The 144,179-nt window shown below is 33.9% G+C and overlaps 15 protein-coding genes, 1 long non-coding RNA gene and 1 pseudogene across 17 annotated transcripts in view; 9 read left to right on the top strand and 8 right to left on the bottom strand.

The window, feature by feature from the left end:
• Positions 1-33,970: 33,970 nt before the first annotated feature.
• Positions 33,971-35,873, top strand: LOC126669703 (CBL-interacting serine/threonine-protein kinase 11). The gene has a single exon (XM_050363243.2). It carries the CDS (start codon positions 34,221-34,223, stop codon positions 35,517-35,519), a length of 1,299 nt encoding a protein of 432 aa, XP_050219200.1. The 5' UTR covers positions 33,971-34,220; the 3' UTR covers positions 35,520-35,873.
• Positions 35,874-51,755: 15,882 nt separating this feature from the next.
• LOC126670432 (uncharacterized) lies at positions 51,756-59,673 on the top strand. Its single transcript, XM_050364158.2, has 11 exons — positions 51,756-51,838; positions 52,022-52,828; positions 53,386-53,498; positions 53,592-53,711; positions 53,883-53,970; positions 54,547-54,638; positions 55,889-55,993; positions 57,528-57,637; positions 59,067-59,154; positions 59,234-59,269; positions 59,366-59,673. The coding sequence occupies exons 2-11, from the start codon at positions 52,210-52,212 to the stop codon at positions 59,447-59,449; spliced, it is 1,455 nt and encodes a 484-aa protein (XP_050220115.1). The 5' UTR covers positions 51,756-51,838; positions 52,022-52,209; the 3' UTR covers positions 59,450-59,673.
• A 1,034-nt stretch (positions 59,674-60,707) lies between these two features.
• LOC126669945 (uncharacterized) lies at positions 60,708-61,333 on the top strand. The gene is made up of 2 exons (XM_050363594.2): positions 60,708-60,927; positions 61,007-61,333. The coding sequence occupies exons 1-2, from the start codon at positions 60,769-60,771 to the stop codon at positions 61,106-61,108; spliced, it is 261 nt and encodes an 86-aa protein (XP_050219551.1). The 5' UTR covers positions 60,708-60,768; the 3' UTR covers positions 61,109-61,333.
• Positions 61,334-62,374: 1,041 nt separating this feature from the next.
• On the top strand, positions 62,375-64,394 carry LOC126670353 (structure-specific endonuclease subunit SLX1). Its single transcript, XM_050364061.2, has 4 exons — positions 62,375-62,514; positions 62,706-62,844; positions 63,294-63,427; positions 63,505-64,394. Exons 1-4 carry the CDS (start codon positions 62,393-62,395, stop codon positions 64,154-64,156), a joined length of 1,047 nt encoding a protein of 348 aa, XP_050220018.1. The 5' UTR covers positions 62,375-62,392; the 3' UTR covers positions 64,157-64,394.
• Positions 64,395-65,168: 774 nt separating this feature from the next.
• On the bottom strand, positions 65,169-67,455 carry LOC130015173 (uncharacterized). Its single transcript, XR_008790194.1, has 4 exons — positions 67,114-67,455; positions 66,150-67,032; positions 66,009-66,066; positions 65,169-65,927 (listed from the first exon to the last, which is right to left on the bottom strand). It is a non-coding gene; the product is annotated as an uncharacterized LOC130015173 (long non-coding RNA).
• Positions 67,456-68,535: 1,080 nt separating this feature from the next.
• Positions 68,536-69,447, top strand: LOC126668588 (uncharacterized). The gene has a single exon (XM_050361776.1). It carries the CDS (start codon positions 68,536-68,538, stop codon positions 69,445-69,447), a length of 912 nt encoding a protein of 303 aa, XP_050217733.1.
• A 9,625-nt stretch (positions 69,448-79,072) lies between these two features.
• On the top strand, positions 79,073-80,312 carry LOC126670354 (probable xyloglucan endotransglucosylase/hydrolase protein 23; annotated as a pseudogene).
• A 3,502-nt stretch (positions 80,313-83,814) lies between these two features.
• LOC126668587 (uncharacterized) lies at positions 83,815-84,498 on the bottom strand. Its single transcript, XM_050361774.1, has one exon. It carries the CDS (start codon positions 84,496-84,498, stop codon positions 83,815-83,817), a length of 684 nt encoding a protein of 227 aa, XP_050217731.1.
• A 3,518-nt stretch (positions 84,499-88,016) lies between these two features.
• LOC126668857 (CBL-interacting serine/threonine-protein kinase 10) lies at positions 88,017-90,504 on the bottom strand. Its single transcript, XM_050362069.2, has 2 exons — positions 90,302-90,504; positions 88,017-89,948 (listed from the first exon to the last, which is right to left on the bottom strand). The coding sequence occupies exon 2, from the start codon at positions 89,529-89,531 to the stop codon at positions 88,200-88,202; it is 1,332 nt and encodes a 443-aa protein (XP_050218026.1). The 5' UTR covers positions 89,532-89,948; positions 90,302-90,504; the 3' UTR covers positions 88,017-88,199.
• A 2,844-nt stretch (positions 90,505-93,348) lies between these two features.
• LOC126668585 (uncharacterized) lies at positions 93,349-94,205 on the bottom strand. The gene is made up of 4 exons (XM_050361773.1): positions 94,094-94,205; positions 93,726-93,978; positions 93,498-93,621; positions 93,349-93,381 (listed from the first exon to the last, which is right to left on the bottom strand). Exons 1-4 carry the CDS (start codon positions 94,203-94,205, stop codon positions 93,349-93,351), a joined length of 522 nt encoding a protein of 173 aa, XP_050217730.1.
• A 7,904-nt stretch (positions 94,206-102,109) lies between these two features.
• Positions 102,110-102,713, bottom strand: LOC126668584 (uncharacterized). The gene is made up of 2 exons (XM_050361772.1): positions 102,249-102,713; positions 102,110-102,154 (listed from the first exon to the last, which is right to left on the bottom strand). The coding sequence occupies exons 1-2, from the start codon at positions 102,711-102,713 to the stop codon at positions 102,110-102,112; spliced, it is 510 nt and encodes a 169-aa protein (XP_050217729.1).
• A 3,766-nt stretch (positions 102,714-106,479) lies between these two features.
• Positions 106,480-107,946, top strand: LOC126668583 (uncharacterized). The gene is made up of 2 exons (XM_056104785.1): positions 106,480-107,232; positions 107,312-107,946. The coding sequence occupies exons 1-2, from the start codon at positions 106,651-106,653 to the stop codon at positions 107,786-107,788; spliced, it is 1,059 nt and encodes a 352-aa protein (XP_055960760.1). The 5' UTR covers positions 106,480-106,650; the 3' UTR covers positions 107,789-107,946.
• A 7,291-nt stretch (positions 107,947-115,237) lies between these two features.
• LOC126668582 (uncharacterized) lies at positions 115,238-116,702 on the bottom strand. Its single transcript, XM_050361770.2, has 2 exons — positions 116,501-116,702; positions 115,238-115,576 (listed from the first exon to the last, which is right to left on the bottom strand). The coding sequence occupies exons 1-2, from the start codon at positions 116,537-116,539 to the stop codon at positions 115,238-115,240; spliced, it is 378 nt and encodes a 125-aa protein (XP_050217727.2). The 5' UTR covers positions 116,540-116,702.
• Positions 116,703-117,169: 467 nt separating this feature from the next.
• LOC126668858 (biogenesis of lysosome-related organelles complex 1 subunit 1) lies at positions 117,170-126,947 on the top strand. Of its 2 annotated transcripts, XR_008790193.1 has the most exons (5): positions 117,223-117,521; positions 117,631-117,836; positions 117,951-118,055; positions 119,998-120,275; positions 126,640-126,947. XR_008790193.1 is itself a non-coding variant. In XM_050362070.1 (4 exons), exons 2-4 carry the CDS (start codon positions 117,368-117,370, stop codon positions 118,035-118,037), a joined length of 447 nt encoding a protein of 148 aa, XP_050218027.1. In that variant the 5' UTR covers positions 117,170-117,198; positions 117,319-117,367; the 3' UTR covers positions 118,038-118,055. The 2 variants fall into 2 exon arrangements, 1 of the variants encoding a protein (XP_050218027.1); XM_050362070.1 differs by lacking the exons at positions 119,998-120,275; positions 126,640-126,947 and adding an exon at positions 117,170-117,198 and having other exon boundaries at positions 117,319-117,521.
• On the top strand, positions 118,178-126,039 carry LOC130015120 (transposon Tf2-1 polyprotein). Its single transcript, XM_056104678.1, has 7 exons — positions 118,178-118,210; positions 118,538-118,612; positions 118,792-118,932; positions 119,203-119,350; positions 121,209-124,310; positions 124,423-125,747; positions 125,995-126,039. Exons 1-7 carry the CDS (start codon positions 118,178-118,180, stop codon positions 126,037-126,039), a joined length of 4,869 nt encoding a protein of 1,622 aa, XP_055960653.1.
• Positions 126,094-128,146, bottom strand: LOC126668581 (cationic peroxidase 1-like). Its single transcript, XM_050361769.2, is given in 5 exon segments — positions 126,094-126,443; positions 126,536-126,632; positions 126,635-126,703; positions 127,229-127,423; positions 127,940-128,146. Coding segments are annotated over 5 exon segments (918 nt in total).
• Positions 128,147-140,713: 12,567 nt separating this feature from the next.
• LOC126668856 (protein TIC110, chloroplastic) overlaps positions 140,714-144,179 on the bottom strand; it is an 8,497-nt gene continuing 5,031 nt past the window's right edge. Inside the window, exons 11-15 of the mRNA XM_050362068.2 lie at positions 143,529-143,745; positions 143,211-143,365; positions 142,383-142,508; positions 141,297-142,283; positions 140,714-141,178 (exon numbers count right to left, since the gene is read on the bottom strand). Of these exons, the coding sequence (XP_050218025.1) occupies positions 140,936-141,178; positions 141,297-142,283; positions 142,383-142,508; positions 143,211-143,365; positions 143,529-143,745 (1,728 nt within the window). The 3' untranslated portion in view covers positions 140,714-140,935. The remainder of the gene's footprint in view (positions 141,179-141,296; positions 142,284-142,382; positions 142,509-143,210; positions 143,366-143,528; positions 143,746-144,179) is intronic.

The raw sequence follows: 144,179 nt of genomic DNA, 5'->3' as shown, positions 1-144,179 counted from the left end.
AAAAGACGATATAAATACAGGGTGAATTTGTAATGAGATTTCAAGGATATGTTGTGACATATCCCGATTTGTTTTAAGTATGTTTGAGTTAATTGTGTTCAATGGTACGTTTACGTAGTTTACGATTTTCAGATTTGTTTCATGTAAAAATTTATGTTGTTTGACTCGCTTGTCTGTTGGGCTAAGTTAATTGTTTTTGTTTTGTCTATTCGTGCGGAGTAGCACGTGAGATGACTCAATCACGTGGTTATGATTGGTTTACCTCGATTTATAGTTTGACCTTTGAGTAAGACCTTCCTTTAGACCTTGTTTCCTTGTTCGGTTTAGGATTGCGCGGAGTTTTGCTGTTTCTGTTTCGTGGATCGAAACCATTGGGTTTTAATATCGAGGAATACGAGGGAAGTATTCTCTCGGATTGACTGATGATATCTGATTATCCTAGATTGGATACTGAAAACTCTGAGCCGAGAAGATAGATTGGTGTATTAATGCACTGGTGTTTCCATCAAGTCGGATGATGTGATGCGGGATCTGGCGGTAAATTTGGTAGAAACGTTTTGATGTGTTAATTCTTTGGGAATAAGTTTCAACTGGGGTTTAGGGTAGTTTGATATTTATGCGGAAGAGTGGTAACGAAATTTTAGGATGAGTTGTTTTATAGCATCGAATGTTGCTAGGCTACAAGTAAGGAATTTTGAGAAATATTTTGAGGATATCGAGTGCACATCTCACAGAGGTAACGTCTAGCAAATGTTTTATTGAGAAATGGATTTCAAAGATTGATTTGCTGAAATATTTGAAATATTTTCAACTCGTAATTGTGCCCAGACATATCATGAACATGCATTTTGAATGTCACGAATAGGTTTGCATTGAACACAGAGTATATTCACTAAATATAAGATAAATTAATAATCGATACATGCATAATAGTACATGCATCACGTGCATAGAAATTATTAAGGTTGGATGCAACTCTTTGGGGATGAGAGTCGTCATCACCCTGGCGCACAATTATGTAAAATGGGTTTTTATCGACAAAGTGTTTTTAGAAAGATATTTTGGAACAAACTCGCGAGTCCCTTTGGGGTAAATGTATTTATAAAGTTGTGGAATTTCAAATGATGTTTAAACTGTTACCGAAAGGTAGCTAGACAAATACTCTGTGATGATGATGATGATTGTTGGGTGTTTATGTCGTAAGATAATGGTCTGTAGAATCAAAATCTTGTGGTTATGAGTAAGAATGATTTTGAGGTTGCGCTCGAGACATAGTTGTGCCAAGTGCGGTTTATGGTTAGAGTCAGATTAGGAAGAGTTCATGCTAATTACCGATTCGTGAGTTAAGGATTTGTGAATCAAGGATATTGGTTATGCTCATGTGTGCGTATACACTATATTTTAAAAAGAAACCCTATCTTTTTAGAGTGAAATTGTCCAAAGTATTTTGATGTACTGATATAAAGGTATGTTTATAAACAAGAGATTTACATTGCTGATTTTAATTTTCGGAGGAAAGGGAGAATTTTTGTCAAAATTTATTCAAAATGAATAATAAATTTTTCGCTAGAGCGATATCTTCAATTTTGTTTTTGTTTGAGAAAATTTAGAAGCGACTTAAAATTTTGGGATGCTTGAAACATCAATGTGTATTTTGAATACGGAAAATTCTGCCACAGTTGGCTTTTAAAGTATAATTATTAAAAAGTGTATTAGCAAGTTTGAATTAAAAAGAACATAAATTTTGTCAATTGAACTGTTTTATAGACTTGCAAATGTATTAGAAAGTAAGAGGAAATTTCGGATTTAAATGTGGAGGTCTTGAAATTTTTCAAGGGTTTGCAAAGCCGATGTTTTTTTCAACGGTAAAGGTATTTCGATTTCGAATGAAAAAGGAGGTGTAAGACATAGAGTCTTTTAAACAAAGTGGAAAGTTTTTCTGTATATAGACTATTTGGTATTAAAAGATTTTATACCCACAGGAGTTGGTTTTGAGCATAACTAACTATCTGGTCGTAGTAAATTGATCGTTTGATCTCTCGTTGTATACGAGGCTGTAGTCAATTGATTGAATAATTTTGAGAATTTGAGTTCGATTTGATTATACGAGATAGTTGATTTAAAAATCGAAATCGCGGTTAATAGGTTTCGACAACCATAATTGGTTGATCGATTTTGTTATAGAGGGTATTATCGTAATGATGGATATCGTTGGGTCAATTGTTGAACCCTTGGTAAGGGCGACAAAAAATTTTTGTTGTCAAATGCAGTCAATGTTCAGAGTAGTCGTGGCGTTATGTTTCTGAGTAATTGGAAGAATCATTATGATGGATATTGTTTATCATTGATATAGAAATTTATTTTGTTATCATGAGAGAAGTTCGCTTTTCTTTGAATTGCGTTATGAGTTTTTGTGTTGGTTATTCACAAGTTAATAGTATTATCGAGTTGGTACTAATTGTTAGGATTAGATGATTATTATAATGTTTGTTTTGGAACCGAAATATTATCTGAAGTTATTGGGTTTTGTTTTCGGTCATTTTGATGTAGAGATACTATAAGTAAAAGGAAGTAAGTGTTTAAGAATGATAGATTTTATCAGCTATGTTGCAGTATTATTGTTTTCGTTTAAGACAAAAGATTTTGGAATTTTATGAACTATAGTCGAGCTTAGTGTTTGATCTTGTATTTGATAATGAGGGTTTTATAATAGATGAGCTACGAGCTGGTTTTGGGAGTCACTTCGGTGTAGAGAAATTGTCCCTCTCAATTGAATAATTGTTGATTATTCACATTGTGTTGATCGAGTGATTGTTGGAGCACCGAGTTGATAGAATCAAAATTTTACGCTTATGTGTGTTGTAATCGTTATATTGCAGATCAGTTTCAGGTTTGAGATTCGAGGTTCGTTTTTGTATATCCTAAGTAGTTCAGTTGAGTTTTGTGTGGATGAGTTTGTATTACCTCGTTGATTTTCCCCTGGAGGTGGTGTTATTATTTTATGTTTAAGGGAAGTAGCATTGCGGCTTTATGACCTTTTAAGATTGTTTGATATATGAAATTTTTTTTCACTAGTTAAGTATTGTTGAGTTCAGTTGCTCTTCAAACTTCATGTTATTTTATAAAATGAAATTTCAGATTTTTAACATCGGCTTATATTGCGGCTTTCTGATCGGGATGGACTTGGGTCGCCCGACACGAGTAGTAAGCTTGGAAGTCTTGGTTGACTCGGCTAAGTACTATTTTGTTTTAATCTAAGTTGTTTACAAAATTGTTTGAAAACGTTTCCAGACTACGTTTTTAAATGGAACTCAATAGGGCTTAACTTACTTTATGGTTTTGCTTTTGTGATTTACTTAGTGGAAGAATATTTTGAGGTTTCCCGATGGATAAGCGCGTTTTGTTCAGCTTTTTACAAAAACTTTTCGTTGTGTTATACTGGTGTTATTTGATTAAACGTGTTAAATTCGAGGACGAATTATCAATAAGTTGGGGAGAATGTAATACCCCGTAAATTTTTATTTAAATATTATGAGCATACGGGAAATATTCGAGTCGTTTTCGGTTTAGTGATTCGTTTTCGATTTGTTTCATGGCTGGTTTGAGTTGGAGAGTATTTTGATTCGGCTTGTGGTTCAACCAAAAAGGTTGAACCACACGTTTAGATCAGGTCTCAAAAGAGACCTGAAATAAACGTTGGGTCTCGTTCGAGAAACGGCAGGTCTCGAACGAGACCCTTCCATTTTTTTGGTTGTGTCTCGTACGAGACACTAAGGTCTCGTACGAGACCTTAGTATTTCAGGTCCGGTCTCATTCGAGACCAGCCTTGTAGCCTTCATGCCCTGTCTTCCTTTAAAAACGCTGCAGTCACACGTTTCTTTTCTTAACCTAATGTTTCCCTTACCTATTCTGTCACGACCCAAACTATTGAGCCGCGACCGGCGCTAGGGAACGGGAGTGGTAGCTCCGGAACCCGTAGCAAGCCTAAAATCACAATTAATTTTTCGCAAATATAAAATAAACAATTAACAACAAACAACGGAAGCCAATACTCGTATATAACATATTACCAAATATACACACTAACTGTTTCAAAACCTCGCGGGCTCTAGTTACCGTACCCTGTACGAACTGGCCTCGCGGTACAATACACCGCAGTTAGTGTCTCAAACTGTCACACCGGCATCTGGGGCCGTGGATCATATACAAACACGTAGCCTATCAAAAACATATAAACAAAGACAGCAGTCGATATGTACAATCAAAATAAAACTGCTGACTAGGCTACTATTCTGCTGACACCGGACCACTACTGCAGCATTAACAGAAGTCATAAACTAACATATACAGATGACTTCTGTACTCCAAAATTGGTCTCTAGCTAAGCCCACAAGCTAAGCACCTGAAAGACATCAAAGGTGAGGGGTCAGTATTTGGGGAAATACTGAGTGAGTTTGCATTTACTAACGGTATTAATATAAATACATAGCATCGCATCTCAAGAAAATATTAATGTAAAACATATAAACAGGTATTTGATCCGTACGAAACTAATATCCTAGCATGCGACTCATCTCTCGAATAATCACATATCATTCAATCCAAACGTAAATATCAATTGCGAGTCTAACTCGCTGGTGGCCCAGCCACTAGATACGGGGACTTCCAGGCTACACCGTAGCCGAGTTCACTCTGCGTATCTAAATCATATACCCAATCGTAAATATCAATCGCGAGTCTAACTCGCTGGTGGCCCAGCCACATAAATTTTATAATCATCAACAGCTCCCAGCTGTGTCAAGTCGTTTCTCAAATGCAAATATACTAGACTGACTCGATACTGGTGATCACACAGCCTATTGACACCCAATAGGTAGCTAGTTTCATCGGATCGCATACTAGTTCTTATATACAGAAATTAAATAAACGTATAACATTCAATCAAATCATATAACATGCGATGCGTAAAAACAGTGTACGTATTTATATAAAATAACTTTATATATAATACACGAAAGTAAAGTGCAACTCACAGTGACCGCAAACCAAGAAATGATATGATCGATCTGATGGTATGCCCCCGCTAGTCCGCTTCTACTGACTCCGCTATTCGCTGACACGTCTGGTACATTGTTTTTGATTAGACGTGCACTTTATACTTTAATACATATAATACTTTCATAATTTAACTATTGGTTTCATTCTTTGTATTACTCTCGTATTCAGAAACTCTTAGTCGTGTCCACGACGTATTAAATACTACTTCTTGTATCCGAGAGTTATATATTTCTTTTAATACTTTACATTATCGTCACTCGCGTAAAACGTCGAGCTAAGTTTATTTCAGTCCCTCGGACAAAAGTCTGTTTTAGTCCCTCATGAAATACGCGTCTGCACAAGGTGGTGTGCGTTCGTACACCATGGGTGTGCGTTCGCACACCGGTGTGCGTCCGCACACTGTGGGTGTGCGTTCGCACACCTTCACTGGTGTGCGTTCGCACACCTTCACTGGTGTGCGTTCGCACACCACTGGTGTGCGTTCGCACACCATCACAGGTGTGCGTTCGCACACCACGGGTGTGCGATCGCACACCACGTGCAATCTGCACGCAGTCCCCGGAAACATCGTTTCCGGGCTTCCCGTCATGCTATCACTTGCCATACATGTCAATTTCTCCGTTTCCAACAAAACCCGTAACTTTGTTTCTCCAAAAACGCTAAAATCAAGTTTAAATCCATAATTCCAATTCCTAAACTAAAACAGCCCAAATAACTCAATTTCAGCACCAATTCCCGAAATTTTACCTTGAAATGAAGCTCAAGATCAGTAGAGGATTGAATTCCGAAGAGATTGCCGCGAAAATCACGTGAATCGGACGTCGTACGGAGAAACGGCGGCGAAATAACGTAATCGGCGAAACCTCACAATTCTCTCGATCCTTCTCTGATCTTCATTTCATATTTCCTTAATTATATATGATTTGGCTAAAAGCTCATTTGAGTCCTTGTTCTTTTTGTTTCTTATCATTTATCCTTCAAACTTTTCAATCCTACGATTTAGTCCATAGCTAAATCGTTAAACTATTTTATTACGACTTATACGTATTATTTATATCCGATAAATAATACCAAGCTCGATATTAGTACTTTCCGTCAAATTCCAATATTTCTATTTTCGACACAAAGTGGCTAAATTACCACTTTGGTTCCTGCACTTTATTTTGGGCTTTTCTTGACATTTTTTCCTTTTAATTCCAATTCTAACTTTAGAATTAAAATATAACCTTAATTTCCGTATAACTAATTTCTCAAAACCGGCCTATTTAAAACTTATTTATTTTAATTTTATCGGATAACTTTCCGATGTTGTCACTCTGACGACTCAAAATTGGACACGTGGTCCAATTAGCTAATTAATTATTTTGGGGTATTACATTCTTCCCCCCTTATAAAAATTCGTCCTCGAATTTTCATAAAACTTGTTGGGATCTTAAAATCGTCCTTAAATTATCCTTGACGTCCATTACTACGTGTCAGACGTAGTTTCTTCTTTTATTTTAAATCTTATCTCTCACTAATAGTTATGACTTCGCACTTAATGTTAATCGATTATCTATCTTGTTCATAGAAGCTTCTTGTGGTTGCATAGTTGAGAATCTCTTCATTGCTACTTTCGTTTCGTTTGTTGTTTTTCCCGACATAGGATAACCTTGGACGTATCCTTGATGTCGTGGTCCTTGTGTCATTGCTATTTGATTGCTACTAATCGTTGTCTAGCACTTTCTCGTTCCATCTTTTCATTCCCAGTAGCCATGGGGTTGTTATTCATCTTCTTTATACGTGAGTGGTCACAACGTGTCGACTCCATCTTTAATAACGTACTTACTTTATTTATACTCCTATGAGTATTTTCCTTTCGTATTCACAATCTACGACTTTTAGTCTTACTATCATCTAACGATATCATCCTTCTTCCTTACTGATTATCGTCGTTGCTTACTCCTTTCTACCGTTATCTGACATCTTACCCCTGATTAACTAATTTCTTTCAACTTGTACCCTGTCTAGCACAGTTACTATCTCTTAACATAGCTAAACTTGATACATCCTTCATTATCTCCCACTTCTTATTCTTTCGCTTCTTTAAGCTATCGTAAACTTTACGTCGTCCTATTGGTCGTGATCCTTCGTTCTTTACCATAGTTTTAGATACGTAATTTACATTACTTCTGATCGTATGGCTTGTATAGTCTCTCTTATGCACTAATATTACTTATATTCTTATCCCCTTCACTTTCATCTAATTGCTCTTTGAAAGTTTACCTTAAATCTCTTATTGACTTTTCATTCAATAATGTTTTTCCTTTACGTCATAGTTCCTTATTCAAGATGACCTCATAATAATCCTACATGCTTCTTTAATATTTAACTATTTCGAGAACTTTTCTCGTTAATCAGCTTTCGCTTAACTTCTTTCTTATTTTTAACCTTTAACTGACTTCATCTTTAATTTTCATCCTCAACAGATTCATTAGATCCTTAATAACTTATTTATTTTCTTAATCGTCATTCTTTCTTGTTGTATAATCAGTTTTCTTTCTATTTTACTCTTCTGCTTCTTACTGTTAATTCTTTTAATTTCACTTCTTACAATACAGTCTTAACACTGATTGTAATCGTTCCTTAACTTATTCTTATTCTATCTCTCGTCTTCTTATTAAATTTTGAGGGTATTTGAGTTTTACCCTTACACTTTTATTCATACCATCCACCATTCTTACATTTACTAAAATGTATGTCTATACGCGTGCCTTTCTCCTTTCTGTTAATGTAACTTACAATTCTTAAGGCTGATATTAGTAATTTTACTTAATATCAGTCATATAGCATTACTATCTCTCTTGATCTATTTAATTTAAACTTTCGTATCTTGCAAAATCGTATGCTTCGTCATTTCGTATCCTTCCTCTTTCTACTCCTGTATCCTTAAATACTGATATTGATAACGTTATATCTCCTTTAAATATCATTTGATATCCATCATTCGTATTACCATCTCTTTTGGCCTTCATACTTTTAATTTCTCCTCTTCAATTACGATTTTCTAATGCTACTTCGTTTATCTCAATTATAAGAATAATCCTATATATATCCTTATATATATGTTACGTTTCTTTCGTCTTGCACGACTCCCTGTCGTTCCATCCTTTACTCTTGTATAAAGATAATTGCTGTATCCTTAAATATCGCCAGTGTATCGCAGCGTATCTGTGTATGCTTCCCGATAATCACTCCTTTAGCTTCATTAGCCGAATTACAATAATTATTAACATGGCTTTATTCTTTTATTGGAGTTTCTTTCACAATTTTATTCTTATTTAATAAGAATCTTTTATTCTTTGTCGCAGGGCTTTATATCCGAGTTTACTTACTAAACAAAACGATTTTAAAACTTCTTTTGGCTGCGCAGCTCTTTCTAAACCATTTTTCATAAATCATTTAAAATCGTTAGTACAATTGTTGCTCAGAGTGATGACATCTCTCATCACCAAGGAGTTGCTCAAAATCGCAGTTTCTTTTTCCATTACAAAGATATGATGCATGATCTAAAATTTTAAAAATCATTCTTTTATGCATTTCTATCGTGGTTATGCAATGTCACATGCGACGCCTGAGCACAATTGTACCTTGAAAGGTCATAAAAACTTTCAAAATCTTCATAAAATTGTAAGTCTTACTCTAGATTATACGCTCTGCGACTATTAATGGCTTTCTTTATACTTATTGAGTATATTTCAAATTTTTGTACTGCTGTCAAATTTTTGTATTACTGTCATTTTCTGTCATTTACAGACTATTTGTCTGTCACATCACTTCTCTCTCCATATCTCTGATAACTCAATTAAATTCATAATTCTTTATTACTGTAATCACCATATCCACTTCTGCAATATTCTATTCTACGTCGTATACAGATACAAGTGTCGATATTCCACATCGATTTCCCTTATAATAATCTATCTTTCCCTTTACAATTTCTTGAACGTAACATAGGAATTACGTTCACTACAGATGTATTATATAGTATATATTACATTACTATTTTTATGTGAGTTATGTTTTATGTTCTTTTATTAGGCGCGCGAGTTTAACTACAACGCTTCCTATAAGTTCTAGCTTTCTAAGGTATTATCCTAAAGGCAAAACCTATTACTGACATTCTATTATGCAATGCAGCAAATATATCAACACAATAATACACACATAAACACAATTACGGAAAGCATATAAATTGCTAATACCTGGAGGTGCCTGACGCGGAACGTTAGGTTCCCTAATAACTACGCCAGTATGTCGGCCCCTAACTGTTCTACCTGAGTTTCGTCCCCCTCTCTGCACAAAGTAAGGGTTGGTTGTAGTTCTGGAGGACGTACTAACGTAATCTGGGTGGTACTCACGTCTAAAGTAATAAGGTCGTATCGGGTCACCCGACCATTCATGCTCTGTTTCAATTCTACGGGCCATTGTGGTAAGCGTGCTGAAATGTTCGTCTACATGCTCATATAGCTCATCAAACTGAGGTCCTAAACCCCTGACATATCTGCGATTAATGGTCCTATTGTCTTCATTCAGATTAGGAACTCCCTCTGCCATCCGCAGAAAATCAGTAGAGTACGCTCCTACAGTTAACATCCCTCTAGAAAAAGAACGCATCTGCCTCCTAACCTGATTTAAGGCTATCTGCGCCTGACCGTTAGCTATGTCCGCATCTTCCCTCAAATTGCGGTATCTCCGCACACTTGACCAGAAATAGTCACCTCTGTATTCCTCGACATCTAATTCATCTAACTCTTCTTCTTCTTCAAACTCTTCTTCCTGAGGATTTTCTTCTTCTGCTTCTTCTTCCAATTCTTCTTCTGGATCCTCCTCAGGATCTTCCTCAGGATCTTCTTCAAGATCCTCTTCCGGATCTTCCTCCGGTTCTTCTTCCTCTTCTTCGCTGTATTCAATCTCCGGCGAATGTTCTCTAACTCTGTTTCTGGAAGAACTACCTATCTCTGACACAGACATAAAACCATTTTGATATATTTCTGGTGATGTTCCATTATCTGCGTGGAATCCATTCTGATGGACCCCAGATGGCTCGCCTACTTCATTATGAAACCCGTTTTGAAATATAGGAGGCGCTTCCTCCCGTTCTTCCTCAGCATGCGACTGAGCTCCGTTTTGCCCAGACATGCTGAAAAGAAACAATTTCGAACGTAAGCGACCATCTGAGCCCATTTCACACGCAATTCCAAAATCAGCTTTATGTAATGCTGTAAACATTTAGCATTTAGTCCAACTGCACGTAATTCGCAAGCAGATAATCACTTAACAATCGCAACGCGAGTAGTAAATACTTAACCCTCTCAATTGTTCATAATTTGTAAACATGTAACCACCTTCTAAATCTTAACATAAGAAACACATACTTAATTGCTTTAGCCGTTTGCATGAACAGATACTATTCACTTACTATCTTAATAGTCCTGGTTCGCGCGCGTAATGCCACGTACTACTAATGCACATCTAACACAATTACAGACAACCACGGTCTGACTCTTGCTGCAGTAGTTCCTAGGTATACTTACTGACAATTACTCCCTGTCAAACAAACAATCAGACAACTCTAGCAGTGGTAACTGGACCAAACTGCTCTCAAACAAACATTGAAATAAACTTGCAGTGGTAACTGGACCAAACTGCTCTGATACCAACTTTGTCACGACCCAAACTATTGAGCCGCGACCGGCGCTAGGGAACGGGAGTGGTAGCTCCGGAACCCGTAGCAAGCCTAAAATCACAATTAATTTTTCGCAAATATAAAATAAACAATTAACAACAAACAACGGAAGCCAATACTCGTATATAACATATTACCAAATATACACACTAACTGTTTCAAAACCTCGCGGGCTCTAGTTACCGTACCCTGTACGAACTGGCCTCGCGGTACAATACACCGCAGTTAGTGTCTCAAACTGTCACACCGGCATCTGGGGCCGTGGATCATATACAAACACGTAGCCTATCAAAAACATATAAACAAAGACAGCAGTCGATATGTACAATCAAAATAAAACTGCTGACTAGGCTACTATTCTGCTGACACCGGACCACTACTGCAGCATTAACAGAAGTCATAAACTAACATATACAGATGACTTCTGTACTCCAAAATTGGTCTCTAGCTAAGCCCACAAGCTAAGCACCTGAAAGACATCAAAGGTGAGGGGTCAGTATTTGGGGAAATACTGAGTGAGTTTGCATTTACTAACGGTATTAATATAAATACATAGCATCGCATCTCAAGAAAATATTAATGTAAAACATATAAACAGGTATTTGATCCGTACGAAACTAATATCCTAGCATGCGACTCATCTCTCGAATAATCACATATCATTCAATCCAAACGTAAATATCAATTGCGAGTCTAACTCGCTGGTGGCCCAGCCACTAGATACGGGGACTTCCAGGCTACACCGTAGCCGAGTTCACTCTGCGTATCTAAATCATATACCCAATCGTAAATATCAATCGCGAGTCTAACTCGCTGGTGGCCCAGCCACATAAATTTTATAATCATCAACAGCTCCCAGCTGTGTCAAGTCGTTTCTCAAATGCAAATATACTAGACTGACTCGATACTGGTGATCACACAGCCTATTGACACCCAATAGGTAGCTAGTTTCATCGGATCGCATACTAGTTCTTATATACAGAAATTAAATAAACGTATAACATTCAATCAAATCATATAACATGCGATGCGTAAAAACAGTGTACGTATTTATATAAAATAACTTTATATATAATACACGAAAGTAAAGTGCAACTCACAGTGACCGCAAACCAAGAAATGATATGATCGATCTGATGGTATGCCCCCGCTAGTCCGCTTCTACTGACTCCGCTATTCGCTGACACGTCTGGTACATTGTTTTTGATTAGACGTGCACTTTATACTTTAATACATATAATACTTTCATAATTTAACTATTGGTTTCATTCTTTGTATTACTCTCGTATTCAGAAACTCTTAGTCGTGTCCACGACGTATTAAATACTACTTCTTGTATCCGAGAGTTATATATTTCTTTTAATACTTTACATTATCGTCACTCGCGTAAAACGTCGAGCTAAGTTTATTTCAGTCCCTCGGACAAAAGTCTGTTTTAGTCCCTCATGAAATACGCGTCTGCACAAGGTGGTGTGCGTTCGTACACCATGGGTGTGCGTTCGCACACCGGTGTGCGTCCGCACACTGTGGGTGTGCGTTCGCACACCTTCACTGGTGTGCGTTCGCACACCACTGGTGTGCGTTCGCACACCATCACAGGTGTGCGTTCGCACACCACGGGTGTGCGATCGCACACCACGTGCAATCTGCACGCAGTCCCCGGAAACATCGTTTCCGGGCTTCCCGTCATGCTATCACTTGCCATACATGTCAATTTCTCCGTTTCCAACAAAACCCGTAACTTTGTTTCTCCAAAAACGCTAAAATCAAGTTTAAATCCATAATTCCAATTCCTAAACTAAAACAGCCCAAATAACTCAATTTCAGCACCAATTCCCGAAATTTTACCTTGAAATGAAGCTCAAGATCAGTAGAGGATTGAATTCCGAAGAGATTGCCGCGAAAATCACGTGAATCGGACGTCGTACGGAGAAACGGCGGCGAAATAACGTAATCGGCGAAACCTCACAATTCTCTCGATCCTTCTCTGATCTTCATTTCATATTTCCTTAATTATATATGATTTGGCTAAAAGCTCATTTGAGTCCTTGTTCTTTTTGTTTCTTATCATTTATCCTTCAAACTTTTCAATCCTACGATTTAGTCCATAGCTAAATCGTTAAACTATTTTATTACGACTTATACGTATTATTTATATCCGATAAATAATACCAAGCTCGATATTAGTACTTTCCGTCAAATTCCAATATTTCTATTTTCGACACAAAGTGGCTAAATTACCACTTTGGTTCCTGCACTTTATTTTGGGCTTTTCTTGACATTTTTTCCTTTTAATTCCAATTCTAACTTTAGAATTAAAATATAACCTTAATTTCCGTATAACTAATTTCTCAAAACCGGCCTATTTAAAACTTATTTATTTTAATTTTATCGGATAACTTTCCGATGTTGTCACTCTGACGACTCAAAATTGGACACGTGGTCCAATTAGCTAATTAATTATTTTGGGGTATTACATATTCATAAAACCTAAGCCATCAATTGTGCTCCTAAATTCTCTGAAATCGCTGCTACATTTCTCCTCAAACCTTGATTGTATTCGGCAAGTTCTTGAGTTTTTGTTTTCAGTTTTTGTTAATAGCGACAACCCCATAAATAGATTCGTTCTCATTCGTTTTTAGATCGAATCCAGTGCCGTCACATCCCTAAGATAGTAGACTCGATTCTCTACGACCTTGCTCTTTAGTTTTATTGAACGGTACGTAGACAATCCCGTATCAGTCGCCGCCGTTTTATCGTTTAATGTTTATTTACTGTTTTGATTTCCAAATCTATCTCTTAGTATTTTGATCCGTTTGTAGCCGTTTTTAGATCGAAATCAGATCCGTCTCGTCCCCGTGAAAGTAAACTCACGCCTCTACAATTCCCTATCTTGAATTCGCCAAACGGTACGTATATTATTTCGTTTCAATCGCCGTACGGTTCACCGTTTTAAGTTTGTATAAACTGTTCTTGTTCTCTGTTTGTCATGTTAAGCTACTGCCGATTTGGTTCAACCCTTTTTGGCCTTGGATTCTGCTGTTTTAATGCTTTTATCTCTTGAGTTATTGGTTGTCAATTGTTAGCTCTTAGCTTGTACTTTCCGAATCGATCTTGTGTGTATCACTTTGGGTTTAGTTTCGATTTTATTTTAGTTCTTATATCCTGCCATGGTTACTTGCTGTTAATGAATGAAGTTCTTGTGGTAACCTTCATGCTTACTGATTTGTTCTTGTTTGAGCTTCTTATGCCTTTAAAGGTTGATTATATTAAGCTTGAGTTCATGTCTTGTTCTGCAATTCGAATTTTGAGTTTTGTGATGAAATTGATTCTGTTGATGATGATGGTTGGCAGGTTGGGTATTAATTGATTGTGTGAGATTGTATTGGTTGAAGAGGGTGTGTTGTCAATATATGATTGACTGTTTTGTTTTTGCTTTGGCTAAAAGAATGGTTTGATCACTAAATTCTTGTGACTTAATTAAATAAGTTTCTAAGCTTATTTATTAACTGTTTTGAATTGATTTTGATTTTAATCTACGAAATTGATTTCGAATTATCAATTGACGTTTTAAATAATACTATTATTTATAATTTAAAATTATTTTGGGCTTTAATATTTTTAAATTTAAATTAATATTAAACTTATTATGGATTATATGTAATTTTATATGTGACTATATAAAATAGGAATTTGGGAATTTCTTTTAATTTGAAAGTTTGTCAATATTTGTATATTAAATTAAGACCTAAAAAAATAATATTCGTGTTATTTAAAAACTAAAATAATAATTATTGTTAATTATTATTTAATTGTTAAATTGATATTTTTGGCTTAGAATGCCTTTGGAATTAAATTCATATTGTTGCTTTATTTAGTTAATTAATTATTTGAGATATTTGCCGGTAATATTTAATTACTTGGATTTCAAGCTATTGAGTTCTATTTTGATATTAATTAATATTTTATTTAATATTAATTATAAACTGTGGTTTATAAATTTTGGAATATCAGTTGGGTCGGTTTGGACTTGGGTCACCGACATGTGGGTTTAGCTTGGTAGTTTTGAAAAACTCGGCTATCCCACTATTTGAGGAATTGATTTTATTTATCAATTAAATATTATTTTAGTAATATTTTCGGATTGGATTTAAGTGCGAACTCAATAGTCTTGAATTAATTACGGCATTCAATTTATTTGAGAATTGTGTTTCTCTGTGATTTATCTAGTTATTTAATTGTACTAGTCTTACGTGGTGTCTAGTGATCTTAGAGTTAGGGGTCGTACGGATATTAACCTATTTATTATTTTAGACCCGTCGACTGCTCGTGCTTCGGAGTCTACGCAGGGTTAGCTGTTTGCCAAGATTACGTGGATAAGCAAGCAGTGAGTTTGTAGTGCTATTTACCGCTTTATTAAGTACCGCATCGTATTTTAATATTATAAATGTTTGTGAACTGTTTTTACGGATTATAGATCTGGATTGAAACGAGCTACTCGATAGGCTTGTATCGAGACTGTGTGCACCGGTGAGTACTCTGGGAAACGGCAGACTAAAGTCTTGCTTACGCTGGTATATATTTATGACGAGGATTTGTTCCCGTCCACTCTGGGTTTATCGGTATGCTATGTCATACTTACGCTGGGATCATTTCAGTACTGTTTTTCATAATCATATTATATTAGTATAGAAATATTTTGATTTAAGGGTTTTAAACTTAATAAATATAAATAGTATTGCGAACTCATCTCAGTATATCTGACCCCGTTGTTTTCCCAAATTTTCCAGGTTTATGATTTGAAAGCCGGTCCACTCCGATTCTTTTGATTCCACGGAGGTTTTTATGTTATTAAACTAGTTTCTGTTTTCAAACTCTTAGACCGCAGTAGAACTAGTTTATATATTAGATTTGTTATTGCATTGGGATTATCGATTAGACCGATTGTTTATTATTAGCATGTTTACACTGGAATATTTTATTATTATATTTAAGGCATGTTTTGGAATATTTCAGATACTTAAGTTATTTATATTAGAAGTGTATTATAAATTGCTAGACTTAGATTGGAGTCTCGGTTGCCCCCGAGCAGTTTTCTGCAGGTTTAAATGTTTATTTAATTTCCGCGAGACTTGCTACGGGTTTTGGTACAACCATACCCATACCCTAGCGCCGGTCACGATTCATGAAATTGGGTCGTGACAGATAATTGACCCTAAGCATGATGAACCTATCCTGATGCGGAAACATGATGTGTATGCAGTAATATTGTTGAATTCTAGGGAAATTGGCCATCCTTGGCATAGTTGTTGTAAATTTAGCAATGGTAAAAACACACCTAATTCTTGAAATTTTGAGCCTATACTTGTTGTGTTTTTGCGTGTTTTAATCCTAGAACTTGCTCCTATGTCCGGGCAAGATTGCATTGTTGAGTTTTTGACAATTAGGTGATAATGGCAATTAGGATTACACACTTCTTCAACCCACTCAAAAAGTTTACCCTTTTACCCTTAGATACTACAATTTTGAGCCTTAACCAATTTTTATTTTGAACCACAATTTTCACACACATTAACCTTTTCAAAATTTTACCTCTTAAATGCCTTAAATTTGACTTGATTAACTCACATAAAAATAGATGGAAACTCTAGCTTGATGATCTAGTAGATTTGTGAACTTAAGCTTACAAACAAGAAATGACTTGAAAACAAGAAAAAGTAAAAAAAGGAAAAAAAGAGAAAAATAGAAGAAAAATAAAAAAAGAAAGAATAAATAAAGGCATAAAAATATTATTTTGAGAAAAAATTCACTTGTGTGTAAAATTTCTAAGCTAGATCAAATTGAAAGTGCATATGTTTTTGAAGTCAAGTTTTTAGCCAAATCTACCTTTTACCTACCCCTAACCCTTAGCCCGGTTACAACTCATTTAAGACCATTTGATAATTTTCAGAAACCGAACTAAGTAATGGAGTCCAGATCTTGTGCGAGCGAAATCTAGTGAGGCATACGCCATTGCTTGAAGTTAGACCAATTATGCCTTGCTGTGCCCAACATAGCTTGTATCTGATTCGCTTACACGTCCCGCATATGATGGCCAGTTTGTAGTGTAAAATATGTCAATAAGCATGCTTTCATGATTGTAATTTTGATGTTATCAACTTATGTTATTGACATTGCATTGATCACTTGTTTGCATCATCATTAGTTGTTGGTTCGGGAAGCATTCATTCGAGCATTCATTAGTTGGAGCATTATGATTGATACATTGTGGGTGTGAGTTCATTAGTTAGCATGCGTCCTCGAGTAAGGTTCATTTCTTGCTTGAGGACAAGTAAGGGGTTAGTGTGGGGAGGTTTGATAGGAGTAAAATACTCTTATTTACTCGAGTCGTTTATGTTTTAATGTATTTTATCTCACATTTTGAGGTGTTTGTGTGCCTTATTATGTGCTTAAGCTTTCCAGAACATTGAAGCATTTTGGAGAGTTTTTAGCGTAAAGAAAGGAAGAATCAATGGAAGTGAGAAAGAAGCGAAGCCGAGAAGCGAATAGAGCGAAGAAAGCGGGTTGGAATAGGGTGTCTCAATCCGTGACACTCCCCCCCTAACTTAGTGTCTTGGATCGAGACACAATCAAACGAGGGGCAGAATACATTGTCTCGATCCGAGACCCTTCAGAATAGTTGTTGTCTCGGATCGAGACAAGGCCTTTGAAGGCACTTCAGACTTCAATTCTCAATATAAAGGCTTGAGGCCCACTTCCATATTTGGCCAAACACTCTTGTAATAGTTGTCTTTTATTTCCTCTTTTGTTAGTACTATATAAACAACTTTATCTCTAGTTCATGGTATTAATGATTATTGTAAGATTTCAAAATATTCTCTAGTTTTTTGTTCTTTGTGTTATCTCTATTTTAGGCAAGAATCATCTTTGTTCTTTGTGTTCTTTATGTTATTCCAGATATTGGTATTTTTGGATATTGAATCAATACAAATAATAGTTCATTTATTGAAGCTTCATTATCTATTTAATGCTCTTAGCTCTTATCAATTACTCAAAGGTATTAAATCTCTACTCTATGTTCACTTTTTACTCTTGTTTAATTAGATGTGTGATGTTGATGATGTGTAGCTAAACCCCTCTAGTTTAGGGGTTGTTATGATTGTTATGTTGTTGATTAGGTGACTAGGTTAGGTGTTGGGTCAGGGTTTGTTGTGATTATTGGGGCTTAATGCTTAGATTAACTTGATCTATTAATCTATGTTCCTATTCTAATTACTTGGGCGATGGCCACTTAATTAGACGGGCCTAGTTAATCACGAACCTAGGACCTAACCACGCGAGGGCAGTTTAGGAATTAGGTGGTTATTAAGCTTGCAAATTAATCGTGTTTGGTTAGTATTATCGAAATCTAATTACGCGATGGCGATTTAGATTTCGGTGTGTTAACCAAGCGTCGCTTCTTTCAACTTTAGACTCAAGGGAGCGAAGTTGATGCTTTTGGATAGCTTAATACGAACCAATACCAATAGCCAACCCAAATTACCTAGGATTCGTTTGACATGATTAGCAACCTCTAGGCGCCTTTTAATTATTGTTTTTAACCCGTAATTCATTTAGTTTTTGAGTTTATTAATCGTTTCTTTTTATAATTATAATTGTTACTTGTTTGGTTTTAGTTCTGTTAATTGTTACTCAAAAACAAATGCTCGTTTGCTAAACAAATTGAAATTCAAAATCGGTTTTCATTCTCGTCAAATCTCTCATCCTAGTGGATTCGACTCCGTACTTACGGATATTACAAGTTGCGATACCGTCACTTGCGGTAAATGACCAACACCAACCACCAGACAGATATTACGAAAATACTTTAACCCAAACGAACTGGCAAAGACCACAAGAGGCGAGCGAGAAGTGAATCACAAGCGGTACAAACGGGGCAAACAGATAGCTCTGATGAGTAGTTATATAATGTATGTACGGAGGAACGGAGAGAAGCCAAGGGAGAATCGCTATTGATGGAGGCGGAAGTGCTAGGAAGAATGCTACGGCAGATATCCGTAGATCTGGGAGAAGCTACAAACATTGCAACATGGGACGCATATCGAGCCTCCGGTGGAAGTAAGATCGAGATAAGGCTACAACGAAAAGAAGTCAAAGGGACGGGAGGAATAAGGCTACATTAGATGGGCACCATTATCATTCAATTATTGTTTGGAAGCGGTCAAGGAATAGGGAAAACAGTTTCCACCCTATTCCATATAGTGGACAAGAGGCTACCATACAACATGATAATAAGGCGGCCATTCTTGTACGAATCAGGAGCGGCAATAGACATCGAGAATTCGAAGATGATGCTCCCCACAGCGGAAGGAATAGTCATCATAGCCGGAGACCTAAAAGCAGAAGAGGAATGTCATAGGGCTTTCATGGTAGAACTCCTACAAATAGACGAAATACTTGTTCTCCCATGTGAAAACTGATGTCATGGCCAGTTGGAGATACAGAAATATGAGAAATCTGCCCAGGAAAAACAGTGAAACTTGGAACTGAAGTTTCCGAACATATAAAGGGAGTAATAAAAGAAGTACTCAAAAATCTCTCACAGACCTTCGCGACCAAAGCCTCGGAGATAAGAGAAGTAGATATGGAGATCGATTGTCATAAATTGAACGTGGACCCAACAACCAAGCCAGTTAAACAAAAGAAACGAACACACTCCGAGGAACGACAAAAGAAAATCGCAGAGGAAGTAGAGAAGCTGCGAGATGTAGGGTTTATCAAGCCCATTAAATATCCAGAATGGATGGCCAACGTAGTACTGGTCACAAAAGCTAGTGGAAAGCCCGCATGTGTGTGGATTTTACAGATCTTAACAAAACTTATCCCAAATATTGTTTTATGTTACCAAACATCGACCAGCTGGTGTACGCCACTGCATGCTATAAAATCTATAACATGGAAGACATGGCGCAAGGGTACAATCAAATCCCAATGAAGGAAGAGGATAAATCCAAAACAAGCTTGATGACAGATGAAGGTACGGTTGTTATTTGATGATGCCTTTTGGATTGAGAAATGCATGAGCAACCTACTAAAGGTTGATAAAGTCATGTTCAAAGACCAAATAGGGAAAACTATGGAGGTGTACGTGGATGATGTATAATAAAGAACAAATGGGAAAAAGATCATCTAAATGACCTCCAAGCTATGGGAGAGATACTCGACAAATTCAACATGAAAATGAACCCCGATAAATGCACATTTGGCGTCGAATGAGTGAAGTTGCTAGGATACATGGTGTCTCAAAGAGGAATAGAAGGAAACTTAGTGAAGATCAAGGCCATCATAGAGATGGCTCCACCAAAAAAAACAAAGGAAGATCCAGATATTGAATGATAGAATAACAATGCTGGGAAGGTTTATCTCCTCAACAGTCAAGAAATGCCTCCCATTCTATAACTCACCATCTCCTTTATACGATACATCATGTAGCAAGTGTCACACACTTAATACATTTAGTGACACTTAAGAGCTAAGTGTCAAACACTTAGTATGCTTAAGGTACATAACATTCTTATGTGTTAATCAAAGAGATAACATGTCTATTTAGACAATCATATTGTCTTAGTTCATTATCATCATGCATTGGTGCATATCCATGAAGGATAAGTACACTAATTTGAATATGTGCTTAATTATGATTATTTCCACTAATTAATCATTTAAGCCACTAACCACCAACTTCGGATAAGGTACAATTAGGTACTTCTAATTTATAACTCTTACAAATTAGTCATTGTATTGAATTTAGTTTTCAAATTAGACCAAATTTCAAAACACGCTAAGGTCTTATTCAAATTTGATCTTTTAAAAAATAATTGGTCACACACCCTATTATGTGTGACTAACTAGGTTCACGTATAGATGGTAATGATAAACATAAAAACGCCTTTCTTAACTTTAATAATTAAATACTCTCATTTAATTATTAACTCTCATAAATTATGAGTAACATATAGCATTACATATCACGACTATCCAAATAGAAATGAATGACAATGCATTCTTAATGAACCAAAGTTCATGATTAGCATACACTCAAATTCCTTATTATAAGATTATGATGTTGACTATTGTCATGATTAGTAAAACACATTACTTGCTTCGATCATATGACCTCATCTCTCAATTCTAATTCTTGATAAAATATGACTTATACTCGAAACTCCATTCTAGTATTAGAACTCTTCCTAAACAAGTCATATTCTCTTGGCCAAGAATCCAATCATCAAAAACAACTCGAGATGGCGTAAAATTTTATCATCGTTCAACGAGAGTCCTCTCTAGGCTGAGAACCTATCTCCATATACAACTAATTAGAGTAAACACATCACGCGAACCTGGCTTATGAAAGATTTAAGGATAAGGAGTATCAAACTCTAGTCACTTATGTAAAAGATAATCGTGTCACCACAAGTCGAAGGATTTAAATATAAAATAATGAAGTTGATGACAAATATTGAGTTAGTTGAAATACCATGTATATGTCATCTACCGTCATTGTTTGACCTACTCAACTATTGAGTGTCCACATGTTTATTTTGATCTCCATCAAATAGAATGTCTTGCTACCTCCACTCATAAGTAACTCATACTAATTCGAAGAATAAACAAAAGTGACGTTCTTGAATAATGTGATGCCCTATTTATAGGATCAATAGATCGTGAAGTGGCACTTAGATCACTTGTATAAAAAAATCGGTCACTCATAATCTTAACATTTGAATAAATTCTTTCACAATGTTATCAAGGACAACATGTAATAAATAAATATTTAGTCAAATAAAATATATATATATATATATATATATATATATATATATATATATATACCATAAAGATTAGATTATATAAATGTATATTGATCAAATGGTCATATGGCACATACTACTAACATATAATTGTACGGGTCAGAGTCTTATAAGCCGAGGATCCTCGATTAAGGAAAATTATGGGTAAAGTTTGTCGAGGTAATTGTCAAGAATTTAGTATGGGAATGGAATGTTTAAGCACGAAACAAGGTTACAGATGTTGAAGACTCAAGGAAGCAGATTATGGAGTAAGCTCACTAATCGATGTATTGCATTTTGAGTTAGGTTTTGATGAATTGTATCCATCATTTTAGCATACTTCAATATTCTTGATGGGGTTTTATAAGAGCGTAGAATGTTATACATATAATAGTCTTATAAAAACAATCACCATATGATTGAGGCACATACTGATTTTTATATCATGTTCATATCTAATATTAATTGGAATGTCTAAATAGTTAAAATTCCCAAAATATAACATCATACTATTAACATGACCTTTACCATCCCCTCTATCTACCATTTTCATAATAATCATATATTTCAATATATCATATATAGTCTTATAGATTTTTGCTTTACATATCATAATAATATAATGGATGGCAACACAAGCCCTTCCAAACGTTCCATAAGTAATTGAAAACTTTCATCCATGAAGAACAATATCACGATTCATATCCAACTATTTTCTATATGCCAATTGAAAAACTTTATATCTTTTTCTATTGGACCATCCACATAGAGATTATGTATTGCAGTTGTAAACTTAAAATGTTCAAAAACAAACACTTATGTCATGATTTGAATGATTTTATTGCGTTTTTGCATGAAAAATCGACCCGAGATTGATTTTTTCTAGACTATCCTCTTCCTAAGAAGAGATTTCTCTCACCATGATGTTAAAGAAATGTTCACTTGGTGTCAACACCAAGTTAACTTGGCATCAAAGCGAAGTTTTTGCAAGCGTTCCACATCGCCATTCTGCCGAGGCATCAACATTATCTTGCCCGGAACAAAGAAAAAATACGTTATATTTCCCTAGATTAGTCCTTTGATACATGCATAAGATAGAAAACAATAAAATTCACAAAATGTACCACATCTCAAATAAAATAAGCATCAAATATTGAAGTTCTAGAACAAAAAAACATCCACATATATGTCCTTTATCATCAATTTGATAACACATTAGCTGCTAAAGAGTAATCTAATAATGCATGACAAAAGAATAATTGAAATGGAAAGACTCAATTATTTTCCAAATGTAAGCCAAATCATGGTGAACTATTTGATGAAAACTAGATCTTTTTAATAGTCAAATGAAAATAATATTTTCTTAATCAGAAGTATAATCATATCTACAAAAAGGCGACACGTAGACTTAAAAGAAGAAGATACATAACCTTGGACTCTTTCTGAATAGCTTTACATTCGGGGCAAATTTTGTTCAAAATTCGTACAACTTCAGATAGATAATTTGGATGTAGCAGTGTGAATGGTAATTGAATAACCCCAAAGTGGCCTAACATTAATAGGAGAATTCAAGAATTATAATATCATTAGACACAAGAGTATCATATAAAATGTACATCCACCTTCACAGTATTTCAAACCTTTTGTTCCACAGCTAGGGCATTGAGAAGTTTGATTTGGTAATTCTTAGGGGTGTGAATCGGTCAGTTAGGTCACCCGAATCGAAATAAAATAACCAAAACCGAATTGACATACGTTCTCATAAGCAAAACTGAAACTGAATTATGGATAAACCGAATATAACCGAACTGAAATAATATTTCGGATTTGGTTGATTATTTTAGGTAACCTAATAACTGAATTACAATCCAATAATGATTAATTATAAACCAAAAGTATTAGAATCATTGACAAATGAACAAAAAGTGCCATCACGAGAATGTTTTAAAACACTCAAATTGAACATGTCTTCATGTTAATGTTCTAGATAATTGCATATTCATCGTAAATAAGCAAATGTTTCATAACTTATGCTTATATGCATCACAATTCAGGTCAACAGTGGAAGCCGCACGATCTAATAAATAAAGAAATAGACAATGAAGAACAAAGAAAGAACTTAATATGAAAGAGTCTTTTCAGGGTGAGACGTGAGTGCAGACGAGGAATAAACGAATAAAATAAATGAGATGTTAGGTTTGCGGTATAAGAAAGGTGAAAGGGGAATACAAAACTACTTAATGTTTCTTAAAAATTAAAAAAAATCCATTAAAAATGTATATACATCAAAACGACGTATTTTTAAATTTTTATCAATCTGGTCGGTTCGGTTGATTCAAAGATTTTAGATTGATAACCGAACAAAACGAAAATAATCAAATTTTTTAAAATTTACAACCATAACCAAACTAATTTAAACGAATCAAATTTAATTTTAATTTGGTTTCTTTTGGTTGGTTAATTCGGTTATAATTGCATGTTGAACACCTCAAGTAATCCCAAACTTAGGATTATTGACTTCGTCTATTGTTTCAATAGATACAGCTAACGACTTTTCTTGTAAAGTATTGCAACATAAAATATATTAATTTGATAAAACCAAAATACATTTGAATATGATACGATGATGAAGTGTCAAATAATCTTAAAGAGAAATAGGGAGAATTTAAATTGAAATGTAAAAAGATAATCTAGGGACTATACTTGTTATAAATTAATTCACCCTAGTTATCATGGGAATTATAGTCCTAACTAGGTCGATGCCCGCGCGTTGCGCGGGTGATTTTAATAGTTTTAAAAAATATTCTCTATATCATAATTTATAAACATGATAAATTTCATAAGTTTTAAATATAATAAAAATTCTTCAAATTTCATATATTTAATACATTAATAAAAATTCGTCATATTTCATACCTTTTAAACGTAAATTAGAACTACTCGTAAACTTTAAGAAAATTTCATTAAATTTTAACTAAAATTCATTAAATTTCATAACCAAAACAATTAAAAAATTTAATAAGATTAATCTTTAATTACTTTTATTTAATTTCAAAAATATTTCATATTTCATAACATATAAATACTGATATTATAATTAAACATTTAAAATTCATAATCAATTTTTTTATTAACGTACTGTTTTTTTTTTAAATATAATTAAAAAAAGAAAGAGATATGTCATATAAATAAATAAAAAAGACATTTGATGGAAAATAATTGTCAACCTTAAATCAATTCAATGCAAAATAAAAAATCTTTTATGTTAAATTGTTTTGATGAACCTCATAAAATCGACATTATCATTGAAATCATATAATTACGAGTGTATGGTTCATGTCTAAAATATATATATTCCAATGGCATTCAATCCTCGTTTCTTTGAATTCTTTAGCAAGTTAGGTCACATGTCACTAAAATAAATTAAAATACAGCAACAACAACAGCAACAACCATACACATAAATAAACAATTTCAAAAAGATAGACGATACTTACTCCAAGCGTACTTCATTATGAATGATTAAAAACTCTTTTATTGCGGGAAAAAGTTGCATGAGACAATATCAAGTATGAAAAAATAGAAAGAAATAGATATAAAAAACTCTAAAAAAACTATGTTTGTTTATAATTAAATATGTGTACATGGATTTATATATATATATACACTTATATATTTCATAAAAAGAAGTTGTAATTAATTGAAAAATATGAAAAGTTAGATGTTATACAAAACTTATTTGAAGAGTTTCTATTTAATATTTTATAACTTATAAACATAAATAGAAACTCTTCAAATTTTATAACCATCACATTTATAAAATTCTATAACTTTAAATATTAATTAACTAAATTTAGTTTTAAAATTATTTTTATTTTTAGCATATAATGAAATAAAAGTATTTTAGTTCTTATAATTTAATTTTTTAATTCTTATAATATTATTTTAAAATATGTAATATTCAATAGGATGTATTTTTAAATTATGAAAAATAAAATATTTTTTATATTATTATATATTAAAAAAATTAATTTAATTTAATTTAAATTTAGACTTATAGAATTTTATAAATTTGATGGCGATGAAATTTGAAGAGTTTCTTTTTTCATGTTTATAAGTTATAAAATCTTAAAAGTTTTTCTATACTAATAATATTTATAAGTTATGAAACAAATTTAATTATTGAAAGTTTTAACTTTTTATATTTTATAATTTAAAAAATATTAATTATTAGATTTTTTAATAAAACAATAAATTAATTTTAAATGAGTAATTGCCACATGGCAATTTGTAATCGATCCACTTGTCAAAATTAATTTGGAGTTCAAGATTATATTATAGTATAGATTTATAATAATACATGAAATATAAATTCCATTGTGCAAAATTTTTCAAAAGAAGATTTTACTAGTAAAAGTTAATTCCGTAATTTTACTTCAACACAGCAATTGAAACCTCATTATCAATTGCACTCATGTTATCTAAACACATTTTCCAGTTAAGTTTAATCAAAAATTAAAATAGTAATCATGCTAATATAATAATCTAGCATGTAGAAGACATAAATATAAATAAAAAAATATTCAAAATAAACAAACAATGCCTATTTTTTCTGCCTTTGTTGAAATATCGAAAGTTATGAATGTTGGTTGAGAAAATGGCAGTCGTCGCTCCTCAAACAAATCAGCCTTTATTGAAAGTAATTTTTTGCTCCAATTAATCAAACACCTTATATATAACATGTGATCATAAAGAACAAGAAAAGAAAGACAATTTAAAAAAAATCAACAACATAAAATAAAGTCCACCATCAAATCATCCAAAAGATAAAACATGTAGGACTTGTTAAAAATGAATTATTAAACGAAAGTCACTCAATTAATTTTCATGATAGAAGAATAATCGATATGGAAAAACTCAATTATTTTTCAAGTGTAAACTTAATCATGGTGAACTATTTGATGAAAATATATAGTTTTTTTTAATAGTTAAATGAAAATAATATTTTCTTAATTAGGAGAAAAACCAAAAAAAAAGATAGTGTGTAGGGTTAAGAGAGTAAAACAGCTAACTTTGGACTTTTTTGAATATCGATACATTCGGGGCAAACTTTATGCAAAATCTGTATAACTTCATATAGGTAATATAGATGTAGCAGTGTGAATGAAAATTGAATAGCCCCAAAGTGACCTAAAATTGATTTGGAGCTTCGTATAACTTCATATAAATAATATGGCATGTAGCATTATGAATGAAAACTGAATAGCTCCAAAATAACCTAAAATTGATTAGAGCATTCAAGGATTACAATATCATAAGACACCTGAGTATCATACAAAATGTACATCCATATTTACAGTATTTCAAATTTCCCATTCCATGGCTAGGCATTGAGAATTTGGATTTAGTAATTCCAACTTAGGATTATTGATTTTCCTATTGTTTTAATAGCTACAACTGCAAAAAAAATTATAAAATATTGCAGCCTAAAATATGTTAAATGATAGAAGCAAAATACATTTGAATATGATACGGAGCTGAAGCGTACAAAGATCCCTAAGCAAAATAAGGGGCCTTTACATTGAAATTTAATAACATAATCTAGGGAGTATAATTGTTATAAATTAATTCATCTCAATTATCATGAAAAATATAGTCTTAATTTAGAATAATACGAGAAATAATAATTGCATTACACATAATTTTACTCTTATACATAAGCTTTTACTATTAAAAATCACGTCTATAATTTTTAGTTCAACATGGCAATTAAAACCTCATTATCAATCTGCACTGATGTTATCTAAATTTAAAATAGTAATCAAGGTAGTATAATAAACTTGTATGTAGAATACTTAAATAAAATTAAACAACATTCAAATAAACAAATAACACTTACTTTTTCTTTCTCCATTGAAATACTGAAAGTTATAACTGTTAGTTGAGCAGATGGTAGTTGCCGCTCCTTAAACAAATCAGTCTTTATTTAACTGAGTAATTTTATACTTCAATTAATCAAGAACCCTTATAGATAACATGTAATCATAATGAACAGGAAAAACAAAATAATTTAAAAATATATCAACAATATAATATAAAGTTCACCATAAAGACATCAAAATAAAAAAAAAACATACAAGACTGGTTTAAAAAGTTAACTGATAAAGTTTACAATGTAATAAGTACTAAGTTTGAAATAATGAAAGCCTAAAGAAAATTGTTACACAAAATGCTAAAAACTTAATGATAAAAATAGACAGAGAGACTCGAAAATAGCTTGAATGAAACATACAAATGATAATCTTCGTCCATTACTTAGTAGATAAGATGAAAATTTAAAATATCAATTTAAAAAAGTGACATTGTTTCAAAAAGTCACGTGTTGGCAGCAAATGTTAATTAGGTTATCCATTTTTAGCATTTACTCGGCAAAAAAATATATGCTAGCTTATTAAAATCTTAAAAGTCGTAACATCTACCTATATTTTAGTTCTTATGGCTAGTTCCAGTTCTAAAAGATGGATAAAAAATAAGTTATCAAACAGAGTTGATAGACATTCAATTTAATTCTTGAATAAAGAGGGGGAAATATCATGCAAACAATCACAATTAACATTGCTTTTCATTGCATGATTTAAATAAATTGCACGTTTATTTGTATAATAATCAAGTATGTAATATATATCGATATGTGTAAATACGCGGTTCAAATGGTTGTTATTTGTATGCCAACAATTTCCAACCACTTTTTCCATAAGAATAGCCATAAAAAATTTCTCTTGACTACATGTATAAATTGTCTCTTTTGTGATATTGATTATGCACATAACACAAACAACCAAACACTCACAAAAATTTAAGCAATAGTAACTGACGGGGCAAAATTTCATATGGTATTTTACCATTAAAGACGAATGAAGGTATTCAGTTAATGAAATATTCATTGTCCAAAATGCATTCTTTTCAAAAATCTATATTATGATTAGTTTAAAAGCGCAATGAACAAGTGATATTAAGTAAATGCATCTACTTGCGTGTATGACATTTGAAAAAGAAAAGTCACAAGAAAACCACATCTCAAAAAATAACCATCGAATATTGAAGTTTTATAACAAAAAAAAAAACATTCGACAATATATTTTTTATCATCAATTTGGGAACGCACTTACTGCTAAAAAATAATCTAATAATGCATAATAAAAGAATAATTGAAATGGAAAAATCAATTATTTTCCAAGTGTAAATTAAATTATGCTGAACTATTTGATGAAAAATAAATACTTTTAATAGTTAAATGGAATAATATTTTTTTAACTAGAAGTAAAAAAATACATTAAAAAGGTGGCACGTAAGATCAAGAGAGTAAGACACCTAATTTTGAAGTCTTTTCGAATAGCTTACATCCGGATTAAATTTTGTTTACAACCGTACAACTTCATATAGGTAACATGGATGTAATAGTGAGAATGAAAATTTAATAGACACAAAGTGATCTAAACTTGATAAGGGAATTCAATGGATATAATATCATTAGACAACAAAGTATCATACAAAATGTACACACGTTCACAGTTTTTTAATATATTTTGTTCCACGTGTAAGGCGTTCAGAAATTGAATTTGATAATCCCAACTTAAGATTGTAGACCTCGCCTAGTGTTTCAATAGCTACAACTGCCAATTTTTCATGTAAAATATTGCTGTGTAGAATATTTTAGCTGATAGAAAAAAATATGTTAACTGTACATGGATCTTAAAGAGACGTAGAGAACCCTAATATAAAAAATTTATAGTATAATACAAAGAGTATATTTGTAATAAATTAACTCGCTCTATTTATCATGAGGATTATTGTCTTAATTTAGAATAATAATGGCAATACTAATTGCATTGTGTATAATTTTACTTTTAAATAGAAGCTTTTACTAGTTAAAGTTAAATTTATAGTTTTTATTTCAATACGGAAAATCGAAATCTCATTATCAATGTGCACTCATGTTATATAAACTCATATTTCAGTTAAGTCTAACCAAAAATCAAAATAAAAACCAAATTAGTATAATAACCTAACATGCAAAAGACATATTTTAAAATAAAAAATATTCAAAACAAACGAATAACACCTACTTATTTTGCATCCATTGAAATACCAAAAATTATGGCTATTAGTTGAATGGTCGACAATTGTCGCCTTTTAAATAAATCAATCTTCATTTATCTGAGTAATTATTTGCTCCAATTTATCAAACATCCTCCATATAACATGTGACCACAATAAACAAGAAAAGTGAGACAGTTAAAATATTTTAACAACATAATTAAAAGTCCACCGCAAAGACATTCAAACGACATAACGTGTAAGAACGGTTAAAAAAAATGTTAACTGATAAAATTTACAACGTCATAAATACTAAGTTTGTAATACTTAAAGCCTAAAGAAAAATATAATATAAAATTTCAAAACTTTAAAAATTATAGTAGATTAAAGACAAAAAAATAGTTTCAATGAAACATATAAATCATGAGTTTCATCCACAATTTAGCAGAAGGCATATAATTAGCTTATTATTTTGTAGGCATATGCTTGATAAAAAAAATATCTGACAGTATTAAAGTCTCGTAAAAATCATAAAATTTGCCTATTTTGGACCTTAAGGATAATTTTAATTCCAAAAAGATGGATAAAAAATGAATTATAAAACTTATTTAATAGAATTTTAATTAATTTTAAGTAATGGTGGCTGACCATGTAAAATTTCATATGGTGTTTTACCATTTAAGACGATTGAGAGTGTTCGATTAATTAAAATATCTAACGGCCAAAATGCATGCTCCCAAACAAATTTTCATGAATGTTAGCCTGAAAATGTAACGCGCAAGCGATATTAAATATATGCTGATGCTTACGCTTTATACGTCCATTTTGTTGCGGAGTTTCTTACAAGATGTATTTTATTTCACAATATCATGTTAAAGAAAATAATTATTCATACAAATAACCTATGTATTATTATCATTATAAAAAAAATTCACTTGTTAGTTAAATTGACGATCCTCCATAGTAAAAAAATTACACAAATGCATCAACACCTCCTTCTTATCAATTAACAAATAAATTCATGTTGCCTGTGAAAAATTATCAATAATAGTTAAAAAATATCTTGAACCACAAAAAATAGAGCTCTTTAAGAATCACATAAATTGCAATGAATCAGTTTAATCATGAGTTTTGTTATTACTAGTAGGATAACGATCTCTTGATTGATTGACTCTAAGACATACTTCACATGCTTTATGATAAAAATTATTATTTTTACTAAAACCAACATTAAGAATCAGTTTTATAACCGTAGATAATGGATGACCCAATCACTTGGGCCACATATCAAAGGAGCCATATACACTTATTTTTCTAGTTACTATAATAGCCACTTTTTAAGAGAAATAGAACCCCTCTCATTACTCAACCGTACTAATCACCATCTTTGAAATACGGTCTTATGTAATACAAAATGTATTAGCTAATAAGTCATATAATTTAATTATTCAAGCAATTATGATAAACATATCACATTACACATCAAATTTGGCAAAAAAAAAATTGTTCGACTTTAATCTATTAATAAGGATCATTGTTCTTTCCTTTGTGAAAAATGTTTCCTTTCCATTTAGAAACCCCACCGGACACTCCATTACATCTCAAACATCATGCAAACATTTCATCCATCTAGTCATGTGATGATAAGCACATGAATCAATAGTTCATTATACATAAGGACGTTTTCTATTAGCTTTTCATTTTCTTCTATTTTTGTTGCATTTTAAAAAAATTGTAATATTTTCCGTTCTCATTACTAAGCCCAGTAATAGCAGTTTTGTTGAAATTTAACGCCATGAGATTTTTCGATATTCCAAATATAAAGGCTTGAATTGTATTCGCCTTGACTCAGCCATGAAATTATTAAATGGTTGTCCTCTCTTGTTTCATCCGGTTTCTTGTCCTAATTTGCAAGGTTGATCTTCCCACGTTCAAGATATTCAACCAGCTAAAGACAATAGTCGGTTTCATGTCTCGTAAAGCTGCAATAGTTGCACTTTCTATCCTTCACCCTTGATATTTTGGCATAGCATGTACGTTAAAACTCATCACTTGGCTGCATTTTTCCATTTCGTGAGTGATGGTTCTCACGTGTTCTTATTGCACCATTATTGTTAGATGCACCATAAGAAAAAAATGATTTCTAGCCGTTCAAGGAATCCGATAATAGCTTTATTTAGTCTTATCATTTCGATTTTGAAAAAATAATAAGTCTCGGTATTCTAATGTGAAGGACAATAAAACCAATGCTTCTTTAAAAGCGCTACTAAACTAAATAATATCTTAAGATAATTATATAATTTAGGTACAAATAGTTGGAAGATATGATGGACACTTAATAACAAGAGATTTTAAGAGTATCAAAAATCAACCTTTAACTATTTTACATACCATCACCTCACTCATCCCAAGATTACGATAAGCATTAAAATCTACACATAGTTAACGTAAGGTAAATTCATCATGAATTAAAGAATACTGATGAGTGGTAGTCAGCTGTCCTCGTTATCGTGCCTACTTTAACCAACCGCTCTTCCCTTAGTCCTCCCCTACTCTATCCCTCCGCTTGGCTCAATGACACATGATGACAAGATGCTCAAGAAATATAAAAAAACATTTACTCATTAAAAGACAATATTGTCTCTTTTTCGTATCTCTGAAGTTTGATTAACATCTATTATCAAATCTTATGATAATAAAGAGATATAAATTATCATTTAACTATTTAATTACGTGGAGAAAGATATTGAAGAAATATAATATATTAGTATATCTCTAAAGAGGTGATGTGACTTACTAGGCACGAACTAAGTGACACCATTCTAAAGAGACATGACAATTGATAAACCAAAAATGACATAATGAAATACACAAACTTTTGATACTTTACTAAATTACGAGTGACATCTCCTAATGAAAAACTTGAGACAAATCCAGGTCCGCCTTCTAAGACGTAATAAAGAATTTGCAACTCAAGAGGCTTATTAACCATAAAGAGGGTTAAATGTCCATATTTAGCATGAATCCCATATAATAAGCCACATCCAACATAAATATTCATTTGATATGATAATTTGAGAGAGATCAATGATAGTGTATAACCAAAAGTTCAACATTAAAAAAGAGATCACTAAGACGACTCAACATCTTATATAAAAGATAAATATTCGGTTATTAATTGTTCGACTTATTTGCATATTCAATTCAGACATTTTATTTTTGTAGTTATTAAATCGCATTCTTCATAATGTTGCATTACACATTCCAACCTTTCAATCTTTGACATTGTATTGTACATTTATGTTTTTCGACATGGCGTCATTTTTATACTCATTTGTAGCTTTGTATTTGATGAAAAACGATTATAAGCTACCCAATAAAAAGCGCAAAAGGTTGAGATGTGCAACGTAACATTTTAAAGATTGAGATTAAATCGCTGCAAAAGTGAAACGTTCGGATTTAGTGTTTGTGTCGTGATAACACGACATGGCACAGTTAATATATTAAGATAAACGAGTAACATGATTAATACAATTACACGACCAACACGACTCACTTAACATATAAAGATATTTACATATAAATATAAATTTAATCTCAGATTTATCAACTTATACTCAAATTATAATTGTTAATATAATTATACTTAATTAATATAATTATTTTATTTTTTTATTTTATGAAATTATAACTAATTCATTTCTATATTATTACAAATAATATAATCACTAAAGAATTAGGCAAGTTAGATTGATTCACGAGTCATTTCACGACACGATCTATTTATTTTGTGTCATAAATGGATTGACATATTTTCAACACAAACCGCTAAATCTCAATCCGAATTTGCTAAATTTATATATTGGGCTATTATGTCATAATCCATTTTTACACCTTACACCTTATCTATGAACAATCAAACTAAACACTTTAAATGCGGGCTCTGAGATAAGAAGAACATTCAAATAATTGACTGTACCAAAAGAAATGGGTGGACTACAGAAACCTCAAACTTTTCTGAGGCCCCAAATTCAACCGTTAAATAACGGGCAGTTCTTGACGGCGTACATCTGTCAATAGGCTTATGGTGAACATATGTCAATCATTCATTCGATCTACAGACTTTCACCCAATAGTAACTCACCACCTAATACACCTAACTCTAATACGGTAATACCACATTTTATTAGTTTAAAATACAAAATAAAAAGTTCTTATAAAAATAAACAGTAGGTTACGCGTAAAGACAATACACACTCTCTACTTGGCAACTCCATTCAAAATTACAACTATTTGCCAACTTTATTTTCCAATTTCAAATTCCATACCTAACAACCTCAATAATCTTCCACCGCTAGTTTCTATTCATTATTTGAATATTATTTTCTGTTTCTTTGAATCATTAATTTTCTATTCATTACTCTCTTTATTTGTTAATTTTGATCAAACCACATCTTGTGGTTCGATCTCTGGCCATTGATAAACTTATGCCGGAGATTGAACATGCCTCGGTCTCCGCCGCGGCCGAAAATGTTCTTTTCGGCAAATATGAGCTCGGTAGACTACTCGGTTGCGGCGCTTTCGCCAAGGTTTATCACGCAAGAAATGTTTCGACCGGGCAAAGCGTGGCAATTAAGGTCATTAGCAAGAAGAAAATAGCGAATCCGACGCTAATGTCGAACATCAAGCGCGAAATCTCGATCATGCGTCGTCTAAATCATCGCTATATCGTTAAAATCTACGAGGTTTTGGCTTCGAAAACGAAGATTTATTGTATAATGGAGTTCGTAAAAGGAGGTGAATTATTCGCGAAAGTTTCGAAAGGTCGTTTTAGCGAAGATCTCAGCCGTAAATACTTTCAGCAGCTAATATCCGCCGTCGGTTATTGTCACGCTAGAGGCGTTTTCCACCGCGATTTGAAGCCGGAGAATTTGCTGATCGACGAAAACGGGAATCTAAAAGTATCCGATTTTGGACTCAGCGCTGTGACCGATCAGATCCGAACCGACGGCCTGTTGCATACTTTATGTGGAACTCCGGCTTACGTTGCGCCGGAGATTCTGTCGAAAAAAGGCTACGACGGTGCTAAGGTCGATGTATGGTCATGTGGGGTGATTCTGTTTGTCTTAACAGCTGGGTACTTGCCGTTTAACGATCCGAATCTGATGAACATGTACAAGAAAATTTATAAGGGTGAGTTTCGTTGTCCGCGATGGATTTCTAACGATCTTAAACGGTTATTGTCTCGGCTTTTAGATATAAATCCGGCGACTAGAATAACAATCGACGGGATCTTGAAAGATCCGTGGTTTAAAAAAGGCGGGTTTAAAGAAATCAAATACTACGACGACGACGATGATGATAGCGTTAAGCTTGATAAAAATCAGCCGGATATAACGTCGTTGAATGCTTTCGATATAATTTCGTTCTCGTCCGGTTTGGATTTGAACGGATTGTTTGACGACTCATATAATTCCGTTGATGACGGGGAGCGTTTTGTTTCGACCGAGTCGCCGGAGAATTTGGTGGAGAAGATTGAGGAGTTTGCTAAGACGGAGAGGCTTAGGGCAAAGAGGAGGAAGGAGTGGGCTTTTGAGATTGAAGGGCAGAATGGTAATTTTGTTGCTGAGGTTGAGATTTGTCTGTTAACGGATAATCTGGTGGTTGTTGAGGCTAGAAGGAACGGCGGCGATGCTGGCTGTTTTAAGCAGATGTGGAAGAATAAGCTCAAGCCTGAGCTTTGCGCCGGAGAACAACTGCCGGAAAGTCAAGTTTCCGGTAACTGATTTTTAATACTTGTTAATATAATTAATAGCCTAGCTGGAGAAGAACTGATGATTCTGCAGGCAAGTGTTGTAATATTTTATTTGTCTCTAAAATAACCTTATAATTTTAAGAAATTTTTAAAAACTTAAACTAAAAAAAAGTTATATGTTTGTATATGTGATTTGCTGTGTTTGTAATAAAAAAAAAAACCTTCGCCAAAGTGTTGGTGATGGAGCGTATGTATTGTGGTTTGTTTACCCAATTTTTGTTGTGAAGGAGATTTACCAATTTTTGGGGTTTTTTTTGTATATTTCTTTTTGTAAATACACTAACAGTGAAATGAAGGGTAATAAAATTTGAAATTATTTTACAGCTATTGATTATATTTGATTGTGTCTGAATTGTTTTTTCTTTCTTTCACAAAGTAGGAGAAATTCTTAGGTAGACTCGGTCTATCACGTCATCCGTAGACCAAACCTATCACATTATGATACGTCATTAAAATGATGGCAATTTTGTAATATTACTATTCAAAGGTGTAAATAAATAAAAAACGAATTTACAAGATTGCCATCGTTTTAATGATGTGTCATAATGTAGTAGGTTAGTCTACGGAAGACGTGGTAGATCGAGTCTACATAAGAATTTCTCCACAACGTAGATATAAATTTTCTAATTTTTAATGTAGTGTTTGATAAAATTGGAAATTGTATATTAAATTTAAATGTTTAATATAATTGGTATTAAAAACTATAAGTGCTGAATTTTTTATTATACATATTTGATTATTTTAATTATCGAAAAATATTTTCACTAAACATGCTTCGGTGTTAATTTTTTTATTTTAATACTAATACAAACATATTTACGTATTATTAAAATTACTAATTAATAATTATAATTTTACTTGTATGAAAATATTTTGGAGATTTAAACATATATATAAAGTAAGAAAATTGTCAATATTATTAATTAAACGTATAAATGTCCGTTTATGAACTATTAATAATAATAATTTATTATTAACTTAAAATTACTAAATTATTTGAATAAACAAATTGAAAAGCTAATAATTTAATATTTTCAGAGAATTTGAATGAGTAGTTTTTAGAATATAAAAAGAAGTTGTACAGTATAAATTGAAAGAAATTCCAATATAATTGGAAAGTTATTGCGTATGCTGAACAATATTCCAATACAGATGGGAAATTGTTGTGCCTTACAGTTGTTGTTGTCACAGACTCACAACTACTGTTAGGTCCCATTAGACAATCACGTGGGGGTAGACAAGGTGGGTGGTGGGTGTGGATAGAGTCGGGTAGATTTTTTCAAATTTTGTTTGGTTTTAGCAAGTGATTAAAAAATCAAACCGGACTGGTCTGTTGGATCAGTTGAACAGAAAATCAGCCATTAGCGCAGTTTAAAAATTATATAAAACGAAAAGATTTGGTCTAATCAAATTGGACCAGATCAACTCGAAAGAACCGAATGGAGCTGGAAGTTTAACTAGGAGTTGAAGCAGTGAACTGCCGGTCAAACCTGAAAAAGATAATTTTTAAAAAATTGCATTCGATTGTTTCAGTCGGCGGTTGAACTACTTAGTTCACAGGCTTAGTTTTAAAACACATTTTTTAGCATCGTAACATCGGTTCAGAATTGAAATAGGCGGTTATAGTTGAAGGAGAAAATTATAACTCAACTGTTCATCAGTTCCGGGCTAATAATCACCAACGGTTCTCGACTTTTACCCTAAATTTCTCTAAACCCCCTATACTTTCAAAAGCTTCCCTAAACCCCCCGTACTTTGTGGCGGCGCCATTGACGGCCCTTATGGTCGAAAATACCTCTTAAAAATTTGGCGGCTGTAATTATAAAAAAAAAATTGGCGGCGCCAGGTGTCAACTGACACGTCATTAAATATCCAAAAAAAATTATCACCTAAAATACCCCTCAAATATTTTAATCAAATCACACTAAATCAAACCCAACCACACTAAATCAAACCCAACCATCCGGTCAACCTATCACCACCGCCTGCCGCCGCCCACCGCCGCCGATGCCGTTCTCCGCCACCAACATCGCCGTCCTCCGATTATATCTGTTCTTGGAACAGATTGCGAAATCTGTTTCTACGAACAGATTTCATCTGTTCTTAAGAACAGATATCTGTTCTCAAGAACAGAATTTTCTGTTCTTGAGAACATAATTTTCTGAGAAGACGACCCATCCGGTCGTCTTCTCACCTGAGAAGACGACCGGAGAGGACGGGTCAGTTTGGGTCGGGTGGATTAGGTCGGGTGGTGGTTTGGGTTCGAATAGATGGTTTAGGTTTTGGTTAGATTTTTTTTCAAATATTAATTTGAGGGTATTTTGGGTTTTCCAATTTTTTAGGGTATTTTGGTGACGTGTCAGCTGACATGGCGCCGCCAATTTTTTTTTTAAATGACAGCCGCCAAAAAATGACGGCGTTGAGGGGTATTTTCGTCCATAAGGACCATGAATGAGCGCCGCCATAAAAGTTGGGCGTTTTAAGGAAGCTTTTGAAAGTATATGGGGTTTAGAGAAGTTTGGGGTAAAAGTCGAGAACCGTCGGTGATTATTAGCTTCAGTTTCGTCCCAATTCAAGGTTCAAACTGGCTTGTAAACAAGATAAAATACAGGTCATATCAATATGACACGTAAATTTATTTACTTGAATAGATTGGAAATGTGAATAATGCCTGATAACATCTTGTAGCGCGAAACAACCTCGGCGAAAGAAGGTATTACTAAGACAAGCAATTTACTGATCTAGTGTCTAGAGGGGGTCACCAAGCTACAAGAGACAAGATCACCGAAAAACATCTTCCCAAGCTATGATGATCGACATCATAGCTCGGCTAAGCAATACCATTAAGTCGGTCTCCAAAGTGTCTCTGAACAAGACTAATACCTGAGATACCCTACGGATCAACACTTACGTGTAACTGATTTTGGGGACCACATAAAATCCTCTGACAAGTACAAAAAAATGTTCCATGCGTTTGACGCACCTAACAAACCGCGCCAAATGCGGAAGAACACGCCACGTAAGCATAACAGGAAAAATGGACCACAAGAAGGAGAAGAGGACAACACAACAAGGTTTGCATGTGACCTTACGCGCAAACCCTATGTAATTCTTTCTCTTTCACCAATCTTCTTCTTCTTTTTTCCCTCACCTGAAAAACTCACTTGAGCATCGGAGCGAACGTCCGATGACCCCCACCGGAGTTCCTTCTGACCTCTGTTTACTAGTGTGTGCAGGTACTAGAAGACCGATCCGTTTTGTGATTCATCAATACCAATACGATATATTCAGTTTATTTGTTTAAATAAGCCAAACATTATTCATATAGTCACGATCTAATAGAGTACACATATATATGTAATTAGTTAAATAATATATACTCCTTCCGTCCCGTTTAAAAAGGGACAAATAACTTTTACACATAAATTAAAAAAATATTAATTATTATAGTTTTTATTATTTTATCCCTATTAATGATGGTTTTGTAATTTGTGTATAAATTAATAATTATCAATTATAGAAAGAGAAAAGAAAATGAAAGAGTATAATTTATGTAAATCGGAACAGAAAATACGATATAACCTTTTTAGGTATTACAAGTAAAAAAAAATGAGATACGTCCTTTCTTAAACAGAACAGGGGGTGTTTATATATATATATATATATATATATATATATATATATTCACACACACACACACTCATATTATTTATATGTATTGATAATGTGTCATTCATGTATATGTGTAACATATTTTAAATTAACATGTTTGCAAATTATGTACATGTTTGCAAATTATGTTCGCCTGTTATGATTTATTTTCAGGGGCAGACCTAACCTTATGGCTGAGGTGGCGACCGTCCCTTCAAATCTTTTGAAAAATAAAATTTAGTATGTCAATTTTTAAATATTTTTAAAATATGTAGTTATTATAGATTAATTTTTGGTTAATGTCAAAAAAAAATCACGAACTTTACATGTTTTCTCATTTTAATCACGCAGTTTAAATTTTCTCATTTTCATGCACGAACTACCATCTTTTCTCAAATTCATGCACGGTGCTGAGGTGGCACTCATTCATTGGTGTAAAATGACCTCCACCTCAGCGAATTATACCAATGGAGCCGTGACACCTCAGCACCGTGCATGAATTTGAGAAAACGTGGTAGTTCGTGCATGAAAATGAGAAAATTTAAATTTCGTGATTAAAATGAGAAAACGTGTAAAGTTGGTGAATTTTTATAACATTAACTCTTTCATTTTTATAGAATTCATCCTCTCAAAATAAATTTATACCAAATAGCCACTTCATTCTAGATTTTTTTAGTTCCACTCCTATCTATTTTGACATTTTAGTAGATGTTCTCATATAATCTTTTTTAAGAAAATAAAAATATTGCAGGACTTTTGAGTTGATTTTTATTAAATTTTCCATAATTTATTATTCTCTTGGCTAAATATAAAATAGAAGTACAAAAAACAAATATGAACAACTAAATAATTACAGCCAAATTCAGCTACATGCAATTTGTAGGTGGCCCTCTGTCACGACCCAAACTATTGAGCCGCGACCGGCGCTAGGGAACGGGAGTGGTAGCTCCGGAACCCGTAGCAAGCCTAAAATCACAATTAATTTTTCGCAAATATAAAATAAACAATTAACAACAAACAACGGAAGCCAATACTCGTATATAACATATTACCAAATATACACACTAACTGTTTCAAAACCTCGCGGGCTCTAGTTACCGTACCCTGTACGAACTGGCCTCGCGGTACAATACACCGCAGTTAGTGTCTCAAACTGTCACACCGGCATCTGGGGCCGTGGATCATATACAAACACGTAGCCTATCAAAAACATATAAACAAAGACAGCAGTCGATATGTACAATCAAAATAAAACTGCTGACTAGGCTACTATTCTGCTGACACCGGACCACTACTGCAGCATTAACAGAAGTCATAAACTAACATATACAGATGACTTCTGCACTCCAAAATTGGTCTCTAGCTAAGCCCACAAGCTAAGCACCTGAAAGACATCAAAGGTGAGGGGTCAGTATTTGGGGAAATACTGAGTGAGTTTGCATTTACTAACGGTATTAATATAAAAACATAGCATCGCATCTCAAGAAAATATTAATGTAAAACATATAAACAGGTATTTGATCCGTACGAAACTAATATCCTAGCATGCGACTCATCTCTCGAATAATCACATATCATTCAATCCAAACGTAAATATCAATTGCGAGTCTAACTCGCTGGTGGCCCAGCCACTAGATACGGGGACTTCCAGGCTACACCGTAGCCGAGTTCACTCTGCGTATCTAAATCATATACCCAATCGTAAATATCAATCGCGAGTCTAACTCGCTGGTGGCCCAGCCACATAAATTTTATAATCATCAACAGCTCCCAGCTGTGTCAAGTCGTTTCTCAAATGCAAATATACTAGACTGACTCGATACTGGTGATCACACAGCCTATTGACACCCAATAGGTAGCTAGTTTCATCGGATCGCATACTAGTTCTTATATACAGAAATTAAATAAACGTATAACATTCAATCAAATCATATAACATGCGATGCGTAAAAACAGTGTACGTATTTATATAAAATAACTTTATATATAATACACGAAAGTAAAGTGCAACTCACAGTGACCGCAAACCAAGAAATGATATGATCGATCTGATGGTATGCCCCCGCTAGTCCGCTTCTACTGACTCCGCTATTCGCTGACACGTCTGGTACATTGTTTTTGATTAGACGTGCACTTTATACTTTAATACATATAATACTTTCATAATTTAACTATTGGTTTCATTCTTTGTATTACTCTCGTATTCAGAAACTCTTAGTCGTGTCCACGACGTATTAAATACTACTTCTTGTATCCGAGAGTTATATATTTCTTTTAATACTTTACATTATCGTCACTCGCGTAAAACGTCGAGCTAAGTTTATTTCAGTCCCTCGGACAAAAGTCTGTTTTAGTCCCTCATGAAATACGCGTCTGCACAAGGTGGTGTGCGTTCGTACACCATGGGTGTGCGTTCGCACACCGGTGTGCGTCCGCACACTGTGGGTGTGCGTTCGCACACCTTCACTGGTGTGCGTTCGCACACCACTGGTGTGCGTTCGCACACCATCACAGGTGTGCGTTCGCACACCACGGGTGTGCGATCGCACACCACGTGCAATCTGCACGCAGTCCCCGGAAACATCGTTTCCGGGCTTCCCGTCATGCTATCACTTGCCATACATGTCAATTTCTCCGTTTCCAACAAAACCCGTAACTTTGTTTCTCCAAAAACGCTAAAATCAAGTTTAAATCCATAATTCCAATTCCTAAACTAAAACAGCCCAAATAACTCAATTTCAGCACCAATTCCCGAAATTTTACCTTGAAATGAAGCTCAAGATCAGTAGAGGATTGAATTCCGAAGAGATTGCCGCGAAAATCACGTGAATCGGACGTCGTACGGAGAAACGGCGGCGAAATAACGTAATCGGCGAAACCTCACAATTCTCTCGATCCTTCTCTGATCTTCATTTCATATTTCCTTAATTATATATGATTTGGCTAAAAGCTCATTTGAGTCCTTGTTCTTTTTGTTTCTTATCATTTATCCTTCAAACTTTTCAATCCTACGATTTAGTCCATAGCTAAATCGTTAAACTATTTTATTACGACTTATACGTATTATTTATATCCGATAAATAATACCAAGCTCGATATTAGTACTTTCCGTCAAATTCCAATATTTCTATTTTCGACACAAAGTGGCTAAATTACCACTTTGGTTCCTGCACTTTATTTTGGGCTTTTCTTGACATTTTTTCCTTTTAATTCCAATTCTAACTTTAGAATTAAAATATAACCTTAATTTCCGTATAACTAATTTCTCAAAACCGGCCTATTTAAAACTTATTTATTTTAATTTTATCGGATAACTTTCCGATGTTGTCACTCTGACGACTCAAAATTGGACACGTGGTCCAATTAGCTAATTAATTATTTTGGGGTATTACATTCTTCCCCCCTTATAAAAATTCGTCCTCGAATTTTCATAAAACTTGTTGGGATCTTAAAATCGTCCTTAAATTATCCTTGACGTCCATTACTACGTGTCAGACGTAGTTTCTTCTTTTATTTTAAATCTTATCTCTCACTAATAGTTATGACTTCGCACTTAATGTTAATCGATTATCTATCTTGTTCATAGAAGCTTCTTGTGGTTGCATAGTTGAGAATCTCTTCATTGCTACTTTCGTTTCGTTTGTTGTTTTTCCCGACATAGGATAACCTTGGACGTATCCTTGATGTCGTGGTCCTTGTGTCATTGCTATTTGATTGCTACTAATCGTTGTCTAGCACTTTCTCGTTCCATCTTTAATAACGTACTTACTTTATTTATACTCCTATGAGTATTTTCCTTTCGTATTCACAATCTACGACTTTTAGTCTTACTATCATCTAACGATATCATCCTTCTTCCTTACTGATTATCGTCGTTGCTTACTCCTTTCTACCGTTATCTGACATCTTACCCCTGATTAACTAATTTCTTTCAACTTGTACCCTGTCTAGCACAGTTACTATCTCTTAACATAACTAAACTTGATACATCCTTCATTATCTCCCACTTCTTATTCTTTCGCTTCTTTAAGCTATCGTAAACTTTACGTCGTCCTATTGGTCGTGATCCTTTGTTCTTTACCATAGTTTTAGATACGTAATTTACATTACTTCTGATCGTATGGCTTGTATAGTCTCTCTTATGCACTAATATTACTTATATTCTTATCCCCTTCACTTTCATCTAATTGCTCTTTGAAAGTTTACCTTAAATCTCTTATTGACTTTTCATTCAATAATGTTTTTCCTTTACGTCATAGTTCCTTATTCAAGATGACCTCATAATAATCCTACATGCTTCTTTAATATTTAACTATTTCGAGAACTTTTCTCGTTAATCAGCTTTCGCTTAACTTCTTTCTTATTTTTAACCTTTAACTGACTTCATCTTTAATTTTCATCCTCAACAGATTCATTAGATCCTTAATAACTTATTTATTTTCTTAATCGTCATTCTTTCTTGTTGTATAATCAGTTTTCTTTCTATTTTACTCTTCTGCTTCTTACTGTTAATTCTTTTAATTTCACTTCTTACAATACAGTCTTAACACTGATTGTAATCGTTCCTTAACTTATTCTTATTCTATCTCTCGTCTTCTTATTAAATTTTGAGGGTATTTGAGTTTTACCCTTACACTTTTCTTCATACCATCCACCATTCTTACATTTACTAAAATATATGTCTATACGCGTGCCTTTCTCCTTTCTGTTAATGTAACTTACAATTCTTAAGGCTGATATTAGTAATTTTACTTAATATCAGTCATATAGCATTACTATCTCTCTTGATCTATTTAATTTAAACTTTCGTATCTTGCAAAATCGTATGCTTCGTCATTTCGTATCCTTCCTCTTTCTACTCCTGTATCCTTAAATACTGATATTGATAACGTTATATCTCCTTTAAATATCATTTGATATCCATCATTCGTATTACCATCTCTTTTGGCCTTCATACTTTTAATTTCTCCTCTTCAATTACGATTTTCTAATGCTACTTCGTTTATCTCAATTATAAGAATAATCCTATATATATCCTTATATATATGTTACGTTTCTTTCGTCTTGCACGACTCCCTGTCGTTCCATCCTTTACTCTTGTATAAAGATAATTGCTGTATCCTTAAATATCGCCAGTGTATCGCAGCGTATCTGTGTATGCTTCCCGATAATCACTCCTTTAGCTTCATTAGCCGAATTACAATAATTATTAACATGGCTTTATTCTTTTATTGGAGTTTCTTTCACAATTTTATTCTTATTTAATAAGAATCTTTTATTCTTTGTCGCAGGGCTTTATATCCGAGTTTACTTACTAAACAAAACGATTTTAAAACTTCTTTTGGCTGCGCAGCTCTTTCTAAACCATTTTTCATAAATCACTTAAAATCGTTAGTACAATTGTTGCTCAGAGTGATGACATCTCTCATCACCAAGGAGTTGCTCAAAATCGCAGTTTCTTTTTCCATTACAAAGATATGATGCATGATCTAAAATTTTTTTAAAAAAAAAAAAAAAAAAAAAAAAAAAAATCATTCTTTTATGCATTTCTATCGTGGTTATGCAATATCACATGCGACGCCTGAGCACAATTGTACCTTGAAAAATCATAAAAACTTTCAAAATCTTCATAAAATTGTAAGTCTTACTCTAGATTATACGCTCTGCGACTATTAACGGCTTCCTTTATACTTATTGAGTATATTTCAAATTTTTGTACTGCTGTCATTTTCTGTCATTTACAGACTATTTGTCTGTCACATCACTTCTCTCTCCATATCTCTGATAACTCAATTAAATTCATAATTCTTTATTACTGTAATCACCATATCCACTTCTGCAATATTCTATTCTACGTCGTATACAGATACAAGTGTCGATATTCCACATCGATTTCCCTTATAATAATCTATCTTTCCCTTTACAATTTCTTGAACGTAACATAGGAATTACGTTCACTACAGATGTATTATATAGTATATATTACATTACTATTTTTATGTGAGTTATGTTTTATGTTCTTTTATTAGGCGCGCGAGTTTAACTACAACGCTTCCTATAAGTTCTAGCTTTCTAAGGTATTATCCTAAAGGCAAAACCTATTACTGACATTCTATTATGCAATGCAGCAAATATATCAACACAATAATACACACATAAACACAATTACGGAAAGCATATAAATTGCTAATACCTGGAGGTGCCTGACGCGGAACGTTAGGTTCCCTAATAACTACGCCAGTATGTCGGCCCCTAACTGTTCTACCTGAGTTTCGTCCCCCTCTCTGCACAAAGTAAGGGTTGGTTGTAGTTCTGGAGGACGTACTAACGTAATCTGGGTGGTACTCACGTCTAAAGTAATAAGGTCGTATCGGGTCACCCGACCATTCATGCTCTGTTTCAATTCTACGGGCCATTGTGGTAAGCGTGCTGAAATGTTCGTCTACATGCTCATATAGCTCATCAAACTGAGGTCCTAAACCCCTGACATATCTGCGATTAATGGTCCTATTGTCTTCATTCAGATTAGGAACTCCCTCTGCCATCCGCAGAAAATCAGTAGAGTACGCTCCTACAGTTAACATCCCTCTAGAAAAAGAACGCATCTGCCTCCTAACCTGATTTAAGGCTATCTGCGCCTGACCGTTAGCTATGTCCGCATCTTCCCTCAAATTGCGGTATCTCCGCACACTTGACCAGAAATAGTCACCTCTGTATTCCTCGACATCTAATTCATCTAACTCTTCTTCTTCTTCAAACTCTTCTTCCTGAGGATTTTCTTCTTCTGCTTCTTCTTCCAATTCTTCTTCTGGATCCTCCTCAGGATCTTCCTCAGGATCTTCTTCAAGATCCTCTTCCGGATCTTCCTCCGGTTCTTCTTCCTCTTCTTCGCTGTATTCAATCTCCGGCGAATGTTCTCTAACTCTGTTTCTGGAAGAACTACCTATCTCTGACACAGACATAAAACCATTTTGATATATTTCTGGTGATGTTTCATTATCTGCGTGGAATCCATTCTGATGGACCCCAGATGGCTCGCCTACTTCATTATGAAACCCGTTTTGAAATATAGGAGGCGCTTCCTCCCGTTCTTCCTCAGCATGCGACTGAGCTCCGTTTTGCCCAGACATGCTGAAAAGAAACAATTTCGAACGTAAGCGACCATCTGAGCCCATTTCACACGCAATTCCAAAATCAGCTTTATGTAATGCTGTAAACATTTAGCATTTAGTCCAACTGCACGTAATTCGCAAGCAGATAATCACTTAACAATCGCAACGCGAGTAGTAAATACTTAACCCTCTCAATTGTTCATAATTTGTAAACATGTAACCACCTTCTAAATCTTAACATAAGAAACACATACTTAATTGCTTTAGTTGTCCGTATAAACAGATACCATTCACTTACTAACTTAATAGTCCTGGTTCGCGCGCGTAATGCCACATACTACTAATGCACGCATAACACAATTACAGATAACCACGGTCTGACTCTTGCTGCAGTAGTTCCTAGGTATACTCACTGACAAATACTCCCAGTCAAACAGACAATCAGACAAATCTAGCAGTGGTAACTAGACCAACTGCTCTCAAACAAACATTGAAACAAACTTGCAGTGGTAACTGGACCAAACTGCTCTGATACCAACTTTGTCACGACCCAAACTATTGAGCCGCGACCGGCGCTAGGGAACGGGAGTGGTAGCTCCGGAACCCGTAGCAAGCCTAAAATCACAATTAATTTTTCGCAAATATAAAATAAACAATTAACAACAAACAACGGAAGCCAATACTCGTATATAACATATTACCAAATATACACACTAACTGTTTCAAAACCTCGCGGGCTCTAGTTACCGTACCCTGTACGAACTGGCCTCGCGGTACAATACACCGCAGTTAGTGTCTCAAACTGTCACACCGGCATCTGGGGCCGTGGATCATATACAAACACGTAGCCTATCAAAAACATATAAACAAAGACAGCAGTCGATATGTACAATCAAAATAAAACTGCTGACTAGGCTACTATTCTGCTGACACCGGACCACTACTGCAGCATTAACAGAAGTCATAAACTAACATATACAGATGACTTCTGCACTCCAAAATTGGTCTCTAGCTAAGCCCACAAGCTAAGCACCTGAAAGACATCAAAGGTGAGGGGTCAGTATTTGGGGAAATACTGAGTGAGTTTGCATTTACTAACGGTATTAATATAAAAACATAGCATCGCATCTCAAGAAAATATTAATGTAAAACATATAAACAGGTATTTGATCCGTACGAAACTAATATCCTAGCATGCGACTCATCTCTCGAATAATCACATATCATTCAATCCAAACGTAAATATCAATTGCGAGTCTAACTCGCTGGTGGCCCAGCCACTAGATACGGGGACTTCCAGGCTACACCGTAGCCGAGTTCACTCTGCGTATCTAAATCATATACCCAATCGTAAATATCAATCGCGAGTCTAACTCGCTGGTGGCCCAGCCACATAAATTTTATAATCATCAACAGCTCCCAGCTGTGTCAAGTCGTTTCTCAAATGCAAATATACTAGACTGACTCGATACTGGTGATCACACAGCCTATTGACACCCAATAGGTAGCTAGTTTCATCGGATCGCATACTAGTTCTTATATACAGAAATTAAATAAACGTATAACATTCAATCAAATCATATAACATGCGATGCGTAAAAACAGTGTACGTATTTATATAAAATAACTTTATATATAATACACGAAAGTAAAGTGCAACTCACAGTGACCGCAAACCAAGAAATGATATGATCGATCTGATGGTATGCCCCCGCTAGTCCGCTTCTACTGACTCCGCTATTCGCTGACACGTCTGGTACATTGTTTTTGATTAGACGTGCACTTTATACTTTAATACATATAATACTTTCATAATTTAACTATTGGTTTCATTCTTTGTATTACTCTCGTATTCAGAAACTCTTAGTCGTGTCCACGACGTATTAAATACTACTTCTTGTATCCGAGAGTTATATATTTCTTTTAATACTTTACATTATCGTCACTCGCGTAAAACGTCGAGCTAAGTTTATTTCAGTCCCTCGGACAAAAGTCTGTTTTAGTCCCTCATGAAATACGCGTCTGCACAAGGTGGTGTGCGTTCGTACACCATGGGTGTGCGTTCGCACACCGGTGTGCGTCCGCACACTGTGGGTGTGCGTTCGCACACCTTCACTGGTGTGCGTTCGCACACCACTGGTGTGCGTTCGCACACCATCACAGGTGTGCGTTCGCACACCACGGGTGTGCGATCGCACACCACGTGCAATCTGCACGCAGTCCCCGGAAACATCGTTTCCGGGCTTCCCGTCATGCTATCACTTGCCATACATGTCAATTTCTCCGTTTCCAACAAAACCCGTAACTTTGTTTCTCCAAAAACGCTAAAATCAAGTTTAAATCCATAATTCCAATTCCTAAACTAAAACAGCCCAAATAACTCAATTTCAGCACCAATTCCCGAAATTTTACCTTGAAATGAAGCTCAAGATCAGTAGAGGATTGAATTCCGAAGAGATTGCCGCGAAAATCACGTGAATCGGACGTCGTACGGAGAAACGGCGGCGAAATAACGTAATCGGCGAAACCTCACAATTCTCTCGATCCTTCTCTGATCTTCATTTCATATTTCCTTAATTATATATGATTTGGCTAAAAGCTCATTTGAGTCCTTGTTCTTTTTGTTTCTTATCATTTATCCTTCAAACTTTTCAATCCTACGATTTAGTCCATAGCTAAATCGTTAAACTATTTTATTACGACTTATACGTATTATTTATATCCGATAAATAATACCAAGCTCGATATTAGTACTTTCCGTCAAATTCCAATATTTCTATTTTCGACACAAAGTGGCTAAATTACCACTTTGGTTCCTGCACTTTATTTTGGGCTTTTCTTGACATTTTTTCCTTTTAATTCCAATTCTAACTTTAGAATTAAAATATAACCTTAATTTCCGTATAACTAATTTCTCAAAACCGGCCTATTTAAAACTTATTTATTTTAATTTTATCGGATAACTTTCCGATGTTGTCACTCTGACGACTCAAAATTGGACACGTGGTCCAATTAGCTAATTAATTATTTTGGGGTATTACACCCTCACACATAATAAGAAAAAAAAGAGGATGTTGGAGTTTCAACAACTATTTTAAAAAATATTTTTATCATTACTACTAATAAACAACACAATTACAAAAGGCTAAATAATGACATTAAGATAAACTATTTTTGATGTTGAGAAATTCAAATTGCTTTGCATTAATTATGACTTTCATCATTGCTGACTTAATGACTTTGTTGATTTTAGATTACGACATCAATGAATTCCACCTTTATGAATGTTACTACATCAATTAATAATTATTCCCTCTATTTTTATTTAATTGCCCATTTAATCAGAATTATACATATTAAAAAATAACTTCGTCTTAAATTATATAAATAAATATTAATATAAGCCATATAACAAATACTTTATAAATTGAGTTATAGAATCATTTATTAGGGAGGGATAGATTTAGAAGACAATAGTTATGTTATTTTGAAATTCTAAATGGACAACTAATTATAGAAAAATTAATCTGACTAAATGAACAATTAAATAAAAACAGAGGGAATAATTTACTAATAATATTTTATTTATAGATGATGTAATTTTTATTAACTAATAGACGTAAATAATTATGCCAAGTAATCCATAATTTATAATCTAATCTTACATGATAATTTAGTTCACTTAAATATTTCTTTCACATAATTTAATTCACTTTCATCAATGCAGACTATTTTTAATGCAAGCCTGAGTCCAGTTGAGTTCGAGCTTTATATTTACTATCTAAATTCGGCTCATGCATTTTACGGGTTCAAACAGGGTTTTGCGGCCTATAAGAAAAATCGCCCGTAAAAATTTGGGCTGTTTACACAATTAACCAACATTAGATAATTGTTTACTTTTATACATGTCAGACTTTCAATTTACTGAACTATTATATATGGAGCCAATTCTAACTTTTATATAGAATCTTTATATTCAATCCTAATAGTATCATCCTTACATATAAAAATAAAAAATATATTATACATACAACCAACACAATAGTTCGTAAATTAAAAAAAAAACCTATTTCAAACCATTCTATTTTCTCAATTCTCTTCGTATCTGCACAGTTCCTTCAACATCACTTGTATAATTATTTTTCGTCTTCCATCTCTCATACTTAACCAAGTTTTGACAAATTCGGATCCGATACAATTCCATTTCATAAAATAGCAAAGATGAAATACTTTAATAAAGGCATCATCCAAATCCTTTTCAGGTTCACTAGAAGATTTCTTTTTCGAAGAACTAAAAGTTGACCTAGTCTTAAGTGACTGTTAGAATCAACATCATATCGACAACATGTCAACAAGTCAACAGACAAAAATTAATAAGTCTTTCAAAAACAGAACAAAATAAGATATAAAATATATATAATAACAGATCAGATAACAATCACTACAAGTTAAACAAAATTAACTATACAAAGTAAAATCAAATGAATAATATCTTCATCGATTTCTTGACCGGGGCTTTTTCATATTCAAAAAGTTCAACATAAACTTTTCTCTTCGCACTAGAGTCTATCTTCTTTTGTTGTTTCGAATGAAACATGCTTGCTAATTCTTTTCCAGTACACAATATCTGAAATTTAAAATCATAAAACTTAAAAATAAAATAAAAACCTAATTCATGATTTAAATCTAAAAACAACAAACAGATGGAAATAAACATAATTATTAAAAATCGAATTAACTATAAAATCAAAGGCAAATTACAGAAATAATTAAATTACAAAACCTAAAATAAAAACTAACCTAAATCAAGTAAAGAACAACTACAAATCATCTAAAATCGTAAACAATAATCAAATTAAACATGTTAATTAACAAATTCATGAACTGATAAGAATATATCACTAAAAAATAAAAAATAAAAACTTACAAATATATAACCACTATCGAGAACAGTAAAGACGAACCGTGGACAAGATTACGAAGACCGGACGAGCAAGGTATGTAGTTTTGGAGATGGAGAATGAAGATTGTGAAAAACAGCGGAGAAAGTAACTACCGATTCAGAGAGAAAAGAAAAAAATCGTAGAAAAAAAAGAAATTAAATAAACATAGATATATTAAGAAGAAAAGTTGGTAGGTAAAGTAAACTTATAAACCTAATCATATAAAAGTAACTGGGCAACAAATTCGTATTTCACATAAAAAGACCTAAAAATTTGGATTTTTATTGGACTCAGACTGTAGCTGGACTTGAAACCAAATTAACTGTCCATGCCCAGTCTTAGAAGGACGGGCCTAAACAGGCCGGACGGTATCCAGACCCATGATAAGGCCCATAATCATATGTTTAGGCCCATAATCCTAAATGTAATCGGCCCGATCTTATTATTGCAGCTACTACACCAAGTCAGTGCTGGTCATGCTGGAGAGTGGAGAGTAGTGAGGTTAGTATTTATAGGGCAGAGCGCGAGAGCCGGAAGATTTACCGCCACCGCCACCGCCGCCGGAAAGCGGCAACTCAAAACTAGTGAGTATTATTAATACTTATGATTGTTCTGCTGAGTTCAGTTTCATTTGTTTGGATTCTTTAATCTACTCCTTTTCATTTGCATGAACTGATAAACATATATCTTGTTGTTGCGTTTAACATCCGACTTTTGTTTTTGTTTTTCATTTCTGATTAATAATTTTAGAGCTCTAAATTTTCCAGGTTATTATTCCTTTATGTCAATAGAAATTTGGACTTTGCTTGGAATGAATTTGCTGTTTTCTTGAATTGGAACATTGAAATTATATGCAAATATTGTATGGGAAGTTGAATTTGGAGGTATAAGAAGCTCAAAATTTCATTGATAATACATTTAGACAGGAGAAAGTAAAGTGTTAGAGTTTTGTAAAATGGACTTTAAATCAAGAGGGAAAGGTAAAAGAGTTCAAAGTGTTGATCGGAGAGGGGTCGAGAGTGACTTTTCGAATAAGGATAAAATGCCTGTATTTTCAGATAAGAAAAGGAAGAGAATTTATGCTGATAAATTCCCCGATGGGAAATTGATAAACAGGATGGAAACGAGAAATTTGTATGGCAAAGGGAAAATACAAACCAGAGATGATTCTGTTAAAGTTAGGAGTTTTAAAGGACCGCCTCGCACAATTTGGGTTCCGAACAGTGTAAAGGCTGATAGTTCAAGAAATAAGCATCTTTCTCATGATATTATTGATGAAACGGGAAATATGAAGTTTTCTGCTGGAAAACAAAGAACCAAGGCAGAGGAGGCTGATAAATTGGATGGCAGAAGGAATAGTGTATTGCAGAAACAATCTAAAAAGAAATCTGATTCAAGTAACCATCCTTATGTACCGCATTCAAGATCTACAAAGAAAATTGTTCTAAACAAACAAAGCCTTGTTGATGGTAGTTCAGAAGTAGATACCCGGCCAAAGAAGAAAAAGCCAAAGATTCGGTTAGACCCATATGATATTTCAAATAAGCGTCTCGATGATGAAGTAGTTACTCATGGTGAGAATTTTACCAGTTCATCTTGTTTGGCGTATTATATAGTTTATGTTTTTGCTAATTTTACATTCTCCCTAGGATTTTACAAGAGGATAGAGGCTAACTTTTAAATTTTGCAATTTTTGCCAATGTTAGTTGTTTATAGAGGAAGAATTCATTCATGCATTTGTTTCTTGATCTACCAAGTTGTTCATTTTGTAGTAGAGATGTCAATGGCATGTAGATGAAGTGATAATTTATTTGTGTCTTGGCCATCTAGTTTTCCACTTTGCCTTAAAAGAAACAAAGAAATATGGGAGTTTTGTAAGAAGAACTTATATCTTGTTCTGAAATTGCTGTTTCTAGGTCATCTAGTTTCTTGTTCTGAAATTGTTTGGCAACTAGACTACCAGTGTACTCTCTTATATCTTTGCTGGGCTACATGTCTGTCTATCTATAATATGCTGTATATCAACTGATATCTTCTTACATTTTGAATCTCTCTCTTCCGGTTCTGCTCATTTTCACACCAACTAATATGCTCTCTCATTTTAATGTTTATGTTTTTATCTGATTCACAGAGCATGTTAAAGAGAAGAAAGAAGAGTCTGTTAAAGAAGTTGAAATGTCAATGAATGCACAATTCCGAGCAATAAAACCTAGTCCTTCCATCCTTTCTTATGTTGAAGATAATGTAATTTGTTTGAGCAGGTTTTGATATGTTTTCTCTTTGAGATTACTCATTCTATTTTTTTCATATTTTGTTTATAAATAATTTTCCTATCAGTTGTTAGGCCGTAGACGGATGATTGAGCTAAAAAGGGCGGGCTATAACATTGAGCTATCTGCACCATTAGATAATATCCCTTTTTCAACAAGCTCAGAGAGAGAACGAATTGAAGAAAATGTATGTTTTATTGCATCTGAAGACTGTATATGATTTGTTTTTTTTGATGTTGAATCTATAATGTCAATCAAGTTCAGTATGACCCTGAAGGTTTTTTGTCTTTTACTATAAAAAGCATTTGGCTTCTATTTGTTCTATTAATTTAGAATCTATGCTAATTGCTTTTAGTAGGTTTTTAGGAACAAAATGACATTCTTTGCTGCCGCAAAAGTTTCTTCTTCATTCCCAGCTCCTGATCTTCCAGAGATTGCATTTGCAGGTAGAGATATTACCTCCTTTTCTGCTTGCTTAGTTTTTTTACATGTTTTTGCAAATTTTCTTATTGCTCTCACCCACTTTTGTGTTCTTTTTTCCTCAATTGTAAAATTAATTATCCTGACATGGTAAATGCACATAGATCAATGATTCTTTTCATTGTTTTAGAACTCTATCTGGGCATATCATTCTCACTCCCTGCCCTTGGATTTCCTGGAGTGAGAAAGATGTTTTCTATATGGGAAGAATAATGTTTATATGCTTCATTCTATTAAGAAAGCATTGTTCTAACCATAATATGACTAACAACCTGTTTTATAATGAGATCTAGTCACAACTTTGATTTTGCATGTAGCTAAGGAATAACAAACTTAAATAAGTGTTTTTTTCACTGAATTTGTCCTCTCTAGTAACTTCTGTAAAAAGACTTTGGTGGGCATATTTCATGTCTTGTAGAATCCAAGTATTATGAGTTTAATTTCTTTCCTTTTTCATCCCTCAAATGGAAATCCAATTTAATTATCATCTACAATTAATTTGGAAACTCATTACATTTACTGGATTGTACTGCCCTTGTTAGGACGGTCAAATGTTGGGAAGTCATCACTACTTAATTGCATCACCAGGCAATGGGGTGTTGCACGGACATCAGACAAGCCTGGCCTTACTCAGGTGCTTTATCTTGTTGAAAACTATTATAAGTTGGTTATTTACAAGCAACATTGCCCTCATTGGGGTGTGGCTTTCACATCAATCCTTGTTCTTATAAAAATGATATTATTACTATACTTTATAATTGATTGTGTTAAAATAACGTTAAAAGTCTTTGTTTAACTTATTCCTCTTATTCGGAAGATAAACTACATAATATGTTATTATATATAATATAGATATTGTATTAGAAAATGTGTCGGAAATTGTGAGTGAAATGATAAATAATGAGTGATTTATGTTTAATATGATATGAAATTAATTTAGAATTTCCAAACAAAAAAAGTGTTAGAATAATAGTTATTCTTGTCAATATTTATCTTATTATTTAGGAAAACATTGCTTTTATAGTGTTTAATTCGACATTCGGACAACACAAAATTGTGTACTCTTTTCATTTAATTATTGATTTCTTTAAAATGGCTCAATCTTTGTGTTGTTTAGTTTAAGGAGATAATTTATTTAATTTTTTGACTTTGAACATATTGTTTCATTACAAACCTAAACTCATTTACTTGTATCATTATTATTCAATTTAATCCCTTAAACCTTTAAGAGTATTAATTTTACAGTACTATTATTCACTTCTTAAAATATATACAAATTGCAGTAGTCTGATAGAAGACTTTTATTATTATAATATTATTATTAAAAAGACAATGTTGAAAGGAAAACACTTTTAAGGACAATATAATTTAAAAGAAATTTATGAAATGTCAAATAACCAATTCATCTAAATGTTCAAGCTGGCAAGTGAAGTTCCAACAATAGTATTATCTTTAACACACATCTGCATGCAAATGTCCATAGGAGTTAAAGCGTCAACAAATAGAAGTCTACTTGTACTTTAATTAACTAAATGGGGCTGCCAATAATTGAATTCTATACACCTTATGATCATAGAGGCTCTCATACCATATCAAATAACCAATTCATCTAAATGTTGAATATGTTAGGTGAAACTCCAACAATAGTATTATCTTAAACATGGAGAAAAGGAAAAAGCACTGTCATAGAATTGTAATTACAATCTAAATTATCAAGATGGAAAACAAATATATAAAGGGAAAAGAAATAATTAATTTTAGACAATAACCGAAGGATGAAATTTTGAGAGTAAATTTGTTGGCTGTTACAGCTAACGTAATTGTCCATGTCATTTTAGCATATGTATTAGCTCGTTTGGTGAATGTGATTTTTTCCTTATGCAGACTATTAATTTCTTCAACCTAGAGTCAAAGCTCTGTTTAGTTGATTTGCCTGGATATGGGTTTGCATATGCGAAGGAAGAGGTTAAGGATGCTTGGGAAGACCTTGTAAGTATGCGCCCATAATATCACTTTTGTTCTGCTGTGAATCAGTAACTTGGTATGCACTAACAGTTGGAATATTTAAATCAGGTCTTCTTTATTTATGGCAGATAAGTGCTGTTTGTTACAATTTCTTTTTTCTGCTCTCCATATAATTTGTTAGCACAAGCTTATAAAACCAGAAACCACTTTATGGTTTTTCCAAGCTGTGGAAAGTGCTTTTCTATTTTAAGAAATAAATGGTAATTATCAAAAAAAAGAAAGAAATAAATGATAAAGAAGTACATTACTTATTCCAATAAATTAATTTTGAAAAAGCGATCAACAAATCTAAAACCAAGAAACGTAATAGATGCTAAACAGGTCCGCCATTTTGCATATGATGATTCTTCGGTTATAAACTCTCAGAACATCTTTCGTGTGTTCATTGGAAAAGTATAAAATGGCTCCTTTTCACTTTATAGCTTGTTATGTGCTTTCTAAAACAGTAATAAATGGCAAAAAGGTATTCTTTGCTATTATATATATAGCTAATAACTATTGACGCAGTCGCTGATAATGGTGCTGGAAAGCTGTTCAATTTTTAAATTTGACTTTCATATGAAGTATTCAAGTTTAAAAGTGAAAATATTGTTCTGTGGAAAGTTATAATTACTATAGTAGTGATATGGAGGCCGAGCCTCGGTGTAGCTTTAAAGCTACTCCTTTGGTGGTCATGGAAACAGCCTCTTTGCAAAATGCAAGGGGAGGCTGCATACAAATGTGCCCACTCTCCCCCTACCTCGGTGTCCATGTATCAGGTGAGGTCTTAATAGTAGTAACATGGGACTGCTTGCAAGAGCATATTTAGATGAGAACTTCTTCTAGGGAAATAGGTGCTAGCTTATTTGAAAACAAGGGATAAACAAATTTAATGCAACGGATTCATTAATGATTGATACTCAGTGGAGGAGTTTGAGTTTAGGGTGTGAATTTTAATATTTTTCAAGGATTTTTCGGAACTAGTTCCACTGGTTTGGCAAACAAAAATAAAAATGAAATCTATGAAGCTTCATACCTGGAAGTCTTCAAGCTTCACACCTTGTAGGATAGATGTGCGTCATGCAGTTCAAAGAAGCATGTGGTTATTGGAACAGTATTTGATTATAAAGAGCTTGGCATTGGGTATTTGTGGCTCAAACTAATTAGATGCGTGAAACTATTGTACTTATAGAATGAGTTCAGTCCTCAACAGATTTGAATTCTACATAAAATATAAATACAAAAAGAATTAGCACTTTCTAGAACATAAGAGCAATTATGAATCCTTAGGGAGAAGGCCATTTGCAGGGTTTCCATCCATGTAAAATTAATTAAATGGGTTGCGATGCTAAACTCTTACACATCTCTTCTGTTTGTTTCTTATTATTGCGTATCTGTTGTATAAATAAGTTTTTTTTGGAGAAGTTGTCATATTTGCTGTTTATGCGTATGTATAGGGCATTTCAGAATGCTGAATGTTATAAATGCCATAAGCGTAACTAAAATTTGGAATTTGTAGGTGAAGGAATATGTTTCCACGAGAGTTGGTTTGAAACAAGTATGTCTCCTTATTGACACAAAATGGGGCATGAAGCCAAGAGACCGTGAACTTATTGATTTGATGGAAAGGTATGATTCTACACCTCATTACTGATGATTATTCTTACCTAGAGTTGAATATATTTCATATTGCATGCTTCATTAATTAGCATCAGATGTGGCCTTACACGCAAGGTGGTGGCTACCAAGTTGCAAAAGCTGTGTTTTCATGGCATGTTCTCCCCCATTTCGATTTTGCTTATCTTTTTGCTTCTTTTACTACATATTTTCTAGTTTGAAATACATTGAGTTTGTAGCAGTGAATCATGGGAGCAGAGCAGCCAAAAATAATATAAAATTATGTTCAACAGGATACTTAAGATCATGTGTACCATTTCATCAATATAACAATGATTCATGCAGTAACATTCTAATGACAGGACGACCCTGCAACATTTTATAAATTACCAATTTTAATGTTTGGGTGGAGAGTTATTATTGTTTAGTTCTCATATGCGTGTTTCTTGTCTTCTTCTTTTGGTGTTTTTCACCTTGTTGCATACTATGCATAGGCAAAGTAGCAAATAAGCCCTATATTTTGAATGCATTAGTCAATCAATCTTATCTTCAGATTTGAGCTCTAGTGCATTATTTCCAATTTTCCACTACCATTCTTAATTTAGTTAATGTAGCTCAATTATCAATGGCGTCGGAACTTATTTTATGCTGTGTTAACTTTTCACTATTAAACTTGATTTCATTTTCGCGCCATAGTTCTGTCAACCAAGCACAGGAAGAAAAGAACAAGGTTAAGCAGAAAGAAGAATAATGGATAAATAGGGAGACCTTACCAGCATTATTATCTAATTAGGGAATTAAGAGAGTTGGGGGTTCTTAAGTAGCCTTCAGCTTGTAATGGTTCAAAAACAAACAAATGGATCAAATAAACTGTACACGCTGAAGCTTTTGGAGAAATACTAAATTATAGATCGGAAAAGTAAAACGTTCAAGAGATTTAACCTTTCATCAGGCATAGTAAAGCCAACATATGATTAATATCTTTTGTGGAAGTGTCTATTAGGATGGCGTCTTTTCAATATGTCGCGGAAATGTGGAGGATGTGATCTTGATATACTTCTCATCTTTTCTTAAATTCTGATATCATTTCCTTTTTTGCTTGGAATTCTTAAAGATATTTGTTTTGTCTCTAATTTAAACTCTCCTTATTGACTAAAGAAGAAAAAAGACACTGAAAGATAATGATGTATACTATTTACAATAGACTTAATAACATCATTGTGGGGTAAATTAGACTATTGATTGGAGGAAATTAACGTAATTAAAATACTGTAAGGCTTTATAGTCTACAAATAAAATACGATAATAGTTATGAGTAATTTGTATAAATTTGAGCTAAGTTGGTCTTTTCCTTTCCCAGTCATTTATGAATCTAATTGAAAGAATAGTTACCAAATTGTTAAATTTTATGAACTATGGTAATTATGTGTCCGTTTTACAGATCTCAGACGAAATACCAGATTGTATTGACCAAGACAGATTTGGTATTTCCAATTGACGTGGCACGCCGTGCAATGCAAATTGAAGAGGTGAGATTAGATGAATCTTATTTGAAGTATTAATTGAGATATAGAGGCTAATGTTTCTATGTTCAATCTTGTTCTGCAGAGTCTCAAGGCAAACAGGTCTATAGTTCAACCCGTGGTATGAAGGAACTAATCAATAATTTATTTAATTAATTATTTTGGTTGTGTGCTGCTTTGAATTTATGGCAGTTGAAGCATTTTTGTTTTACAACAGGTGATGGCGAGCTCAAAAACTGGAGCTGGTATCCGAAGTTTGAGAACAGTGCTTTCGAAGATTGCCCGGTTTGCCAAACTCTAATTTAAGGTCCACTATCAGTATAGCTAGTTGGAGAGGTCTTAAGCTGTGTCTTTCAGAATGAGTTTAATCAGTAGAACTTGCAATATTTCCCTATCCTAATCCTTTTCCTTAGAATGTCTGCAAAGCCTCACAAAATGGATAAATCAAGTTCTGAATTTTCCTGCGCCTGATGTCATTTTAGTGCAAAGGAGTTTCAGGTTAATTTAGCTATGTGCTAGTTCTTAGATAGACTCTCTTTCTGCATTTCCTTTATGATCATTTATTTATTTTGAACTTTCATTCAGTTCATGCAACATTTGACTTATTGCCGATTTAAAATGTTAAAGAGCTGGACCCAGAAACTTATTGCTTTCGAATATTTGATAGAGACGGCAACATTATATGTCTTTTCTGGTAATTTGAGAACAATGCATGATCATGTTTCTTTTGGTGGTTGCTAGCTTGTCGATGCAGTGATGTTTAGCAAATGTGGATAGTTATCTATTCAATCACGCTGATCTGATATAGAAATGCGTTAAAGAATGTCAGTGTTCGCAAATTGTTTTACAAGTTAAATTAAAAATTACTAAATTGCTTCTCTAACACGCCTTGAAGAGAAATAGATTGAGCTTGAACCAATAAATCATGCTCATTTCAAACTACACAATCCTACCGGCCAAATGAGTATATTGACATATTATTTTCTTCCAAGTAATTTTGACAATTAATCTATATTTTCTTTAATTTGAAGAAACCTGCTATGTTGGAATTGGTATTTTAGTTGGTTGAGGTATCAACATCACATTTTATCATCAAACTTCAGTGTAGAATTAATTTCAGTTCGATTTAAACTAAAACTGACTTTTTAATTTTGTAAAACGACGTGGGACAATGTTTATATATTAGCTATTCATTGCAACTTGTAGTGCTCCTATAGCTGACTTGTACGATTAGAGTACCGACAAATAAATAATATTTATAGGTTTTGAATTATAAAATAAATTTATAAAACTCGAGTTAGATAAAAATGAATACAATAGGATCTAATTATGTTATTAGTTATTAAATTTTTATTTTTAAATTAATCTTCAACCACCGACTCTACTAAAATCTCGAAATATTCTGGAGCGTTTTAGCCACTTAAAATCTTCATTGCACTTAAAATCTTCAATGATAGATTATAAATTAGGTTAATAATACAATATTATGAAATGGGTCCACCTGGTGCGAGTCATTCTTTCCTAATTATTTTTATCCAACTTTAACAGCACAAATCAACGGATAAGAAATAGAGCATGTTTGGTTAACACGCAACAAAAGAATTGGAGAATCAATTAAAAATGTGCCCCTTGAGGCTCATTCTTATATTTCTGTCGGCCACGCTCGCCGGATTCTTCGTCGTAAGAAATCTCAAATGCGGTCCTCCTCCCACCGGCGACGGCGACTGCGCAACCAATGAATCCAACAACGGTCTTCAATCTACTCCCTCCAACTCCAAGGTCTCTTCTCTCTCCTAGGGTTTCGTAATGTTACGCTTTTTCTTTCAATTTCTTTGAAATCTAGATTATAAAATTGCAGGTTCGATCGGCGATGATATCGGGATTTTGGACGACCGTGGACATGGCTAGTGGACGATATTTGTGGAGGCATTTAGCTTCTTCTTCCAAGCGTTTGAATTGAATTGTCATCATTGTTGTTGTTGTAATTCAAGCTAAATAATATGCAAAATTTACAGCATTTCAATTGGGTTTTCAATTTATAATGTTGCGGTGATATTATGATGATAATGTTCCGTAATCATCTTCGATTTCTGCTGCCAACATAATTACTGTTGAGCTTACAAATGGCCCGACTCTTGTACAAAATGAAGAATTTCAAGTAAACACTATACGGGTCATCCAATTATGTTTACGGATTATATATTTAAATTTAATATTTGAAAATTGAAAAGCTAGATTAAGGACGTTTTTTTTATAACTGCTTCGACATCTTTGTCATTAATAGGAGAAGAAGAGACATTTATCAAAACCTACAGTCTCATTTAAAAATAAGATCATATTTTATGAGTAACACCTTCTCTATTGATATCCGAAACATCCGAGCCTTTATTACAATCAATAACACTATGACAAGAAAATGTAAAGTCATTGCCAATATGATGTATCTGCGAAATCACTAACTACAAATAATTCAATATCTTCGAAATAATTTCTTATAAATATAGAAACAAACAATTTCTCATTAAAAATGATATGATAATAGTTTGCTAGTAATAACTCTTTCATTTATAATTGAAGTCCTTGTGTCTCAACCACAACAAGAGATGTCAAATTCTAACCAAAATAAAATTGATCTTCCATGAAATGCATATCTTTTAGAGTTACTTTTATTATAACAATGTAATAGTGCTAATATTATCTCAAATTTAAATAGAACTATTTTAAAATTGTATAATTATGTTATTTATTAAGTTATAAAAAATTATTATACTAGTTATTTATATTTACATTTATAGTTATTTATTTAATTTATATTAAAGATAAATTAAGAATTAACTTAAATTAATTTTTTTAGTGTAACACATGATGGCATCATCAATTGAAAACAAAAGAAATTAATTACATAGCCTAAATATCATGGCAATATTTTAGTAATTACTAGTATTATTTTTAAGGGAAATTCTTACCTAGTCCCGGTCCATGAATTTTCCATGCACCTATCCAATGAGGTGTTAAAAAATCTAATACAATTTTCTCTCTCTTTCTATTATTTTCTCTTTCTTTTTATTTTTCTAACACCTTATTGGATAGGTCCATAAACTTTTCATGAACCGGGTCTAGGTAAGAACTTCCCTATTTTTAAATATTGATTTCAAATTCCAATAAATAAGACAACGGTCGAATTGCGTCCAACTCCAATCCGAACAAAAAGACAGAGTGAGAATTAATTACTGCGAAGAAAAAAATGGGGAAGAGAATGGCCAAAGGAAAATCTGAAGAACACGACGATGATGAAGGAAAAGGATTCTACGCTTGTTATCTCTTAACTTCCCTATCTCCTCGCTTCAAAGGCCACACTTATATCGGGTATGTTTTCATTCACTTTTTTTTTGAATTTTTATAATCTCTGATTCATAATCAAGATCCACCCCAATCTTTTACCAAAACCCACTTCAAATTTATTATTCTATGGATTTGATTCTTGATCTTCTTGGCAGTATTCTGTAAAACCCATTTAGAATATGTTAAAATGATTGGTTTTTTGTTTGTTCTTACAGATTTACAGTGAATCCGCGGCGGAGAATTAGGCAACATAATGGTGAAATTAGAAGTGGAGCTTTTAGAACCAAGAAAGGACGGCCTTGGGAAATGGTGTTTTGCATCTATGGTTTCCCTACTAATGTATCTGCTCTTCAGGTCTCTTTAATTTGATTTTGTTTTGGCTAAGCTTTAACTACAAAATTATGTTTTTGAGTTGTTTAAAGAGGCTGTTGATGTAAAATAGGCTTGTGGGTATGTCAAATTCTTGATCAAGATCTTGCTTCTTAAATTTGGAATTTGAATTTTGAAAAGTTATCGATCTTTGCATTTACTCTAATTTGATGTGTTGGTTTGATGCTTTATATGTTGCATGGGAACTTGTTGAGTTTTACATTTGGGCGTTCCGTTTTTGTTTCTTGAAATGCTTCTCAAATTGTGAAACTCTATATGCATTAGCTATTCTTGAAAGCAATGCCATTTTTCTGTTTTTTGTTTTGCTATTTCTCGTTTCCGTTTCCGTGCTTTGTTAAATTCCCAGTAACTATATTGAAGGCTATTCATGTATGCTAACAAAATGAAGTTTTAAAATGGATATGAAAATGCAGTTTGAATGGGCATGGCAGCATCCAATGGAATCATTAGCAGTGAGGCAAGCAGCTGCATTTTTTAAATCATTTTCTGGCGTTGCTAATAAAATCAAGCTTGCCTACACTATGCTCAACCTTCCAGCTTGGCGAAGGTATGACTGCTTCTCTGATGTTTATGATAATATTCGGTTTGATGGATTCTGAATGGCATTTCTCTGTGCATTTCTAGCTTGAACATCACTATTAACTTTTTCTCAACGAAATACTCAACACATTCTGCTGCTTGCACAAGCTTGCCAGAGCACATGAAGGTCAAGGTTAGCCCCATCGGCGACCTTCCTTGCTATTCTACAGCTGAAGATGAAGTCAGCGGTAATGAAAGTTACGACAGCATTACTAGTTTAAGTGAAGCCCGGAAAGAGAGCACAGTTAAACTCCAATGTCACTCCATTGATGGCATTGGCTGCAATGATAGCAAAGATGATTATTCGGTTAGTGACGTTTCTTCAGGTAATTCACACGACAATAATGTGAATTATGAAAGTTACGGATTCAATGAAGAATACGGCATGAGACAACAGGGAAGTACTTCAGCAGAATATCCACCAATTTTAGAAGTAGATGATGCGCGGCTGTTCAGTCCGCTGGTGAGAACAGCAGAAAATCCAGCGATTTTAGAAGTAGATGATGCACGGCCGTTCAGCCCGCTGGTGAGAACATCTTTCCTTTCGGCTGGCTTCGCGAGCCACGAAGAGAAAGCAATGGCGGTAGAAATAGAAGTTATAGATTTGTTGTCCCCATCTCCAGATTGCAGAATTATGTCAAGCAGAAAGAGGAGAAGAGTATTGAATGTTTGTCCTCAGATCATTGACTTGACCTAGTCCGTAGATTACCAACCAATAAATAAGATCACTGGCTTGATATGATCTTTTGTAGCTTGTTAATCAAATATATAATTATGTCAAAGTTGACTGTAAATTCATTTTGCAGTCAGCTTGTTCAGACATGGCCATAATTATCATCTGCTATAACTGTATTCTTCCTGTACAAGTACAATGGGAGTGAACATCTAAAGGTTTAAATCAATTTTATGAACTGAAAGAAATAAGAATTACACTAGGAATGTGTGCCAAGCTGATTAATCAAACTGTTAATATAACAGTTCTTTTAGAAAAACTCATTTAACAGAAAATGTGTTCCCAAGTTGAAAAATCACATTATTATGTTTAGGGTTGGTTTGGTTGAAAGTCAATCATGCATATGATTGAGCAAACAAAAAACTTTGATAAATTCCCTGAACAAGTTTAAAGCAGACTAAAAATTTACATCAACATTCAATGTGGGAATTGAGTTCAAGACAGGACATAGGGCGTTTATGTTCCTGTTCTTGTTGCTGTAATAAGAGTACTGAAAAAAGTATGTGATATGATAAGTATGATTAAATGCTAGAGAAATCTTTTATGTGCAGTGATCATATTTAATTTCAAGACTTTAGGCTGAAGAGTAAAAGTAGACAATAGTGAAATTTTTGTTGGTTTTTATAGATTGTGAATTGTTTTTTTGCTGCATTTCGCTGAAGGGATGAGATTTGCATTTTCTCGAAAGCTTGTTGTTGTGTGCATAGATACCTCAGAGGGAGTCTGTGCAGCAAGCTTTGTCATCCGTTGCACCTTTTTGGAGCTCATGAGTCTCGATAAAACAGCTCGAAATAATTATTATCAAAGTCAAAATGATATGTTTGGGGAGAAAACATGGGGATTTTCCATAAATCTGAGCCGAATACGAATTAATGTAAGAAAACAATACGATCCACGAGATCCTTTTTATGATAATTCTAGAAACTTGACAAGCTGAAGTAATTTGCACATTTATAGTCAACTGTTCTAGATTTATTTCTGTAAACATTAAAGAAACCCGTCAAGAGTGCTGGATTTATTGATGAAAAGTGAAAACAATGGAAATGATTATGCCACTGTCCAATTTTCTCAGTAATTTAACAAGTATTGGCTAGAGAAGCCACAATTCAAATTATTTCCATTTATTTGATCTGCATGGGCAAGAAAGCTGCCCGAACTCCATGCTCGAACACAGTAACATTTCCTTTACTCCAATATTTCATTGGCTATGGGAAATGTGGGAACTATATCCACGGGCACCTGAAAAACGCAGAAATAGACAAAATAATACGGAAAAAAGAAACCAGAATTAACAATATTTACAAGTGCAATATCGCAGTGCAAGAAAATACGAGTCTAGTTGTTTCCTTCTTCTCCATCTTTGTAAAACATCCATCCTGTTGGACATAAGACTTGCTGGATATGCACATTCCTACTGATATTCTACTGCTCTTACTGAGAAAGTTTCTTTAAGCATGCCTAAAACAGTATTCTACACAATACTAGATGATGTAAGGTAATTACTATGTTGATTTCTGAAGACATTTGAAGTTCCCCTGTCTGCATGGTTTGAGAAAACGAAGTCCTCGGCGATGCAGTTTGTATCAGGAAGATAGATTAGATGATTAAACACACTGTAGGGGAATTTTTATAGGTAATCCAGTTTGCGTAGCATAATTTTAGACTCATACCTGAAGAGCCTCTAATCCTTTTGCCCGTATAGTTAGAATTTTCCGACTTCAACCGCCCCTTCAAGCTTTCAATAGAAAACAGCATTTATGGTCTTAACATTTTATTAAGAGAAATTCATTGACAAGGGTAGCTAGAAAGAGTATACCTTAGCAGAATCAACGGAGAAAGTTCCATCAGGGTGCAAGATGAATGCTCGTCCTTTCCTGTAAATGCTCGAAAGATACAGAATAATAAGAAAAAGTTGACAGAACAACAATAGGAAAAGATTGAGGAATAACTTGCTTACCCATGAGCTTCTTCTAAACCAAATCGAACTGACCGAAAGCATCCGGCAAGAAAAGACACATACATAGACTCCACCAAACCTGCAGTCCTCGGACAGACACACAAAAACAGTTATACAGACAAACAGATAATTTAGAATGGTAAACAGTTTGAAACAGAATTAATCGGCAGTTATTCAACTTCGGTCTAAACATCTTCTTGGACCATTTGACATAATTTTGATAGCCATACTGTTTCAGACAGTAAGCACCAGAATTTGCACCTCACAAAAGTCTTAACCCTGAGCCTACAACTGTTCATGTCAACATATACTCAACAAGTCTTGCCAATTACAGAATTTCAAATCAAGTTATAATAGGTTCAATAACTAAATGGGGCACATAATTATATACCAGAATGTCACAGAATATCTGAGTGAGTATAAAGCTTTATGGTGATAAGTCAAATATATATTGTAGCAATTAAAATATCAGAGAGATTAATGCAGATTAAAGTTGACAACCTCCGCACACAGGAGCATATCGATTTAGCTGCTTCTGTAGTGTCGAGCTCTGCGTGTGGTGTTCTCTTTATACCTTTGGATGTTACAATGCTGTGAGAAGTTCATAGCATGTACCTGCTATTTATCTTTGATAAAATATCAAGACAACATAGACTGGTAAAACATGTTCCCTTGCCAAAAAATTAACAAGTAAAAGTTTGCTATGGCGGCAAGCACAGTACATCTTTGGTTTGGTTCACGAATATTACCAATTCCATTAGATAATATAAGCATTAAATAACTCACTTGAAGAGTAAAAGCCTCCAAAGGAATTGGATGTACAGTTGTTACGAGGTACACATCATCGTACTCATTATTGATAAAATTGCCATCATTTGTGACACTGCGTAAGATGTGGAGTTAACAGCTAATTAGTTATAGGCTAAAGGAATTAGAATTAAAGAAAATTAGTTGATACACTAACCACTGTTGAAGATATACAAAAAACAATTCAAATGCATCTTTTGGAAGAGTAATGTCTAGCTCTTCCTGAAGCTCCCTCCTGAATGTAAATCATTAGCATACAAAAATTAAAACAGGCTAAATCCATTATGAAGTTCCTATACTACTAGCTCTTATTTTATTTGATCTTTAACAAATATTTTGTATTTAAGTTGTCCCTTGACTATTTATTTTGTACATAATGTGGTCCTTTTTTGGACGGAATTTTGGGAAATGTCATTGTCTTAATTCGCATGAAATGATGACTTTTGATGCCTAAAATTACCATGCATGCACAAATTAAATAGTTAAGGGCAGAGTTAAATGAAAAAAGATTTATTTAAAACCGAGTTAAATAAAAACTAATAGTACAAGGATTTTACGATGAATTTAGCCATTACAATATTAGCAACTAAGCATATACACACACACACACACACACACACACACACACACACACACACACACACACACACACACACACACACACACACACACACACACACACACACACACACACACACACACACACACACACACACACACACACACACACACACACACACACACACACACACACACACACACACACACACACACACACACACACACACACACACACACACACACACACACACACACACACACACATGTATAAGTGCATAAGATTGATTTTGTATAAACTAAGCTAGCAGTTATAAGAGAAGATTCAGCAGCAGAAATATGACCAGCAGAAATGGACAATTATTTTAAAATAAAAAAAGCCTTGAAAAGTGGATATTCAAAAAAGAACGGAGGGAGAACTCTCTCACAGCATACTGCTTTGGTATAACAGACTGGATTCTGTTATAACAGAATTTCTTGCAACAGAAGGAATTGATCATCTCAGCCTCTTGAAGATGATTAGCTCATTCACCTCATGCACTCCTCATGTGGATTCCTTCAGCATGCTCCAAGAAGAACTTATGCCACGTGTGTACAGTCACACTCATTGTGTGTGTAGCAGTTATTCTGTTAGGAGTAATTGATTAGATTAGTTAGTTTCTTTAGCTAACTATAAACCTTCACTATAAATATAAAGTGAATGGTTCTTGTAAACTCAATCTTTTCATTATCAATAAAGATTAAGTTTTCATTATCCGTTTCATGGTATCAGAGCTTGAAATGTTCTCTCTTTCAAAGGCAGTTACTTTTTCTCAGATTTTCTTTTCTCACCTACCAAACACTATTTGATTGAATCGGTAATTGATCAGATCTTCTTTAATCAATGATTACTTTCTCTTGATAAAGAATCAGTAATTGATTCTTCTTCCTTCTTTCATTATCTTCTCTAATCAGTAATTGATTTCTTTTCTTCGTTTTCTTTGCTCTAATGGCGAATATGAACTACAGAGGTGATTAGCCTATGGCAAGTCCTTTTTTCTTGCATCCAGGAGAAAATCCTTCTCTGGTGCTAGTATCTTTTCTTCTTAATGGAGGAAACTATCACAAATGGCAGAGATCAATGAAAATGGCCCTGTTATCTAAGAACAAGTACAAATTCGTTGATGGATCAATTCAAGCTTATGCAAGGGATGATCCAATGTTTGAAGTCTGGGAGAGATGCAATACAATGGTGATGTCTTGGATTTACAGGTCTGAAACACCTACAATTGCTGAAAGTATTTCTTGCTTAGACAATGCTTTAGATATTTTGAATGATCTCAGAGATAGATTCTCTCAGGGAGACAGTTATAGAATTGGTGATATACATGAGGAAATTTATTCCCTTCAACAGAATACTTCTTCTGTTATAGAATATTACACACATCTGAAAATTCTTTGGGATGAAATGGTAAGCCTAAGACCATTTCCTATGTGCATTTGCAATCCAAAATGTTGCTGTGCAGTGTTGAATACATTGAAGACTAATCTGTCTAATGATCAAGTAATTAGGTTCTTAAAAGGGCTTAATGAAAGTTTCTCTCATGTTAGATCTCAGATTTTAATGTCTGAGCCTCTACCTCCAATAAACAAGGTTTGCTCTCTTGTTATACAACATGAGAGACAATTCTCTGCTCCTAAGCATAGCACTGGTGATATAAGTGCATTTGCTGCTGCTAGAAGCTATTTGTATAATTCACAAGAAGCTGAGTATGAGACAACAGAGAATTCTAACTTCTCTGGATATGAAGGAAATTGCTATCCTGGATATGAAGGCAATATCAATTATGTGAGAGGTAGAGGAACTTCTACATACAGGGGAAGTTACAACAAACCTGGATTTGCTTTTCCACCAAACAAGGGAAAATTATGTTCATTTTGTGGTCTCTCTTGATATTTGTTACAGAAAACATGGTTTTCCCCCAGGTTACTAGTCTAAATACAAAAAGGAGAAAAATTATTTATGCTCATGCAGGAATGAAAAATACCGCTCTTGATGATAATGCCTCTATGAACAACTTCTATCATTCACAGCACATGATACCTAGTATTGGTAACTTCCATCAACAAATTCCCATGTCATCTGCAAATGACAACTTCAACACAAATACCATTTTTCCCTTCACTCCTGATCAATATCAGAAGATAATGTCTCGCATTCAACCTCAGAATGCTGGTACACATACTCAAGTTGCTGAGCCTTCTCAAGTTAATTCTTTAACTGCAACTTTCAAGAGTCCAACTCCAGGTATTGTCTGTTCTTGCCAAACTGATAGCAAAAACTTTAAAGACCTATGGATTCTTGACACAGGAGCCACAGATCACATCATTTGTGATTTTAATTCATTCACTGATTCAAAAGCAGTGACTGATGTACATGTTAAATTGCCTAATGGAGACCTTATTAAAGTAACTCATATGGGAACAGTACCTATATCATCTGCACTCATACTGCATAATGTTCTGCTTGTTCCTCAATTTAGCTTCAACTTGATTTCTGCAAGTAAGTTAACTAACAGCAAACAAATCTGTTTAATTGTTCATGGTGATTCTTGTTTTATCCAGGATCTTCCCACCTGGAGGATGATTGGGTTAGCTGAGAAAAGACAAGGACTCTATCAATTGGTTAAGGAACACAAAACCAAAGTAGTTACTAATAATTCTTTTTGTATCAACAATGTCAGCAAAAACATTGTTTCTGCAGATACAGGCTTATGGCATTGCAGATTAGGACATCTATCTCCTAGAATGCATAGAATGATGAAAAGAATAGATTCTTCTATTAATGATTTTGTACATCAAGCTTGTGATGTCTGCCATTATGCCAAACAAAAGAAATTACCTTTTCCCATTAGTTCTTCAGTTTCTAAAATCATTTTTGATATGATTCATGTTGACATATGGGGTCCTGTACCTACTTCTTCCATGCATGGCTACAAATATTTTTTGACTGTGGTAGATGATTGCTCACGTTTCACTTAGATTTTCTTCATAAAAAACAAATCAGAGACTAGAATTCATCTAAACAACTTTGTAGCTCATGTTCTCACACAGTTTGAAAAGAAGATTAAGATAATCAGATTAGACAATGGTCTAGAGTTTATGGATACTGCTTTTTATCTTACGCATGGCATAGAACACCAAACAACTTGTGTGTATACTCCTCAGCAAAATGGCATTGCAGAAAGGAAACACCAACACATCTTGAATGTTGGAAGGGCTTTGAAGTTCCAATCTTCACTGTCTATGGATTTCTGGGCACACTGCATTCAACATGCTACTTACTTAATAAACAGAACTCCTTCACCAGTACTTCATAATCAGACTCCTTATGAACTTCTCTATGGAAAACTGCCTGTACTCCAGAATTTAAAGAATTTTGGTTGCTTATGCTTTGCTAGCACTATGGAGTCTACAAGAGGTAAATTTGATTCAAGAGCCTTAAAATGCATTTTTTTAGGATTTCCTAATTCCACAAAAAGATACATTCTTTATTGCATTGCAAACCAAAAGCTATTAGTTTCTAGAAATGTGGTTTTCTATGAAACTATCTACCCTCATTCTCAACTACCTTCTGATACAAATACTGCTTCCGCTCATGCTTCTGATCCAATTTGGGACCAATACACCCCACCACCTATTTCTCTTTCTCCTTCTTTTTCTTCAATCTCATCATCACCTCCTGGCTTTGGTTCTCCATGGATGGCTAATATTGCCTCACCTTCACCTTCATCCTCTCTTTTTCAACCAACTGATTTTCCTGAGCTAAGAAAATCAACCAGAACCTGTGCCATGCCTTCTCATCTTAGAGATTATCCAGTCTCTCTCCCACCTTCTTTAACCAAATCTACAACCAGTCCTCATGTTCTTGCAAATGTGCTATCTGATTCTAAACTTTCTCCCCATTATCAGTCTTTTGTCCATAACATTGATACTTTTGTGGAACCAAAGAATTACAGAGAGGCCATACAGCATGATTGCTGGAATTCTGCTATGGTAAGACACCTATTGGGTGCAAATGGGTCTACAAGACAAAATTTCACTCAGATGGCAGTCTTGAAAGATGCAAAGCAAGACTAGTTGCTAAAGGATATACACAACAGGAAGGTTTAGACTATCTAGATACTTTCTCTCCTGTTGTTAAAATGACAACAGTAAGAACATTGTTGGCATTAGCAGCAATTCATAATTGGCACTTACATCAGCTTGACATAAATAATGCTTTTCTCCATGGAGATTTGCATGAAGAAGTGTATATGTCTCTTCCCCCTGGTTTTACTGCAGATTCTTCTAGTCAAGTCTGCAAACTACAGAAATCATTATATGGTTTAAAGCAAGCAAGCAGGCAATGGAATGCCAAACTTACTGCCTCTTTACTTTCTCAGGGTTTTCACACTTCTACTGCTGATCCATCTCTTTTTATCAAGAGTTCTGGCACTTCTTTTGTTGCATTACTTGTCTATGTAGATGATGTTATAATTGCCAGTAACACACTTGAAGAGATTACTGCTGTCAAAACTTCACTACACACTGCATTCAGTATCAAAGATCTTGGTCCTTTGAAGTATTTTCTTGGTTTAGAGGTTGTCAGGTCATCTAAAGGTATTTCTCTTTGCCAAAGGAAATATGCTACTGATTACTCTCAGACATGGGGTTTCTGTTATCTAAACCAGTTGCCACACCAATGATTATATCCAAGAAATTGCATAAGTCTGATGGGACTCCTCTTTCTGATAATTCAGCTTATAGACAATTGGTTGGCAAGCTTGTGTATCTTTGTGTCACCAGGCCAAACATCTCTTATGCTGTCCAATAGCTTTCCCAGTTTCTGGATTGTCCAACTTCTTCTCACCTTATTGCTGCACATAGGGTTCTGAGATATCTGAAATCATCTCCTGGCAAAGGTCTATTTTTCTCCTCCACCTCTTCTCTGCAAATCAAGGCCTTCTCAAATTCAGATTGGGCATCATGTGTTAATACTAGAAGATCAATTTCTGGATTTTGTGTTTTTCTAGGCACATCTTTGATTTCCACAGTTCAAGATTAAGTCATTAATGTAGGATTTTGAGTTTCAGATTAAGGAAGTCCAAGAAGCAAACTACAGTCTCTAAGTCCAGTTCTGAGGCTGAATATAGAGCTCTAGCATCTTTGACTTGTGAACTGCAATGGATCTCCTATCTTCTACAAGATTTCCACAGTTCATTGCCATTGCCAGCTCAAGTTTTCTGTGATAATCAGTCTGCTATACAATTGGTTAAAAATACAATCTATCATGAGCGTTCTAAACATATTGACATTGATTGTCATATCATCAGAGAGAAACTAGCTTCTAGTTTGCTGCATTTGCTTTCAGATAGCTCAGAGAATCAGCTTGCAGATTGTCTTACAAAGCCCTTACCTCCAGCTTTGTTCTCTTTTAATGTGTCCAAGCTTGGCCTCCATAACATGTAAGCTCCAGCTTGAGGGGGGCTCTCACAGCATACTGCTTTCTAGTATAACAGACCGGATTCTGTTATAACAGAATTTCTTGCAACAGAAGGAATTTATCATCCAGCCTCTTGAAGATGATTAGCTCATTCACCTCATGCACTCCTCGTGTGGATTCCTTCAGCATGCTCCAAGAAGAACTTATGCCACGTGTGTAAAGTCACACTCATTGTGTGTGTATTAGTTATTCTGTTAGGAGTAATTGATTAGATTAGTTAGTTTCTTTAGCTAGCTATAAACCTTCACTATAAATATAAAGTCAGTGGTTCTTGTAAACTCAATCCTTTAATTATCAATAAAGATTAAGTTTTCATTATTCGTTTCAAACTCTTTATCCATAAGATGTTATCTATCCAACAAATTTTCTACGATGATGTTATTTATATTAAAAAGCATATTTGTTGTACCAAAAAAGTAGTACATGAATTTTTTAATTTAGAATAATCTTATAAAAAAAACAAGTATGCTGTTATCGAGCACATATATTAAATTTGGGAGGGTACTGAACTATACAGAAACTACAAAATCACTACTAAAAAAAGGATGTAAGGGGATTAGAAAAATGGTCCTCTTATCTTTAAAAAATAGTCCTCTATTCTTTAGGGGACAATTAAATTGGTCCCCTGAATTTGTCCCTATTGCCTGCGTCCCCTATTCTTGCGGGGACCAAAAAAGTAAAGTTGTCCCCATTTTGGGGACGATTATTGTCCCTAAATTTAGGGACGAAATCATCCCCTTAAATAGGGACCAATATTGTCCTCATTTAATAGGGACAATTTTTGTCCCCAATTTATAAGGACGACTTTTATCCCTAATTAACAAGGACGACATTTGTCCCCGTTTTTGGGGATGATTTTCGTCCCTAATTAACAGGGATGACTTTCATCCCATCCGCCAGGGACAAATTTCATCTCAATTAAATAAGGACAAATTTCATCCCAATTAAATAGCGACAGTTTTAATTTTCTATATGATACTAATTTGTCTGTCAAATAATATTATAATTATTTAATTAAAACATAAAAAAAAATATTAGAAAATAAAAAAATCTAAATATTTAATATTATTATACCATTTCAAAATTGAAATATAAAACAAATATTCATTGTCATTAGTAATTATGTCTAATATAAAAAAACAAACTAAAAAACATTCAAATAAAAAAAGTTTATTCACCAAAAAATGTCAGACCTTTGCGTCTCGAGTCAGATTTAGCCAAACCTTTAAAAACCACCAGATTTAGCCAAATCTTATATGTTATGTGTCAATTGTAGCCATTTTTGAATCGAACCGAAATTGTTGCCCACATGTCATCCATGTCACCTACAACTCAGCAAAATTTGCTCACATGGCACATTCACTAACCCAACTTAATCAAACCAAATAAATCAAATTAATTACTAAAATTCATATTTCAATTATCTCAACATTATAATATTAAAAAAAATTCCCGTTATTTTAATTAATTTTAATCAATCAAAAATCGGCCGCCACTAAGACACATACGAAAAACCGACCGCTGGAATAATTTTTCAACATAATTTCAGAAAAAAAAAATTAATCAAAAATTCAGACCCACCATGGTGGTGGGTCTGTCCAAAAATGACAAACCCATCACCGGTGGGTCTGTCACATCACCAGTGGATCTGTCACAGACCCACCGGTGATGGTGGGTCTGTTCTCACAGACCCACCAACAGACACACCGCCGTGGTGGGCCTGCAAGGTGGGTCTGTAAGACAGACCCACCGGTAAAGGACGTGATTTTATTTGACACTTTTTAAATGACGTGATTAAAATGAGAAAATGTATAAAGGTGGTGATTTTATATGGAATTAACCCATTTTTTTTATTATAAAAGCGTTCACCTATATAAAACGTACCATTTTCATGAAAACACAACATTTTTGCTTACGTGGCAAGCCTAAAATATAGTTTATTGACTTTTTTATAATAAAAGGTACTCCCATAACCCATTCCTAATTAAATGACGTTTTAGGCATGTGCACACAGATTAAGGAATCATTTAATATACACAAAACTTCCTAGAATGCCTTACTGCAGCTTTGTCAGTATTTATAGTATCAATATTTTTTCATAGCAAAATTGCAAAACAACGTATAACCTTCTTCTGCCATTATTAAGGTCTGCCATTACTGCTCAATATTTCACTCATTTTTAGTTTGCTCCTTTCTTCTTCATTGAGTTTCAGATCTAATAACAATGTTTGAACTTTTTCTTAACTCAATTTTAAATCCAAAACCAGCAAAATAATAAATCTGGTTTTCTTTTATCATTTGGGTCTCAGCTTTTAATGTTTGGCCATCACCATCTTACCAAAACTCATCCATCAGACCTCCATCGTCCACCACCACCTCCAAATCAACCGCCGCCATTAACAGATCTACAATCACCCTTCAGATTTGAAGGAATTAAGAAAATTAATGAAAGTTAGAAAAAAGAAATTAAATGGATGAAGATTAATCAATACGTAGTTAAAGCTCTCTTTAATAAAACTCTTGAAAATGTATAGTAAAAAGATTTAGAGAGAAGATATCTTTTGAAAAGAAAAATAGTCTTTTGAAAATAAAAGTCATTTTAGGTAAAAGGTGGTGTTAATATCCAAAACGTCATTCAATTTGGAATATCATGAAATGTCTAAAACGTCATTCAATTTGGAATATCATGAAATGTCTAAAACGTCAAATAATAAGGAACGGAGAGAGTATAATCCAATGACTTTTTTGTAATTCACGAAAAGTTTAGTGTTTTTTTCGTAACAACGGAAACATTTTTGTAACAAAATATATGGTTCAGTGACCATTTTGTAAAAAAAATTATTTAGTGATATTTTTATAATTTAAAAAAACTTTAATAGTTTACAGAATTTAATATTTTATATTAATTTTAAAATTTTCATATGGTTCAGTGTCCTTTCAAATTTGATACCTATTAAGCACAAAGAATATAAATTCTGTAAAGAATTGTGTCACCGACTGGATAAGAGAGGGCGGCGGTGGATTTAGGTAATTAAGATGTGGCTGTTGAGCAAAAGACACACCGATAACATTTTTTCCCTTTATCTAATATTCAAAACCGCGTTTGATGATTGTCTCTGCTCAACCATTACTTTTGGACCATTTTCTTTTCTCTCTTAATGAATACATGCTGCTTACTTATAAGTTGCAGACTGATAAATTTTTCTATAAAATGATTATGAATATATACTATATTTCAAAGTGGACAAAATTTTAAATTAATAATATTATTTTAAATTAAAGTTTTTATAATAAACAATTACCTACCTTGCTTTTTATATACATTATAGTTTTTTTAATAATTTGGGGAGGAGAAAGTGCTTGTGGGAGAAATCGAACCCACAACCTAACAATTTAGGGCTTTTTACATAAACATCTAATATTTGCAAAAATATATTTTATACGGGTAAGAGTTTTCAATATGAAAACTACCATCCACGCTGGAGATCATTACTTTTATACGGAAAAAATATATTTTCTACTCCAAATCAAATCCTCATAAACCAAATATTTTTCTCTCTCCTCAATTTTCTCTCTCCTTTCTCTCTCTCAACTCACCTTTTGTTCTTCACACCAATCCGCCTCCGCTGTTCCATTTCCATCGTTTCTCTTCCATTGTTCCACCTCCATCGTTCTGCCTCCGCCGTTCCGTCTTCGTCTCGCCGTCATCTTTCTTTTATCATTTTGATTTCAGATTTGAATTTTTTTGTTCTTTTTTTTTATTTTCATATCTGTAATTTGTTAATTGTTTACTGTTTTTTCACCATTAAACATGTATAAAAGAGTATCTTTAGAGAATCTAATACTCATTTCATGTTATGTAGAATAATTTTGTGATTTTATGTAATAAAATTATGTTATTTCTGCATTTTTCTTGTGTTTCTGCGTTTTTTTAATTCTGCAGAACGATTTATTGATGATGATTGATTGCTGAATTATTGTAATATCACAGTGTTTTTGATTTTATGTTGACTTTATGTTGATATTATGTTGCTATCAACTTATTTTTTTTTATTTTAACATTGGCAAATAAAATAATATTGTCTGTGAAATAAACTAAAAAATTAAATTAAATTAGATTGAGACTAGATAATGATATGGTATCATTATGGAAGAAGACAAATAACGAAGTTGAATTATTGAAATGATACAGTGTTGACATTGTGTTAATTTTCGGTTGATATTTTGTTAATTTTAGTATTTGTGAAAAAGAAAATAATGATGTTAAATTATTATGGTGTTACAATGTTAATCTTATGTTGATATTGCGTTAATATTATGTTGATATTTAGTTGATTTTATCATCAACGAAAAAAAACACATTATATGTGAAAATAAAATAAAAAAATTGAAATTAAATTGAAAAAATGTTGAAAAAATAAAAATTAGTATAAAAAAGATTGAAAAATTTGAATCAGTTAGTTTATTACATATGTTGATATCAACATAACATCAACACAATATCAACACAAGATCAATATTGTGACATTATAATAATTCAATATCATTATTGTCTTTTTCACCAATGTTAAAATCAACAAAATATTAACCGAAAATCAACACAATTTCAACATTGTAACATTACAATAATTCAACATCTTTATTTGTCTTCTTTTCCAATGCTAACATATCATTATCCAGTCTTAGTTAAATTTTTATTTTTTTAGTTTATTTTACGGACATCATTATCTTATTTGTCAATGTTAAAATCAATAAATATCAACTGATTATTAACATATAATTAACATAAAATCAACAACACTGAAACATTACAATAATTTTATTAATCTACCACCATCAACAAATCGTGCTGCAGAATTAAAAAATGCAGAAATATAACCAAACATAGTAAAACTGCAGAAATAATATATTTTCATTCCATAAAATCATAAAATTATTTTATGTACATGAAAATTAGTATTACATTCCTTAAAGATAATCTTTACACATGTTTAATGGTAACAAAATTATTGTGAATTAAAAACAGTTAATAAAACAATTTCTAGGTCTGAAAATGAAAAAGAAGAAGAAGAAGAACAGTGAATCTTTTTGTCTCAAAATCTGATCATATGCCTTTAAAAACCTTTTTAAAATCATTAAAAACTTCTGATATCTATTCTTCCTTCTGACAATAAATTCCGATCCAGATCTGAAAAAGAAAACACAAAAATAAGAGAACGACGACGGCGCAATGAAGGCGGGAGTGGAGCGGCACTGAGACTTGATGAAGAGCGACGACTATCAGAAGAAGAATCGTGCGGAGAAGAAGAAAAGAAACCGCTATTTTCAGAGAAAAAAGAAAAAGAAACCGCCAATTCAGAGCTAAGAGAAGGAAGTTCGTAAAAAAGAGAAGAATTTAAAATTCTAGGTCAACAAAGTAATAAAATCTGGTATAAAAAGTAAAGAAATTGTTTGACCCGTATAAAAGATATTGGGCTGAAAAAACCCGTAAAACATATAAAAAGCCCAACAATTTACTGTTCAACGCTTATAAATCATTGCTATAACTCATACCATTTGAGCTATAACTTATTGGTTATATACATATAGTTATGTAAATGTGCATAATGATATTTATTAATTCTTGATAAATCATTGCTACTTAAACGCATAGATATTATTATACATTTTGAATTATATGTACTTTTTTTTGATATATTAATATTATTAATCTATTTTTTAATTAATATAATGTTTTCAAAATCTAAGTAAATTTATTCATTAGTAATTAAAATAGATAATTTTTTTTAAATAAAATATTACTTGAAGAGAAAGAAACACGTAGTGCTATTTCCTGGAAAGAAAAAAAAATACTAACACACTATGTGCCTTGGTGGATATTTGAGTGTAGAGCTATATTTAATCCAAAATTAAAACATCTGTGCACAGCTCAGCTCACTCGTTTTGCTACATATTTCCGTGCACTTTCATTACTTCTATTTGTTCTACTATATAAACCTACCACTACTGCTCCATATTTCTCCGCACACACCAACACATAAACACCCATTTCTCATCTTCAAACACTCCATAATTTGATGGATTCTTCAACTGGGATGCTCATTTCTCTTCTCATGTCTTCTTTGATGATCGCTGCTTCTGCCAGTAATTTCTATAATGATTTTGATATTACATGGGGAGACGGCCGTGCTAAGATACTTAACAACGCTCAGCTTCTTACTCTCAATCTTGACAGGGCTTCTGGTTCTGGTTTTCAATCCAGAAATGAGTTTCTTTTCGGCAAGATTGATATGCAGCTCAAGCTTGTTCCCGGCAACTCTGCCGGCACCGTCACTGCCTATTACGTAAGTTCAGCCCCTCATTCTATTGCTAATCCATGTTGTTACTAATTAAATATTCGCTTAGCTAATACAAATGTTTGAAATTGCAGTTATCATCAAAAGGATCAACGTGGGATGAGATAGACTTTGAGTTCTTGGGAAATTTGAGCGGCCATCCTTACATTCTCCACACTAACGTGTTTAGCCAAGGCAAAGGCAACAGAGAGCAGCAATTTTACCTTTGGTTCGACCCCACTGCTGATGGGTGAAAAATAATTATATGATCTTCGACTGTTTTCTTGCTTGTGCTGGTGTCTGACTAGCTGATCCGTCGAGGCTGGCTGGGAAAAATAATTATATGATCATATAATAATTAATGTCTGACATTATCTTCGACTGTTTCAGATTCTCTGTCGATGGGACTCCTATAAGAGAGTTCAAGAACATGGAGACCAACGGCGTGCCCTTCCCAAAGAATCAAGCCATGAGAATACACTCAAGTCTTTGGAATGCTGACGATTGGGCTACGAGAGGCGGACTTGTGAAGACTGATTGGAGTAATGCTCCCTTCACTGCTTCATACAGAAACTTCAATGCAAATGCTTGTGTTGTCTCCAATGGCGCTTCTTCTTGTGCTTCAAATACATCACCTTCTACTTCCAATGACAAAGCATGGCTCGTAGAAGAACTTGATTCAACCAGTCAAGAGAGGCTCCAATGGGTGAAAAATAATTATATGATCTATAATTATTGCACAGACCTCAAAAGATTTCCACAAGGCTTGCCTACAGAATGCAGTTTGTCCTAGAGAGTTAAGCCTCCATGTTGCTTCAATTATTTGATTATATTCTTTGATTCTCTGTGACCCATAAGTTTTGTATAAATATGTCAATGTATTCATTCAATAAAAGTCAGTTTCAATTCTTTTATACATAAAATTAAACTGTTCATTTTGCTATAAAATTGTTCATATTCCTATGTGGAGTATTTCTTTGGCATTATTAGTCCCTATATTTATATAATTTATGTTTTTAGGGACTATTTAATATTTTGGTCCCTAACTTTTGTCCCTTTAGTTCTTTGTTTTGTAGTGACTGGTATTTCTTTTAAAAAGGTAGTGACTGGTATTTTAAATACTAGTTTCGCATTACGTGCTATGCACGTGGCTCGTAACGTAACTCGTCAATGAACAAATTAATAAATTTATTATAATTATATCAATTTTTTATTTATAATTAATATTAAATTAGTTAAGAATTTTTACAAAAGTAAATATAATATATTCGGTTATTAAATTTTTTTCCATACTGAATTTATTCTTTTTTTGATTTTATAATAACCATAATTAAATAATTAACTTAAATTTATTAATAATATCTTTAAAAATAATAAGATAGAAATTTAAATAATAATATATTGACCAAATACAGTATTTTAATTTTGTAGTCCAATCAAATTAAAAGATAGGTATTCCTACTAATTTGGAGATAATTTAGTTATTTTTTACATACTAAAAACTAAATTGAAGATAATTTAGCTACCTATTTTAATTAGGACTTTCATTACAATAGTGATTAATTAAATAACTAATTAGTTAATGATTATAAAACCTTTATTTAGTAGTAAACTGAAAAGGATTATCAAGTAAATTTGCTTGTCGCCCCCTCCCATCCGTCGTGCTTTTTTTAAATCTATAATAGGAGTTAATTTAGAATTTGTATTGTAATCTAAATTAACAAATTATATAATAGTTATTTTATAATATATCATATATATAGTATAGATATACTAAATGCCCATCATTTACTTTTATTACATTATTAATTCTATGTAGTAATTCATAAAAAAAATCTATTTAGTATTTGATAATTTTATAATGATAATGATATTGTAAACACCATCAAATTTGACTTACTACACTAATCCAACCTTTACATTTGAAAAATATATTAAACTATCCTTTAATGAGAATAAATAATGATAGACATAAAATACTTATTTTTTCACCAAATACACATTTAATTCATAAAATAATGAGAATAAACTTTTACAAAAATAATAATTAAAAACATCACCAAATAGAAAATAACAAAAACAGTTCGTATACATATAATAAGCTTCCTTTAAAATTTAAGGGGATATCAAATGGGGGTAATTGAGAGGGAATTAGAATAAGAATATTGGTTGAGTAACAAATGAAAATGAAGTTAATTTTAATTAGGGGGAGAATGAAAAGGGTACCTCTCCTTGACATGATAATTTTATTTATTTTTTCAAACCATGTTTTTTGATCAAACACTATTAATGAGAACCATTTTAATTGTTATTCTTCCCAATTAAAAAAATTTATTAGTTATATTAATATTTAAATAAAATTAATAATATTAAATTCTCATAATTTAGATATGAATTGATAAATTTAATGTTGCAGTCTTCTTTTAAATATTTAAATATATTTACAAATTAAGTGGGCCATGTTACTTGTTGTGTTAGTCTTGTTAGGACTTATTAGATATTTATCTAAAATAAAAAAAAATAATAGAAAATACTATCTCAGTGCGGAAAAAATATTAAAACTACCTCAAAACTTTTTTGTTTATTGTTGTACTCTCCATGTTAAAATATTCAATATTTTACTCTCACATAACTGAAAGCCTAGCCTGCACACACACACTCTCTCTCTTTTTCATGTGCACCTGTTTATTTTGTTTCCATTTTCTATCATTTTCTTTTTTTATTAACTTTTTTATTTTTTTTATTTTTATTTTTCTAAATATGATGAACGTCAAAAATTTATTTTATTTTTGTTATCTATGAATACTAAATTTTAAAGCAAACTTATCAAAAATTAAATGAATGTTAAGAATTTATTTTATTTTTATTTTCCATCTTATTATCATGTCATATCACCTTATCATATGATTATCACAGCTTCACCTTAGCATGCAATTATCGATGTGTCATATTGCATTGTCATCTTATTATCATGTCATTATCAGTATCATATGTTGCAGATTATTATATGATAATGTGATGATACTGCTGGATAATATTAGACAAAACCACAGCATTACATTATCATATGATTATCACAGTATTACATTATCATATGATATTCACAGTTTCACCTTACCATGTAATTATTATATCATATTGCATTGTCATCTTATAATCATGCCATTATCAGTATCATATGTAGCAGATTATTATATGATAATATTGTGATAACCTTATCATGATGTTATTATAATGTTATCATATATATTTTATCATAAAATATTATCATAACGTATTTTATCATAACATATCATAACCTTTTATCATAATTTTATCATATACTATTATCATACTATTATCATAACCTTATCATAATATATTTTATCATAACAGTATCATAAAATATTATCATAATATTATCATGGCGTATTTTATCATAACTGTATCATAACCTTATCATATATTATTACCATAATTTTATGATAAATCTTATCATGCTATTATCATAACCGTATAATATCGTGATACTGATATGATAACATTATGATACAAATATGCTTACGTTAATGATACCAAAATGATGATCAAGTATTTTTTTTGACAAAAAATATTTTTTCTCTACAGTGTTATGATACGGATATGGTAATATCATAGTGATACCGATATGATAATCAGTCGCTGTTTTCTGCATAATATCTTTTTTTCACCATAAAATCGTTTTTATGCAAATTTTTATATCTGAAACTGAAAAAATTAAAGAGCAATTTTTATAGATCTGAAAATTAAAAGAAATCATAATGATCACCACAGTTTAAGAAAAAATAGCTAAAACTAAATATGGAAGAACGACAGATTGACGGCGGCGTGATGGCGGATCGACGGCCTTGTGATGGAGAAATGACGGCGGGTCGATGAAGGAACAGCGGCGGAGCAATAGAAAAAAGAAAAAAAATACAGGAAAAAAAAGAAAAAATGGAGAAGAAGAAAGAAGAGAAGGAGGGAAAGAGAAGAAAAAAAAATCAAAGAGGAAAAAAGAGATACACATGCTAGAGTAAAAAAAATATACTTAGAATAAAAAATAATAAAAAATAAGTAGTGATAAAAAATGAGCCCAGAGTAAAAAAAATAAAAGTGCTAAAAAAGTGAGATGTTTTCTCTATTTTTTTTCTTTTTGAGGTAAACATTACTATTATTTTAGAAAATGGAGTGTTTTTCCTAATTTTCTCATCTTGTTAATTGTGTTTGTCCGTCTATCCTAACGTGTTAGTCGTGTTGTATTATCCGTTTCAAATATTGTCATATTATGATTAGTTTGTTTGCAATAAAATGGATCAACACCGCACGAAAGCAATCTGCCAATCCATTTTGACATTCCTATATCCAGCTACCGTTTTATTCATTTTTTTTGTCAAGAGATAGATATATAGATAGAAGCAAAAAGATACAAAGAGTACCAATATTACAGTAAAAGAGCAGCTCGTTTCACATTTTGAGCCAAATTATGAGCTAAAACATTACATGTCCTAGGAGTATAACAGAAGATACAATCATGAAATAAGCCTTGAAGATGCCAAATATCACAGCAAACACCCCAAGCTGCCGCAAGATATGAGTCTGATGAGTTGACAGATTGAATTACCCGAAGTGCATCTCCCTCAATAATAACCTTCTGCCACTTCTGAGAGCTGGCCCAGTTTAAAGCTTCTCTAACAACCAAAAATTCTAGAATACGAGGATCCCAAATGGAACGAAAAAGAGCTGAGAATTGACTTACTACCACTCTCAAGTGATTCTTAGCTATAGCAGCAATGGTTCCAAGTTTAGCATGTTGGTCTGTTGCTGCATCTACATTGATTTTAATATAATCTGATGGAGGCAAAGGTGAGGATGTTGGATGACGTTGTTGAAGTGAAATATGTGGGACTAGTTGAATAGATTGTGCATGGGTAAATTCCTGACATGCCTGTGTTGCAAGAGAAACAGTTTCAATTTCAGAACTTACCTCATGGCGGAATATTGCAGCATTGCGAGACTTCCAAATATGCCATAGAAGGAAACAGAACATGGTGAATGAACTCAAAGAAGAATCCATAACCAGTAACTCTTCACAAACTTGTTTCCATATCAAAGGAAATGATTCCATATGCAACCATTCTGTCCGTAATGAAAGGGAAGACAGAAACCATATTTTTTGTGCAAATGGACAATAAAACAGCAAATGGCAGAGACTTTCAGTCTGATAGCAATGAGGGCATGAAGAGGACACTTGGAACCGTTGCAATAACAGCTCCCCAATAGGCAATGCATTATGTAAACAGCGTCATATAAACAATCTCAACTTAGGCGGTATAGGACTGTGCCATAGAAACTGCCAGTCTTGTTTAGAAAAAACAGAAATAGAAGAGATATCCAATCTATGTAGTTCATTGAAGAGAACATGATACCCTGATTTGACAGTATAAAGACCCTTGTTATGGAAATGCCAAATCATTCGATCCTGGTGTGGAAATATAGACAAAGGAATAGATAATATAATCTGCACATCAGTATCCGTAAATAACTGGCGAAGTAGAGACTCATTCCAAGTAGTGGCATTATGATTAAATAAACCAGAAACTAAAGGAGGGACTGAAGCAGTGTTTATCCCAGGCTTAAGGTGGGGGAGATAAGGAAACTGGGTTGGTAACCAAGGATCAGAAAGGCTATGAATAGAGTTCCCATCATTACGTTGCCATCTAATCCCTTGAAGAAGCAATTTGGAACCAAATTTCAAGCTACGCCAGCCCCAAGAAGGTTGATTACCAATAGATGCAGAAAAAAGATCTGAATTGGGGAAATATTTGGCTTTATAGACCTGATAAATCAAAGAGGAAGGGTTATGTAGAATCCGCCAAACCTGTTTGGCTAGTAAAGCCTGATTAAAAGCAGATAGATCCTTAAAACCTAAACCCCCAATTGATTTGCTGAAGCACATTTTCGTCCAGGAAACCCAATGGTAACGATGCTCTTCCTGCAATTGACCCCACCAGAATTGAGAAGTAAGGCTATTAACCCGATGACATAAAGAAGTAGGTAATTTGAAGCACATCATCGAATAAACTGGTATAGCCTCAATAATTGCTTTGATTAAAACCTCCTTGCCTCCTAATGACAAAATTTTTTCCTTCCAACTAGTTAATCTGGTAGATATCTTGGTAAGTAAAGGGGCAAAAGTAGCTCTTTTGGATTGAAGGATACAAGCAGGAAGTCCTAAATAAAGACCTTCAAACCCACGATTACAGACACCCATTCTCATAGCTAAATGGGATTTATGATAGGCAGATATATTATTACTAAAAAACACTGCTGATTTGTCATAATTAACCATTTGGCCACTAAATTGACCATAAGTGCTCAACACCCCTAGAATATGATCAATTTGTAGCTCAGAAGCTTCTGTAAACAGAATGAAATCATCAGCAAACAATAAATGTGTTAACACAGGACTTTGAGAAGAGTTTAAGACCTGTAATGGCTCCAGAGGAATAAGCTTGATTTATCAGAAAAGAGAAGCCTTCTGCACAGAGTACAAATAGAAGTGGAGATAATGGATCACCTTGTCTTATACCTCATGTGGGATGAAAATAACCATGCAGATTACCATTAAGTTGGATGGAATAGCTGACTGTTGTAACACATTCAAGAATCCAAGCAATAAAAGTAGGATGAAAACCCCAGGCACCAAGAATAGCTTGTAGATAACGGCACTCTAGACGATCATACGCGTTGCTAACATCCAATTTAAGTGCCATAAAAGCTTTTTTACCCTGATGTTTATGTTTAAGATAATGAAGCACTTCATGAACAATCAGAATATTGTCTGAGATAGAACGGCCTTTGACAAAAGCATTCTGATAATCACTCACAATCACAGGAAGGATAGATTGAAGCCTATTAGTCAACACCTTAGATATAATTTTATAAAAAATGGTGCAAAGACTAATAGGACGGAGGTCTTTGACAGATTGTGGATGAGCAGTTTTAGGAATGAGGGATAAAATAGTATGGTTGAAGGTTTTGAGCAGTTTACCTCCTTGGAAGAAATAAATAATGGATTGTGTAACATCATGCTCCAAAATATCTCAGTAATGCTGGAAGAAGAAAGCAGTAAGACCATCACCTCTTGGAGCTTTAGAAGGATTTATGGACCAAAGAGCTGTTTTAATTTCCAAAGCAGTCACTGGTCTAATCAATTTGGCATTCATAACAGAAGTCACCTTGCTTGAAAAGGACTGTAATAATTCAACTGGAGAGGGAGGATTAGAAGTGGTAAAAATATGTTGAAAAGCTTCCACAATATGATCAGCTATAGCTGTTGGAGAAGATAGCCAGATTTGATCATCATTCTGAAGATAAGAAATCAAATTAGATGCTCTGCGTTGCTTGGTTTTCGCATGAAAATACTGTGTATTACGGTCACCACTCTTTAACCAATTTTGACGAGATTTCTGTGCCCAAAATAATTCCTCCTCCTTATGAGCTTGAAGCAACTGAGATTCCAAACCATGTACATAATGCCAGTCAACCAAGGGAGTAGATTGCGCAGTATAATTGAAGATTGTAGTTGTTAGATCAGTAACAAGTTTGGAAGCGTTGTGTTGATGGGTTTTTTTTCCATTGTATCAACTGATGTCTAATAAATATACCTAGTTACTTTTAAATAGAGAAAGTTGCATAAGAGTGTCTCAACTTTCTTAACTTTGTCACTTTATCATTTGAAGTTTATTTTCTTTCAATTAAGTATTTTAAATTGTTGATTTAAAACATTTTAATCTGTTTTACCTATTTATTCGGTCATCAGTATTGCTAACCATTTAGACCTCACATCCACTGTTGGTAAATGAGGTTACCAGTGAAAAATTTAGATATAAAATATGAATTAAGAAGCCGTATCAGCAAATTTAAACTCCACATATTATTAGCAGTTTTGTAATAGAAAAATAATTATTTTTTGAGAAGAAAAAAGGAGACAATGCTATGAAATCACATGATTACTGCAACTATCAAATTTGATCATTCTCTTTATATATCTTGCCAACAAAGGAAGGTACCCACAAACCAAATATGTGAATAGGCAACTAAATGACAATTACATGAAACTAACATCAATTTATGCAAAGAGAACAAGTGTCTCCTATTACAGCTAAAGATGGAATCTTCATGTGCAATTCTTCAAATATCATGCATTCTAATGTCCCTGAATCTTGTGACTCAATAAACTAAATTTTGTACTAAAAATATGACATAAATGAACTACTCTTTCTCAACCACAAAACTGGTGATAGGCATAGCTAGGACTAGGAGTATAATCGACCATCTAATTTGAAATATTTATATAGATAATCGAGTTAAACCGAATTGAATTCAATTTTCATTTATTCTACCGAATTGAGTCAAATTCTATAGTGTTTCGACTCGATTACATCAGTAGGCATGGTATCTATGCCTAGTGTTATCTGATGAGAAACATTGCCCCCCTCCCAAAGATACTACCTCAAACAGTTTCTTATGTTTTGAGTTCCAGAATAGAAAATTTCATACTCAACAAAAAGTGAAGACATTAAAAGATGTTATGATAAATTTTCAATACAGGGAAGTTGAAAGAAAATAAAGGAAAGTAAATTTCAGAAACTATTGACAAGTACTTTAAAGTTTAACACTATAATATTGGTTACACCATAATATATATGAAATCCATAAAGATTCTCAATTCACAAGACAAACACACAAGTTAACAAAAAAATCAATACATACAAACATATGAGGAAGCAATGTGAGAGGTACTTAACTAGCAAACTGCTGCGATTAATGTAATATTGTCATGTCTGGCTGGTGTTGTTGGTCACCCTGCCAAACCAAAACAATGTCGTTGAGAGCCGGCTGTATATCCTCTTTCAATATCTTCTGATATTCCAATGAATCTCCATTACATTTCCTCACCTCAACCAAATGAAAATTCGGTGTCACTTCAAAGATCTCCGCATCAATGGACAACGGCCCTTTTCTACCTTCATCTACTCCTTCCATTTTTAACAAACCTGCATCCTTCTTCGTGATCTTCAGCCTTAGGCGCTTTGCTAAATCTTCCAGTTTTGACAAGATGACTGAAGCAGGCTGCACGGTAGTAAATCTTGCTTCTCTCACTAGAGGATTTTCATCAAACAATCCGGAGAGATCAAACCCAGCCGAGAGAGATATTAAATCAAATGCATTTAATTTGGGTGGTTTGACAGATGACAGACTGCTAATCTCGGACGGACCAGATCGGCTCCTCTCTAAATTATCTACGTCCCTGCTTTCTGTTTCTGTTTTCTTAAGTTTCGAGTTCAATCCTTTCTTAAACCAACTACTTTCCTTTATCTTGGCAATGGAAATCCTTGTATTGGGGTTTGGATCCAGTATCTTAGACAGCAACCTACGAACGTCTTGTGGGAACCAATTAGGGCATTTAAACTCAGCTTTACCAATTTTCCTGTACATCTCCATCAAATTTGAATCATGAAATGGAAGATAACCTGTTAGCAGCACATACAAAACCACCCCACAGGACCATATATCGGCTTTAGAACCATCATACCCCTTTCTATTGATCACTTCAGGAGCAACATATGCAGGCGTCCCACAAGTTGTATGGAGTAACCCATCTTGGCGTTTGGATTCAGCAAGAGCACTCAACCCAAAATCACTTATCTTTAGATTCTCACTCTCATCCAGCAATAGATTTTCCGGCTTTATATCCCGATGATAAACACCTCTACTATGGCAGAAGTCAACTGCATTGATCAACTGCTGAAAATATTTGCGTGCAACATCCTCCTTCAATTTCCCTTTCGCAACTTTGTTAAAGAGTTCGCCGCCCTTACAATATTCCATTACAAAGTAAATCTTACTTTTGGTGGCCAAGACTTCATAGAGCTGCACAATATTTAGGTGTCTAACGATCCTCATCACTGATATTTCTCTCTTGATTTGCTCCACAAGCCCTACCCTTGATATCTTCTCTTTGTCAATGACCTTAACGGCCACACTCTGATTCGTTAATATACTCCTAGCATAATAAACCTTTGCAAAAGTGCCTTGGCCAAGCAATCTTCCTATCTCATACTTTTGAGTCAACACACTTGGCTTATAATCCATAATAATCGACTAATGCTAGTTCACAAATTCCTAATACAATTTCCGAGTCTCCGACCAATAACATATAAGTAATACACAAAGCACGCACAGTAGAAGCAACTCAACCGTCTTCACAAAGATCATGCATCAACACAGCAGGATATTCATAGCAATTCGTAGGCTCATAGTACATCTCGGAAGAACAAATAAACGCTGAAGCACAACTACACAATCCAGTCTCATCAAAGACAAACAAAGGCGAGTCTAGAAAAGCCGCAAAAGTATGGGCTTCAGAGAAAGAATTCTGAAGACTCAGGCACATCATTCAACATTCCTCGGGTTCCCTCTTTCAAAGCGGAACTTAAGAATGCTAAAACTCAATGATCCTCAGCACAATACCGGTAAAAATATTGACAAACAGGATTTATACTTAATAACCTGAAAACACAAAATAAGCAAATAAATTTATATTTGTACTACTCCATCTATTTATCCAACTATTTTCAATCATTTCTATATGTTGCTGAATGTTAAAACAAAATTAACACACCTCTACTTGTATCTAAACAACTATCTAGATCATCTGTTTAGCCAAAAATTACTATAAATACAAAAGAAACTTATGAATTCATGTTTCTTGAATAAATAAATATAAGTCAATCTGATGAAACTCTAATCTAATAGCAAAGCATAAAGATATTAAAATTGTTCATTAAATAGGCATTTGATATTAAAATTAAAAAGCAAAAAATCTGTAGAATTGTGATGATATCAAGAAAAAAGATTATCACCTTATTTTGATGATCGGAGTTGACTTCTATGGATCCAACACAAAAAAAATGATGAAGAAGAAGAAGATGAGCTTTAATGTTCAGTTTCGTTTGTTGTTGAATTAGGACAACAGTTTAGTACTTTTTTTTGATCGCAGAGAATTTTTTAAAAAATGTGTAAATTGTTGAGAAGTGATTAATACTCACAATTTAAAATTATTATTACACCTTCGACTTTTGGATCTTTTAAAGGTACAGTTGATATAAGCAACAACTGGCCTTTGCCTTTGTGTGGCAACGCTCATCGTAGGCGCCATGAGCTCTGTTTTTGGTCTCTTGATATCTTATTAACTTACAATCCCTTCATTTTTTGTTTACCGCCAACACTTATCATTATCCTAACTTGTAATTATCCCTTATGTTCATACCTAACTTTATAATTATCCCTTAAATTTTTTTTATTAAAAGCAACTACTTTTTCTCTAATTTCTTTATTTACTTTTTCGGCTAATTATCATCTGTTATTTCTTAATTCTTTCCTTATTACATTTTTATTTTAATAATTAGAAAGAAAAAAAGCGTTTGTGTGGGAGAATTTGAATTTCACGGCCTAACAGTTTGTTGTTCCAACACTTATAACTAGGGGTGAGCAAGAACCGAACCAAACCGAAAAACCGAACCGAATTGAACCGAACTTCGTTGTTTGGTTCAGTTTTTCTGTGAAAACGGTTTGGTTCGGTTTCTACTTTAGGTGAAGTTTGGTGTTCGATGTTCGATTTGGTTTAGGGGTTTTGAAAACCGAACCGACTGAAAAACCGAATTAACCGAACTTTAATATAAAATATATATATATTTTAAAAATAATATACATATATACTTATATTTATATATTTTTTGTCTTTATATCTTAATTATTGTTGATATATGAGTTTATAATTGTTATTTAAACATATATTGAAGTTTATTAAACTCTAATTATTTAATATTTCAATTAATTTTAATATAAAAAATTTCAAAAAATAAAAAATAGTGAAATTCGGTTTTAACCGAACCGAACTGTACCGACCGAAATTTTCGGTTTGGTTCGGTTTTTCACCTCCAAACTAAAAGTTTGGTTCGGTTCGGTTTGGAAATTTTCCAAACCGAAAACCGAAAAAATTCCAACCGAACCGAACCGACCGATGCTCACCCCTACTTATACATTTAATCTACAACTCATTGGGTCATTTTGGCTAATAATCACCTATGGCCCCTCAACTTTAGGGCGCTAAACCCCCTGATCTTTGTGGCGGCGCTCACAAAACCCCCTGAGACCAAAAATCGCCGATTTTTTCGTTTTTGGTCGACGTGGCACCCAATTCCTCGGCCAGACACCAACTGGCGGCGCCTGTCCCCCCTGCATGCATGTCTGACATCTGCTGCTTGTGTAAGAATGTGTCAGTTGATTTTTTCAAAAAATAAAAAATAAAAAAAAATATATGAAAAGTAACCGCGGTAAGTTTTTATTTTCTCTCTCTTACTTTTCCTTTTCCCCACTCTCTTCCCCTCACTTCCGTTTCATTTTATTTTCTTTTCAAATATTTTCTCCTCTCTTCGTCTTCTTCGTTCATTCCACTGACACTGACCTAGGGCTTATCCTTTCCCATTTTTCTTTCATTCTTTCTCATGTTCCTTGCATTGTTCCCCATTCTTCCTCCATTGTTCAACATTGTTTCTCATTTACCGAACTGTTTTTAAATTTTTGTCTGGTCTCTGTTATTTTTCAAAAAATGGGATCCACAAAAACGACGAAAATGGGAAAAGAAGAAAGAGAATGGAAGAAACGAAAAGGTATGATTTTTCTGGTCTCTGTTATTATTATTTTTTGATTATTTTCAATTTTGTGGTTGATTTTTTTATGGGATGTTGTTTTTGCGGATATTTTGTTTCTAGTTTGTCATTGGTTGTTGTTTCAGTTTGAGTTTTACTGGTTCAGTAATTGAAAATTGTTTGTTTGTTTTTACATTTGTTGATTTGCGCAGCTCCTAGTGAAGAATGTTTTTTTGAGGTCTTTGAAATTATTCTGAACTACAATGGAGACTTTCAATGGTTTGGTTATTTTAATGAGGATGTGGCTGTCAGAAAATTTCATATTGAGGATATAGGATTAAATAGTCTAGATAAGTGGTTACTTGAATTGAAGGTTCAGGGATTGTTAATGTATTATTGGAGGCGGGCTGGCATGTATACTGAAGAATTAATTCCTATGGAAAATGATGACCATGTCATGGACATGGCACTGGCTGGGGCACAAGATGGTAGTGTTGATGTGTATGTTAGGAAGTTAAGCTGTGTTGACGTGTGCAACCTAAGGCTTGTATTTGGACAGACATTATTTGGGTTGAAAGAACTTGAAGATGGGGATGATGCATTGGAGCTGCAGGCTGTTGCTGAGGCTGAACCAGTGCAGTTGCTGCGAATTGAAGGTCCCGATGAACCAGTGAAGGTGCTGCAGATTGAAGGTCCCGGGGAACCAGTGGAGGTGCTGCAGATTGAAGGTCCAGGTGAACCACTGGTGCTGCAAAGTGAAGTTGTTGATGAACCCCTGGAGAAACAGCAGTCTGGTGGTTCAGACTGAAGGTTGACACACTTGAGTGACCTTTTTTGTGCAAAGTTATGGATCAACAGTTGTAACCTTTTAGGTTAATATTTATTTTGCAATTTGTATTAATACTGAGAATTTGTATTTTTGCGCTGGTCGATTAAATGTTGGAAAAGTATTGTTTGTTTGCTTATGATATTCCCGTTTATTATTGTGTATTGGTCGTTATTGAAATGTTATTTTGTTTTTTGTGTATTGGTTGTTAGGAAGCTAAACTTAACGATCATCTGTGGGCCCTTAACTTTAGGACCATTGTTCACTTGTGGACCCTAAACTTTAGTTATTTATTCAACCAAGGACTCTGATCTTGTATTATTTAATCAAGTAAAGACCCTTAAAATAATATTTTAAGAAACATAAAGTAATTAATATATTACGTTTATTTTAAAACAAATACTGATCAAAAGTCTTACATATTCAAAAATTACTACAGAAAAACTAACTTATATATTCTCAGTTTCTAAACAAAGTTACTACACAAAAACTTAACACATCATTAGACCTAGAATTTGACTTAGGGCAGCATCCTCGTCATTATATGTCATCATCCGAACCAAGCTCTCATGATCGACATACACAAAACTCCATCTTTACCAACCCGTCAGGAAAAAAATCACGATCACTACTATCAAGAAGTAACTCTGTCAACGAACTGTAGAAATTGTTGGCGTCTTGAAAATTCTTCGTAGAAGAATGAAACCTGTCAACGGAGGACTCAGTAAATTTTATTTCAATGTCATAAGGGCATCGTCTGTTTAACTTGGTCCAAGACAAAACACAGTTATAATATTCCCATAAGAAGACGTTGTGTTGTTCACAACAAACACAGTATATGATGTGTCCTCTTGGAGAAGTAAGCCCCTATCATCCAAGTTCAGAGAAACACCGAATCTACGTCCAAAATGAAATGGTATAAAAGAATGTTTATGCATCTCTTTGCAGTGACCATAAATCATTTTGGACGACCCTTTGACATTGCAGTCTCGAACCGGGCATGAACACGCTACGAAGGAACAATACTTCTCGTGCTTTGTCTTTGGGTCATAATTGAAGCTTTCTGTGCATCCATAAATTTTATTCTGGCAAAACACTGTAACAACCTCCACGACTGCTTCCATTGCCCGATTTCTCATTGATCCTATGGGCAAAGTGCAAGAATGACAATTTTTAACCTTCAGAGAGCACGTGCTGCAAGTCGTCGTTATCATCCCATACATCGTAATCGGGGTCAACTATGTAATCATCAAGATCGGGGTCAAATGCATCATCCACAGGCCCCCCCATCTTGCACATTATGTTCTGCATCCATAGGCCCCCTCCTCTTGCACATTCTGCTCTGCATCCACATGCCCCCCATGCACATTCTGCTCTGCATCCACAAGTCCCCCTTCATCTTGCACATTATGCTCTTCATCCACATGCCCCCCGTCCTCTTGCACATTATGTTCTTTATTTACAGCCCCAGCCTCCGGCACATTCTGCTCTTCATTTACAGCCCCCTCAGGAGCACCCTTCTCTCTTACGCTGGGCATTTCGAATAGCTCCCGAAGCTCAGCTGAAAGGCCATCTAACAACTCATCGAAGTTTCCCCATTTTTGCCACTGGTCCTCAACCTGACTTGGCCTCTCAGGTTCTCATTGCTCATCACCAGCAGGGCCCCTCTGATTAACTTCTTGATTGATCTCACCAAGGTCCCCTTCGTTCCACATCTCATCAGTAGCAGGTAACCCATCATAAAGCCCTTCACTAACCTCATCTATTCCCATCTGCCCATGCTCGTCGTCGCTTGACCCCTCAATTTGGCCCTCACTCACCCCATCTTTCTGTCCCTCGTTCAGCTCGTCATTTAGCCCCTCATTCAGATTTTGATTTTTCCCTCATTTAGCCCCTCGTTCAGCCCCTCATTTTGCACCTCCTCAAACCTCTCAGTTAGATTTTGCCCCTCACTACGCCCCGCCCTCATTAGATCTTCCATAGTCTTTTTCATCCACTGTCGAACCGTTGATTCACCAACATGTGTGTACGGAGGGGGGGGGGGGGGGGTTCAGGTTCCCATTCACCTTGAATCATTAGTGGCCATTGACTTGCTGGCCTTGTTCTCAACCATGACCCCTGGCTCCCTGGAGTTTTCACCCCTGGTCCCTGACTTTATACCATTCTGATCGCACCTGGCCCCTTTTTTCTGAAGCCACGATCCCCATGCTTCTCCCAAATTTCATGACTCAACACTAGGCCCAGTCTAGGATAACTGAAACTGCCCTTCGCTTCTTCAATTTCCTCTAAGACAACTGCTGATGGAGGGGGAGGACTAGGACTTTTCTTAGGATTTAATTTCCTAACATCCCCAACGAAGTACTCTCTAACGTACACCTCAACACTCCCCGCCTTTGCCCCAGCCCTAGCCATTTCCATAAAATCCTCCTCATGGCTAATTGGTTTTATCCCCACGTTATATTATACGGCTTTCTCTTTCCAATGGTAGTCAACAAGCTTCTTGGTAACAGTTTTGCCACCTATTTATCAAACTTACCCATTCTAATGACATCAAGGTTAAATACTCTACTCTTCACTTCCCCGTTATGATATCCCCACCCCCCAAGTTCCCCACCAATGTGTAATTTGATGGTAAAATAATTTAAATCTGTAGGGGAAACTGAAAAACAGAAGAAGAAAAAAAGCAACACTAAATTCAACCAACAAACCAACCAACCATCATTAAGTGCACAAACAATAATACTTAATTGTCTAAAACAGCAGTTCCAACACATAAAGACATATTAAAAACTCAACTATCACAATCACCAAGCATACAAAGCATATTCTATTATTTAAAAAGCATATAAAGCCAAAAAGAAATGGTCTCAAAGCAATCAACCAATTTATCTCTAAAAAAACAATTTGACATGTTTCTTAATTAAGTGGTCCTACAAATTATCAACTTTAACAGTCATCAACCCCCCCCCCCCCCCACACACAATTTCTTAGCACAAATTTTCTATAAAATAGACTACAAGAATACCTTCAACAACATCATCGCTGCTGGAACTATCCATCAAGCTACACCGAGGAGTTCCAGGAGTCCCTCTTCTGGACTCACTCTTTTCTTTTTGTTTTTCTTTTCTGAATCTTTTTCTCTTCATTTTTTGCAGCCACACAAACTAAAAACCTGCCAACTATGTTAGTGGAGTTAAAATTTCTAACCAACCCACAAAAAATCAAATAACAAGTAAGTTTAAATTTCTTACCTTTATCAAAAAACAAGCTTCAACTACTCCCTTGATCACTTTCTTGTTCTTTGTTGCAGATGTAATGTTCTCTTTTTGTTAGGTTTTTCAGCGAATTTACTTATATATTTTACAAAGATGTTCTTTTTTCGGTAAATGAAAAACAATGTTGAACAATGGAGGAAGAATGGGGAACAATGCAAGGAAAATGAGAAAGAATGAAAGAAAAATGGGAAAGGATCAAACCCTACGTCAGTGTTAGTGGAATGAACGAAGAAGACGAAGGGAGGAGAAAATATTTGAAACGAAAATAAAATGAAACGGAAGTGAGGGGGAGAGAGTGGGGAAAAGGAAAAGTAAGAGAGAGAAAATAAAAACTTACCGCGTTTACTTTTCATTTAATTTTTTTTTTTTTAAAGTCAACTGACACATTCTTACACAAGCAGCAGATGTCAGACATTCGTGCAGGGGAGACAAGCGCTGCCAGTTGGTGTCTGGCCGAGGAATCGGGTGCCACATCGACAAAAAACAAAAAAATCGGCGATTTTTGGTCTCAGGGGGTTTTGTGAGCACCGCCACAAAAATCAGGGGGTTTAGCGCCCGTACCCCCAAAGTTGAGGGGCCATGGGTGATTATTAGCCGATCATTTTATTTATATACTACATATAAAAGAACAGATGGAGGAGAATGAACATATAAATCTACCGAGTAATTCTTTCTAATTTGCTACTAAATAAAAGTTTTATGGGTTTTAATTAATTAATTAAACATTAAAGATATATTATAATTAGAATTTTAATAAGAATAGGCTTAATTGCTCCAAAAATCACTAACTTTCGCGTGTTTTTGGTATTTGACACGAACTTTTAATTTTGGCATATAAATACACGAACTATCAATTTTTTGCATATATAACACGGACACCGATTTTGACATAAAACGGCAACATTTTATACCTAAAACGACATCATTTTTCACCTAAAACGGAAATTTGGTTATATATGCAAAAAAATTGATAGTTCGTGTATTTATATGCCAAAATTAAAAGTTTGTGTCAAATACCAAAAACACGCGAAATTTGGTGATTTTTTATGCATTTAAGCCATAAGAATATAATTGTATTGTAGGTAATTTATCAATTAAATTCTTCCTAATTCGTAGAAGTGGATAAGGGTGTAAATGAACAGAGCCGAGCCAGATTTTGGAGTGTTCATGTTCAGTTCGTTTAGCATATAAGGTGTTCATGTTCAGTTCGTTTAGATTTTATGGTGTTTATATTCAGATCGTGTTCAGCTTGTGTTCGTTCGTTTTGTTAGCTCATGAAAAGCTTATGAATGAGCTCATGAACAAGCTCAATCAGTACCAACCGAGCCCGTTCGTGAGTTCATTCGCGAGCCCGTTCGTTTAACAGCTAAAATGTATAAAATTCGTGAAACCAAAAGTACGTTAGTTTCTTATGTTAAAACTATATAGTTTTGTCAAATCTATGTAATTTTTAAATTATATAAGATATTTATATTATTTATTTAAATATGAATCAATTTACGAACACCTAATCGAATTAGTAAACGAACTTATTCACGAACTCTTATTCAATCTTGTTCATGAACTCGTTCACAAACTTTTATTCAAACTCATTCACGAGCTTGACGTTCCCGAATAACTAATTAAGTTGTTCTTGAATGTAAAGAAGCCGAACAATGTTCATATTTGGCTTGTTTAAATTAACGACATAAAATCAAATTCGAATTCGGTTCGTTTAAAATATGAATAAATGCGAATCAGGCTCTTATCAAGGCGAACACCGACCTGCTCATGAACAACTATGTTCGTTTAATCCCTAGAAATGGAAGAGCAATGTTTAGGGATTGATTGTTGAATAATTACCAACGCTATATTACAAATTGAGTCCTAATTAGATTATAATTGTTTTATCTGTAGTTTATCTATTATATTCTTCCTAATTCGTAGAGGTGGAAGAACATTAATTAGGATAAAAAAACAGATAAGAGTAATTAATAGGATTAATTCCATAAAAAGTCACGATCTTTACACGAATTTTTATTTTAATCACAACTTTTTAAAGTTGCCATATAAAAGCACGACTTTTCATTTTTTTTGCAAATCTATTACCAAATCAATTTTTGGTGTATTTTTAATGATGTGGCCACCATAATCCGGTAGATTTTAAAAAAATGAAAGGTAAAATTTACAGGAAAAATAGTCGCTGATAGATTTGAAAAAAAATAAAAGGTCATGGTTTTATATGACAATTTTTAAAAGTCGTGATTATAATGAAAATTCGTGTAAGGATCGTGACTTTTTATGGAATTAACCCTAATTAATACTCTTAACATTACTCCATTAAAATAGTATAAATAGTTATCATTAAGAGTTAAACATAGGTAAATTACATATTATTAAAAACTTACTAATTTATATAAGATTATACTTACTATTAATTTAATTATTATTAAAATCAATTAATTTTATTAGTAGTCTTAGGCCATCTCATTGAAATAATTCATATTCAATACAAACTCTAAATAAATTTTTTAGATAATGTAATATTGCATTTACTACTACTATAATTATAAACACAACTAATTAATATAATCAATAGTTTTAATTCAAATTTATAAAAAAAACTTTCTAATCTAACAAAAAAAATAACTAATTAAATATTATTAGTATAATTATAATAAATTTTAAAAAAATATTATTGATGTCAACTTATTATAAAAATTAATTAGTGATGGAGTCTGTCTTCTGAATCTCTGATTAAACCAGCAAAATATGGTAGACAGTCGATTAGACGGTGGTCCCCATTAACTCTCCGATACTAAAATCAGTTTAGCCTTTGAGTAGCGTTTTAACGTACTGAATGTAATTGTGTGTTTAGACATATCTCAATCTCCTTATATAATAGTGAATGGATATCTTATATAGAAAAGTGATTCCTATTTAATATGTTGTGTTTGAATAGAAAAAATATTCATTCTTTAAAGAGACTTCTATTCAGGAATATCTTCCTAGATAGGCTTCTCTCCTTAAATAGGAGTTTATTTCCGAATAGGAAAGTAATTCTGTATATCCTAGGCATTATTTCTTTCCATATAATCAAGTATGTGGCGACGCGTTTTGGAGTGGATTCCAACTATTGACCAAAATTCTTTGTGAGTTGGTCTTGCTGGAAACTCGGTCAGATCTCTCTTTATCTCTTAGACATGGCGCGTCTCATAGACTCAGATATTTATATTGTTGGGCTTTCACCTTAAACGACTCCTGTGATTCAATTAAAAGAGTAGATCCTGTAAGATTCGGTTCCACTATATTTATACTGGAGGTCGATTTCCATCAATTAGTAAGTATTATATTTATTTAAAAATAAAAAATTTAACCAATTTAGTATTGATTATTAGTAAAAAAATTGATATAATTATGATATTTTCATTGATATGTAAAATGACGAGTCACGTTACGAGTCACTTGCGTAACACGTAATGCAAAACTAGTTACTTTAAAAATTGTAAGTACTTATTAAAATAATACATATTTTTTTTAATCAATTTTATACTTTTGCAGTTATAAATGGTTTTATAGTCTTATTTATAAAAAAATATATTATATTTTTTATTTTTTATACTATAATAATTATTAATATTTCATTCTCATGATATAGTTTGTACAAATTATTAATTTAACTAGTCGTATGCCGGTACAATCGTGTGGGGTGAATCCTTTTTTTGTTATAATCAAAATTTATGTTAGATTAACTTTATTTAAAACTAAAAAATATGATTTTAATTTGTAAATGAATAACGTTGATTATTTTACTATAATCTATGAACTAATAAAATTAAAATCTCTTAAATTAAAGTTTATTTTATTTAATTCTGATTTAAATTAATTTTAATAATTGATTGTTTTATAATATTTAGACTGTTACTCTTCTGTTTCTCATTAACATCAATTTCATTGCAATGAATGGTAAATTTTCCTATTAATGATAAATTTCTGTATAAAAGAGGAATTTAATATTTCTTATTTAATAAAAGCAACAGATATTCAGTTAAAAATTTGTTTCTTATGGTCATATTTTTATGAATTATTGGCAAAATTAACGTTTCACCTTTTTAGCGATTTAAGCTTAATGTTTAAAACATTACTGATGGAGTTTGCCTTCTGATTCGGTGGATTAACCTGCAAAACAAGATAGAAGCTAACCGGACGGTAGTGGTCTGATTAACTCTCCGATGTTAAAGTCAGTTTTGGCTTTGAACAACTGTTTGAGTATATATATGTAGTTGTGTTCAACGTCAGATATTTGATTCCTTTTGATTCTTCTAATGATGAGGTTGCTACAAATTCTAGGTCGAACTTCTTCTACCCTTGCGGGAATGATGCAATTGTGGAAACATAATTCGACTTCATGGACGCACAAAATGAAATTGACATTTTCATAACTAAATCAAAGTTTGAAGTGTGCGATTTGAGCGATTTTTTAGCCTAAATTTATTGGTATTATTAGTTAATCAACAATTTTAAAATTACTTTTATTTTTATTTGCGACTTCGCTACATTACGAAGGCAGGTGGGATTGCTATAGATTAATTGGATCAATGGCTTGGTAGTTTTTGATGACCATTGGGTCAAATTCGATCTTTGGAGCTGAACTACAACGTGTTTTGCAGGAACTTCAATTGGCTTTTGCTGGAGGTTGATAATAAGCTAGTTGTAGAGAAGTTGATGAATGGAGATGATGAGGCTATCCGATCTATTCTTAATCAGAACTGTAAACAGAAAGTATAAGGACAATTAATGCATAGTGAAACTGCGTATTCACTGCCTAATTTCAATGGGAGACCATGTGGTCACGTGAAGAGACTTTTCATTCTAAAGAGAATATAATAATGGAATTTCTAATTAATTAAACAAACCATAGACTATTAATAGCAGCCTATTAATTATAATATCATTAATGCTAGCTTTAAATTATTCAATGTCCACATGCTTAGAGTTAAGGCTCTAATGCAATGCTGAGGCATTTCGTGCACAACATTGCATTTTATATTTTTTTAAAGGTGATCCAAGATCCATTTGACTATGCTAAAGTCTAGCAGTGTTCAGTGGCGGAACATAATTAAATTTTATTTATAGAATTATAACTGAAATATAGATAAATTAATTTATAATCGAATCGAAGTAATTACTTCGTTTGGTTAGTTATTTCAGTTAGACGGATAACTGAATATTATTAATGTTAATAACTAAAAAAATAAAAATTATGTTTTGTGTTAATTTCTCATTATATACAAATATAAAGAACAAATTTATATATAAGTCCATTAATTATTAAAAAATCGGTAAATTTCTAAAGTTACATTGGTAAATTTAAAAAATTCAGATTGAAAATCAAACAGAACTAAATTTAAATATTTCAAAACTCTTAACTATAACTGAAATTAAATCAAACTAAAATTTTGATATGATTCAGTGTTTTAGTTCACTTATCCCGCATAGCACACGACATGTAATTAAACAATTTGTTTAAGAGTAATATTGGTAGTATCTTGTTTTGAATTGCTTAAAATTCTAGTAAAGGAACAAGTACATGCTTAACTAAATCATTATTTATTTTTAAAATTAATTGACCATAACTGGAATTTTAAATTCACAGCCTTACGATTCTCAACCTGACTAGAATTAATACTACTTTATTAAACATGTACCTACTAGATGACCTGAAAATTTAAGTATTTGCCCTAAACATGACAAAAAAAATCATCTAAGTAACTTTAAGAGAAAGGGTAGACTTAAGTAAAAAATAAATAAAAGCAAAATAATGTTTGGAAACAACTTAATTAGGAGTGCATGATATAATTAAATAACTTGACAATTAAGAATAAATGATATAATAAAGTTTATTTCAAGATACATTTTATGAAGTTATAACTTGTTTAATTATGCTGGTTTAGAATTCGATTTCAGCTTCACTATCTTAATCTCCTTCTTTTGGTTACATTAAGCTGGATCAAATTAATTCATTGATACATGAAAACTCGATCGAGCACTTAATTAATTAAACATCTCTCGATAATACCTTAATCATCGACGCATAGCAACCTCGAGACCTAACATTGGCTCCGAAGCACAAAGTCGAATCACATTCGGTCTCATCGACTACCATTCTTGATGATAAATCAAAAGATTTTCTCGGATTAGACGTTCCATGGCGAACGCGACTTCTCGAAACTGTAATAGGTGAAGATGGAACAGAATAAAACGACGTTGAAGGCATCCGCGACGAAAATGAAGACGAAGACGAAGACGAGGACGAGGACGCAGGCGAAACACGCTTGGGGAAGATTGTGCTTAAAAGATTATTATTGTTAGGTTTAGAGTGCTTTTTTGTGGGAGTGTTATAGAAATATGAAGGTGGTGGAGTTAGAGGAGGAAGAGGATTTTCTCTATAGTATTTGATCTTAGGAGTGCCTGGTTGAGATTCCCAAGTGAATGGAACTGCAACAGAAGATCTCCCATGATAATGTTCTTCTAAAATGACCATATTGGAGATTTCTTTTTGGATTTTTAGATCATTTTGGTTCTTGATTTTGAGAGTTTTCATTGAAAGGTTATTATTTGAGGTAAGAATGCAGAAGATGATGAGTGGAGCTTAAGCTAAGCAAGGTTTAGTTGTTATCAAGGAATATTAGTTTAAGACTTGAAGTTTAATTATTTGGTATAGGTAGAGGTGGCCACGGTTCATAACCCGACAGTTCCGGTTCGGAACCGCCGGGTCACGGTTCAAGAAAAAGTGGAACCGGCCCGGAACCGCCTAAGAGACGGTTCCATGACGGTTCGGAACCGGACGGTTCCGGTTCCGGTTCCGGTTTAGGACGGTTTAAAAAAAATTAAAATTAAAATTAAAATTAAAATTTAATTACTAAAAATGTATTTTAACAATAAAATAACTCACACAGAGATAGTATTACAAGAAAATAAAGATTTTTTTTTAAATTATAATATTAACCAAAAATTTAACTAAAACAAATATAACATATATTTTATTATAAAAGTAAATATATTATATAATAAAGATATAATATATATTTTAAATATATAATTTATATTTTTTATTAATAGGTTCGACCCTTAAACCGCCGGTTCCGACCCGGAACCGCCGGTTCACGGTTCAACAAATTTGGAACCGGCCCGGAACCGCCTTTTGTACGGTTCCGGGCCGGTTTTAGTCCGGTTCCGGATTTGACCGGTTCCGGGCCGGTTCCGGGCCGGTTCACGGGTTGACCCGGCCCATGGCCACCTCTAGGTATAGGCCAATCTTTAAGTTCTTCATATATAGGAGTTGTCCTTGTTAACAACCATATTTGTAGCTAGGCCCGGCCATGGAGCGGCTCCGGTTTCGGCCGGTTTAACTAATTATTAAAACATTATTTCCAATAATCATGGCTATACAATTGGTAATTGAATCAACCGGTTTAATCCATGACATGTACATATATTACAGAAATTATAGTTAGAGGATGTAAACTCTCGACAGACTGTAGTTGTCTATATAAAAGTATATCGAAATAGTGTTTTAAAAACCGGATAGGACCGGCCGGTTTGACCAGTTAAATTTGGAGCCGGTCAGGTGTTCGGTTAAGTTTTGAGAACTAGAAATTCGGTCTAATCGGTTTGGACTGAAATGAACCGGCAAAACCGAACTGAACAAGTGAGCTAGAACTGGATTGAACCGGCCAGCTCAACCACACCTACATATTTTTATATACTTTATTTCTTTCCTTTTTAATGTTTCTATACTGAAATTAGTAAAATCAATCAAGGGTGTAATATTTATTTGATTTATTTAGCATTTGGTATTAAATCATAATACATAGTAATATAATTACTAATTGAGTTTAAAATGGTAAATTTTTAATATTTAAGTCAAATGAATTATTTGTTTCCATGTAATTAGAGTCAACTATAATTAATATATGAGATTCTAATCTGATTTTTGAAATAATTATAAAATTCATTTAAGGAATGATAATAAATTATGAGTTTAAAATGGCAAATTTGAAGTAAAACTTTAAAAATAAAAGATTTCAGGTCATCAAAAATAAAAGGTAAAATTCATTTAAAAAATAGACATAAATAGGGAATCAATAGATAAAAAAAGACATTTATTTCTGAGATTTTAAATGGGTTTTTTTAAAAATAATTAGGGGAGGGAGAGCGCTTGTGGGAGGAATCGAACCCACGACCTAGCAGTTTGCTGCGCAACGCTTATATCATTTGAGATTAGATAAAAATAATTTTATTAGATTAGATTAAAAAAAACCAAAAAGTTAATACAAAATAGAAAACAACAAACTTCTATATAAAAAGAAAATAAAAATATGAAATCAATTAAAAAAAAATTTATATATCCTTTTATAACTAAACAACGCATAATTTTCTATAAGTATAAAAATCTTCTTATATTTTTCTTTAGAGAAATTTTGAAAAGACAACAAAAAAAATTATAAATAGCAGTAGAGAAGATAGTAGTTATAATAATGCTAGAAATTAGATGTATAGTACTACGCTATAATTGTTCTGAAATGTACTTGATGGAGTCTGCCTTCTGAACAGGTGAGTGAACCTGCAAAACAGGGTAGAAGCTAACCGGACGGTGGTTGTCCGATTAACTCTCCGATGCTAAAGTCAGTCTAGAGCTTTGAGCAGCGTTTTGAGTATATGAATGTAATTGTGATTCTAGGCATACCTCGTGCTCCTTTTATAGTAGTCGAATATACCTAGTAGAGTTGTATTAGGCAGGTGAATCCTACTTTGTAGGGATTCGGCCGTATCGTAGAGATTCTCCTGATTTGTCGGGATCTACCTTAATCTGATAAGAGTCCTATTTAGGAACGTCTTCCTAAATAGTCTTATCTTCCTAAAGTAGAGCTTATCCTTCCATATGTAGTGTTTGTGTCCAAATAGGACAAGATTTCCATATTTAGTCGTTTACCCGAATCCCGGGCCTGACGCGCTCTTGGCGGATCATGTGGGATTCGGTCTTTATTAGCGTGTTACCGAATCTTAGAGATTCGGCATCTCCTTCATACCTTTTCGGTCTTCAGGAGGAGTCCGGTGTCACCTGAGAGTAGATCTCCTGCAACTCGGCTCCATTATACTTACAGTAGGATTCGGTATCCATCATTAGCCCCCCCGCAAGTGAGCTGAAGTAGTTTGGCATTTATGCCTTAGTGGATTTTAGCTTTTTTGGAGCTGAGTTCTTTTATACGGGCGAGTCGTTTTGTATTCCGGGCGAGTCGTTTCATATGTTTGTGGGTGACGTTTCTTCTTTAGTAAGATTCTGTGTTGCCACGTGTCGGCATTTAATGATTTCAACGGTTAATGATTCAAAAGCGTTTTGTATTTAATCTCTTTGTATTTCTTCTTTTCCCTCTTACTTACTTTTCGAATTTACTCTCATTTCTTGTAGCTTTTCCCTTTTCGTTCTTCGTTTGATCATTTGATTCTTCGTGACTTGTTTTCTCCAGATTTTTCAGGTATGTTTTCTTTCGTTGTTTGGATGTTAATATGGCTTTCTTCTTTGTATATATTCTTCATGGTTTATATTCTGGAAATTCCTTTTCTGTACTTGGTGTTCTTCGATGTGTTCTTCAACGTGTTCAATATATTTTTTGTTTGATCCTTATTTTGTGTTTATGTTTGTGATTTTCTGTTCTAGGATGCCTCTTAGTCGAGTGGAAGATGCATGCGCTGCTATGGCTTTTACCCGATCAAAGCTTCGTAGGGATGAAGTCTTAGATATCTATTTTAAGTATAGTTTTCCTTTCGATTATAGGGTAATATTACCCGGTGCCGATATGGCTGCGTCCGATTCTCCCGGATCTTCTTGTAGGGTGGTTCTCTTCGAAGAGCAATTTGCTGCTGGTCTTAGGTTTCCTTTAGATTCATTTTTAGTAGAAGTGTGTAGGGATTTAAAGGTTGCTCTGGGGCAACTTTACCCTGGTACGATTAGAGTAGTGCTCGCCTTTTCGGAGGCATGTAGGCTCCGGGGCTGTGCCCCTTCTCTCAAAGTGTTATATCATTTTGTAGACTTTAGGAAGTGTGATGGCTGCTTCGTTTTCGCCCTTGGTAGAGAAGGGCGATCTCGTATTTATCTTCCTTGCCTAACCAGTCGCTGGCGAAGGCGTTTCTTTATTGTCTACCATAAATTTGCTTTTCTTCATTTTTCGGATGGTTTTTCTTCTCATCCAGTTCGGAGCTGTTCTTCTCCTTTAAGTTTATCCGAGTCGAAACTTGCTTTCGACATATCTTCCTGTAGTGTTGAATCGCGTCCCATTTTAGATGTCTTGGTCAATAGTCATCTTCGGCGTCGATGGCTTCCTTTGGAGGATCCTCCTCGAGGCTTGGCGGATCTTTGCTACTCTTTTGTTCAAGGTATATTAGTTTGCTTAAGTTCTTTTTAATGTTTCTTTTGTAGGATGTCTTCTTCTTCTGACGATTTCCTTTCCGGATTTCAAGTAGATTTGGACGTTCCGATGGGTGGTCCTGACGTTCCTCTTGCCAACATTATTCCTGGCGACATTGACGTGGATGGGGCTCCTGTTGATATTCCCATAGCTCCTGCCGAGATAGCGTTGCCTGAGATTATTATTGTAGATGATGATGATGAATCGGCTGATCCAGTAGGTGACGAGGCGGTTCCGTCACTACTTCCCCCTCTAGCATCATCTATCGTCTCGGGGGGAGTTGGGGGTGTGGCCTCAGAGGGGCCTGTTGTTGCTGATTCGGGAGAGATTTCTCTAGGTCGAGACCCGGATTCTCCGTCTAGAAAAAGACGTCGAGTTGGCGATGGTTCTCCAACGAGGGAGAGTTTTCCTGGAAGCTCTTCTTCTGCTCCAGACTTGGTTCAGTGGGTCGAAGGTCAGGATCCTGCCAGTTTGCTGAATCCGAGAGTGCTAGCGGAATATATCCGGACTTTGGCGATTCCTGCTGATGTCACGTGGTTTTGTGGTAGGCCGGGTCAAGAGCTTTCCGATCTGGCTTGTTTTCATGGTTTCTCTGTAAGTGCTTTCTTTCTTGAGTATAATATGTTTTTTGTATTCAGTTGTTTTCTTATTTGTTTATTTCTGGTGTGTGTAGGCTCTTCAATCTGTTTTGGTATTGAACGACCGCCGACAGTGTGCCGAGGAGGAGGTCGAGCGTCTGTCTTCTCTTTTGGCGACTTCCGAGTCTGAAAGGGCGAAATTGAAGGCCTCTTTGGAAGAGCATGATTCTCTCCTGGCGCAGCTCAAGGCGCAGGATGCGATTAATGATCGCCAGGTGAAAGTGATCGAGAAAAAGACCGATGACTTGACTCAAGAGATTGAGGAGCTCATTCGGATCAATTCCCTTGTTGGTGGGGAGAGGGACAATCTAAGATCGGAGGTTGAGGGTCTTCACATCCGTCTGCTAGATACGAAGGCTTTCTACTCTGCTTTGATAAGCGAGTATCGCCTTGCGATTGGGAGGAAGCTTCTAGAGCAGAATCCTAATATTGATCTTTCTGGGGTTAACGGGTTGGATCCCCAGGCCATCGCCCGTGATCTCCTCGCCAAGATGTCTAAAGACCGCGTCTAGTAGTTTTTCTTTTGATTGTATTTGCTGATGTATTGATTTTGCTTTTTGTAATTCACAATTTATGAATATATTTTCTATGTTTCTTCGAAATGTGCTTTCGCCTTATTTTTATGTACTTGATTTGCCTCGAGGGTTATTCTAAACCCTGTTCTTTGCTTTTTATAGAGTTAATCTAAACTCTTTTTATTTTTGTTTTTGTTGAGTTAATCTAAACTCTTTTTATTTTTGTTTTTGTTGAGTTAATCTAAACTCTTTGTTGGCGATTTGCCTTTTCTGAGTTAATTTAAACTCATTTTTTTAGCCTTTTGTGGCGATTTGCCTGGTTCGGCGATTTTGCTTTGAGTTAATTTAAACTCATTTTCTTGACTCTTAACCTTTGGTGGCGATTCTCCTATTCCGGCGATTTTGCCTTGAGTTAATTTAAACTCATTTTCTTGGCTTTTAGCCTTTCTTGAATTTGATCTTTATTTTTTCTTCTTTCATCTTTGATTTAATTGTTCGTGGCTGTTCCTGATTCTCATTTCTTTATTGGTTCGTCTGGCTAATCAAATAGCAGCAAAATTGAACTTTTATTGATAAAAGATGGCATACAAAAAATTAAAGATAGATTTGACGCCATCTGGTAAGACGTGAAGTCGTTACTGATGATGGGTCTTTTTTCGTTCCTATTCTTCCTTCTTCTCGGTTTTGTTTTCTTGGAGATCCACCACTGACTCGTCGTAGCACTTCTTGGCTATTCTTTGGTCTCCTCTCAGCGTCACTACTCCCTTTTCAGTTGGTACCTTCATTGCCAGCGCTCTGATGCTGGTTACCGCTGCCGAATCATGGAGGAAAGGTCTTCCTAGGATGGCATTATATGTCAATTCCATGTCCACTATGTTAAATAGTGACATGATTTTCTTGTTTATTCCTCTTTCTGGGCCGATTATTACTTCCAAGGTGACTGCTCCCAGCGGGGTGATGGAGGGTCCACCGAGTCCTGATAGCGGAATTGGGACTCGGCGTAGCCTTGACGCTGTTCCTCCCAACATTTTGTATGCTGCGTTTGTCATGAGGTTTACTGCGCTTCCTTCGTCGATGAGGATCCGCTCCATGTTCCAATTTTCAATGATAGTAGTCACTACCAAAGCATCGTTGTGAGGTGCTTTGATGTGTTCATAGTCTTCTACATCGAAGATCACTGGCGGCATGTGAGTTTCTCGTATGTTCATTACTTCCTTCCTCTGCTTCCTCCTGATCGTGGAGCTACTATGCCCTCCACCATTAATCATGTGTATGGTTCCCAGAATTTTGGATGGGCGCTCGTCTTCCTTTTCTTTCGGCTTGTCTTCTCTGTTTCTTTTTTCTCCCTTGTTATTGCTCTTCTCTTTTCGGGCCACAAATTTCCTCAGCTCGCCTGTGTCGATCATTCTTTCGATCTCGACCTTCAAGTCTCTGCAGCTATCCGTTTCGTGTCCGTAATCGTCGTGAAATTTGCAGTACTTTCTGGTGTCTCTTACTTCTGCTTTCATTTTTGGTGGCCATACCACGTTTTTGACGTTTTCTTTGATCCACATGAGGACATTAGTTCGGCTGGTGTTTAGCGGAGTGAAGTTATTCTCATCATCTCTGGGATCGTATCTTGATTCATATCTTGTCTGGGGGGCGAATCGTCTGCTCTCCTCGGGTCTTCCTCTCCTGTCATCAGGTTTGGACTTGGTTTTTTCTCTGGATCTCTCTTTTGATTCTTTTCCTTTTGCTTCCTTTCCGCGAATCGCCCTTCGCCCTTCGTCTAACTCGAAGTATTTCTGAGCTATGCCCATCAAGTTCGAGAAAGTTGTGGGTTTATTGACTAGCAGCTTGTCCACCAGCTTTCCGAATCGCGTCCCGTCTCGCAATGCTTCTGTCGCCATGTCGACGTTCAGGTTGTCTATCTTCATAGCTTGCTTGTTGAATCGTTCGATGTAGCTTCGCAGGGTTTCTCCTTCTTCTTGGATACAGGCTCTTAGGATACTGGTAGTGGTTTTAGCTGGGATGTTTGTGAGATATCTGTTGAGGAATTCTGTTGAAAGCGAAGCGAAGCTTTTGATCGAGCCTGGTTTTAATTTGTTATACCATCTCTGGGCTGTGCCCGTGAGCGTGGTAGGGAAAACCCTGCAGAGGATGGCGTCTGATACGCTGAGTAGCCCCATGGTCGCTGTGAACCTGGAGGTATGGTCTCGGGGGTCTCCTTCCCCATTGAAAATTGGCAAGGTCGGCAGCTTCATGCTGTGCGGGATGGTTTCCTCCATGATCTCGGGCGAGAGGGGTGATCCTTTCAACCTGAGGTCATCTATGTCCAATTCTTCAGATTTTAGTTTTTTGAGCGCTTTGGCGATCTTCTCTTCAAAATCTTCTTCCACCACATATGTGGCTTTGCTTTTTTGGGGTGTCTCTGACGATTCGCCCTCTCCTTCTTGGTGTTTTTTCTTATTTTGCTCTTTCCCTGCATCTCTTTCTTGTCGCTTACTCCTTGGTGGGGCGTCTTCTTTTTCCTTCTCCCTTCGTTCGTCTCTTTTCGTATTCAGACCGCTTCGGGCGTCCTCCTGGTTGTGCTCATTTCTGGGTGCCTCCGGCGATTCCTCGTTAGATTTTTCCCTGTCAGGACTTTCCTCGTCGCTGGTTTTATTTTCTCGCTGGTTTCTTGCTTCGTTCCTTTCTTCGTTTCCTCTGGTCCGAGGTTCCTTGCTTTTATTGTTTTCTGCCCTTGTCTCTCGTCGGCCTGGGTTTGCATTTTCTGTTCTTTCTCTTCTTCTGGAAGCTGTAGGGCTGAAGTTTTCCCTTAGCATTTTCATAGTTTCTTCGTGCCTGTCGTTTGTTCTTTTGGCTTCACTAGCCAATCTGTCAAGATTTGCCTGTACAGATTCTAGTATCTTTTTCAGCATTTCGCTGTGTGGATCTTGTGCCGCTGCATTTGGTGCTTGTTCTTCAGTGCTTAGGTTGAAAGCAATTGGGTTGCTTCCCCTTATCGGATTAGTTTGGTACTGAGGTGTTGAGAAGGAGGGTCCTCCGGTGTTGCTTTTTTCCCCGGAGTTGTGAAGCCCGTCTTCCGTCACGTTGATTATCTCCGGAGTGCTTTTTGGGTCCATTGGTTGTTTGTCTTTCAGGTTTACTCTTTCAGAAGTCATCTTCTTCAATGAGATTTGTTTTTGAGTTCAGAAAAGCTCCTTCTTTTGAAGTTTAGTTAAGCTTTTCCCACAGACGGCGCCAATTGATGGAGTCTGCCTTCTGAACCGGTGAGTGAACCTGCAAAACAGGGTAGAAGCTAACCGGACGGTGGTTGTCCGATTAACTCTCCGATGCTAAAGTCAGTCTAGAGCTTTGAGCAGCGTTTTGAGTATATGAATGTAATTGTGATTCTAGGCATACCTCGTGCTCCTTTTATAGTAGTCGAATATACCTAGTAGAGTTGTATTAGGCAGGTGAATCCTACTTTGTAGGGATTCGGCCGTATCGTAGAGATTCTCCTGATTTGTCGGGATCTACCTTAATCTGATAAGAGTCCTATTTAGGAACGTCTTCCTAAATAGTCTTATCTTCCTAAAGTAGAGCTTATCCTTCCATATGTAGTGTTTGTGTCCAAATAGGACAAGATTTCCATATTTAGTCGTTTACCCGAATCCCGGGCCTGACGCGCTCTTGGCGGATCATGTGGGATTCGGTCTTTATTAGCGTGTTACCGAATCTTAGAGATTCGGCATCTCCTTCATACCTTTTCGGTCTTCAGGAGGAGTCCGGTGTCACCTGAGAGTAGATCTCCTGCAACTCGGCTCCATTATACTTACAGTAGGATTCGGTATCCATCAGTACTTAACCGGTTTAAACGGCGGTAGACAAACCGGTCAAACTGGAAACTGATGACTTTACTGGTTCGGTTTTTAAAATACTGTTAAAATAATAGAATATAAATATTTTGTATAGTCACATAATCATGAATAATGTTTATATGATCCATTATATATGTTTAATAATAATTAAATTATTAGATATATTTCAGTTTTTAGTTTTTAATTTATTATTATCAATTATGTTGATTTGATTTTTATTTTTAGAGGATTTTTGAATAGTTTGATATAAAAATATTTTACTATTAATCATTATTAAATTTTAATATTTGTAACATTGAGATACTAACTAATATTTTTTTTTTAGCATTTGAAAGAAAAAATTTATAATAATGGCATCTTTTTTCTGGACAACAGAAAAGTGATAAAAAAAAAATTAGAGCGTTCAACAATAATTTTCAAAATTTATATAGGTTATTAGCTATAAGTCTGTTTGAAGAAATTTACAAAACTAGATCAACATGTAGCAGCAGATTTAAAGGACGTCGTAAATAACCCATAAAGTCCAATGAATTGTGATTATAAGTTTCAAAATTCAAACTGATCACAAAATTTCAAAAAAAAAAATTAAAGAAAATTTTAAAATTTTATGGATCCATTTGGTGAATTGTATGGTTTGCGGGAGATCATGTGCAAAAATTAGAACTCCATAACTTTGAAAGTCTTTTGAAACACTTTTGCAAGTGACACTTTTTTGCCACTTAATTTGTCTGCACTACACATAATTATGCCCAAAAGAAATCCTAAACACACCATAGCCCTAATTAATTATGGGTAACCCTAGAAGACACCTAGACACACCTTAAAACTAAACCTAATTAACTATCCTACTATTTTAATTAGGGAGAGGAAACTTAATAAAAAAAGGTATGAGCTAAATTGTTGATAACAAATCAACCTAAAATCTTAAAAAAAATTAAGATAAATACTTCATTTTTAAAATAATTTGATTTCTTACCTTAATAAGGAAAAGACAGAGAAAATACCTCATTATTTTAATGTTTTGATTTTTTTACTCTAAAACATGTTTATATTATAATTACCTATTTTTTAGTATAAGTATATATTTTTTACTCTTATCATATCATATGACAACTTTCGTTTGTTATATTTTTTTCTTTTTATTCTCTCTCCTCTCTCCTCTTCTTCTTTTTCTTCTTTTTCTTCTTCTTTTATGTTATTCTTTATTTCTCTTTTCTTCTCCATTTTTTTTCTTTTTTCTTTGCATTTTTTCATCACTCCGCCGCCGTTTTTTCATCGCTATGCCGCTGTCGCTTCACTGTTTTTTCATTTTTTATTTTAGCAAACTTTTCTTTAATTCATGGTGATTATTGCGATTTTTTAACATTCAGATCTAAATAAATTACTCTTGATTTATTTTCAATTTTAGATCTATTGCATTGAAAACGAAGTTATGACGAAAAAAACGATTTTATGCAAAAAAAAACAGCATCTGATTATCATAACACTGCAGAAAAAAAAGCCTCTGATTATCATATGAGTATCACTGTATTGTCATGTAGTTATCATAACACTGCAGAAACAAATTTCTACAAAGAAAAAAATTGATTATCATATTGATTATCACTGTATTATCATCTCGTTATCATAATATTATTATATGATACCTAGATGATAATATTTTATAGTACCTAAATGATAATGTTATGACAACGACATGATAATATCTATGATAATGTTATGATAAAACAGTTTTCTGATTATCATATCAGTATCACTATATAATCATGTCGTTATCATAACACTCTAGTGTGATAATGTTATGATAATGAAGTATGATAAGGTTATGGTAACGTACGTAAAAAAAGTATAAAAGGATTTCATGATAACATAATGATAATGTTATGATAACTAAATCAGTTTCTGATTATCAATGTTAGTATCACTATAATAATGTATGATAAAATAGTGTCTGATTATCATGTTAATATCACTATATTATCATGGCGTTATCATAACACTGTAGTATGATAACTAGATGATATGATAATAAAGTATGATAATTGAATGATAACGTACATGAAAATATAATTACAAAATGATTCATGATACCAGTGATAACCAAATTATAATAAAATAATAAAATTATGATAATAGTATGATAATATGATACTTATATGGAAAAAAGTTACAGAAAAAAATACGATAACGAGATGATAATGTGAAGATAATAATATGATACCTGTATGAGAAAACAAATTACAAAAAAATTATGATAACGAGATGATAATGTCAAAATAATAGTATGATAAAATTTTATGATAATAAAATGATAATATGATACATGCATGAAAAAAATTACAAAAAATTATAATAACGAGATGATAATTTGATGATATCTACATAATTATATCAATGATATTGTTATGATACAGTCATAATAATACCACGATAGTTTTTTAAAAATGTTATAGTAGGGAAGATGTTAAAAATATAAAAAAATTAAGATATAATTATAAAATAAAAAAATAAATATTTTTTATACTAAATATATTCAAATATTTTATAGAAACATATTTTTTTATTATTAGCATTCTTTTTAAGTAATTGAAAAAATTAAAAATAAACTATTTTATTTTTTATGAAAACATTATGTTAATATTATTATAAAAATAAAATATTATTTTGAAAAGTTAAAAAGATAAAAGAAAGACATCAACATATAAAAAAGCAAGAAAGAAAAAAAAAAGAAAAGTGCATGCTATGTTTTATATAATTGGAGTAAAATCATTAATTTATGGACACTTGAGAGTAAAAACATAGAATGGCCAAATTATGGAGTACTTTTGTTGACTTTTCCGTGTTGAAATAGAAACTCAAATTTTTTTTTTTAGGTAAATTCATAAATCTCTCTAAAGTCTTCGTCCTTCAATCAATCTGAAATCATCCCCAAAATAAAGCAATTCAATCAAGAATGATCAAATTAATTAATACTACTACTCATATCACTATATGACGATTATCATTGGATTTTTAATCAGATCATGAGAAAACAAGCTATGAATTATGAATTTAAAACGGCATTTTTAAGGATACAATCGATCCCTAAACACAAAAGTCGCCTTTTTATATTAACGTATTACTCCCTCCGCCTCAAAATAATAGTCCATTTTTTCCTTTTCACACAGTTTAAGAAACACACTTTTTTATTTCTTTTATTATACCCTTATTAGATGTTATGTCTAACTTACTTTTTAAGCTAATAGCATTAAATGATAAACTTCAAGTAAGGGTAATATAGAAAAATTCATATTTTAAATTGTGATTTATTACGAACATGAACAACTATTTAAAATAAAATAAAAAGTTGACTATTATTTTGAAACGGAAGGAGTACATTTTAATTGATGATTGTGCTTAAATTACTCTCTTTAATTTTTTTTTTTCTCACATGCAATGAATTTATGGTTTTGATCATTGAATTTGTTTCTCAATGAGAAAATTATGTGATAAACAAAATATTAAAATAATATTTTAATCATTTATGTTGCATTTCTGTATGAAAAATTAACATAAATTTAATATCTTTTAACTATTATTATTAAATTAATGAAATAATTAAATTTTATTTACCTGATGACGTTTCAGCAATAAACCGTCCATCTTTCCCCTTTTTCCGTCGAATGTTCGCGATTGGTCCTAAACTCTCGTCCTCAGAAGTCTCAAAATCAGCATCGTCTATCCGACGGTCTTCCATGTCATCATCCTCCATCCGATCATCCTGTATCTGATCATCGACTGGCGTCTCACTAGCTCCCTCAATAGCAGGAGTCCCCTTCTTGTGACGTCGGACTGAGGCACTCACACCACGCTTTCGAACATTTCGTTGTCCCGACTCCTCAAAATCAGATTCAGCTATAATAGGCTTACTCTTTCCCCTGCCACCATTACCGGGTCCTTCTTTCTGCAATTATCAATTTTACAATTAATAATATTAATTAAATTATACTATTAAACTTAAGCAAATAAAAATATATTAATAAAATTCTAAATTGTAAATATCTAAATTTATTTAGCCCGTAAAATTAAAGATTATTTCTTAAAATCTAAAATAATATCACTATCAAAATTAAATTTAATCTATATAATAAAATTTAATTAAATAAAAAATTATATTATACAACCTAAAATTATACTACTAAAATTTAATTTAACTACACCTATAACTAATAAAATTTAATTTAATTACACCTATAACTAATAAAATTTAATTGTATTTTTCAATTAATTTTTTTTAATTAATTTTTAGGTTATTTTATTATTTATTAAATCCATTAATTTTAATTTTTTAAATTATAAACAAAATTTAAAACGGTTTACGGCCCTCGGACGCCGGCGGGTCCAGGCCGTCGCCGGCGGGTCCTGGCCATCGCCGGCGGGTCCTGGCCATCGCCGGCGGGTCCTGGCCATCGCCGGCGACGGCCTGCACCATCGCCGGCGACGGCCTGGCCGTCGCCAGGCGACGGGCTGGACCATCGCCCGGCGATGGTCTGCTGGACCATCGCCGGGCGATGGCGATGGTCCAGCAGACCATCGCCATCGCCTGGCGATGGTTTGCTGGACCATCGCCATCGCCAGGCGATGGTCCAGCAGACCATCGCCTGGCGATGGTCCAGCAGACCATCGCCTGGCGATGGCGATGGTCTGCTGGACCATCGCCTGGCGACGGCGATGGTCCAGCAAACCATCGCCATCGCCAGGCGATGGTCCAGCAGACCATCGCCATCGGCCGGCGATGGTCCAACCGGTCATCGCCAACGCCGGACGATGACCGGTTTCCGTAAAAAAAAAAATTAAAAAAATTAAAAACTGAAATTAAATTACTTACCGGAGGTCCCCGTCTTTTTTCTTTCGCCAATTCCGACATAAATCGGCTTCGATTATTGCTTGAGATTTTGTAATGGATTTTGGTTTGAGAGGAAGTTGAGAGGATGAGTTTTTTGTTTTTTGAGTTGAAAAAGGAGTAGGGGTAGTTTGGTCAAGATTGGGGCGGTGGGTAGTAATTTGGGGCGGTAAATAGTAGTCCACAAAAATAAAAGTAGGGACCATATAGTTTCGTTGAATCGATTGAATAATACAAAAACTGGACGGAAGGACTAAATCGTTGACAAAAACAAAATTGAGGAAATATATTGTTTGATTTTTAAAAAGAGGAATTAAAGTGTGAATTATGTCAAATATGAGGGGTCTCATAATGATTTGCTCATAATTTAACAAGTTTAGAGGTGTGATTGGTTAAACGAAGAGCTTATTGGTCAAGTAAATAAATTAGTATAAATTCAGGAGTCTGTGTGGCGAACAAGTTGGCAGTCCAGTCAGAGTTCTTTCATCACGTCAATGCGTCTGAGACTCAATTTTCATTTCAGGGGTTACAAAGGATAATTTAACAAATTTAAAAGTGTAATGGGTTAAATAAGAAGTTTAGGAGTCAAAAAGATAAATGAGTATAAGTTCAGGGGTCAAACGATGCATTAAATCGACTATAAAGTGTCAGAATCTAAATGTGTAACAGTGTTGCTCTCTCAGGTATTACATTCTCTTCGGATTTTCTTTGAATAATTTTGATTAGCTTTAATTTTAGGTTGTTTATGCTTCTGATTCCTCAGTTATAACCGTTCGAGTGTAAAATTTGATTATCAAATGCAGATTCAAAGTGCTGTTTGGATATGAAGTAAATTAAACGCTCCAGTTTACAATGTATTCCCCTCAGCCTTCATCGGCGCGTCCGCTTGTGGCGTCACCAAGGGCGGTAGAGAAGCCACAACCTGAGCCGAGCGTCCTTGAAGCTTCGCTTCTCAAACTTATGCAGGATCATCACCAAACTTCTCTGCATCTTCGTGAACAAACTGGTTAATTTGCATAATTTTTAGATTCTGAGCTTTTATTGTCAATTTAGTCACATTTTTAGGGTTTTGAAATGATTTTGCTGTGAACTTGTTATGTATGTGAATGGGACAGAGAAGGCAAAAAAAGATGCAATTAGAAAGGCAGTGAAAGTTTCAGATCATTTGATGGATGCTGTGAACGGGGGTGTACAAGAGTCTTTTATCAATGAGAAACGAATTGAATTCGAGATTAGAGCTTTAGCTACTTCGATTTCTCGATTCATGAAGCAAACTGATCAGTGGCTTACGGCTACTCATGCTATTAATAATGCTATCAAGGTTGATTTTTAGTATTATCTCGTATCTGTTTTTGTTGTTGCTATTGTTTTTGGTTATGATTAGGGTGTGTTATTGATACTAAGTTTGGGGATTTGGGTGGTTTTTTGTTAATAGGAAATTGGTGATTTTGAGAATTGGATGAAGACAATGGAATTTGAATGTAAAAGCATAAACGCAGCAATTCGCAACGTTTGTCAATAATTCATTCAAGTATGAAAAGTAATGTATTCTGTGATTTTTGCTCTTTCTTTCTTTTCATTTATGTATTCTCTTGGAGAATCTGTCATAAAATTTGAATACCAAAAGGCTAAATTGTTCATAGTTATTATGATATAGGTAGAATGGGGAGGGCTAGCTTCCTTCAGATTTCAAAAGTCTTATTCTTGGGAATGTGACTATTACGACTGACTACTGTTATCTAATGTTGTGTTAAGCATGTATGATTTTGTTTTAGGTAGTCCTACTTCATTCTTTTGAAAAGATTTTCATTAATTTTCTCTGTAAATGACTATGATTTAGATGGATTTTTACTTTTCATTTTATGTATTAATAAATTGTGTAATCTTTAAGCATGTCTACTTTCTGAGTATCATCGCACATTTTACAGCAGGCCTAAAAGGATGGCTCACACTATGTGTTAGTATATTCGGAAACAGAAAGTATAGCTCACATTTGCAGTAGTGCTTTACCTTGTTATTTAGGAAATTTGCGCCATCAATCTATTGATTTCGGTTTTCAAAGTAAAGGACAAAAAAATTAAGGATGAAGTAATTCTTGTGAGTTGGGTTGATACTTGGTGAAAGAATTTAGACTAGGTTCCAAGTTAAGCATACTGATTGTTGGATTACATATTAACCTATAAATTAGGATTAATGGGCACTATCCGTGAAGTTCACATCTGGCTGCAATTAGCTTTTCCTCTTTTTTAAATTCTTATTCTTTGGAGTGGTCATAGTTCTCCTACTGGATATTTACGCTCATTTCTAAGGTTCTTGGAACATTAATACCTTTAATTTTTAAATGCTTTGAATCTTTGCTTGTTTGCATGAATGTCTTCAGTCCCTTGATTAAACCCATTTTTGGATCAGTGAAGAATGTATTAGAAATTCAGTCTCTTTTATGCCTTCTTTGAATCTTATATAAAATTCACGTTTTATATCTACTTTTAATTATTAGTATGAAGAATAATACAATTAAACTTGGAGTATGATGATCTGATCTGTCATCTGTGGTTAGAAAATTAGGTACAATCTAATGTCAAATAATAAAGTAATGCACAAGCTGATTTCAAATATGAATAAATTAGGCTTCTTTTTAGAAAAAGAATTACTTAATTTCATGGAGGCTGTTAAGCTTATTCCTGTAGGAGGAGCTAACTCCTGTTTCTCCCTATGTTTCCCTTTTTAAGATTTGTTTTTGGCATTCATTGATTGAGGAAATGCTCTTCACTTCAGCATTATATGCTAGGGCTAGGTTTAAGTATATGGTCAAGTCTGGTAGTACAGAAGTTAAGAGTTAGAACTCGCACATAAACAATGCATGCTATAAAATGAATTGTTGTCTGTATTTAACAATAATGATACAGTAGAATGTATTGATGTTAATAATTAATAGGGGTAATGTCATAAAAATTCACCAACTTTACACGTTTTTTCAATTTAATCACGTTCTTTAAAACTTCTCATAAAAATACACCAACTTTCATTTTTTTCCCAAATTCATACACGGTGCTGACATGACACTCATTCATTGGTGCAATTTGCTAAGATGTCCAATGAATGAGTGACACGTCAACACCATGTATGAATTTAGGAAAAAATGAAAGTTGGTGTATTTTTATGAGAAGTTTTAAAAAACATGATTAAATTGAAAAAACGTGTAAAGTTGGTGAATTTTTATGACATTAACCCTAATTAATATATGATGTTCATATGCATGTCTAGACGGGTTTTATGCGTTTAGAATTGCTGCCATCAATATTTTTCAGCAAACTACCATTCACGGATGCAACTGTCTTAGGAGCTTTAATGTTTGATGTAATAAAAAGTGGTTGTGGGATGTAATGATCAGATTGTAGACATCCTAGATAATAAAGTTCAATACTCTTTCATCAAAAAAAAAAAGTTCAATACTCTGCTATAGTCAGGAGTCGTTGGTGCAGGGTTTTGTTTTAGCAGAATAAATGGCAGTGAAGTACTAGCTTGGATTTACGAAGATTTCACTGTAGATTGTACTTCTGTTGTCACTTCGCCGACCAGCTAATCTAAAGGAGTAAAGGTGGAGACAACATGATATGGAAGCACCTGATGTAAGGACAAGATTTGATATCATATATCATATATAAATTACTGAAGTCGAGTTTTCCTACAGATTAAGAGCCATGCAAGGATTATGGAGATGACATTCATTATGTGATAAGGCATTATAATTGTGATCCAGGTAACTTTGTGGTAAGACTTTGTTGCTTCCGTGTTCAATTTGGGAAATATGATAAAAGCCTCTGACTAGAACTCTTGAAAATTTATAAGGCTGATTTGTGAAATGCTTAGCAAGCAATTTTACTTGGTTTTTATTGGTGAAAAACTCCATTTCATTGCTTATTGGGTTAAGCTTTTTTCTTGGACTCCCATGCATAAGTACAACTTATGGAGACAGTGTACTGCATATTATCAATGATGCTATAGTACACAACTTGCGATTAAAGTTAGAATCATCAATTTGTCTGCCTGCCTGAATTTGAACTGTATTAGAAATTAGGAACATTTGGCAAGTATGAAAAGGCATATAAAAATACTATTTCTCATTTGTGCGTTATGCTATATTAGGATACATAATACACACAACATTTGTTTTGCATGTAATCATAAAGTGCAAATCTATAAGCATCAAGATCTTTATTCCTTTGATTGACCGCTGATGATCTTAATTAGTCCTGAAACAGACAAGTACCGACCAACTGTATTCATTAGTGAAATAAAGGTTCAGTTTATTTTCCGGCAGTCTGTCCGAATCTGTCCCTTAGTTCCTGTGTTATGAATCAGCAGCTCAATACAGCTCAACACACAAATGGGAAATTAATTCCTTTTGCCAACACTTACAAAAGACGTTACCCAAAGAAATTAATGGTCAATTAGTGGTAGTAACCACTATCTTCATGTTTTAATTCTATTCATTTTTGCTTCAGTTACTTATCTTTTAATGTTGTCAGTTTCATCTTTTAGTATTCTGTTTACTGTGTATTTAAGGGAAGATTATTGAAAGGAAAAGCAAGAAATATTTTATCCTAAGCTTGGCTTTGAGATTGTTTGCTCTCTCACTAATTGAGCTTTCACTTTTCTTTATCTATCTGTTTATGCTTGTTTTTCAAAATAGGTAGAGCTAAGAAAAATAAAGGGAAGAAACCAAATATGCCCATAAGTGAAGGGTTTAATCCCTCCTTTGGTCCCATAACACGTTCGAGATCCCAGGCTTCTACCAACTTGGTATCAAAGCCAGCGACGTTGGTTATGGGTGATCCAAATCGTCCTATTCAGTCCCAGCTAGAAGAATTTATGGCGATGTATAAGTCAGAGCAGGCAGCCCAACATGAACGACAGCAGCAACTTGCAGACCAATTGGACCATATCACACGACTTACTAATACTTTACAATCTCAAATGGCCACTAAAGACGCAGCTGAAGGAAGTCAGAATCGCTCAGTCTTTGATGGCAGCCACGACAGCCCCAACAACACCGCCAATAGAGGAGGTCGCATTCAACGCGATAGAACCAATCAAGGAGACCGCTCAACTACAGCAGACACAGGTGGATTCGTGCCCAGATTCACCAAGCTAGATTTTCCTCGTTTCAATGGAACCGCGGACCCAATTGTGTGGCTCAGTTGTTGTGATAATTTTTTCCTTCATCAACACACAATTGACGAAGACAAAGTAATTCTGGCCTCGTTTCACCTTGAAGGAGACGCCCAACTATGGTTCTTAAAACTTCAAAGAGATAGGCCTAATATCTCTTGGGATAATTTTAAAGTTCAGTGTCAATTGCGTTTTGGGCCTCCAATTCGCAGCAGCAAATTGGGAGAACTTTCCAAACTTAAGCAATCCAGTACTGTTGAGGACTACCAACGCCAATTTGAGAGACTTTCTGCTCAAACCACCACGCTCACCTCTGAACAAGAAAAGGAGATTTTTATTAGTGGGTTACGTGAAGCTCTAGCAGTAGAAGTTGAACTACACAACCCAGCTGATTTGACAACAGCGATGAGTCTTGCTCGACTTTATGAACGACGTAGTGAGAAGGTAAGGGCTGAATCATTCACTCCTCGTCGGCTCACCACAACACCTGCCAACAACAGCGGACCTAAGCCTTCATTCATCAAGCGTCTTTCTCGGCCTGAGATGGAAGAAAGGAGAGCAAAAGGATTATGCTTTAATTGTGACGAGAAATTTGAAATTGGGCACAGATGTAAAAAATTATTTTGGCTTGAGGTTTTGGTTGAAGAAGATGAACCTGATGATGAGGAGCCTGCAATATCTTTTCATGCTATCTCCGGCACTCAAACTACACAAACTATGCAGGTAGAAGGTATCATCAATGGATTTCCCCTACTTGTTTTGATCGACTCGGGTTCGACTCATAGCTTCGTGAATGAAGCTCTTATCCACCAACTTCATATTCAAGCTGAGGCTAAAAGTAATTTACGAGTGATGGTAGCTAATGGCGAACAAGTGAAAAGTCCCGGCGTTTGTCGAAAGCTTCCAATTCAAATGGGTACTCAAATTTTTCCCTTTGATTTGTTTTTACTTCCCTTGTGTGGCTTTGGTGCTGTGTTAGGTGTTAATTGGCTCAAGACATTGGGAACAATTTGTTGGGATTTTGCAACCATGAAGATGCAATTTAAGTGGGAAGGCAGCCCTGTTGAATTGAATGGCTGCAGAAACTCCACACTTCCTAATAACCCATCTCTCTCCTCCATGAAACTCGAAGCTGAACAAGGTTTGCAATTACAGAAAGTTCACTCTGAATTCAACTCCATCTTTAGCATTCCTGTTGGTCTACCTCCGGAGAGAAGTTGTGACCATCGAATCTTTCTAGAGCCCGGAACAGAACCAGTAGTGGTGAGGCCTTACCGCTACCCCCATCTTCAGAAAGATGAAATTGAAGCCCAATGTGCTGAAATGTTGAAACAAGGTATGATCAGACCTAGCAATTCTCCTTATTCTTCACCTGTTCTCTTGGTGAAAAAGACAGATAACTCATGGCGCTTTTGTGTGGACTACCGGGCCTTAAATGCAAAAACCATCAAGGACAAGTTTCCAATTCCTGTAATTGAAGAACTGTTGGAAGAACTCCATGGCGCAATTTATTTTTCGAAACTTGACCTACGATCAGGCTACCATCAGGTTAGGATGAACCCATATGATGTGGAAAAGACAGCATTTCGCACTCATCATGGTCACTTTGAGTTTTTGGTCATGCCATTTGGTCTTACTAACGCTCCTTCCACTTTTCAATCCCTGATGAATGATGTCTTCCAAAAATATTTACGTAAATTTGTACTGGTCTTTTTTGACGATATTTTGGTGTATAGCCAAACATGGGAAGATCATTTGCATCATTTACGTATAGTATTTTCTCTCTTACAGCAGCATCAACTCTTCCTCAAAGAATCAAAATGTTCTTTGGCACAAACACAGATATCCTATTTGGGACATATTATCTCGGAAAAGGGGGTAATGGCAGATGCTGAAAAAATAGAGTCTATGGTTCGTTGGCCTCAACCTACCACGCTTAAGGCACTTAGAGGTTTCCTTGGTCTCACTGGGTATTACAGAAAATTTGTCCAAAACTACGGACTAATTGCTGCCCCGTTAACTAATATGTTACGAAAAAATTCTTTTGTTTGGAACAGGGAGTCACTTGCAGCTTTTGATCACCTTAAGAGAGCCATGACAACTACACCTGTACTAGCTTTGCCAGATTTTCAACAAGACTTTCTAGTAGAGTGTGATGCATCCGAATTTGGAATGGGAGCCGTATTGCAGCAAGGTGATCGGCCAATTGCCTACTTCAGCAAGCCCATGGCTGCCAGGCACTTCAAACTTCCGGCGTATGAAAAAGAATTAATAGCATTGGCTCAAGCTATTCGGCATTGGAGACCATACTTATGGGGGCGCAAATTTCTGATTCGAACTGATCATTACAGCTTGAAATATCTCCTAGATCAGCGTATCACTACTTTGCCGCAGCAGAAGTGGGTTAGTAAACTTTTGGGGTATGATTTTCAGGTGGAATATAAGGCTGGAAAGGAAAACAAAGTAGCGGATGCACTGTCACGCAGAGATGAGGAGATGGGTCTACTTGCTTCTATTTCAGGACCACAATTAGACCTATTTCAATCAATTAAAGACGCAAATATGAATTCCAAAACAGGACAGCAGCTTATTGCACAAATCAGAGCTAATTCCTCTCCACCAGGTTGGTCCTATGAGAATGGATTAATTTTTTTACAAAAGAAGGGCCTATGTTGATCCTAGTTCATCAATTCCCGAAGTCGTTCTCTCGGCAATACACAATCAACATCATGAAGGATATCAGAAGACCTTCACTCGAATTGCTGCTGATTTTTATTGGCCTCAAATGAAGAAATCCATTCAAGATTTCATCAAAAGTTGTGGGGTGTGTCAAAAAAATAAGACCGAGGCTCTCCAACCAGCGGGTTTGCTCCAACCCCTTCCAGTGCCATCTCAGGTATGGTCTGATATTTCAATGGATTTTATTGACGCCCTCCCTCCTTCTAGTGGGAAATCAGTTCTATTTGTTGTCGTAGATCGATTCTCCAAATACGCCCACTTCATTCCCATGTCTCACCCTTACTCGGCTGTTTCGGTAGCCAGGATTTTTTTTGATAACATTTACAAACTTCATGGCTTACCTGAGACTATAGTAAGCGACCGTGATGTCATTTTTACAAGTGCTTTTTGGACTGAACTTTTTAAACTCAGCGGTACAAAGTTGGCTTTTAGTTCTGCATATCACCCACAAAGTGATGGCCAAACTGAAGTCGTCAACAGGACCATAGAAGTTTACCTACGCTGCTTCACAAGTGATCAACCTCGACGCTGGGCTCAATGGATTTCTTGGGCAGAATATTGCTACAATACAGGGTATCACTCATCTCTTAAGACAACACCTTTCGAAGTAGTGTATGGTCGCCCTCCTCCTCGGTTACTAAGTTATTGTCCTGGGTTGTCACGCCTTGAAGCTGTGGATCAAGAGCTGCAAACACGGGATAAAATGGTTGCTGACATCAAAGAGCGTCTTCTGCGAGCCCAAGATATTATGAAGACAAACTTTGACAAATATCACCAAGCTTTAGACTTCGAAGTTGGAGATTGGGTATTACTGAAGCTTCAACCCAATAGACAGCTTTCATTAGCTTCTCATCGGAATCGCAAGTTATCTCCTCGTTTTTATGGGCCTTTTATGGTCGAAGCTAAAATTGGCAAAGTGGCTTATCGCCTCCAACTTCATGCTCATGTGAAAATCCATCCTGTTTTCCACGTCTCATGCTTGAAGAGGTTCCAAGGTACCATTGAAGAGACTACTCCAACCTTTCCTAAAGTGCGCCAAGGAGAAGTCCTTCCAAGTCCGAAAGCCATTCTTGACAAGCGGATCATTGATAAGGACATCCAAATTTTGATTCATTGGGATGGGTTATCTCCAGCAGATGCTTCATGGGAGTCGTCTGCCATTATGGAAGTCCAATATCCGGAATTTGCGTTTGAGGTCAAACGTTGTGTGAAGGAGGGGACAGATGTTATGAATCAGCAGCTCAATACAGCTCAACACACAAATGGGAAATTAATTCCTTTTGCCAACACTTACAAAAGACGTTACCCAAAGAAATTAATGGTCAATTAGTGGTAGTAACCACTATCTTCATGTTTTAATTCTATTCATTTTTGCTTCAGTTACTTATCTTTTAATGTTGTCAGTTTCATCTTTTAGTATTCTGTTTGTTGTGTATTTAAGGGAAGATTATTGAAAGGAAAAGCAAGAAATATTTTATCCTAAGCTTGGCTTTGAGATTGTTTGCTCTCTCACTAATTGAGCTTTCACTTTTCTTTATCTATCTGTTTATGCTTGTTTTTCAAAATAGGTAGAGCTAAGAAAAATAAAGGGAAGAAACCAAATCTGCCCATAAGTGAAGGGTTTAATCCCTCCCTTGGTCCCATAACACGTTCGAGATCCCAGGCTTCTACCATCCTGTTAGAGTGCCAAGTTTCCCCATCTTGATCATGGCATTGGCAAAATCTGTATAGAAAGCAAAAGGATCTGTACTGTAAGTTTCGACCAGTGAATCGGTGGATCCACCGCTGAAAAGCTGCTGATCTGAGTGCAGAAGGCCTCTGTTTCTAACCAAGTTCTGGTAATACTTATTATCAAATATAACAGGGCTGTTAGCATCCAGTGGGGAGAGGCTGTTGTCCCTGTCCGTGTTCGGGCAATTTGATTTTAATGATGTTGCTAGTGTTGAATCAATGTTGGTCTCATTCAAGAGTCTGCCTCGAAACATCATGCATCTAGCTTGGCCTGTAGTGTGAGATCCTATTCATGAAAAAAAAAATGTAAGCACTAATGTTTTAATAAAAATTAGTCAAGTAATGCTAGAATAGTCTAATCATGGCCGTTAATATTACCGGCGAGAGCAACCATTTCTTTTGCAGTAAACCCTTTGTTTGAGAAGGCAGTTATAAGGTCACTGAGATCCATTAACGGTGACGGAAGATTTTGTGTTTTGCAGCGTTGTAACTTGCCGTTGTGGAGTCTCTTCTACCTAACTCAACTTGCCATGAAGGACCGCCCAACTGGAGTGTAATTCACAGTACAAAACAGGAAATAATGATCTATTACAGTAAGTATTGCTGCCATGACAAATTATATTAGATTAGGGATGTAATTGAGCGGAGCCGAGTTAAAATACCGTCAAGTTTGGAGTTTGATTCAACTTGATTCTAAAATTTAAAACTTGATTCGAACTTGATCGTTTGAAGGAGCTTAAACTCGAATTTGATAGAATAATTGAGTATTCGAGTTGTCTCGATTTGATTATTTGTATATAAAAATTAAAAAAATTATTTTAATATAAAAATAAAGATATTTTTATAATTGTATATAATTACTGGAAAAAAAATTAAAATTCAATTAGGCTTGCGAGCCTGTCGAGCTTAATATTGTAATTTAAACTCGATTTGGTAGTTGGCTCGAGTAGCTTGACTCGATTAACAGCAAATCCATTTTGGATTTGTTTGAGTCAATTATGAATATAACTCGTGAGTTGGCTCTATTCAGTTATACTAATACATAACATAGTAGTGATACTTATTACTTACAGAAACAACTGAATCTCGAGCAGCAACAGCAAGTAAATCAGCGCAGGAGACAACTCGGGGGCAAATGGACTCGACTTGGGATTTAATGGTATCAATGACATCAAAACCTCTCAGAGAATTTGCATTTGGGGCGGCAGTCTTCTCTCCGGTGAAAGTTGGCGATATGTCATCTAATAACACCGATCCATCGCATCCCTGTAATGCACAGCTGTATGCATCAATACCAAATGAAAATAACACTGCTACAATAGTAATCAGAATTAGTTATCCACATTACATATAAAATATTTAGATCTCAGGCATTGCTTATCAATTCAATTTTAAAAATCAATTTAATTAGACCTCTCCTTTTCTTTTCTATATCTACTCTAATATAATCAATTTTTCTAACAATTAGTGGCGGAACTAAGGGGTAAAATGGTCGCTCTATGACAGTAAATTAATCACTTACTATTTTTTATCGACTCCCTACCACTTGCAACATCAATTTTTCCTTTAATCGTTTCATTCTGCCCTCTTTTTCAGTCATCATAAAGTTTCATCCTCTCTTCTTTATCCATTCATTTATAGTTTCGCCATTAACCGGAGCATCTATAGGTTAATTGCTTATATATCTGAACCCTTTTAATCAGCCGTGACTAATCATTTAGAAAATAAAAACTATGCATGCAATTTAATGTTTCCGTATACAGAATAAGAGGAAGAGAGTACATTAACGAAGCAGTCGTGGACATGCATACGAAGCAAGGATGCACCCATGCGATGCTCCTTAGCAACAGCATTGAGCACAGCAGTTTTGATGGTAGATAGGGCCTTTGGGCATGTTTTCACGTAATATTGAGGGGACAATTGAGCATGAGCTAAACCGAGCACAAGCATATATACATATAAAACATAGAACTGAGAAGAAAATGCCATGATTCCAAAATTAAAACAGCTCGCAAAGAGAAAATGTTTAAGTATAATACCCCTAGTTATGCAATGTCTTCGCTTTGTTCATGAATTGAAGCATGAAGGTCTGTATATATATAGGAAAATAATTCTTAAAAACACTTTGCCAATGGATTTAGTCAAAAAATCTTAGGTCAAATTCTTATAAAATATGTATGAAAAAGAAGAGTTTCAGTTCTTTAGCAGCGGCAAACCCACTGTCATTTTAATTTTTTTGTTTATCCTCAAAAGTCAGATTAAGATGTTTAATCTGTTAGGGAATTTAGGAATATTTTCAAGTTGTAATGCTGTTTTGGTATCATTAGTAAATAAATAAATTATTTATCCCTTCAGGGAAAAGTTATGATTGGAAATGACTGATTTTATTTTATTTTATTTTTATCATATTATTTAGAGGTGGAACTTGTTGTTGCTTAAAATCTCACATTAGTCAAGGGTATGGTTATAAAAAAAAGTAGTCTACTCTTCCCTTTATAGTTCATCCTACAAATTAGTTTATGAGAAATTCTTATATAAACTCAGTTCACAACGTCATTTATGGAGTAAACCTATCATATTATGACACGTCATTAAAATAATGGCACTATCGTAGTATTACTATTTAAAAGTTTCATTATTTTAATGACGTGTCATAATGTGATAGGCTAGTTCACGGATGAAGTGGTAGATTGAGTCTACCTAAGAATCTCTCTTAGTTTATAATATTTGTAAGAAATTGTTTACTTTCTCTATTTTGTTTGGTATTTTCTATAAATATTAGTTGTATATTGGTGGTGTTAAAAAATATAAGTATAATCTCTACTCTGCAGATAGTTCTTCTCTTTTGAGAAAGTCTTTTTCAATGGACATTCCATCTCTTTGTGAATCATTATCACTGTCAGATGAAGATTTAGTGATATGTGATCTGAGGGATAAAGTTAGGAGTACCAGAGAACAAAAGGTAGCAAATTCTTTATCGGAAAGATTTTAAAACCGAAGAAAGTTAACCGTGAAGGTGTTATATCGACATTTAATTATATGTGGAGAACTAAGAAACCCATGGTGGTTGAAATGCTCGGAGACGAGTTGTAAAAAGATGGCCATGGAAGTTTCAGGATATCATTATTGTAATTGAAATACCAACTAGTGTTGGTAATTATTCGGTGATGAAGTTTGATACAATATCCTTTTGGATTCAAATTCATAATCTTCCTCTGATGTGTCTGAATCAAGAGGCAGGTTATTCATTAGGATCCTAGATTAGAGTAGTGGAAAAGGTTGATCTAGGTTCCTCGTGTGATTGTCTTGGTAAATACCTAAGAGTACGAATGAGGTGAATGTATTGAAACCTCTGAAAAGAGGATTAAACTGAAGGTTGATGCAGAAGGGACCATAGTTACGGCAATGTTGAGGTACGAAAAATTGCCTGACTTATGCCTGAAGTATGGAATTATAGGACATCCACTATCAGAATGTGAATCAATGGTAGGGGATGATCCTAAATGTTATAAGTATTCTGATTATATTCGTGTTGGTCTTTGAAATAGGTGGAGGGGAAAAACAAAAGAGTTAGAAGCCTATCTGAGAAGATTAATGATGTTGGTGGTGATGGTGGTGGTGATGGTGGATTGATGCAGAAACCACCGCAACAGAGTCCGATGGCGGCAAAGGTATTGGTAAAGGAAATAGCAATAATCAGGGAGGTGATAATGTTGTAGTAAAATTATCTCCTATAAATGTGGAGCTGAATGATTTTGCAGTTACCAAAACTCAAAATCTTTTTGAAAATGGAAAGATTCTGAATAGTCTTGACTTGGTAGAAATTGATGTGGACCTGGATTCTGGTCGTTAGAGGGAAGGAGAATCTGGCGCGATCAAAAAGAAAATTCAAAAACGGAAATGAAGAGGCTTCTGGGCTTAAACTGAAGAGAAAAGAAAAAGGAGTCAAAAAGCCCAGCCCGGTTTAATTGAGAGTATGTTGCCTTTAATCGATATCACAAACAAAAGTGGGTTGGTGAAATTATCAAAGATGGAAGCAGCTCAGGGAAGGAGCAAAATCAGAATGAAGTGGTGGTAGGGCCAAAAGTGTTATCTGTGTAAACGTACTATGTCATTGATGTGGATCCAAAGCTTTCAACGGTAGGACATGCTGTGCAGGTCCGCCGAGTCCAATGAAAATCTTTTGCTGGAACGTTCATGGGTTGGGATCCCTTTGAACGTTCAAAAACCTCATTAATCACTCAAATAAGATCAAACCAAGCATTATTTTCGTATTGGAAACTCGTATGTCAATTGAGAAAGTAGAGAATGTTAGAAAGAATTTAAAGATGGAAGGTTGCTTTGGGGTTGGTTGTGAAGGAAAAAGTGGAGATATGCCGCTCTTGTGGGATGGGTCATATACGGCAACGATTATTGGCTCATCTAAATTCTATATTGACTGTTTTATTGAGGATGAGTCGCATATGAGATAGAGGTTCACTGTGTATATGGTAACCCTATACAATCGCAGAGGACTCATTCATGGACTCTGTTAAAGAGGTTGTATAGGATGTATGATGGGCCATGGGTTTGTGGTGGTGATTTCAATCAAATCTTGAATAATTCGGAGAAGGAATGTGGAAATGTTAGACTTAAGTAAATGATGAGGAATATCAAAGAAGCTTTAGATAATTGCATGCTATTTGATGCAAGGGAGGGATCTAATGTGTATACTTAGTGGCGCAAAAGAGGAGGTGGGGTGATTAAAGAAAGACTTGATAGGTTTGTAATTAATAATGAGCGGGACATGCTTTTTCCTGAGTTTGTTGTTATGCTACTTGATTATTGGGGCTCTAATCATAGACCTATCATTATGTTTGGTAGTAGAAGAGACATGAATGATACTTGTAGGAGAAGGAGAAGCAATAGGTTCCACTTTGAAGAATTATAGACTACTAAGGAGGAGTTTGAAGAAGTGGTGAGGGATGAATGGGAAAGAAGCAGTAGCCTTACTCAGATTATTGATCTGTTTGAAAGACTTCATGGTTGTGCTAGAGTCTACAGGAATTGGGGTAAACTTTCTTTTGGAGATTTGAAGAAGAAGATAGCAAAAAAGAAATAGAAATTACTTACAGTTCTTGCATCCGGTCTAGAGGATTTAGATCAAATTTTAGATGTGGAAAAGAGTTTGGAGGAGTTTCAGAACCAGGAGGAGATTGTCTGGAAACATAGATCAAGGTGATAAAAATACTCGTTTTTTCCATATGAAAGAAACTAAAAGACGAGCTAGCAACTAATGTCTTGGTTTGGAAGATGTAGCAGGCAACTAGAAAGAAGAACCTGGTATAATGGAAAACATTAATAGTGTTGATATAGAGAAGGTAACAAACTGTGGGAACTCGGTGGTTACAGCAAATATTAATGATATGCTTTGTAGAAACTTCTCTACTACATATTTGAGGAAAGCTTTGATGGAGATGCATGCTACCAAAGCCCCTAGTGTTGATGGTTTTCATATCATTTCTTTCCATAAGTATTGGGGAGTTGTAGGGCGTGAGTAACTCAGGTCTGTCTACGAATTCTTAATGAAGATGTGGATGTGAATGCTATAAATAAGACAGTAACTACTTTGATCCCTAAGATTGATAAATCTGTTAGAATGTCCTATTTAGACCCATTAGTCTTTGTAATGTGGTTTATAAGACATTCTCTACATGCCTAACTAACAGACTTAGAGGTATGCTTGATAATGTTATTGACAATGTCCAAAGCGCCTTTATTCCTGGTAGATATACCATTGATAATACCTTAATTGGTTTTGAGTGTATGCATGATTAAAAAATCTACTAGGAAAGTTAATGGGCCCATTGCTTTAAAGCCCTATATGTCAAAAGCTTATGACCGTGTGGAGTGGATTTTTATTGAAGCTATGATGTCAAAGATAGAGCTGATTGGATAAAGAAGGTTATGAAGTATATTATGTCTATCCAATTCTCTTTCATTATTGATGTTAATGTTAAAGGAAAGGTGGTTCTTCAGAAAGGGCTAACGCAAGAAGACCCCCTTTCTACATACCTTTTTCTTATTTGTGTGCAACGCTTATCTAGTCTCATTAATAATGTTGTGGATACATGCCTCATTCATGGAGTTGATTTTGGTAATAGTTGTAGTGTTTCTCATTTGCTTTTTGCTGATGACAGTCTTCTTTTTAGCAGAGCAAATGTGAATAAATGTCAAACCGTAAAGGATTTGTTATGTATTTATGGTAAAGCTTCTGGACAGGTCATAAATTTTGAAAAATATGCTCTGTCATTCGGCAAAGGAACCCGTTTTGTTGGTCCTGTAAGGCTGCTCAAGAGGGGGGGGGGGGTGAATTGAGCTTTTTGAAAAATACACTAATAAAATTTACTTTAACAGATTCCAGAAATGTGAAGCTAATAATAACAATGTATAAGCTAATCGGCAGAATAAGTAAAGTGCTGGAAAATAAATGACACAGAGATTTATAGTGGTTCAGCACCCGCTTACATCCACTCCCCAAGGTATCCCCACCTTGAGTATTCCACTATCAGTTTCTATTCCGGGCTAGAAACAAAAGCCTTAAAAAATACAGCACTAAAAACTACCCTTTTCAGCCTGATTTTCCCTCCCCTGGTTTTTCCAAGATCCAGAAACTCTACAACCAGTAATCTTATCACCTAGGCGTTCACAAAACCTTTCAACAACAGTTTGGTCTTTTCGGTGTATAAAAAACCCTCAAAATACGTATAAGCTAATAGGTATTTGAGTTTAAGAAACACCAAAGAATGAAGCTCAGAAATATGGTGATTAAAAGATGGAGTAATGCATGAAAAACTTTCTCTCACTAGAAGGAGTTTTTCTCAGAAAAATCTCTCTTAAAAAATGATGGAGAAGAAGATGTACTATTTATAAAACAAATGGTCCAAAATGGCCCTAAGATATTTTCTCAAAAAGATTCCTTTCTATCCAAATTTGTTGGGCTACAAGACAAGCCAAAACCTTCTAGAAACAATTTGAAAGAGTAAAGGAAAAGAAATCATGTGAGAAAACCGTTATTCAATTTTTGCTAAAACTAGTTTCTCTCTCCAGTACAATCAGCTTGTCCATTTCTGCACATGTGCAGACTACAAGACAGTCAAGCTGATGTCAGCAGGTTTTACAAAAATGCCCTCTAACAGAATTTAAACAAGAATGTTCTAGATGCATGTAAAACATTTTGGGCTTCAAAACTTTGGAATTTATTAAACCCACATACCTTTACAAAAAGGCCTAATCAGTATTAACTAACGGACCAACTTGGTTCATCTTTAAGATTGGGTTTTTTAATTCCAAAGTCTTCTGATTAGAAACTGACTCTGCTATCTTCCAGATTAGCTTCTGCAATTCTCAAGAACACTAAGAAGCAGAATATTAAATGTACTTAATTAAAGTTGTGAATCATCAAAATTAGGGGTAACCTTTAGCCAACAAGTTTGAAGATACAAGATAGTTTTCACCAGATCATGCAAATTCCAATTGCCAAATGCCATGAAGAACATCTGGGATCGCCATCATCAGTGAGGATAAGGAAAGGAGACAGTCTTATGGCAATAAAAGAGAAGATATGAAACAAACTTCAGAGTTGGAAAGATAGTCTTTTCTCAGTTAGGGCAAAGAAGTGCTACTGAAAGCAATTATTCAAGCTATACCTACATATTATATGAACTGTTTCAAAATTCCTAAGTCTTTAATTGGGGAGATTGAAAATTTATGTAATAGGTTTTGATGGGACACTCCGGCCGAGACTAAAAAGATTTATTTATATGCTTGGAAAGTTCTTGCTACTCCAAAATATTTTGGTGGAATGGGGTTTAAGGATTTGGAGTGCTTCAATCAGAGCTTTTTTAGCACGGCATCAGATATTAAATTTTATTTGAAAGTGAAATATATTCTCAAAATTTAAAATTAGCTTTAAATCATCAGTTGATGGAGCTGCTAAAAATATTAGAGAACGTAGAGAGAAATTTGATCAAAGTAGATATGTATTAAAAATAAATAATTTTATTAGTCCTACATTGTTTAACCATAATGACTTGATAAATAAAAGACCTAATAGTACAATAAATTCAAAATTATACAGATTATTGCAATTTTATCTAAATTTTTGAATTTTTATAATAATAGACATTTTAACATTTCGTTGCAATTTTAGCCAAATTTTCTATCTAATTTAATTATTCCAATATTTAGTTGAATTTATAAATTACTATGTAATGAGCACAACTATTTTTCGGAATATTAAAACTTTAAGTTCTAACATTAAAAAATAAGGCTTAAATGCACCAAAAATCACCAACTTTCGCGTGCTTTTAGTATTTCACATAATCTTTTAATTTTGGCAAAAAAGTACATGAACTTTCAAAATTTTGCAATTAAAGACACCGGCACCGTTTTGGATGTAAAACGACACCGTTTTATATTAAAACGACGCCGTTTTGTATGTAAAATAACACTATTTTTCAAAGGAAAAGTCACGTGGTCTTAATTGCAAAAAATTAAAAAGTTCATGTTAAATATTTCAAAATTAAAAGATTATGTTAAATACCAAAAACACGCGAAAATTGGTGATTTTTGGTGCATTTAAGGCAAAAAATAATATTATAATCTAATTATAAATTTTCTAACTTTTTTAATGATTGAAGGGGGGAGACAAGTAAATCAAATGAAGCTAATAGGTATTGTACTAAGGTGAAAAATTGAGAAAAATAAATTGATTGAAATAAAACAGCTAAAATTGCAATAAAAATTAAAATTAGGCTATTATTATAAAAGTTTAAAATTTTAGATAAAATTGTAACCGGCTGCAAAGATTTAAATTTAATTTACCATTAGACATAAATAGAATGATTTATTAGCAAGAGATGGCATGGGTAACCTGTTTTCAAATGGCCCTATATTTTGTTACATGCTTCGTGTGGAATTATTTTTTTTATATAGTCTGTATAAAAAATGAATTTTTTAAAAAAAACATTACTATATTATTCTATTTCAAATTGATAGACATTATTTTTATTTTTTATTCTCCTAAATTATTATAGTTATTTATTATTTAAATAATTAATTATATATATATATATATATATATATATATCCTCGTTAATTATAGTGAAAAATTCCCTGAAGGTCTACTTGTCATTTTTTTATGTCCCATTTTAGGAAGTTTCATTGTAGTTTTTAGTATAATTTGGCAAAATGCGTTATAACATCCGTCTATTTTGCATATTTTATGAGTAGTGAAATTAGTAGTAGTGAAAACTAGCATTAACAATTAATAATGCAGAATAGGAGTAACAAAATAATCTGTCTTTTTAATGTGTGTAAACTAATAATGACACTCATTAATAGGCATGTGCATCGGTCAGTTTCGGTCGGTTCGGTGAACCGAACCGAAAAACCGAAACCGAAATTAGGTATAAATCGCCAACCGAACCAAAACCGAAGTTAGGTTTAAACTGAAATAAATCGAACCGAAAAATGTCGGTTCGGTTTAATTCGGTTAAAAACCGTTTTTTTTTTAACTTTTTTTATTTTAAAAATTTTAAAATTTATTGATTAGAAGTATTTTGTATGAGTTATTTATATATTTTATCTATTAGAAAAAAAATATTAACGTATGTATTAGCTATAAATAAAGATTAAAAATAAATAAATAACTATACTAATTTTATTTTAAAAAATAAAAAATAAAAAAATTATTATTCGGTTTTTTCGGTCGGTTCAGTTTTTAGAAAGCCAAAACCAAACCGAAAACCGAATATCAAAGTTTCATATTATTAGAAACCGAACCAAACTGTTTTAACCAAAAAACCGAACTAATATTGAAATTTCGGTTCGGTTCAGTTCGGTTTTTTCGGTCGGTTCGGTTTTTGCACACCCCTACTTATTAATGGGATAGAGTGATATATTAAAAAACCAATACTAAAACCCAAGAGTTAATAATGCATTAAATGATGATTTTTATAAATGAATTTATTTTATTGATTAATTGCAAATTTGTACGCGAACTTTACCTGATTTGTAATACAACACGAACTTTAAAACTTGGCGATTTGGTACACCAACTTTCAGTTTTTCTACATTGGTATATCTATCAATCATGCAACAACACGTGGATGTATATTATAATGTTCACGTTAGTGTTTTTCTAGTTTGGTGTACCAATTTGTCAAAAAATGAAATTTGGTGCATCAATTTGCCAAGTTTTAAAAGTTGGTTTTTTAATTGCAAAAAAAGATAAAGTTCGTGTATTAATTTATAATTAATCCTTTATTTTATCTGGATAAACTAAATTTTAATCATTTTTGTATTTAAAATAAACTGCCTTCAATTTTAAAGGGAATGAGTATTTTTTAAGATTTCATATTGCTTAACAATTAATTTTTTTTTAGAGACCTAACAATTAAATTGTGAGTAACTTTAGCCTAAAAGAGCTTTCGATTAGTTTTTTCTCTTTTTACTTCATATTTTTTATAAATTTTAGTAAAATATTTTGATGATATTCGAGAAGATATGTATAATTAGTCAAACTTCATTAAATTTTGATGCTTTTCTATTAATTATTTAATTGCTATAATTTAATTTTGTTATAATTCTTAAATAAACTTTATCCGGCATAATATTTGTGGATAAAATCAATTAAATTTTAGACAAATTCATACAGAGACCTCTCTATTTTACTATTTTTGTTCAGAAAGATCCTGTGTTATTTTTTTGTTCGTCGAGTCCTTATACTTCGCAAATTCCGATAATAAACCAAAATACATAAGACAATACCTAAATCAAATTTACATAACTGAAGTTCATTTCGCTATGATCGCACTTTCACCTACGAGTGTAGAGAAATTATGTTTGTCGAAGGCTTTCCTATGTAATTTTAAAATATTAATGGAAGTAGGTTAAATATGAACAGAAATCTCATGCGAATCTCTTAAGTCAATGAAATCATGGTTCCTTTTCTTGTTTTCTTCGTAATTACAAAAACATTATTTAACTTTAAATATTTGATCAAACTTTAGAACCTTCCACCCTCATCGATCAATTATCAAACACAATTAAGATCGAATTATTTCCAAACAAGAAGTCATAAATTTTCAAAGGATTAAATGCATCAAAAATCACCAACTTTCGCATATTTTGCATATTTGACATAAATTTTATTTTTGACAAATAAATACATAAACTTTCCAATTTTTACAATCACACACACACACACACACACACACACATATATATATATATATGACGGGTTTGAGATGTCTCTTAGATGTATTTATTAGATACATTTTTGATATATAATTTTACAAGATAGACATATCCTTAATACGCATAATTAATATATAATTGTTTCAATTTTCAAATTATACTCATATTTTATTTTAATATATGTTATAGATACATTTCACATACACATTAAGTATATATATAGTGTTTAATGCGTTAAATATACAGCTCAGATACAAATTGTAAACATAAATGATACATCTCTTATATATGTCAGAAATAGCTCATACTTGATACATTATGTAAACAATATTTGATATATAACACATGATATCTAAGAGGATCTCACCCTAGCCTCTCTTCTCTCCTTTTTCTCTGAAAAACCCTAGCCGTCTATAGCTTTTTTTTCAATTCTTCTTCGGCTGCCGTCAATGGTTTAGGTAATGCCGTTGACGGTAGCCATCTTTTCTTTTATGTTATTTTAATTTTATATAGTATAATAAGTAGCCAAATTTTTTTTCATTTTTTTCTTGAAGGATTAACATTTATTGATGAAACGCAAATTCAATTCAAATTTTCATAAATCAAGAATCGAATATAGATTGGAAATCTTTTAACAATAAAGATGAAATCGTTCATGGGCTATAATAGTTTCTTTATTGTTTTAGTATTGTATTTTGTTTTGAGAATTCTATTTTGTCCTTTCTATATGAAGGGTTTGTTGTCCTTTCTATGCGAAAGGTTGTTGTCCCTTTTTTTACGAAGGGTGTTCATGTGTTGGTTGTATTCGATGTCACAGCTGTAATTTCTGATTTCATAAATCAGTTTGCGGGTGATGGTGAAGATTGAGTGAAGACGACACTTTATTGGCGAAACAGTTAGATAATTTATTTTTTTTATTTTCGTAAGTAGATCTGCGAATCAGACAGTGCATGTTGTTTGTTCCATGTCAAGTCATCGGGTTTAATTTTTGAATTTTCCCAAATTTCTTACAAATGTAACTGTTTCATATTCGATTAATGAAGTTTGATGAATTCTAAAAAAAAACACATGATATCTACTTTCTCATCGCATAATTTATACATTTTTAAAACATTTGATACATATCTTTTGAAATATATTGTATTTACATTTCAAATACACATCATATATTTTGATAGCTATATGCAAAAAATAATATTTAAAATATGTTAGAAATACATTCCATATACATAAATATTTTTTGATTGGTATGTTTTAAGACGTATCATATATATATCAAATATAGATTTGAGATGTATCGCTAATGCATTTGAGACATTAATACTAATGCATTGGCGTGCTGAAGCGGCTAACGCATTGATTGGCGCACTGATGCGTTTTTTTATGCATTTTCTTACGCATGCTAATGTGGCACGCGCTCTTGTAAAGTTACAAAATATAAACCTTTTTAAAATTTAGGTGCTTGTGTAATAACTGACTCTATTAGTACGTTTGTAAACTTCATTAATATTTTATATAGTTTTGTAGTTTACCCTCAATAATAATCAATAATAAAATAAATTTGACAGCTTCCAATTAATAAAATTAATCTACGGTGGATCCTTTTCTTTATTATTTCTTCATTAGTGAAGCTAAGATCTGATTGTTATTGATGACAATTATATTATTGGTGTTCTTTCAAACGGACTCGTGCACAGATTTAGTACCTGGTTTGCGGTTTAAAACAACCATTGAATGGAGCAAATGGATCTCCAAATTGCACAATCAAAGAGCTCTAGACATGACTGGAGAATAACACTCCCTCCGTCCCACAAAAATAGGCAAAATGGCTATTTTAGGCGCAAAATATAAGCAAATTTACTATATTAATTTGAACAATACCAATATTAACCTTCATCAATTTCAACTACTTTTGTTATATTCCATAAATCATCACTAATTATCACATTCTACAATATAAAAATTAATAATAAATTTAACTTTTCAAAATTTAATTACAATTTCAACACAATAATTATCTTTCTCATAGTATAAATTAATAATATTTTAAATATTTATATAATTAAATTAAAATTATTTTTACTCCTTAAATGTGCTTTCTTATCTAATCATTAATGAAGTTGTATATTTGTTTCTTCATTAATGAAATATTCATTATTATTAAAAAAATACAATCAATAATAAGATAGAATAATTGAAAAAAAAAACGGACAAAAATTGAAGCACTGTTAAAAGTTAGGACATAACAAAACCTTTCATTTCACCAAATGTTTAACCCTTTTTTATTATTCAACATTAGAGCACCCATAATTCATTGTCATTTCTTATGCTAAATTTAGCATAAAAAATAATAAAATGCTACATTTAGCATAACTTTCTAAATTTATTTTTAATATATAATGTTAAAAAAAATATTATAATTGCTTACTATGATAATTATCCATTAATTTTTTATTATGTTTTAAAAAAAAAAATCAATCATATATTTTATAATTTTTTTAAAATATACTACGATCACGTACGGAAATGCTGCCTTTCGGTTCAGCAATATAGAACTATAAATTTTATTTTTTATTGAGTTAATGTAAAAAAAAATCACGAACTTTACACGTTTTCTCATTTTAATCACGCAGTTTAAATTTTCTTATTTTCATGCACGAACTACCACTTTTTTCTCAAACTCATGCACGGTGCTGAGATGACACTCATTCATAGGTGTAAATTGACCTCCACCTCAGCAAATTATACCAATGGAGCCGTGACACCTCAGCACCGTGCATGAATTTGAGAAAAAGTGGTAGTTTGTGCATAAAAATGAGAAAATTTAAACTACGTTATTAAAATAAAAAAAACGTGTAAGTTGGTGATTTTTTATGACATTAACCCTTTTTTATTTGATATAATAATAAGCTCTTTTAAATAGAATTGTTAAGTGAATTGATGAATTATCAAAAAATTAAATATCTTATAAATTATTTTATTATATGGGCGTGTGGTCTGTAATTAAAATTTAATCAATCAAAATTGTAAAAAAAAAATTAAAAAAAAAAATTAATAAATAATGCAAAAAATAAAATTATAACTAAAAATAAATTTTGATTGGTTGTTAAAATTTAGTATATGCTATAATTCATGCTAAATTTAATATAAGATATAGCATATGCTAAATTTAGATGGTGTATAGCATAGAATTGAAGTTGAATTTAATGATTAGATATAATCATAGCATTAGCATGTCAATTTAACATTGCATAGTAAATGCTCTTATTCCTTTTAGGCTCACTGAGGCTCTTAAAGACTTGCTAAAAGGGAAAATTTAAGCAACAACCACTAAACATATTTTTGGAAATTTATTGAAAGCCAAATATACTCTGAAATAGTGGATTCAACAAATCTATACCTAATTTAGTGCCTATCAAAATTTCATCAACATATGTTACACTAGGAACAACCCCTCCAAAAGAATCATAATCTTCAAATGGGCAGAACCTGAAATCACTCGCTAATTCTGCATGTCTAACACAGTTATTATGCCAGTTAGAATACAAACTCCTCTTCTTCTGCGCCAACTGATGATACTCTATCTTTCATCTCACCGAGAGCAGCAGCTGTTGAATCGCTTATTCCCAGCAGCTGCTGCAAGCGGGACAGCTTTTCCGGCGCTGGCTCATTTTTCATATATATTGTAAATAAATCAGCTAGCTCCTCCGGCACCTCCCATGTCAATGGCTCTGAAGGCACAGCTTTGTCACAAGCCAGCAGGTCATTAAGAGTCGAAACCTACAGAAAGCACTTCAACTTTTAATAAATAAACTTTAATGCCTATAAGCATAAATATTGAGAAATATCCAAAAATGAAAGAAAAAAAGTTCAACATCCATGCTCATAGAATCCATACCACTCCTTTATGATTTCTCTGCCTCAGTAGTGCCACAGCCTGAATTAGTGAGTTTGATAATCTTGCCTTTGCGAGCGCATCAATGACGCCTTTTGCCTTCTCAACATTGATTTTGAGATCTGCAGGGATTTTCTCAAAGACCTCCTCTTTATCAAATTCACCAGTACCTGATGAGAAAATTTCATCCACTGTTTTCTTGAACAGGTTCTCTCGTAACCTCTCAGATATCATGTTGTCCAAATCAACATTTGCTTCCTTCAGTTCTCTTATCTGTTGTATATTAAGCCTTCCACGACTTATAGCAGTTTCAAGGGCAGCTGACATTTTTGTTGTTGTAATGCTCTTAATTACCTTCTGCGCAGAATCTGGTGGTAAGCCAACTTGTTTCTGTACCTCAGTAAGCTGATCGATCCTGGCTTTTGTCAACTGTCCATCAGCTAAAATAACCTCAGCTTGTTGCCTGAAAGCTTGCTCAGCGAGGCCCCTATGTACTTCCACAATTTCCTTTACAGTCAAACCCAAAATGCCACCAAGGTGATTTAGGAAAACATACTCGGAATCATCCTTTTTTGTGGTGATTTGAGCACCAAAAGGAATCCTGGTCACCTCCCCAGTTAGACAGTATAGCAGATATGTCTTATAAAGGTCTGTCCTATCTCTTTCAGGAAGATCATCTTTGACATTTATCTCTGTCTGGCCTGGCTTACCCATCTTCGCAGCAAGTTGCTCACTGGGCTTTACTTTCCTAAGAGTCTCGATGGACTCCCACTCTTCATCATCCCATTCCTCATCCTCTTTAATATCTTTCTCTTCCTCCTTTGAAGGTTCTTCTGATTGAGTATCAGAAGATTCCCCTTTAATGTCAGCCACCAGTTCAGTTACAACCAACGTATTGAATGCAATCATTTTCTTTAGTTCTTTGGCAGCCTCGGTTCGATTGTCGGATGTTCGTGCTCGCTTTATATAGTTCATGAAAATCTTCCGAACCTGCAAGGCAGATCACAGATGTAACAGAGTAAATGCGAACCAGTCAAATTTTGAAGCGTGTGAATTTAATGTTGTAGAGCAATCTGAAAACATGCTCACAGCTTTACTGGCAATTGACATAGCAGCATCCCGTGTTAATCGCAAGCCATGAGCTGCCTTTCTCACTGCCTTCTTCACATCCATATCGTAACCATCAACACCTGAAGCAATTGCTTCTTTGACCACCTGAAAATGCAAACTAACCAGGGTAAGCATATTTCAATTACTCGGCAAACAATTAGCAGTAAAAACTAGCATCAAGTAAACAAAATCGACAGCAATGTTCATATCTTTTTAATTTCAGAAGAGAAAATCACTTTTATTTGCACAGGAGGAAGTGTCTCTGAAAACGTAAGCAGAATTCTAAACAGCAAGTACATGAAATCCTTGTACTTAATGGCGCAAATCAAATTTTGCTAGTAACTTCCGAAGAAAACGAGCAATTCAAGGAAAACCAACAACCCCAAAAACGAGTGCATCACCTTTTCTTTTATCATTGCCAAACTAGACCATAACATTGGTCATACTAACTTTTATATTTCAAATTCTCCATAAATATAGAGAAATTCTTGTGTGAACCAAGTTCGCCATGTAGAATTATAAACACGTGGCAATAATAGATGCTATAACCAATCAATAAATATCACATTAATTATAGTTAAAATATAAGCAATTAATATGATATTTATTGATTTGTTATAACATCTATTATTGCCACGTGTAATACAATAAATGGATGGTTCATAATTCTATGTGGCGAACTTGGTTCACGCAAGTATTTCTCCTGTCCATAATCATGTGTTTCTTTAGTGTTCCATTGTGTCAGATACCCACCCTCATAATCAGTAGCAGACATATATAAGGATCAAAAATCAAAAGTGGCATTACCTTTTCAAACAAAGTGCCACATATGTCAGAGTGACAGGCGTCAATAGTTTGTTGGGGAATGCAGAACATGACACGCAAACGGTTCAAAGCAACAACATCCTCTTCACTAAGCTCTCCATCAGCCACACATTGCTGGAGCTTTTGCCGATAAATTTCTATAACAAGACAAATAATTCACTTTTACATTACAATACTCAACGTTACTGAACTTTTCACGTCTACAACACATGAAAAAAAACTGAAACCAGCAACAAATACAGAGAATAGTTAAAGATCTCAGCATGACAGTGAAATCGGTGGCCTGAAAATATGTGTTACCTTCATGTACCGCAGTTGCCTTTCCTGCATCAAAGTGCAACTCTTCACACAGATTTTGAAGGAAGGCAGCTTTGCTATCTGCCTTTCCCAAGTCACCACTGGAAACTGCCTGTGCAAGTCGTTTACGGTATGCCTTTGAGGTAATATCAAGTGTAATTGCTTCTGCTTCCCTTTTCCCTAAACCAAATATATTCCTCAACTGATTCAATGCTGCAAGCTACCAAAACAAAACAAAAAAGAGCAAAAGGATTAGAGGATAATACAGCATATATGAGTGTGACTTATAAAATAACTCATTGATGATGAACACCAAAAATCAAAGAATTTTCATGAGTCGAATCACATATCAAGATAAATAAATGATTAAGTAATCAGGCGGAGAGTAATCCAAAGAATCAAAACATTTCATTGTTGGTATAGAACTTATTTTCACATGCAAAACAAAGTTACTAACATAGTTGTTAAAGCGCAAGGCGCACCCGAAGCGCAAAGGGTCCTATATAGCTTTAAGCGCAAGGCGCAAAAAAAGCGCACGCCCGAGTGAAGCTCGGCGCATATATGTAAAAAAAATTAAAATATCTAATTTGTAGTTAAATAAATAAATATACCTTTACTAGTCAACTAATTTACATGATTTTTTATTTTCTATTT

The sequence above is a fragment of the Mercurialis annua genome, linkage group LG2 (genome assembly GCF_937616625.2).
Source record: "Mercurialis annua linkage group LG2, ddMerAnnu1.2, whole genome shotgun sequence".
NCBI lineage: Eukaryota > Viridiplantae > Streptophyta > Magnoliopsida > Malpighiales > Euphorbiaceae > Mercurialis > Mercurialis annua.
The sequence above is the reverse complement of the archived record's forward strand: the minus strand, read 5'-3'. Positions and strand labels throughout refer to the sequence as shown.

Coding starts and splice junctions, on each gene's coding strand:
- LOC126668858 (XM_050362070.1), top strand. CDS start 117,368: ATGTATTCCCCTCAGCCTTCATCGGCGCGTCCGCTTGTGGCGTCACCA. Junction 117,522..117,630: donor GCATCTTCGTGAACAAACTG/GTTAATTTGCAT, acceptor TGAATGGGACAG/AGAAGGCAAAAAAAGATGCA. Junction 117,837..117,950: donor CTATTAATAATGCTATCAAG/GTTGATTTTTAG, acceptor TTTTGTTAATAG/GAAATTGGTGATTTTGAGAA.
- LOC126669945 (XM_050363594.2), top strand. CDS start 60,769: ATGTGCCCCTTGAGGCTCATTCTTATATTTCTGTCGGCCACGCTCGCC. Junction 60,928..61,006: donor CTACTCCCTCCAACTCCAAG/GTCTCTTCTCTC, acceptor ATAAAATTGCAG/GTTCGATCGGCGATGATATC.
- LOC126668585 (XM_050361773.1), bottom strand. CDS start 94,205: ATGGGGGGGCCTGTGGATGATGCATTTGACCCCGATCTTGATGATTAC. Junction 93,979..94,093: donor GCAGCACGTGCTCTCTGAAG/GTTAAAAATTGT, acceptor ATGGATGCACAG/AAAGCTTCAATTATGACCCA. Junction 93,622..93,725: donor TTTGTTGTGAACAACACAAC/GTCTTCTTATGG, acceptor CTCCGTTGACAG/GTTTCATTCTTCTACGAAGA.
- LOC126668582 (XM_050361770.2), bottom strand. CDS start 116,539: ATGTCGGAATTGGCGAAAGAAAAAAGACGGGGACCTCCG. Junction 115,577..116,500: donor AAAAAAGACGGGGACCTCCG/GTAAGTAATTTA, acceptor TGATAATTGCAG/AAAGAAGGACCCGGTAATGG.
- LOC126668857 (XM_050362069.2), bottom strand. CDS start 89,531: ATGGATTATAAGCCAAGTGTGTTGACTCAAAAGTATGAGATAGGAAGA.
- LOC130015120 (XM_056104678.1), top strand. CDS start 118,178: ATGGGGAGGGCTAGCTTCCTTCAGATTTCAAAA. Junction 118,211..118,537: donor GCTTCCTTCAGATTTCAAAA/GTCTTATTCTTG, acceptor CTTGTTATTTAG/GAAATTTGCGCCATCAATCT. Junction 125,748..125,994: donor GTTACCCAAAGAAATTAATG/GTCAATTAGTGG, acceptor TTTTCAAAATAG/GTAGAGCTAAGAAAAATAAA.
- LOC126668584 (XM_050361772.1), bottom strand. CDS start 102,713: ATGGTCATTTTAGAAGAACATTATCATGGGAGATCTTCTGTTGCAGTT. Junction 102,155..102,248: donor GCTATGCGTCGATGATTAAG/GTATTATCGAGA, acceptor AACCAAAAGAAG/GAGATTAAGATAGTGAAGCT.
- LOC126670353 (XM_050364061.2), top strand. CDS start 62,393: ATGGGGAAGAGAATGGCCAAAGGAAAATCTGAAGAACACGACGATGAT. Junction 62,515..62,705: donor AAAGGCCACACTTATATCGG/GTATGTTTTCAT, acceptor TTGTTCTTACAG/ATTTACAGTGAATCCGCGGC. Junction 62,845..63,293: donor CTAATGTATCTGCTCTTCAG/GTCTCTTTAATT, acceptor ATGAAAATGCAG/TTTGAATGGGCATGGCAGCA.
- LOC126670432 (XM_050364158.2), top strand. CDS start 52,210: ATGGACTTTAAATCAAGAGGGAAAGGTAAAAGAGTTCAAAGTGTTGAT. Junction 52,829..53,385: donor TGATGAAGTAGTTACTCATG/GTGAGAATTTTA, acceptor TCTGATTCACAG/AGCATGTTAAAGAGAAGAAA. Junction 53,971..54,546: donor TCCAGAGATTGCATTTGCAG/GTAGAGATATTA, acceptor TGCCCTTGTTAG/GACGGTCAAATGTTGGGAAG.
- LOC126668583 (XM_056104785.1), top strand. CDS start 106,651: ATGTCTTCTTCTTCTGACGATTTCCTTTCCGGATTTCAAGTAGATTTG. Junction 107,233..107,311: donor CTTGTTTTCATGGTTTCTCT/GTAAGTGCTTTC, acceptor TGGTGTGTGTAG/GCTCTTCAATCTGTTTTGGT.
- LOC126669703 (XM_050363243.2), top strand. CDS start 34,221: ATGCCGGAGATTGAACATGCCTCGGTCTCCGCCGCGGCCGAAAATGTT.
- LOC126668587 (XM_050361774.1), bottom strand. CDS start 84,498: ATGGAATCATTTCCTTTGATATGGAAACAAGTTTGTGAAGAGTTACTG.
- LOC126668588 (XM_050361776.1), top strand. CDS start 68,536: ATGGCAAGTCCTTTTTTCTTGCATCCAGGAGAAAATCCTTCTCTGGTG.